General features: G+C 55.9%; 1 protein-coding gene, 1 long non-coding RNA gene and 14 other non-coding genes across 17 annotated transcripts; 2 read left to right on the forward strand and 14 right to left on the reverse strand.

Annotated features, from left to right (window-relative positions):
* Nucleotides 1–1,146: 1,146 nt before the first annotated feature.
* Nucleotides 1,147–15,875, reverse strand: LOC133746698 (uncharacterized). Of its 2 annotated transcripts, none has more exons than XR_009864248.1 (4): nt 15,827–15,875; nt 6,172–6,374; nt 3,267–3,399; nt 1,147–1,255 (listed from the first exon to the last, which is right to left on the reverse strand). It is a non-coding gene; the product is annotated as an uncharacterized LOC133746698 (long non-coding RNA). The 2 variants fall into 2 exon arrangements; XR_009864249.1 differs by having other exon boundaries at nt 6,172–6,307; nt 15,827–15,869.
* Nucleotides 15,876–52,420: 36,545 nt separating this feature from the next.
* On the reverse strand, nt 52,421–54,180 carry ARL4D (ADP ribosylation factor like GTPase 4D). The gene is made up of 2 exons (XM_062174917.1): nt 54,056–54,180; nt 52,421–53,653 (listed from the first exon to the last, which is right to left on the reverse strand). The coding sequence occupies exon 2, from the start codon at nt 53,588–53,590 to the stop codon at nt 52,988–52,990; it is 603 nt and encodes a 200-aa protein (XP_062030901.1). The 5' UTR covers nt 53,591–53,653; nt 54,056–54,180; the 3' UTR covers nt 52,421–52,987.
* Nucleotides 54,181–63,161: 8,981 nt separating this feature from the next.
* Nucleotides 63,162–63,352, forward strand: LOC133747422 (U2 spliceosomal RNA). Its single transcript, XR_009864370.1, has one exon. It is a non-coding gene; the product is annotated as a U2 spliceosomal RNA (small nuclear RNA).
* A 3,895-nt stretch (nt 63,353–67,247) lies between these two features.
* LOC133747430 (U2 spliceosomal RNA) lies at nt 67,248–67,438 on the forward strand. The gene has a single exon (XR_009864378.1). It is a non-coding gene; the product is annotated as a U2 spliceosomal RNA (small nuclear RNA).
* A 4,316-nt stretch (nt 67,439–71,754) lies between these two features.
* LOC133747435 (U2 spliceosomal RNA) lies at nt 71,755–71,945 on the reverse strand. The gene has a single exon (XR_009864383.1). It is a non-coding gene; the product is annotated as a U2 spliceosomal RNA (small nuclear RNA).
* Nucleotides 71,946–75,839: 3,894 nt separating this feature from the next.
* LOC133747423 (U2 spliceosomal RNA) lies at nt 75,840–76,030 on the reverse strand. Its single transcript, XR_009864371.1, has one exon. It is a non-coding gene; the product is annotated as a U2 spliceosomal RNA (small nuclear RNA).
* A 6,019-nt stretch (nt 76,031–82,049) lies between these two features.
* LOC133747424 (U2 spliceosomal RNA) lies at nt 82,050–82,240 on the reverse strand. The gene has a single exon (XR_009864372.1). It is a non-coding gene; the product is annotated as a U2 spliceosomal RNA (small nuclear RNA).
* Nucleotides 82,241–87,910: 5,670 nt separating this feature from the next.
* Nucleotides 87,911–88,101, reverse strand: LOC133747425 (U2 spliceosomal RNA). Its single transcript, XR_009864373.1, has one exon. It is a non-coding gene; the product is annotated as a U2 spliceosomal RNA (small nuclear RNA).
* A 4,215-nt stretch (nt 88,102–92,316) lies between these two features.
* On the reverse strand, nt 92,317–92,507 carry LOC133747426 (U2 spliceosomal RNA). The gene has a single exon (XR_009864374.1). It is a non-coding gene; the product is annotated as a U2 spliceosomal RNA (small nuclear RNA).
* A 4,217-nt stretch (nt 92,508–96,724) lies between these two features.
* Nucleotides 96,725–96,915, reverse strand: LOC133747427 (U2 spliceosomal RNA). The gene has a single exon (XR_009864375.1). It is a non-coding gene; the product is annotated as a U2 spliceosomal RNA (small nuclear RNA).
* A 4,217-nt stretch (nt 96,916–101,132) lies between these two features.
* On the reverse strand, nt 101,133–101,323 carry LOC133747428 (U2 spliceosomal RNA). Its single transcript, XR_009864376.1, has one exon. It is a non-coding gene; the product is annotated as a U2 spliceosomal RNA (small nuclear RNA).
* Nucleotides 101,324–105,557: 4,234 nt separating this feature from the next.
* LOC133747431 (U2 spliceosomal RNA) lies at nt 105,558–105,748 on the reverse strand. Its single transcript, XR_009864379.1, has one exon. It is a non-coding gene; the product is annotated as a U2 spliceosomal RNA (small nuclear RNA).
* A 2,688-nt stretch (nt 105,749–108,436) lies between these two features.
* On the reverse strand, nt 108,437–108,627 carry LOC133747432 (U2 spliceosomal RNA). Its single transcript, XR_009864380.1, has one exon. It is a non-coding gene; the product is annotated as a U2 spliceosomal RNA (small nuclear RNA).
* A 2,682-nt stretch (nt 108,628–111,309) lies between these two features.
* Nucleotides 111,310–111,500, reverse strand: LOC133747433 (U2 spliceosomal RNA). Its single transcript, XR_009864381.1, has one exon. It is a non-coding gene; the product is annotated as a U2 spliceosomal RNA (small nuclear RNA).
* Nucleotides 111,501–115,806: 4,306 nt separating this feature from the next.
* LOC133747434 (U2 spliceosomal RNA) lies at nt 115,807–115,997 on the reverse strand. Its single transcript, XR_009864382.1, has one exon. It is a non-coding gene; the product is annotated as a U2 spliceosomal RNA (small nuclear RNA).
* Nucleotides 115,998–120,738: 4,741 nt separating this feature from the next.
* Nucleotides 120,739–120,929, reverse strand: LOC133747429 (U2 spliceosomal RNA). Its single transcript, XR_009864377.1, has one exon. It is a non-coding gene; the product is annotated as a U2 spliceosomal RNA (small nuclear RNA).
* Nucleotides 120,930–122,527: the final 1,598 nt, after the last annotated feature.

The raw sequence follows: 122,527 nt of genomic DNA on the forward strand, positions 1-122,527 counted from the left end.
GGCTCTAAGCTGAAAAGCCCTTCACTCTGCCCAGCTTCCAAAGTAACCACCAGTGCTGGGTGGATGGCCAAGTAGGGTCGGCAACATTGCAGGCAGAACTGTAAATTTCCTGTTAGAGATGCCCCTTGCCTGTACCTGGCCAGCTCTCCTCCCAGGCCAGCTGGGTAACGGAAGTCAACAGGGTGCCTTCCCCAAGGAAATTCACACCTCCCATGTGAAGAGATGGGCAGGTCTGGGCCTCATAACTGGAAAGGCCTTCAAGCCCACCTGATTATTTTCAAGTCCCTTCTGTCAGTTTCTATTTGCCTCTCAATCAGAAAACTTAGTGGTTTAGAAGCAGCTCTCTTAGGTCCTCCAATAATGACTCTGCCCTTTGTTCTAGACCCTGTCTAGCCCACTCTGGGCCTCATTCCTTTGTAATCATAGCCTCTACTCTTACATCAGTGGCCCTACTCCCGACCTGTGTGTATTGATGGCCCTCTCCCCCACTTACTGTAGGATTGTCCAGACTCGTTCCACAGACAAACCCCTCTCCCCAGGAGAGACAGCAGCTTTCTCCCAGTCCTGGCTGGGATCAGCTTTGCAGCCTCCCTCTCCCCGGTAGTGATCTCAGGAGCAGCTTTGGGCCACCACGTGATCTCGACCAACCGACTCCAAACAGCAGTTACAAGAGGAAGTCCCCAGGTCCACTGAGGCCCCCGCTGGCACCATCCGAGGTCCCCAAAGCCGAATCACCTCACTAACAGTGTTTACAGGAGGTGATGATGGGACAAACCAAAGCCTTCACCAGCCAGGTGGTCAACCAAATGCTGCTGCTACAGGGATCTACTTGGCTCCCCACCCAGGACATCACCACTTCAGACATCGCCCATGCCAGCAGAGAGTAACCTGTCACCCCGTGTCAGCAGGAAGGAGCTCCAGAAGACAGATCATCATCCCTCCACCCCTCCTGGACCTTTGGGGCCGATGTAATCCCATACAACACTTGCTTTATAAAAAACAAAAGAGGGGAATGATAGTAAAATGGTACCATCTTCCTAAGCCCAGCCTGGCTTACTAGAAGCTATGTGACCAAACGGCCCAATCACAAGCGTCAGCTCCACCCCCACCCTAACAGGATTTGCCACTCCCACTTCTTACCTCTGTGAAGCTGTGTAAGACCTGTTTTCCCAGGACAGGCTGCTGTTCTCTCTTGCACAGTGAGGCAGCCTATTGGGTTTCCCCCAGCTGACAGTAAGGACAATAAGCCTTTTCCCTTAAAAACAAAAGCAAAACAAAGCAAAAAAGCAGGGCTGGTGCTGTGGCATAGTGGGTAGTAAAGCCACCACCTGCAGGGCCGGCTGCTCCACTTCCAATCCAGCTCTCTACTATGGCCTGGGAAAGCAGTGGAAGATGGCCCAAGGACTTGGGCCCTTACACCTACGTGGGAGACCTAGAAGAAGCTCCTGGCTCCTGGCTTCCAATCGGCCTAGCTCTGGCTGTTGCAGCCATCTGGGGAGTGAACCAGCGGATGGAAGACCTCTCTCACTCTCTCTCTCTCTCTCTGCCTCTCTGTAACTCTGCCTTTCAAATAAATCTTTAAAAAAAATAAAAAGCCTTGTCCAGTCATCTCCCAGAAGTCCATCACAAAGCTTTGCACGTGGTAGCACACAAATGTTCTTTAAACTGCTCAGGTCAAGTGGTTTGCCCAAAGCCACGTGGCTGGTTACAGCTCTTCCACTGTGTGATGGAGACTGCACATTCAGATGAGGTAAACTGTATTTCCTCCTTTTTATTATTGGGCTGGCAATGACATAAGGACATGAACTTCCTAGGAAAAGGTAGTAATTTGGAAATTCTAAACTACCATTTAGATAACTGCTCTGCCGTTTTGAGTCTTTGGCATACCATACACTATAATTGCGTCCATGTGTCTGTATACTACATGGAAACTAATATAAGGATTTTATATATTTTCATGGAATAGATGTAGATCTTCATCAAATGTGCTCTAGCATGCTTGACTCCTATGGGCCAAGAAAGTATTTAGAACACTGAGATACATTTCAAATTGAGCTTCTCAGGCCAGATTCAGAATCACTGCGGGATCATCTAAGCCAGTTTTAAACAAATCAGAGGGTACCACCGCCAGCGTTTGAGCCATGTGGCCTGCCCTTCCAATGGAATGTGTATAGTCAACAATGTGTGCTCATGATTTTTTTGAAAAGACTTCTGAGCCATAGGAAAAGGGAAACACACCAGTCTGTACTGGGTACACAGACGCTTCAGCCATTGTTACTGCACTCCTAGGAAGCAGGCAGGAACTGCCAGAAGCTACAAGGAGGTAAGGAGACAAGCAACAGAGCCATTTGGTCAGACCCCGAGTGATGGGGCCTCACTTTTCTCTGCTTTTCAGAGCAGGGCAGTGGCGGCCTTGAACTCTATCCTCCAACTCTTTCTAAGAGCCGTAGTGTCCACAGTCACCATGGCCTGGGCCAGTCACTCACAGCCACCTGCAAATGCCAGCCAACACTGCTGTTTACAAGGCCTTTCTTCCTCCAGATCACTGGGAAACAGGCTCTTTGAGCATCACCTGAACCAGCTGCACAAAGCCACACCCAGGCAAACCCATGCAGCCTTGAAGAATGCGATGGAAACACAGAGGATGTAGAAAATCTGAATTAAAGGTGAAGGTCATGGTCCTTTGCTCTGCTGCACCCAGAATACATAGCAGTTGCTCAGTAAACTCCTTCATTCATTCCATGTGCTACCAACACTCAGGGACCATACAACAAATCAACAAATGTGGTTTAGTGGCGTGAAGTGACTTGTCCTGTGCAACACAGCTAAGGGACAAAGGAGGCACTTACATTTGAGTTGTCTCCCATACTACACAATGCTACGTCCCAACCTGGGAGCATTTTTAAACCCTTCAGCAGTGCATGTCCTGCAAGTTCAGAGACCTTAATTCCCTGCTGCATGAAACAAACACTCCTCACACCTGCCAGCCCTGCAGAAGGTTCCTCAAACCCGTGCTTGCTGGCCCTAGAAATTCTCCAACCTTGAAGCACTGATAGGTCTTGCTTCTGAAGTCAGCTGTGTCAGAAGCCTATGACATGAACACAAACATACTCAAGAAAAAAGATGATTATAGCAGGAGCTAGCAAGTGATTTAGGGGTGGGACACAGCCGGGATCCACTTTTGCTATACGAGGCGGCATGCGATGCTAATTCGATTAGGCAGCTGGACATTCCAGTGCCTAAGACCATGGAAGTAAAAACCTCACCTTTCTCTGAGCGAAGCCACGCCAGCGATTTCTCCTCCTGAGCACATGAAGATGATTCAGGCGTGTCATTGCTTTATTCCCTTGTCACCAGAAGAATATCAGTTCAGAAGTCACACGCAGAGGTTAGAGAAAACTGTAAATGAAGGCAGAGGTGTGGTTCTCACTTGGGGAGCCTTTTCCTCCAAATCCAAGTTTGCAGAAACTTCCTGTCACCCCCTAGAAGGCATCTGTCACTGACTCCCCTGGCACCTGACAGCCGCTTTGGCTCTCTGGTGTTTTTTGGTTTGTTTGTTTACTTATTTAATTGAAAGGAAAAATGAAAGAGAAGGAGACCGAGGGACAGAAGTCTTCCATCCCCTGGTTTATTCCCCCCCAAATTCCCACAACAGCCAGAGCTAGGCCGGACTAATGACACGAGCCAGGAACTCAGTCCACATCTCCCACGTGGGTGGCAGGGACTCAAGTACTTGGGCCATCATCTGCTGCCTTCCCAGGTGCATTAGCAGGGAGCTGGATGGGAAGACTCCAACAAACACTCTGTTATGGGATGCAGACATCACAGACTACAGCTTAACCAGCTGCACCACAATGCCCACCCACTCCCTGGTGGTTTGAAAGCCCCCAGTTAAATTGGGGGTCCAGCTAGCAGCCCTGTCATCTCAGGAAACAGGGGGTCTGCACATGAGTGGTTGCAGTATGCATTTCATGGGAAAGTCTTTTACCTGGCAGACAGCCTAATGCTTAGTTGTCTGTCCCACAACTAGGAAGTCCCTAACACGGGAAATGTGTTCATACTGGCAGGTGCCCTTGCGCCTCTTGTCTGACCTGTGTCCAGTTTACACCTGCCTGGGAGTCAGGCCTCGTGTTTCTGCTGCACACTGGGGAAAACCCAGCCTAGGGTAGCCTCTGGTACTTCAGGTGGAAGCACAGATTCACAAGTTCAAAGATACTTCCTTACAGATCCTGGGCAGGAAAGACGCCATGAGTCAGGAGGACAGTCCTCCGTTCCCAGGTCACGCACAGCAGGAATGAAGAGTCAGGCAGGGAGAGAGAGCTTGTGGCCACCAGAAGTGTATGTAAGGGAGTGGAGCGTGCATACTTTATATTCAAGAGCAAAGGTATGAAGTGTCCACTTAAAGGAAGCAGTAGAAGAAGCAGGAACCCAGTGTGCTAGGCAGAGGAAACGCCTCTCAGTTCCTGGCTACAGGCTTGGCCTTTTTGGGTGTGGTGTTCTACTTTTAATGCCTATGCGGCAATCTTTACTCTGTTCTGTTACACCTGACCAGGCAGAGCCAGCCAGACACAAATCTACTCAAATCTGTCTTGGACAACCTGAATTCCTGGCTCTATTCCAACAAGGCCCAATCCTGGGGAAAGAAAAATTCTAACCCGCAGAGAGAGATCATTTACGCCTTTGGACAGACTCCCCCAGGTCTGCCAAGATCAACCTGGGGTTCCCCTGGGCTTTAGGAAAAATGAGACCTCAAACTGATCCAGGCCTCACGGTGGCTCCAGGCACTGGTTATTCAAGCAAGAAAGTGAGCAGCGGAGCACCAAGTGTGGACTCAGTGCCGTGGGAGACTCCAGGGTGGGTCGAATCCCTGTCTACAAAGAGTTTGCAACTCACGGAGGAGACAGATCACGTTACAGATTAAATCCACCAAAGAGGCATTCTGGAAACATCCACCAAGGGCAGGTGCCAAGAGAGGTGGGGAAGTGCCGGGGAGGCTTTCAAACAGGGCCTCTTAGCAGTGAAGCGTGGTGGGTCACCACAAACCTCCTCAAACCTGGAGGGAAGAGACTGAATTGCAGGTTGGGCTGGTCCCCCTAGGCCGGTGAGCAGTCTGCCAGGACTCTGTGGACACCCACGGACATCAAGAGACTGACTTAGAAATCAGAAGGCCAGGTTGGCAGCTTACAGGGGAGGCAGAGGTGGGCGTTTGGCACAGCGGTTAAGGTGCAGTTTGGGACATCTGCATCCCGTACCCAGTGCCTGGTTTCAGTCCCAGCCACGCTGCTTCTTATACAACTTCCTGCTAAAGCGTACGGTGGGAGGTAGCGGTTGATGGCTCAAGCGGTCGGGTCCCTGCCACCGGTGTAGAGACTTGGATTGCCTTAGGTCTCCTGACTTCGGCCTGGCCAAGCCACAGCCGCTGCAGGCATTTGAGGAGTGAACCAGCAGATGGAAGACGTCTCTCTGTCATTTGAATAAAATTGAGATAAATAAAATTATTATAAAAGCAATAAATAAAATTAAAATGAGGGCAAAGATTCCCAGTAAGAGAAAGCTACAGGCTGAAATACACAGGAGCCAAGACTCTGTGGTGCTTTCCTTATGTGCACAGCTCTCACCGCTTACCAGGTGGGGATCTCTTCGGCTTAAGAGTCACAAGGCCATAAGCAAACTTCTCAGGAGACCAGCCATTGTCTTCAAATTTTACCTTCCAGCATTTGGTAATATCCAGCCTATTTAAGAATCTTACTTCTAGGAATTTATCCTACACATATATACACAGAAACATGCAAAACTATTACAGATGCACAAGGAAGCTCACTGCTGCATTGCTTATAACAGTAAAAATCCACACACAGTCCAAACACCCATCACCAGGAGTCTGAGCCTATTTTGTGTTGCTATAACAAAATTCATGAGGTTGGGTGATTTGTAAAAAATCAAGGTTTATTTAGCACAGAGTCCTGGTGGGTGTAGGGGAGCAGGGTCGTGACAAGGGACCCCTGCCTGTGTCACACGTGATGGGGAAGCAGAAAGGCAATTGGCTGCATGCAGAGGGGGCCACGCACGTGGGTGGCCCCCCTTCATAACAGTCCTCTCTTGTAAGAGCTAGCACACGCTTGGAGACCAGAATTAATCCCTCCCGGGGTGTGGCCCTGAAGGCCTAATTACCTTCCAGTAGATCTTGCCTTTAAAAGTTCCTCCACCTCAACACTGCCACACTGGAGAGCAAGCTTGAGGCCAGTGACCCTTTCCAGACAAACCACAGCAGTGGGCGGAAAGTTGAATGGATCTTGGTCCATCCATGCTGTGAACAGAAGGCAGCCAGGAAGCAGCAAAGTGTTATGAACAGGACGATTCCCTTCTTGTTGTTTCTTTTCAAAAGAATAGATAAATACAGGTGGATACAAACATACGTAGAGACACGTTTTTGTACACATTTAATCTGGAAAAAAGCACAAGAAACGAGAGAACAAAAAAGACAGCTAATTTTCTCTTGATATCCTCTTATACAGTTTAAATTGTTTTTATAATGGAGCATCTGTTCTCCTTAAATATTTTTAAAACTATTTTTTAAAAAAAAACTCTACAGGGCTGGCGTTGCATAACAGATTAAGCTGCCGCCTACAAAGCCAGCATCCCATATGGCTGCTGGTTCAAGTCCTGGCTGCTCCACTTCTGATCCAGCTCCTGCTAATGTGCCTGGGAAAGCAGCGGAAGGCTCAAGTCTTTGGGCCCCGCACCCATGTGGGTGAAGCTCCTGGCTCCAGGCTGACCCAGCCATAGCCCCGGCTGTTGCGGCCATTTGGGGAGTGAACCAGCAGATGGAAGATCTCTCTCTCTGCATCTGCCTCTCTCTCCCTCTCTCTCTATCTCTGTCTTTCAAGTAAATAAAATAAATCTTAAAAAATAATTCTATCTGCCTGGGAACAGGCATTTGGCCTAGCAGTCAAGATGCCACTTGGGTTACCCCATTCCATATCGGAGTGCCTGGGTTCGAGTCCTGGCTCCCTCCCAATTCCAGCTTCCTGTCAATGAGCACCCTGGGGGCAGCAGTGATGGCCCCCATGGCAGACCTGGATTGGGTTCCCAGCTCCTGGCTTTGTCCTAGCCCAGCCTCAGCCACTGTGGGCACTTGGAGAATGAACTAGCAGATGGGAGCACTCTTCCTCTCTGTCTCTCAGATAAAATAATTTTTAAAGATTATTTATTGGCCGGCGCCATGGCTTAACAGGCTAATCCTCCGCCTTGTGGCGCCGGCACACTGGGTTCTAGTCCCGGTCGGGGCGCCGGATTCTGTCCCGGTTGCCCCTCTTCCAGGCCAGCTCTCTGCTATGGCCCGGGAAGGCAGTGGAGGATGGCCCAAGTGCTTGGGCCCTGCACCCGCAAGGGAGACCAGGAGAAGCACCTGGCTCCTGGCTTTGGATCAGCGAGATGCGCCATCCGCAGCGGCCATTGGAGGGTGAACCAATGGCAAAAAGGAAGACCTTTCTCTCTGTCTCTCTCTCACTATCCACTCTGCCTGTCAAAAAAAAAAAAAAAAAGATTATTTATTTATTTATTTATTTGAGAGGTAGAGTTAGTTACAGACAGTGAGAGGGAGAAACAGAAAGGTCTTCCGTCCTTGGGTTCACTCCCCAGATGGCTGCATTGGCCAGAGCTGCGCCAATCCGAAGCCAGGAGCTTCGTCCCAGTCTCCCATGCGGGTGCAGGGGCCCAAGGATTGGGCCATCTTCTACTGCCTTCCCAGGCCATAGCCGAGAGCTGGATTGGAAGAGGAGCAGCCGGGACTAGAATCGGCATCCATATGAGATGCTGGTGCCGCAGGCAGAGGTTTAACCTACTGTGCCACGGCACCAGCCCCCTAAAATAAATAATTTAAAACAATTGTAGCCACTGATCTTTCTTCAGAGTAAGGTCTGCCCAACATCTGCCCCACCTGACTATTGTCTGGATCCTTAATTACCCAGTGACTTTGCTGTTGAACTTAATAGGCCTTGGAGAATTGGGAGTCCAAGACCCCTGCATGCCCACAGGTGTCAGGGGAAAGGCTCAATCACTTGACCCTGCTGCAGTGGATGAGCTATGTGGTTATTTGTTTCTTCCTGGAAATGATGAGCAGAGACCTGGGCCAATTAAGGAAGACAAATGCCCATATTTTTAATCACATATAAAAAAATTGCTTCTATGTATGTTCATATTGCATAATGTCCATTTAGAGTAAACACATCTATCTCTTCAAACATTTAACATTTCACACAGCAAATGCACCTTTTTAAGCCTCCTTCTGGCCTTCCTAAAATGCATTGCAAAACAAAAAATAAGGAACAAGTAGGCATTGTTTAATGGCTATGGCGTTTCAGTCTTGCAAGATGAAAAGAGGTCCCTGGACAGATGGTGGTGATAGTAACACCCTCTTGTGCATGTACTTCACACCACTGAACAGCACACTGAGAACTGGTGACTACGGTAAATTGCATGCTGAGTGTTCTATCACAATTGTTTTAGAGGCATGCAGAACGCTATCCGGCCGTTCAACTTCACTTACTAAGTCACACTTCACACATCAGCTAAGTAAAAGGAAATAACACTACAGTAAGACAAAAGCAAAAGCCCTAGCTGCCCTCCCCTGTTAAAAACATTGTATCATTCAGCAGAATCAAAAATAGCTGCCTCCTTTTTGGCAAATCAGGCCCCCACTCTCTCCAGAACAACAGTCCTTGTGTGTAGGAGGGCTGAAGAAAGGTCATGGAAAATGCGCACTGTCTTCCACGCTCACGGTCCTCTGACTTTCCTGTGTTGACTCAGCTCTACAGAGGTCTTTTCTACCTATTGCAGGGTAGTATTTTAAAGGGAATATGTTTGCAGGACGCTAGCAAGAGAGCCATTTGCAGTCCTCTTGTAAAAGACCAGGACAAATGCAAATTAATTGCAAGCCCCTGAGGATGATCCATGAATAATGCAGCAAGGTGCAGAAAATGAAACTGGCCGTTCCCCAGGGGCCTGAACTTCTCATGTCACAGGAGGCTACCTGACAGAAGTGATTGCTCCCATGTTTTCTCATCAGTCACTCATTAACATCTGATTGTCTGGCCAAGTCACACAGGAGGTGCTGGACTCTTGCCAACTCAGAAAAACCTGGAATATGAGGCAAATTCTGCACGTAAAAGAAGCTTAGGGGGCGACACTGTGGTGTAGTGGGTAAAGCCCCAACCTGCAGTGCCAGCATCCCATATGGGTGCCAGTTCAAGTCCCAACTGCTCCACTTCCAATCCAGCTCTCTGCTGTGGCCTGGGAAGGCAGTAGAAAATGAACCAGTGCTTGGGCCCCTACACCCGTGTGGGAGACCTGGAAGAAGCTCCTGACTCTTGGCTTCCAAATGGCCCAGCTCTAGCCATTGTGGCCATCTGGGGAGTGAACCAGCTGATGGAAGACCTCTCTCTCTCTCTCTCTCTCTCTCTCTCTCTCTCTGCCTCTCTGTAACTCTGCTTTCAAATAAATCTTAAAAAAAAAAAAAAAAATAGAAGCAGCAGCTTACTGAATGCAGCAACAGAACCTGGTGAGTGAGAGGCAAGCTGGCGCTCACTCAGCCTTTATCCTGAGATCCGATCCACATGTGGCCGACTGCAGGGCAGAGAAAGACTTCTGTCTGCAGAACTCCTGGAAACACTGCAAGGAGGAGACACCTGGAAAGCACCCTTTGAGACAACAACAGGCTTGAACCCGCATCCCCTCCTGAGACCAGCTGTTCCCTTAACTGCTACACGGATGTTCCAGACTCCACTGCTTTGAGCCTCAGTGTTGCCATCTGTAAAGTGAGGTAACAGCAGTGACGACCTCCCATGTCTGCCTGAGGGTTAAATGAGTCATCCCCAAGAAAGCGATGAGGTCGCCCGCGGCGCTTGGCGCTCAGCCAGGGCTGGAGACGCTGCCATCCCAGTCCTCACCCTCAGGATTCAGCGTTTGCGGCTGCGCTTGCCCTCACAAGGCCAGCCCTCAGCCAAGCCCTTCTCTTGGTCATTATTGCTCATTTGGGACTATTTTCCTTGGCTCCTGTTTCTGTCTAATCCACAGATTTTTTTTCCCCATAAATTACCCAGTTTACTTTAATAGCAAGAGCCTAACAAGGTCATTTTCACAACCTCCCTATCTCGTTAGCGATCAGCAAACTGGATGCCACGCGATCTAGAGGTGATTACGGCGTTATTTACAGAATAGCCGACCTTGAAAAGCTGTATTTGGGAAGCCAAGGTGATCAAGCATCCAAAATTACCTGGCACTGAGGGTTTCCTAGGACATAGGACCTCCAGCACCAAAACTGGGGGAGTCCTGTGCCAGCCAGGACCAAGCAGTCTCTGCAGGCACAAGAGCGGAATGTAGTCTCTCAAGCCTGGGTTCAAATTCTAACTCCGCCTTTACCTAACCGTGTAACAAAGGACGTGTCACTTAACCTCTCTGAGCCTCAATCTTCTCATCTGTAAGAGAGAGATAAGAAAAGAACCTACGGGGCCAGCCTGAGGTGCAATGGGTTAAAGCCCCAGTCTGCAGCGTCAGCATCCCATGTGGACGCTGGTTTGAGTCCCAGCTGCTCTACCTTTGATCCAGTTCTCTACTATGGCCTGGGATAGCAGTAGAAGATGGCCCAAGTCTTTGGGCCCCTGCACCCACATAGGAGACCCAGAAGAAGCTCCTAGCTCCTGGCTTAGGATCAGCACAGCTCCAGCCGTTGCGGCAAACTGGGGAGTGAACCAGCAGATGGAAGACCTCTCTCTCCCTCTGCCTCTGCCTGCCTCTCCTCTGTAACTCTGACTTTCAAATAAATAAATAAATCTTAAAAAAAAAAAAAAAAAAAAGCACAAGCCAAGCACACAATATAATCTCTGTGGCTCAGACAACCTAACAGGTTTTGTTTGTTTGTTTAAGATTTATTTATTTATTTGAAAGGCAGAGTTACAAAGAGGCAGAGGCAAACAGAGCGAGAGAGAGGTCTTCCATTCGCTGGTTCACTCACCAAATGACTGCAATGACCAGAGCTGCACCAATCCGAAGCCAGGAGCTTCTTCCTGGTCTCCCACATGGGTACAGGGGCCCAAGCACTTGGGCCATATTCTACTGCTTTCCCAGGTCATAACAGAGAGCTGTATTGGAAGTGTAGCAGCCAGGACTCAAACCAACATCCATATGGGATGCCGGCCCTGCAGGCGGCTGCTTTATCCACTGCACCACAGCGCCAGGCCCATATAACTGAATTTTGTTCGTTACAGTGTCTTCCTTTTAACTGGAAGTACAAAAGCAGAACAGGCCAATATTTTGTTCCCCCCAAACTGGAACTTGGGTGTTGTCCTAATTTTATCCCAAGTCACTGATTGACATAGTCTGTACCGAGTACAAGGACTCCCAAGCAAGCTGCAAACCACAAATCAAGAAACATCCGATTACCATTACCACACTGGTCTAGACTCACAGAGCAGGACAACGTAGAAATATTTTCAACACACATTTAAAAAAGAAAGTTTCCTTATTAGCCTTTCTTTAGGAAATTCCATTTTCAGAACCTTCTGTATTCCCAAACACGCTGTAGTTTCTCAAAGTATTCTTGGCCTAGGGAAGTCAATTCTGGGCAGCACCACGCTCTTCTGCAGCCGCACCAGCCACCTCCCACTTGCCTGCTGTGTTAGACTTGGGAATTTATTCCTGCCCCCAGGTGCGGAACAGGTGAGAGCAGGTCTGGATCTACGAAGGTGAAGTCTGTTTGTTTGCTCCCCCTGCGGGACTCCTCCCACCCTCCAGCAACTCAGACAAACCCACTTTCATTATTGGGTATTTCCCACTTCTGGGTGTGAAGCGGTCAGACCTCTGCCAGGGCAGCTGGAGCCTCTGTAAGGGCACAATGTGAGCTTTCGGGGCAATTCACACCGGGGCAGTGCTGGGGGCTACTCTAGATGTGCGGATTCACAGCTCTCTGGCAGCTCACAGGGAGACACCAAGTCTCTGGTCCTCCATAAGGGGCTCCTTTAGGCCAGATCAGTGATGTCTTGCCTCTCTCTCTCTCTCTCTCTCTCTCTCTCACACACACACACACACACACAGTGATTTGCCACCTTTCCATTTACTTCAGAGGGGAAATAAGGACTTTGAGGCCCACACCCCCAGGCCTGGCAGGGACCAGGCAGCTCCCCGCCTTCACTTCCCTACCCACACCCTCCCCAGTTCCTCGGCTTCCCTCCCCAGCAGTGCTGAGAAATTGGCTCTGGTTCTTAGACTGCAAACAGGCCTCTCCTCCAGGGATCTCAGGTGCCAGGGTGAGAACTTGAGAGACGCCCCAACTTAAAATTAGGTTGGATGGCTGCCTCCTGGGCTGGTCTCGGGAAACTAATGGAGTAAATACTGTCTGGGTGGACGGCCTCTCCTGCGGCCTCTATGTACTAACAGAGAGGAACAGAGACCCTGCCTGATCCCAGGGAGAGACAGCAGGGTCACCAAGGGTAGTGCTTTTGTTTTTAAATTATAATTTATTGGGGCTGGTGCTGTGGCGCAGTAAGTTAATCCTCTACCTGCGGCACCAGCATCTCATATGGGCGCTGGTTCTGGTCCTGGCTGTTCCTCTTCTGATTCAGCTCTCTGCTATGGCCTAGGGAAGCAGTGGAAGATGACCCAAGTGCTTGGGCCCCTGCACCCGCATGGGAGACCTGGAAGAAACTCCTGGCCCCTGGCTTCAGATAAGCCCAGTCATTGCAGCCATTTGGGGAGTGAACCAGTGGACGGAAGACCTTTCTCTCTGTCTCTCCCTCTCACTGTCTGTAACTCTGCCTCTCAAATAAATAGTTTATAGTTTATTTTAATTTTAAAAATTAATGTATTTGAAAAGTAGGGAGATAGAGATCCTCCATCCTCTGGCTATCTTCCCAAATGCCCACAACAGCCAGGGCTGGGCCAAGCAAAAGCCCAGAGCCACGAACTCCATCCAGGTCTCCCACGTGGGTGGCAGAGACTCATGTACTTGGGCATGGTCGACAGCTTCCCAGGCACATCAGCAGGGAGCTGGGACTCTAACCCACACTCCGATGCAGAATGCAGGCATCCCAAGAGATGGCCAAACCTGCTGTGCCACAACACCCACTTCTGTCTTCCAAACTTGTGTGGAGGGCAAGCCCCACCTCCTACCTCCCACGTTGTTGATCTCCTGGAGAGAAATTTTGAAGGGTGCTAGTAAAACTAACGACAGCAGCAATCGGAACTCAGAAATCACACCAGACCGTGGCCGTCCGCACTCCCAACCCCTAAACACTTTCCATTGACAGATCCTTTCATCAACTTTTGATTTGAATTTCATGACAGACCTGTGAGCTGTTGGGAGCTATTCGTCCCATGTCACTGCACAGGGAGCAGGGAGTTAAGTAACCTGAGGTCGCTCAGCTGGGAACGGGAGGAACAGGGACTCAGGTCCAGGCCTCCTGGCTCCTAGTTCAAAAGGCCTAACCCTGTGTTGTAACTCAGGTCCTTCCCCAGCCTGATCTCTGTGGTCGGCACATGGAGACCACATGGCTTGGATCAGCTGGGGGAAGACGTGGGAACGGCCTTCCCACTGGAGCCCGTGGACTGTGTGCTCGCTAACAACCTCGTTATGGTGATTAAATCATCCTGTGCTGGTGACAGATTGGAAGACTGGGAGGCAGGTGGACAGTGAACTCGAGCGCGCCTCTGGGACAGCCCAGCCAATGTGAGCCATCCATCACCAGGAGCTGGCAGGGCCACCAGGCTCCGCTGAGGCCTCTGGGAACAGGACAGTCGGGGGCCCTGATGAGCCAGATGCTATCTCTCCACCATTTGCATCTAAAACTCCTCATTTCCTGGCCTGGATTGATGGACCAGGCACACAGGGCTGCATTCATGGGGTTGGCACTTTCAGTTCCTCTCTGAGCCCTATTTAGGGCAGCCTCCCGGGGCCAGTTCCCCAAAGGTTAAATGACTTGAGGTGACAGGAGAAATAGAATTAGGCAACTTGGCCGAGGGATGTTGGTGGCCTTTGGAGGGCAATTTAGCAGAACCTACCAGACTTTTAAAGAAATGAATTTATTCTGCAGCACTTTCTGTCTGGGGACAAATGAAATATGCATGGGGACGTTCACTGTGGCATCTGTCCGTGCACCGAGCAGACATGCCAAACCATTGCCCTCATGAGCTTTCGTTCCAAAGAGGCAGCGTTTATTCCTTCTCTCAACAAATCGTTACTGAGCCCTTACTAGGTGCAAGGCTTTGTCCCAGAATCAGCTTGCCAGCTAAAACGCAGCCTGCCAGCCAAAGCGGAATTTCAGATAGTCAACAGGACTTTTTTTCAGTAACTCGATCTCCACATGGCCCACCCTCTGGGGACATACGTGTGGGACACACTTACACTAAGAAATGATTCATTATTTATCTGAAATTCAAATTCAGCTGGACAAACTGATTTTTTTTTACTTGCTAAATCTGGCCACCCTACTCTCAGAACATTGTTTACAGGAGCAAAGTTTGGACATAGCTAAGTGTCCATCCGTTGGGGAACTGTGACGCAAACTATGGTTAAATCCAAACAAAAGGGAATTGTGACTTCTAAGATGTACAGTTAGGTAAAGGAGGAAAGTTCAAATTAGCGTATAAGTTACCCTACCATCTGGTAAAGAAGAATAAATCTGGGAATATGCACACATATCTCATTGAAGCATCAACTCTGGGGGTGTCCAGTGCTGGTTGGCAGTGCTGTCTCTACAGAAGGGAAACAAGAAAACCTGGGCCAGGGGTCCCCTGCGTACATCCTGCAGTACCTATTGGATTTTGAGATACAGCCAGATAGTACATGTAAGCAGATCATTTACCTCTCTGTGTGTTTTCAGGCACCTTAGCCAATGGGGCTGTGAGACTATTGGACAGAGCAGCCAAGGGCTCCTTGAGGGTCTTTATCAGTCAGGATGTTGGGGTCATCCCAGAGCAGGAAAAAGGACAGATGACCTGGGAGGGTCGTCTGAGGTCAGCACAAAGAACCGCAGATGTAGGCGGACACACAGTCAGGATGCGTTACAGAATTTTCAAGACCCAGTACAAAATGTGCGGCTCCTCATTCATAAATTGATTTTTAATGTATTTATTTGAAAGGCAGAGTGACGCAAAGAGAGAGAGCTCTTCCACCAGCTGGCTCACTCTGCAGATGGCTGCAACGGCTGCATCTAGACAGGGCTGAAGCCAGGAGCCGGGAACGCCGGCTGGGTCTCCCACATGGGTGGCAGGGGCCCAAAACTCAGCCATCACCTGCCGCTGCCTTTCCAGCTCACCATAGTAGGGAGCCGAATCGGAAGTGGGGCAGCCAGTACTCAAACCAACACTCTGACGTGGGATGCCGGCGTCCCAAGGGGCGGCTCACCCCCGTGCGCCACAGCCTCCTCCCAGGCGCAGTGCACAGCCGACAGAGCCAGCTCGGCACGCATGCGTGGGCAGTTCTGCTGCAGGACAGCCCAGCTCTGCCAGGCAGAGGGGGCGCACGGCTGCGGCCAGGCTCCCCCACACAAACCAGCTGAGAACCTCATTCCTCACGGAGCCGTTCGCCGCACGCACCTCACTCCGCTCAGAAGAGAAACCAAAGCAATAAAATCAGCATAAATCAAAGCCAACCGTGTTCATAAAATGGATCCAGAGGGTCGGTGTGGCAGGCAGGCCATTGGAATCCAGACAGCTTTAGTATCTGCCCGGAGCAATGACACAAATTGCTGTCAGAGGTGCCCCGGAGCTCACACGAAATATGCCTCCCGTTTCATTTAATTCCCATTTCCCCAGCAGTGAGTTATTAACTGACCGAGCTCGAGCCCGTGGAGCCGCTGTCCTTGCGTGAGCCTGATGACCACACAGAAAACTGCACAGTCATTTACCCTGGAAGTGACCCGCGCTAGCTCCAGCTCTCTCTGAGTGCTGGCCCCAGGCCACAGGGAGGAATTCCCAGGACAGCGTCCTGCCCCCCTTGGGACTGGGGAGCAGAGTCCCCACCCAGGGAGCAGAGATCACTCTGCAGCCACGGAGCCCCGCTCCACAGCCCTGAGGCCAGCGACCTCCGGAGGCCAAGGTCTCCAGCTGGGCCGGTGAGGCCTCTGGCTGATGAATAGGAAGGGGGTGCGTGAGCCAAGAGCACAGGACGAAGAGGGAGAGGGTGGAGCAAGGAAAAGAGAGGAAACGCTTCTCTGGGTAAGAATAGACACGAGGCAAAGGAGGTGGCTCTTCAGCTCAGCTCCTGAAAGTCCTTCCAGTTCTTGCGGCTCAGCCAGAGCACCTCCTCCAGGCAGCTTCCCCTGATTGCAGCAGAACGACGTTGCTTGGAAAGAAATGGTAATCGCTAATATTTAGGAAGAGGGTATTATGTGCCACCTGCACCATGTCATTGCGTACTCCCAGCCCTGCCGTGGGTGTGATGACAGCTCCAGTTCTGCAAATGAAGAAACCTGGGTCGAGAATGTTAGTAACGGGGCCAAGGTCCCACCACTGGCGAGTGGTAGCTGAGACCGGACAGCCTCATTTCAAAGTCCTCACTTTGAACCCCTCTATGTGTCCTCACCTCCCTCACTGTGGCTCAGACACTGCTGCTCGTGGTGTGGACAACGGTGCCCAAGCTGCACCCCTCCACCCCCAGGAGGGCATCCTTGAGCACAGGGACTGGGCTCACTCACCCCCTGTTCCTCCAGCTCAATGTCCAGCATACAGTAGGTGCTCAATAAATAACTCCATTGCTTGCTCCCATCAGACACAGGCATGAGAAGCAGTATATATAAGAAAGAGATTTAGAGAAAAGCATTGACAAGTCCCATGCCCGGCCCAGGATTTGTATCCAGCATATCACGAACTCTCACAGCCAAACAACGCGAAAACAGGCCACTTGACTAGAACGCGAGCAGCAGACGTGAACAGATACTTCATCCGGAGGAGGTGAGGATGGCAAATAGGCTCAGCATGAGCTGTGCCGCGTCACTCGTCCTCGGGGACCGGCCATGTCAAGGTGGCACCGACCCCTATTGGAACCACTGAAATCGAAAACCACCAAGAATACGGAATTCTGGCAATGCCGTGAACAGCCGGAACTCGCCCGCCCCGCTGCTGAGAATGCAGAATTAGATCGGTGGTTCCCAGGGTGGGCATGAGGGCGAGGCGGCAATAAAGGTCGAGCGCCGAGGCGTCGTCTGTGGTCCTGGAGCAGTTCCGGGTGCTGATTATGCTGGGAGCTGCAGAAATCTATGTATGTGTCGCGATTCATGTCCCCCCCCCCCCCATTGGGACGGCTACAACCAGAAAGACAGCTAACAACAAGCGCTGGCGAGGGTGAGGAGAAACTGGAAAGCTCGTGGAATTGGAAACGGAGCAACCACTTTGGAAAACAGTCCAGCAGTTCCTCAGAAACTTGCGCACGGAGGCTCTGTATGATCCAGTAATTCCACGCCTAGATAATATCCAAGAGAATGAAAACACGGATTCAAACAAAAACTTGTACGCAAATGTTTATAGCAGCATTATTCGTGATAAGCAAAAAAACAAAAACAATTCCAGTGTCCATCAATGATGAATGGATAAACAAAGTGTGGTACATCCATACAGAGGAATATTATTCAGCCGTGAAAAAGGGATGGAGCGCTACTACATGCTACAATGTGGAGGAATCTTGAAAATCTGCCACGTGAAATAAGCATGACACAAAAGCCTGCATGTGGCGTGATCCATTTATTTCATACCAAGAGTAGGCAAATCCATAGAGACAGAGAAAAGAGTCACATGTGCCTGGGGTGAGGGGAGGGGGAAATGGAGCAATGGGGTATTTTTGGGAGATGAGGAAAATGTCCTCAAATGAGATGTGAAACCACTGGAACTGGCAATGGCTGCACAATTTTGTGAATAAACTAAAAGCCACTGAATTGGACACTTTAATAAAAGGGTGGATTTCAGAGTATGAGAATTATAGCTCAGCAAAACATTCACAGAAATGTACATTAACAGAAAGCAAATTTTACTGCAGGACAGTTTCCAAAATGACATTTCTAAAGCTAAGCACAGTGTCTGGGGGCAGGAGCCAGTCTGTCGCTGGCCTGCTGTGTGTCACACCCAAGGCACTCAGATCCGAAGTGTTTAGGACAGTAGTTCCCGAACGGCCACACACTGGAACACCCGCGGACCCTGAAACACTTCCGATGCTCGATCACCACCCCAGACATTCTCTCTCATCCGTCTGAAGTGGGACTTGGGTATCGAGAATTTTTAGTGGCATAGTGGATTAAGCTACCTGCAGTGCCAGGATCTCATGTGGGCACTGGTTCAAGTCCTGGCGGCTCCACTTTAGATCCAGCTCTCTGCTATGACCTGGGAAAGCAGTAGAAGATGACCCAAATCCTTGGGCCCCTGCACCCGTGTGGGAGACCAGGAAGAAGCTCCTGGCTCTTGGCTTTGGCCTGGCCCAGCCCTGGCAGTTGCTGCCATTTGGGGAGTGAACCAGAGAATGGAAAGCTCTGTATGTCGTGTGTGTGTGTGTGTGTATCTGCCTCTCCCTCCCTGTAACTCTGCCTTTAAATACAATAAATAAATCTTAAAAAAAAAAAAAAAAGTTAAAGCCTCCAGGTGACTCTAATGAGCAACAAAATCACAAAATGGGAGAGCCACTGGCTTAGCAAACGGTTGATGACCAACCAAGCCTCGGTGTAAGCCAAAAGCCAGGCCCCGCCCCCTCACTTTCACCTTGGAGCCAGCAGGGCAGCTTTGTCCTTGGCAAAGGTACAGCTGCAATCATTGCATAAACAATTGGAACATTCTCTCCAGTTCCTTAAGGGCCGCTGGCCGCTGCTCTCTCCGCAAACATCCAGTGATGAGACCAGTGGTTCTGAAGGCAGAGCGCCCCGCGGTGCCTGGCCTCCTGCGGTCTTTCCCCGGCCCTCCTCCCCCACCCCACCCCATCTGTAGATGGGGCTGGGGGCTAGAAGGGGAGATTCTCAGTAAGCTGTGGTAGGCTCCTTGGTTACCTTTCCAGGGACACTCGTTCTAGAGCGAGGCAGGGGTTGCCAGTGATAGAGACCCAGGTGCCAGTCCAGAAGATGATGAGACACAGGTCCCCCCCACACACACACTCGTATCTGCTGGTCCTGATCCTGGCGTCTGTTTTCTCAGACCAGAGAAGGAGCTCCCACCGAGCAGCGTTTCACTGGCCTAACAACTTGTGGTTTCAAACGCAGTTTCCCTCCGCTCTGATCAGGTTCTGTCTGTGGCATTTACGGTCTCTCTCCGCCCAGCAATCTCACACTGCATCCAAAGTCCCTCTGTATCATCCAGTGTTGTTTCATGTGGTCTTTTTCTCCCCGAGTTATTAAGCCTCTGGGTTGCAGGTGACAAACACCGACTGCAGCAAGCTCACGCAGTCTTGGCACTCTCAGCAAGACTGCAGGTGGGACCAGGAAAAATTAAGCCTCAAGGAGAGGTTGGGGGCCAGCGCTGTGGTGCAGCAGGTTAAAGCCCTGGCCTGAAGTGCAGGCATCCCATATGGGCACCGGTTCTAGTCCCGGCTGCTCCTCTTCCGATCCAGCTCTCTGCTGTGGCCTGGGATAGCAGTAGAAGATGGCCCAAGTCCTTAGGCCCCTGCACCCATGTGGGAGACCCAGAAGAAGCTCCTGGCTTTGGATCGCTGCAGCTCTGGCCATTGCGGCCATCTGGGGAGTGAGCCAGTGGATGGAAGACCTCTCTCTCTGTCTCTACCTCTCTCTGTAACTCTGTCTTTCAAATAAATAAAATAATTCTTAAAAAAAAAAAAAAGGAGAGGAAGAATGCAAGCCCGTATGGCGTGAGTCCTGGAGGCGAATCTGGGGCCCCACCTCGGTGGCTATGACGAGGTCAGCTCTCAGAGAATGGTGACCATGTAGCATTCACGGACGCGTTACCATGTCCTAAGCCCTCTGTGTACTCACTCACTCAATCCTAAGAACAGCCATGGTGTTGTTCCTCCATTAGCATTAGGAAGTGTGTTATGTTTACTGCTCTCATTTGACAGAGGAGGAATCCAAGGGACACAGAGGACAAGCAGATCCCCAGAACCCCCAGCTAGCGCTGGAACTCACGATGGTTTTAGGATTCGTGCACATAGCCACCACGAGTGGTGTCCAGAGAGTGGTGCAGTGCACAGCCTGCACACCTCCACGTAGTCCTGACTGTAGGCCAGGTCAGTGTGTCCCCATGGGGCCACTAAGCACATTTGGAGTCAGATCATTTGTTTCACGACAGTCACCGTGCCCACTGGGGGAGGTACCAGCCTCAGCAGAGAACCACGGGGACAGAGATCCTGGTTCAGGAGCCGCTTCTGGCTGTTGTGCTCCTACATCCTTCTCCTCCTCCATAGCCGTTGGCCAGGAGACCCACACATACTCATCCCAGGTGTCTGGATGCGCATTGCCCCAGGAGCCTGACAGGCCCCAGAGCCCCTGCCGGGGACTCCCGGGACTCCGCTGGGCGTGGAATGAAAGGGAGTGTGCAGTCTGTCCAGTCTCAACAACTTGGCCGGCAGGGACAGAGACTTGAGTCACGCATGGTAGATTCGCCTCCGGCAACCTTCACAAACATCCTGCGGGCCTCTCCCTGTCCCATTGGGTCCCCCTTACCAGCCAGCATGGAAAGAAGGGTAAGAACTAGTAACTTCTATTATAAGAAAAATTTATTTTAATGGTGGCAAAGAGAAAAGTGTCTGTAAACCTACCCACTGTGCAGGTGAGCGTCTTTCCCTATCTACGCTCCCTCCCACAGTGTGCAAGGCTATAGCCAACAGGCACAGCACCTGTTTTCACTAAACACCTAGAAATGTCTCCCACGTTGCTACGTGGCCTTTGTAATGACCGATCTTTTAGACATCTGCGTGGTGTGCTTCATTGCATGGATCTACTTTCATTTTAAACGGTCTTCTAGGTGTTTTAAATGTTCGCCTGATTTCCGGCTCGCTGGGTTTTGACCTTCTGTTTTCTGTGCCATGCCGTAGCACACACCTGCATGCACAAAACTCTGCTTGCGTTTTGCTGATTCGCATAATTCAGAGGAACAGGATTGTTGAGTCAACGGGCGTAGACAGCTGCACGGCTCCTGGCACGCAGTTCCCTTCACTTCCGTGGGGGGACTGACAGTGCTTCCTGGCAGGGTGTGAGTGTACCAATTTCACCACCATCTCACCTGCCTGCAGGGATCTCGTGTTTTTAAATAATCTTTCTATGGACATGAAGTGGTATTTCAAGTTGGCTTGGAATTGCATTCTCTGATTTCATGTATTTTCCACTATTATTTGTACCCATTCTTTTTTTTTTTTTTTTTTTTTTTTTTTTTTGGACAGGCAGAGTGGACAGTGAGAGAGAGAGAGACAGAGAGAAAGGTCTTCCTTTGCCATCGGTTCACCCTCCAATGGCCACCGCGCTGATCCGAAGCCAGGAGCCAGGTGCTTCTCCTGGTCTCCCATGCGGGTGCAGGGCCCAAGGACTTGGGCCATCCTCCACTGCACTCCCGGGCCATAGCAGAGAGCTGTCCTGGAAGAGGGGCAATCGGGACAGAATCCGGTGACCTGACCGGGACTAGAACCCGGTGTGCCCGCGCCGCAAGGCGGAGGATTAGCCTGTTGAGCCACAGCCCGGCTTGTACCCATTCTTATGGTAATAGGTGGTACCTAATATTTCCAGTCAGAATTATTCTCTTCATTTTACAAATACAAATCCTGGAGCTCAGAGAGGTTAGGTGAAACTGCCCATGTTGACAGAGTTGGCCAAACAGAATGAGAAGTTCCAGCCTGCTTCTGCAGTGCCCCTCACACAATCCCCCAGTCCAGGCGTACACAGTGCTGGAAGCAGCTTCCATCCGGGGCTGGAGATGTGGTAGTGAGTTAGGCCGTCCCTTGTGGTGCTAGCCAGCTGCTCTGCTTCCCAGCCAGCTTCCTGCTAATGCACCTGGGAAGGCAGTGGACGACGGCCCAAGGCCTCGAGCCACTGCCACTCACGTTGATGGAGTTCTGGGTTCTTGGCTTAAACCTGGCCCAATCCTGGCCCTTGAGGCTACTTGGAGAATGAACTAGCAGGTAGAAGATCTCTTTCTTTGTCTCTCCCTCTCCCTGTGTGTGTCACTCTGCCTTTCAAATAAATAAAATAAATATTTTTTAAAAAATGCAGTTCCCACCCAGGAGCAATGACAGTCTGGCTCAAAGCGCCTCTGAGCTCATGTTCAATAGGCCCTGGTCCAAAGAGGAGCATAAAGCCAACTCTGCCTCCTTCCTTACCTAAAGGAAAGGACTTGCGCTGCAAGTCCTGTGGAATGAGTAGTGAGGGGCGGCCTTTCGACCCAGCAGTTAAGATGCACTTATCCTATATGTCCAAGAATCTGGGTGAGAGTCCTGGCTCCGCTCTCCAATTCCAGCTTCCTGCTAATGCACACCCTGGGAGGCAGCAGGTGCAGCTCACGTTCGTGTTCCTGCCACCATGTGGGAGACCCAGAAGGAGTTCTGGGCACCTGACTTCAGCCTGACCCCACTCTGAGTACTGCAGGCACTTGGGGGAATGAACCATCAGATGGAAGACACTTCTTTCTCTCAGCCTTTCAAACAGAATGAGATAAATAAGTAAATTGTTTTTTAAAAAATGGATAGGGAAGATATCTAAATATCTGACCTCAGTAATCTCCTTAGGTAGTGATTCCGAGACCTGGATGCTTCCCGAAGTCCCTTGGAAGAAGAACCCTTCCACACACACAGATTACTGGGCTATGGAATCCGAATCTCCATGGTTTGAGGCCTGCGGTTCTTTAGGGTCCATAAGATCACCCGGGGAGCTTGCTAGAAAGGCAGCTTTCTGGCCTGGCAGGCCTGGTGCAGGGCCATGGAATCTGCATTCCAACACGAGGTCCACAGACCACAGAAGGGGACCTTTGGGGATTAGGGAAGGGTCCCTGCAGCCACCACTTTTCCATTTTAATCAAAATGTAGGCGAACCTCAATTGGAAGAGGCTCTTCCTTCTCCCCAGAGGAGCCAGCTAGACTTCCTGGTAATCCAGTTTTCTTGTCCAGCTCCAAAGCATTAGCATAAAAGCACTGGAGAGTGCAGGACAGAAGGATGGCTTTTCTACCCAGGAGAAGGGGGGCCGCGGGGTGGACGGCGTGGCAGGTGGTGTTTATCCACAATCAGGGGCTATTCACCAAATCCCCAAACCGCCTCTTAGATGCAAATTGTGCTTACGCATCGGCACTTAGCCATTCATCCAAGGGTCTGCCGGCAGTAACTTCAGGCGCCTCCCTCCCAGCCTTTTCCAAATCCTACAGAGCCAGCACAGCCTGGAAGCCACACAAAGCACCACCTCCCGAGTGACGGGACACACACCCCTCGCTGCTGGTGGGCCATCAGCCCAAGGACTTGGAACAAAGGCTCAGGTTTCTCAGCTAGGGCAAAATCACAAAGACATTTTTATATAGGTTCCAAAAGATTTCTCCCTTTGTGTGTGATATGAGAGAGGGGGTATTTACCTTCGAGGAGCAATCTTCCTAGCTTACTCCACGACGTATTTACCTGTGGGCTGGAACTGAGAGCCTCAGCCCAGAGCCAATAACTTGGGCAGGCGGGGTTTGCTCTGTGGTTAGCACAGGTCACAGCGAAGCGAAAGTCCATATCCTGGAGACGAGTGCCCATAAACCACCGTGTGCCTCTGCCTCACGACCCGCAAACACTGGTTTTCAGGCAGCAAACACCATTAAATGAAGACAGCATGGCATTAAAATTATAGTAAAAAAACTTTTTTAAAATCTATCAAATTAACAAAGATTCAAAGAAATTGCAGTAAATACCAGCGTTGGCAAGGGTGCAAAACATGGACAGCCTTCTTTTCCACTGTACTTCCTAGACGATAACTGAGAAATTAGTGAACCAGCCCTAGAAATTCAGCAAATCCCCTACCCATCATCAACACTTCTAGGACATTATCTCAAAGAAAAACAACCAAAGATGCGCAACTATTACTTGCACTAATTATTTATGATATTAAAAAAATGGAAATGATCACAATGTTCAAGGATAAGAGGATGAAAAATTTAAAGTAGACATCCAATGGGATCCTTGTAAGTGCTTAAAAAATAATGTTATGGGGCCGGCGCTGTGGCGTAGCGGGTAAAGCCACCAGCGTTTGTACCTGCGAATAGTCATAGGGAGGAGAAAAAGGGAGGAAGAAGAAGGGCAAAAAGCATTTCTCAGCTTTGCCTCCGACCTGAAGGTAAGTTGTAAGACTAGAGGTATTCAGGCCCCAGCTCCTCCAAACCAAGAATTTCCAAGCATCGCCATCATCTGGGGCCACGGACACTGGAAAGTTCCTCTGCCAAGGGTGGAAATCCGAGCGCTGTCCAGCATTCCGATGTAGAGAGACCCCTTCCTGTGCCCAGTCCACAGGCTCTCACTGTTGCCAAACATAATAGCCCTAGCTCAGAAACTGCAAAACACTTTAAGTGGTAATAATAACCTCTGAATAAAGAAATTGCTGAACTTGCACAACACATTACAGTCATCAAATCTCTTACACACTTATCCTATCCTGTTTCTCCTGACTCAGCCAGTGTATAAACAATTAGACATTATTAAGCACCTACTCTGTGCTTGGCACTGGGAGAAGTACAAAAAATACAAGCACAGTACAGTGGTTCTCCATCAAGTTGTATGACAGAGTCATATGGACAGCATTTTAAAAAAACCAGAGAGGGGCCGGTGCTGTGGCGTAGCAGGTAAAGCCGCTGTCTGCAGTGCCGTCATCCCCTATGGGCGCCAGTTCAAGTCCTGGCAGCTCCACTTCTGATTTAGCTCTCTGCTATGGCTTGGGAAAGCAGTAGATCTCCCAAGTCCTTGGGCCCTGCACCCACATGGGAAGACCTGGAGAAAGCTCCTGGCTCCTGGCTTCGGATCGGCACAGCTCCAGCCACTGTGGCCATTTGGAGACTGAATCAGCAGATGGAAGACCTCTCTCGCTCTTTCTCTGCCTCTGCCTCTCTGTAATTCTGCTTTTCAAATAAATAAATAAATCTTAAAAAAAAAAAAAAAAAAAAAACCACAGAGGCAGGGTTACAGCAGTTAAGCTGTAACTGCAGCCCATACTGGAGTGCCTGGGTTCAAGTCTTGGCTCTACTTCTAGCTCCAGTTTTCTGCAGTGCACACCATGGGGAGCAGCAGATGGGAGTTCAGGTAGCTGGGGGCCTGCCACCCACATGGGACCTCCAGGTCTTTGGCCTGACCCAGTCCTGGCTATTGCTGGCATTTAGAGAGTGAATCAGAGGTTGGAAGGTTTCTCTCCCTTTGTCTCTCTCTCCTACTCCCTCTACCTCTCACTGACTCTCCGCCTTTCCAATAAGCGAAGATAAATAATTTTAAAAAATATAAATGTCAAGACCTCTGGGGGCCGGTGCCATGGCTTAACAGGCTAATCCTCCGCCTTGCGGCGCCGGCACACCAGGTTCTAGTCCCGGTCGGGGCGCCAGATTCTATCCCGGTTGCCCCTCTTCCAGGCCAGCTCTCTGCTGTGGCCTGGGAGTGCAGTGGAGGATGGCCCAAGTGCTTGGGCCCTGCACCGCATGGGAGACCAGAAGTACCTGGCTCCTGGCTTCGGATCAATGAGATGCGCTGGCCTCGGCGGCCATTGGAGGGTAAACCAATGGTAAAAAGGAAGACCTTTCTCTCTGTCTCTCTCTCTATCCACTCTGCCTGTCAAAAAAAAAAAAAAAAAAAAAAAAAAGACCTCTGGGAGTGCAGCCCAGGAATCCGATTTCTACCAGGGAGCTCCCCCGTGTGTGAAGCAGAGAGTCCAACACGTGGTGCTGGGCCTTGGCTGCACACAAGAATCACCTAGAGGGTGTTGAAACCTCGCAGAGCCCATGCTGGCGCCCAGGCAGGTTCGATCAGAGTGCCGGCAGGTAGACCAGGCAAAGCTGTCCATGGGGTCCCAGCAGCAGTCAAGAGTGAGAACCACTGAGCTGAAGGAATTCCAGGTGCTAAGAAGGCAGCTAGCCAGGCGAGGGATGTTTCTGCAGGGGCAGAGTTGAGGCAGGTCTTCAACAAGAAGCAGGTAGGGGAAAAATAAATAAACAGAGAAAAAAAAAAAACAGCAGAAAAAAAGGAAGGAATTTGCAATTTAGCGTGGAGAACAGCATAGCAAGCATTTGGCTGGGGTGAAAGATTCATAAGCAGAAGCCTGAGAACACAGATCCTTAGGGCCCAACGCCACCTTGGGGGTTAAATCTATCCCTAACAGAGACTCCCAGGAGATTCTGAAAAGGAAGTGACTGCTTTGAGACTCAGGAGAAGGTAAGTCTCAGTACAGAAAGGCTGGAGCCGGGGGACCTGATAAGGAGGATTCTGAAGTGATAATACCAGGAAGGGGAGGAGACAGAGGGGCTCTCCGGCACTGCTGCTGGGCCCAGGAATTGGCACAGCCTTTGAGGAAGGTGGCTGCTGCCGTGGGATGCCACCTGTCCCCAATAGATGTGAGCCCATGCCCCAGGGCATGGCTGGTGAGCAGCTGGAAGCTAAATTTCCTGCCCCTTCATGCTCCCCCTTGGCATGGGTTGTCACGAACGCATATGAACAACTCTTTGCAGCAGGGCGAATTCCCAAAGGCAGAGACTGCGCAGCCTCAGCCACGGATCACTAAACATGGAGCATTTAAGGATTGTCCCTGCACGGGGCAGGTTCACCACAGAACTCTGTGTCTCAGAAGGGCTTAGCAAAGCTGTCAGGACTCTGGGAGAACTTGAGCTGGGACAAAGCACTTTAGTAGCAAGAGTCATCAGTCCCCTATCCAGTAAGCACTCCCTCTGCCTGGATTCTAAATTCAGAACTCTGCTTTAATCAGAACCCAGGGACGACTCAGGCTGAGCCTAAGCCAGTCCTGGTCATTGGTGTTTCCCCTTGCCAGAAAGTGACCCAAGGGAGTACTTAACCCAGCTCCAGCCAACAATACTGAGAGGTGTTTCTGGAAGGATTTGCCTTGCCACAAAAAGGAGAACACATGAAGCGGAAGCATTGTGTGGCCACTAACACACACACACACACACGCGTGCCCTTGTTTCCTTTTTTTTTTTTTTTTTTTTCTTTGACAGGCAGAGTTAGACAGTGAGAGAGAGACAGACAAAAAGGTCTTCCTTTTTCCGTTGGTTCACCCCCAAAGTGGCCGCTACAGCCGGCACACTGTGCCAATCCGAAGCCAGGAGCCAGAATGCTTCCTCCTGGTCTCCCATGCAGGTGCAGGGCCCAAGCACTTGGGCCATCCTCTACTGCCTTCCTGGGCCACAGCAGAGAGCTGGACTGGAAGAGGAGCAACCGGGACAGAACCAGCGCCCCAACCTGGACTAGAACCCGGGGTGCCGGTGCCGCAGGCGGAGGATTAGCCTAGTGAGGTGTGGCGCCGGTCCTTGTTTCCTCTTTGAAAGCTGGTTGTGCAAAGATCTAACCAGCTAACTGGCAGCTACCTTGTAACCACGAAGAATTTCAGAGACCCTGAGCCAAGCCCATCCAAGAGATTCTGACTCAGTGCCTGACCTTGCCAAGGTGCTTAACCAATTCTGGAACCCCCTACCTCCAGACTCCTTCACATTTTGTGAGAAAAGTCAACATCTTTACAGTTTAAATTACTAGTCTTTGGGTATCGAATTCCTTGCAGCTGAGCACATCCAAACACTCTGAACATTTACCAATTAATTTCTTCAACAAGTGCTTAATTAATGAGCTCCTCCTTGCTACTCGGGATTAAAGATAGGTTTCCAGCCTCTGGGAGTTTAAATTCCAGATTGGAAGACAGTTAAGTAAACCAACCCAGGGGACAAACATGCTCACAGAGGTGTGAACAAAATACTGCAGGATGATAGAAAGCAAGCCAACTGGATCTGAGAATAAGAAGACATATCGATGGCCTTTTGTTTGACACCTTAGCTTTAAGGGCTATCAGGTGAGGACGTCTGTGGTGCTATGTGTGGGAGGTTTGAATTAAACACAAAAACCTGGGAAACAACGTACAGCGCTGATCAATGCAGCCCTGGGAGACTTTGCTCTCTCCCTGCGGATCTGTCAGGAATGTTTTCCCCTGCAGATAGCTGTGGACTAGCAGGTTCACACCAGGATTTGTTTGTTCGTTAGCTTGGCCTCATCACAGCTCCAGGCTGCATTGCTGGGATTGCTTCTGCCGAACTTTTCTCCTGGCTCACAGATGAATGCTGAGGCTTCAGGCAACATATCCTCAAATCTTGTTTAAAGACGTGAAAGGCAAAATCTTTTAAAAAAAGAAATGTGGCCGGCACTTCGGTGTAGCAGGCTGAGCCTCCGCTTGCGGCGCCGGCATCCCATGTGGGCACCAGTTCGTGTCCCAGCTGCTCCTCTTCCGATCCAGCTCTCTGCTGTGGCCTGGGAAAGCAGTAGAAGATGGCCCAAGTGTTTGGGCACCTGCACCCACATGGGAGACCTGGAAGAAGCTCCTGGCTTTGATGGGTTCAGCTCCCGCCATTGAGGCCATTTGGGGAAGGAACCAGCAGATGGAAGACCTCTCTCTCTGTGACTCCCTCTCTCTGTAACTGTGCCTCTCAAATAAATTAATTAATTTAAAAAAAGACAAGAAGGGCAGCTTCTCACACATTTTTGTCTGAAATCCCACCCACCCAACTTCCACTCATGCTCCTTGGCCAGGACTATGTCCCATGTCCACTGTTAAATAAACCATAGGCAAAGAAATTATTTACCATGATTTCTGGACCAATCACAATCTATCCCTTGGCACAGAGGCAAAGACACCTTCCCTGAACAAGAAGAAAAAGAACACAAGTGTTGAGTGGGCAGCCGGCAGCATGTGCCACTCCCTGGGGGAGCCGAAAGCATAGAAGAAGGGCTAAGACAGAACCCAGGGGACCTGTAGACGTTTTCAGGATGTGGAGTGGGGAGGGAGATAGAGATGGAGACAAAAAGAAGAAAAGGAAGAGAAAGGATTCCCGGAAGATAAGGAAAGACTTTGCAGAAGGAAAAAGTGGCCAACAGCTTCAACAATACAGGGAAGTCAAGCTTCAGCCTTGGTGGTAGGAGGTCCCTCCTGACCCCGTTGAGGGTTGCTGGGAGCAAACAGGTGGAAAAGGGTGAGCGGGAGGCGCAAGGAAGCGGAGGGAACAAAACCCACAGCCAGAGGGAGAAGGCTTGGAGGGCGAGGCTGGGTGGAGCGCAGCTCCTTCTCCCGCATATTCATCATGGGGACTTTCTCCCCAGCTTGAGAGACAACCAGGAGACAGATGAGCCCCTCCCACCGTGGCTCCATGATTAATTCCCGTGTCCCTGGGGGCTTGGCACAAAAGAAAGACTAATCATGCTTCCTCCCCATCTGGGCAATTATGGTCTCCCATCAGCCGGCACAAAATGAGGGGTTTGGTGACACTTTGTGGCAGCCCTGCCCCCGCCACGTCGGGCATTAATGTTTTGAATTAGCCAAATCAAGGGAAGTGTGGAGATGTGATTCAAGTGACAGAATAAATACTCCGTTGGCCTGGCTGCAGTCCGAGTGCAGCCTTCGTGATGCTCCAGTGGAGAAGGCTGCAGTGGCGAGACTGGAACTGCACATCCCTCCCAGAGAGACAGGAGGCTCCGAGCAGTAAGGTGGCAGCAAGAATGTGCCCAAACGAGGTTCCTCCATGGGGCCATCATAGACATTCCCCATCTCCCCTCCACCCTGGACCCAGGAGACCAGAGGGATATCTCAGCTTGAGCTGGGGGTATCCATGCTGAACAGACAGACCCCCCCCCCACCGCAAACTTGGGAAGGGCCCCTAGGAAGACTCCCCGCTAGAGCCACCCTGAATGTGCCTTGTCCTAGCCCCAGCCGCACAGCCCTGGAGTGCTCCGGGACCCTCTCTGTGCCACAGACTGCTGGTTCACCCCACTGTAAGCCCAGTGCCAGACGAGGACCCGACAGGCAGCACTGGAGGAGCGCTGACCACGCGAACAAGCACACAAAGGAGTGGAAGAATGAGGGAAAAGAGGCTGCGGAGAACACACCCGGCCATGACACCCTTCTCCATGCGTGTGCGTGGGCGGCCCGGTCCCCTTCGGGTTATGAGGCACTTGGTAACACGCGAAGTTTTGCCGAACTCCTTGATGGGATGGGAGAGAAGAGGAAACAAAGTCCTTCCGCAGATTCCACTGGGACCGCCTTGCTTCTGTCGGGGCTGCCGTTCGGGCAGAGTCTCCTTCCCACGGGTAGCGGTGAGTCCCCTACACAGACTGTATTTCCCACGTCACGGATTCAGAACGAGCAGTTACTATTTTCACATAGCAAGAAATAGAAAAGCCAGAACTTGAACCCAAGCCCAGCCCAGCCTCTGTTTCTCTCCCTTTTCCCTTGCCCCTCCACTGGTCCTGCTTCCCATATATTTTCCGTTATCTCTGAAAAGACCCTCCATCCCAGGGAGGAGCAGAGCTGCTGGGCAAAGTTAGAACTCATTCCCAGGCCACCGAAGCCTTTCTCTAGGCTCCTTTATTCACGAGCCACACCTGCCAGGTGTTCCTAATGTACGAGGACATGTCAAAAAGTTCATGGCAGGGGCTGACACTGGGCCCGGCGGAAGCCAGGAGCTTCTTCCAGGTCTCCCACATAGGTGCAGGGGCCCAAGGACTTGGGCCTTCTGCTGCTGCTTTCTCGGGCACATTAAGAGGGAGCTGGGTTGGAAGTGAACCAGCCAGGACTCAAACCAGCGCCCATATGGAATACTGGGATGCCGGCACTGCAGGCGGCAGCTTTATCTGCTACGCCACAGAGTGCTGGCCCCCAAATAATGAGTAAAGTTTTGTCCAGAATGGTGTACCATTTGGTGTAGCTCCAACCTACCAATTAGCGGGTGCCAGTTGTATGCCAGCCCTGTGCTGAGTGTGAGCTCAGTTAGCTGACAGCCTGTAAGGGTAAGTATTCTTATCCCATTCTATGCATGAAGACACGAAGACTCACAGGGATTCTTCCAAGGCCCTCAGCTAAGGGAAGCATAGACAGAATTCACGCCCAGGTCCAGCGGGTACCTGCACCTGCGAGCTTGGCCTCCAGGCGGTGTCTGTGCTGAGCTTTCTTCAAGGACTCTGCTCCAAGCTGCGCCCAGATGTGCAGGTACAGCTCTCCCAGATGTGCAGGTGCAGCTGGGGCAGCAGCAGCATGAGCAGAGCCTGCCTGAGAACCAGCAGCAGCTTCCTGCCACCTGAAGGGAAAACCAAAGCAAGTGCGTGTGGCTGCTGAACTTGAACCTGGAGTGGAATTCTGCTGCTTGAATACTGGGCAGCCAAAGCATGAAAAAAGTTTTCTGAATCCAAGAGAAAAGACTCTCTGTTGAGTCCTGGCTCTCTGTGTGAGCATGGTGCTGGGAGTCATTGTTCCTCCTAGTCTGTAGAATGGGAATGAAAGTGCACACTGGAGTGGGGAAGGTGCTGGAAGACTGGCACATCCGTTCCACGGGAGTCCTCGTAGACCCAGCCCAGCCCATCGTCTCTTCTGAATTATTACTTTTTAAAGATTTTATTTATTTATTTGAAAGGCAGAATTACAGAGAGGCAGAATGGTGTATGAGAGAGAGAGAGAGAGAGAGAGAGAGAGAGGTCTTTCATCTACTGGTTCACTCCCCAAATAGCTGCAATGGCCAGAGCTGGGCCGATCCAAAGCCAGGAACTAGGAGTTTCTTCTGGGTCTCCCACATGGGTGCAGGGGCCCAAGGACTTGGGCCATCTTCTACTGCTTTGCCAGGGCATAGCAGAGAGTTGGATGGGAAGTGCAGCAGCCAGGACTTGAACCGGTGCCCATACGGGATGCTGGCACTGCAGACAGTGGCTCTACCTGCTGCGCCACAGCGCCGGCCCCTCTCCTGGATTGTTATTACTGTCACCCTCCTTGTGTCCCACAGCTCTCATTCCCAAGGCCATCGTTGTGCCTGGAGACCCTGCTTTACCGCCTTCCACCACTGAGGGTCAGGTTGTTGACCACTTTCACTAGTCGTAGAGAACCACTCTTTTTAAATATTTATTTGAGAGGCAGAGCATCAGAGAGAAAGGAAGAGACACAGAGATTGAGATCTTCCATCTCTTGGCTCACTCTCCAAATGGCCACAATAAGCTAGGTCTGGGCCAGGCCAAAGCCAGCAGCCTGGAACTCCAGTTTGGTCTCTCGCATGAGTGGCAGGGGCCCAAGCACGTGGTCGGCCTCCACTTCCCTCCCAGGCACATCAGCAGGGAGTTGGATGGGAAGTGGAGCAGCCAGAACTTGAACCAGCACCCACACGGGATGCTGGCATTGCAGGCGCTGGCTTAACCCATGTGTCAAAACACCGGCCCCAAGAACCACCTTTGTAAAAAAGAATTACTTTCTTTTTAAAAACATTGGATTAACATGCAATACGTGTGCATTTTATGGGATACATTGCAAAATCTCAATATATAAACATAGAATAAACCAATCATACCAGGCAATTAACTTTTCCATTTCCTTTTCCTTGTGTTTAGAGACTATCAGCACCTCCCTTCCTGTTCTTTATGCAGAACATAACATATCAGTGGCCTGTCCTCCACAGAGGGCATTGCTTCCAGACAAAGAAACCAGCAGAGCTTCCGACAGTCACACGGAAGCTGGAAAGCCACAGTGGGAGACTGGAGTGGAACCCATGTGCAGCCAATGTCCCCTCCTAGTGTCTGCTGAAGTCTGGGGCTCTGCACGGGGGAAAACTAAAGGAGACTAACACAGCACCAAAGAGTGGCTCGGGAGTCACTGCACTCTGCCAGGTGTCCAGACCCAGCCTGCCAGGCCCTCCCCCGGAAGCTGAGGCCACATCCGGGGGTGCGGTAAACCCAAGGAGGCCTGAGCGTAGCCAAGTCTGTAATGCAGCCTCAACTTGGTGGAGCCCCTGTTTGGCTTGAGGGGATCACCCACACTCTGTCTCCCAGAGGACACTGGGAGCTGTGTCTGGTGGGACATAAACACCCGGTGGGACCTCTGCCATGCTGCCATACCTTTTTCACAGGATTCGACCAAGACACCACCGAGGAAGTGAAGAGGCAGGAATAGGTAACTGATAATTAAATAAAAACCCACAGGAAGTAGATACACAAATAATACAGATACTAGAGGTAGAAGATAAAGATTTTCAAATAATTATTGTCAATATGGGCAAAATAAATGAAGAGTGGAGCATTTCAACAGGAAATTAATTGGAATCTTAAAGAATGAAAAGATGGGGGCTGGCACTGTGGTGTAGTGGGTAAAGCTGCCGCCTGCAGTGTCAGCATCCCATATGGGTGCCGGTTTGAGTCCCAGCTGCTCCACTTCCAATCCAGCTGTCTCTCATGACTTGGGAAGGCAGTGGAAGATGACCCAAGTCCTTGGGCCCCTGCACCCGCATGGGAGACCTGGAGGAGACTCCTTGCTCCTGCCTTCGGATAGGCATAGCTCCAGCCATTGTGGCCAACTGGGGAGTGAACCAGCAAATGGAAGACCTCTCTCTCTCTCTCTCTCTCTCTCTCTCTCTCTCTGCCTCTCCTTCTCTCTGTGTGTAACTCTGACTTTCAAATAAATCTTAAAAAAAAAAAAAAGAATGAGAAGAGGGGGCCAGCATGTGGCACAGCAGGTTGTTAGTCACTGTGAAAGCGGCATCCATCCCATGTCCGAGCACCATGTCAAGGCCCCGCTGCTCCCTGCTAACGTGCCTGGGAAAGCGGCGGAAGATGGCCCAAGTGTGTGGGCCCTGCCACTCATGTTAGAGACCCGGGTGGAGTTCCAGGCTTCTAGCTTTGACCTGGCCAAGCCTCAGCCCTTGCAGCCACTTAGGGGAGTGAACCAGTGGATGGAAGGCACCTCTCTCTCTCTCTCTCTCTCTGTCTCTCTCTTTCTCTCTCTCCCCCCTACTCTCCCTTATCAGTCTGCCTTTCAAATAAATAAAATAAATCTTTTTAAAAAATGAAACTGTTATTTGGGAAACAACAACAAAAGATAATCCAAATGGATCCTGGGAAATAGTATGCGAAATTCAGAAATCACGAGAAGAAGGACGAGCAAGGTAATTTGAAAGAATATTCCGAAATTCCTCCCTCTCTCTTCCTGCACCCTCCACACTCCCACATACACTCCCTCTCCTATAATTTAGGTGCTTATTTTTTTAGAAGTAGTTGTAGCAGCTATTGTTGATGTTCCTATCTTTATTTTAAAATAATTTTATATTTACAGAAGAGTTGTAAATACAATAGAAAGAATTCCTAGGTGTTTTTTTTTTTTTAATCAATATTGTATCCTCGGGAAAATCAAATAATTCTGGGTTTTAGTCTCCCAGATAACATTTTTTTTTTTTTTTTTTTGGATAGGCAGAGTGGACAGTGAGAGAGACAGAGAGAAAGGTCTTCCTTTTTGCCGTTGGTTCACTCTCCAATGGCCGCCGCGGCCGGCGCATCTCGCTGATCCGAAGCCAGGAGCCAGGTGCTTCTCCTGGTCTCCCACGCGGGTGCAGGGCCCAAGGACCTGGGCCATCCTCCACTGCCTTCCCGGGCCATAGCAGAGAGCTGGCCTGGAAGAGGGGCAACTGGGATAGAATCCGGTGCCCCAACCGGGACTAAAACCCGGTGTGCCGGCACCGCAAGGCGGAGGATTAGCCCATTAAGCCATGGCGCCGGCCCCAGATAACATTTTTAAATTGGGCCAATATCCTCCAGGAGCTCTCCCAACTCTGAGAATCTGAGTCTGAATCTATGCTACATTTTAGAGCCCCCACAGAAGTAGTGGTGATGACTACGAGTTCGTGTGAGTCAAGCCATGAGTGTGTCCGTCACTTGTCTAATCCTCGCAGCGCTGAACCCACGAGGCACGTTCCATCACCCTGTCCACTTTACAGATGAAGAAACCGTGCCACACAGAAGGCAAGTGGCTTTTGCTGAAAGTTATATGCTTTTTCTTCTTTTAAAGAGTTATTTATTTATTTGAAAGTCAGAGTTAGAGAAGGAAAGGCAGAGAGAGATTGATTCAGTCCATTTAGCCAGCCCAGGAGCTTCTTCCGGGTCTCCTATGCAGGTGCAGTGGCTCAAGCACTTGGGCCATCCTCCGATTTTTTTCCTAGGCCATAGCAGAGAGTTGGATCGGAAGAGGAACAACTGGGACTCGGTGCCCGTATGGGATGCCCGCACCACAGGTGGAGGCAGAGCCTACTAGGCCACAGCACCAGCCCCGTCATTTAGTTTGTTTTGTTTTGTTTTGTTTTGTTTTTTAAGATTGATTTATTTGAAAGTCAGAGTTACACACAGAGAGAAAGAGAGGCAGAGAGAGAGAGGACTTCCATCCACTGGTTCACTCCCCAATTGCCAGAGCTGCGCCAATCTGAAGCCAGGAGCCAGGAGCTTCTTCTATGTCTTCCACAAAGGTTCAGGGGCCCAAGGACTTGGGCCATCTTCCACTGTTTTCCCAGGCATTAGCAGAGAGCTGGATCAGAAGTAGAGCAGCCGAGACTCGAACTGGCGCCCATATGGGATGCTGGCACTGCCAACAGTGGCTTTACCCACTATGCCGCAGCGCCAGCCCCGTCATTCAGTTTTGTTTTGTTTTGTTTTGTTTTTAATTTTTGACAGGCAGAGTGGACAGTGAGAGAGAGACAGAGAGAAAGGTCTTCCTTTTGCCGTTGGTTCACCCTCCAATGGCCGCTGAGGCAGGCGCACCGCGCTGATCCGAAGGCAGGAGCCAGGTGCTTCTCCTGGTCTCCCATGGGGTGCAGGGCCCAAGGACTTGGGCCATCCTCCACTGCACTCCCTGGCCACAGCAGAGAGCTGGCCTGGAAGAGGGGCAACCGGGACAGAATCCAGTGCCCCAACCGGGGCTAGAACCCAGGATGCCGGCGCTGCAGGCAGAGGATTAGCCAAGTGAGCCACAGCGCTGGCCTGGGTAGGTACTGTTTCTATACGAGAACTGGGGAGGCCAGTGGGTGAAGCAGCCTGAGACGCTGGCGTCCCATTTGAGCGCTAACTAAAGTCTCCTCTGCCTGCACCTCCGATCCAGCTCCCTGCTGCTGTGCCTGGGAGCCAAGTGTTTGGGCCACTCCCACCCACGTGAGAGACCTGGATGGAGTGAACCAGAGGATGGATGATCTCTGTAATTCTCTGCCTTTCAAATAAACAAATAAATCGTAGAAATTAGGATTTAAAAGGAAGGAAGGAAGGAAGGAAGGAAGGAAGGAAGGAAGGAAGGAAGGAAGGAAGGAAGGAAACCTAGATCCCCCGTGGCTGGCTAGGAGCTGCTGCGACAGTGACCGGCCCCAGCCGACTCCACCAGGCCAGGGCCTCCTGCTCTCCACCTGCAGCTCTGGGTTCTCCAGGACACCCCTGACGGGAGTGGGAGTGGGGGAGCAGGCTGGGAGAAGTGGGAAAGAACGGAGTCAGCGCCCTCCTGGGTGGCTCAGAGGCCTGTCGGAGACACAGCCTGCAACACCTCCTCGCTCCTCAGCCATGTTTTTATTTTGGGTTCATCATCTCGCAGGGGAGAGAAGCTCTGTAGGCAGGGTGGTGACTAAAGCCGGTGAGTCACCGGCCCTGCACCGGCAGCCCTGGGGGGAGCCTGGAGAACGAGTCCCTGCCCGCCTGCACCCCGGGGGCGAGGGCTGGGGGCTGGGGCTTTCCCGCAGACGCACAGATGGGTGCAGCTTCACGAAGGCACGCTGCAGACACACACACACAGGCCCGCGGCGCCCCAGGCTCCTGCCACAACCAATGCCGCACCAGGCCTTTAATAAGAGAGCTCTTAAGGCTACTGCTCTGAGTCTACCAATAAATGGAAGGCCGAGTAACAGCTCCGGTCAGCATGGCACGTCACAGTTTACAAAGCACTTTCACAAATGATTCCCGGAGCCAGGGTGAGGCGGATGGCACCACTGTCCTGATTCAGCCGATGAGAAAACTGAGGCTCGGAGAGCTGACGTCAGCCGTCCAACGTCTCGCAGCCGGTGGGGGCTGGGGGGACACGGACTGCAGGAGGGACTGAGCTGTGCGCCGGCTCTCGCTGCTCTGTTCAGGAGTCCGGGGCTGGAGTCGGAGGTCGGTGTGGGCTGGAGTCTCCGCGAGCCCCAGAGTCTGCTTCTCAGCCGAGGCCTTTCCGTGGGCAGAATGTCCTGCACCCCCCCCCCCCAGTCCGGCAAGGCCTCGCTCTCACACCCACCTCAGCGCCACTGCGGGGATGGGGTCTGCCCACCGACCTCGGATCTGTAGGACACCAGCCCCGGGCGCAGCACCGTGTCTCAGCGGTCCCCCTGCGCCTGCATCCGCCATCACCCAGACGAAGGAATGAGTGAGGCAAGAGGCAGAGTCCCTTTTCCTGCGTTCTCCAGATCAACAAGAGCCCGGCCCGCAGCATTCTGCCCAGTGGCTGGGTGCCAAGCAAGTGTATAAGACCAGTTCTGAAAAACCATCTCCCCCCCCCCTCCACAACCCCCCACCCCCCGTTTGCCAGTGCTCAAGAGGAGGTTAAATGCCAACAGGGTGACCTCAGCCCCCAGAGAGCAAAAGGGGACAAGCGCACCCCACTTGCTCTGTTCCAGCAGCTCGATCTTCTCTCTCCCTTAAAGGGCCCCCCTAGCAGCGCTCCCACCCACATCTCGGCTCTCGCCCACACCCGCCTTTCCTGCCTCCCTGCAGTCAGCCCCGGCTGCCTCCCTCCCACCCAGCCCTCTGCTATCAGCGCTCTGAACACCCAAAAAGGAAAAACGTTCTGTGCTGAGCGAAGACAGAGCCGGGGAGGAAGGGAAGGGCCGCTCACTGCCAGCTGACCTGCAGGCAGAGCCGCGGTGTCAGTGCCAAGGGTGTGGCCACCGGCGAATTCTGAAGGAGATGAGGGAAAGGGAGAGAAAAACAGACTGACTTCCGCAGCACATCCTGAGTCCTGTCTTAAATGTGCTGCCTTGGCTTCCCCAAGGAAGGGAAAGAGATCCAAGGCCCATAGGCAACAAAGAACCTCAGGAGGTCAAACATTCATTCAGCGGCACTGGCCGGGCACACTACTACCTGACATGAGAGACCACATGCCTGTCCTAGAAAAGCTCACATCTGGGAGGGAGAGACAGACAAGCAACTGTGATACAGTGCGGCGAGCACTGAGCAAGCTCAGGCACCCAGAGGAAGGGCGCTTCTCCCAGTCTCAGGAGCGGAAGGTAGCCAGGGAGTCTGCCTGGAGGAGGTGACTTACACCACATGGAGCGGTGAACAAAGAGGACGAATTCAGGGGGTGCAGATGGGAGGAAGGGGGCCCCGGGCAGCAGGAATCGCCTGTATGGACACACGGGGCTGAAAGGGAGCCCGGCCAGCCAGACCATGGTTTGATGCAGCAGAACGAGGAGAGGTGGAGGATGAGGGCTCTGGGCCAAGATGCTAAGTACAATTTTTGAAGTTTTTTATTCGCTCCACAAATGCCTACAACAGCCAGGGTTGGGCCAAGCTGAGGCCAGGAGCCCTGAACTCCATCCAGGTCTCCCAATGCAAGCGGCAGAAACCACCACTCCCAAGGGTTGAGCCATCACCGCCGCCTCCCTCGGCGTGCTCAGCAGGAAGCTGAAGCCAGAAATGGAGCTGGGCCCTGACCCCAAGCATTTCCCTACGGGGTGCAAGCGTCCTGAGTGACGCCTTCACCACCCTGCCACATGCCCAGCCTTATGTTTTATTTTAAAGACAGTTTGGGGCCATCACTGTTCAGATTTACATTCTGGGAAAATGAGTCTGGCACCCAAGTCGGGGACACAAGATGGGACAAGGGGGTGACACCCAGGTTCTGATGTGGGAGTTGAATGGACTAGGGCAGAAGGGAAAGATGAGATTTGGTGGTGGGGGTGGGGGGGTCATCTTGAATTGAAGGCACCTGCAAACAGCCAGCGGGCGATTCTCAGCAGCAGGTCTGGAGGTAAGGTGTGGGACTCAAGTTGGTGCAAGCTGCTGAGGTTAAAACCACGGGTGTGGGTGAAATCGCCCAAGAAAACGTGCACATGAAGGATGGGTGGACTCCATCTTCCTACCCCCAGGCAGAATGGGCTGAGATAACGCAGGAGAAAGGACCTAGCCTGAGGAATGGGTCATGATGGATGCTCAGTACATGTCAGCTGGATTAGTAGTCAAGAAAAATGAATAATCAGTTAGTCTAGGGTTTTGCTTCCAAACATGCACATCACCATTTCCCTCTTTGTTTCAACTTCCTACCAGGGCCGGCGCTGTGGCACAGTGGATAAAGCCACCACCTGTCACACCAGCATCCCATATGATTGGAGACCCAGCTGCTCCACTTCAGATCCAGCTCTCTGCTAATGCACCTGGGAAAGCAGTGGAGGATGGCCCAAGTCCTTGGGTCCCTGCACCTGCATGGGAGACCCAGAAGAAGCCCCTGGCCCCTGGCTTCAACCTGGCCCAGCCCCCCCCCCCATCGTTTTGGCCATTTGGGGAGGGAACACTGGGTGGATCTCTCCCATCTCTTTTTCTCTGTAACATGGCTTTGAAATATAAATTTTTTTTTAAAGTCCTACCCTGCTGTCTCTGATTCCTGATCACTAGGAAGTCCTTCTAAGGTGCACCCGGATTTCCTCCTCTCAGGATCCCTGCCCTTCTAGCCTGAGTGCTGTCTTTTTGCTACATTCACCAATGCCTTATCCTCTTTCCCTGCCTCCTACACTCTCCCTTGTCTGATATTTTTAAACTGTTTTATTTTCAGACAGTCTTCGTCACCACCATCAGCTGCCTATTTGAGGTATTTTCATCAAATATTGTGTAGTTACATCGTAACTTTCTGCAGAGGAAAGCAATGGCACAAATCCTCCCAAAATGATACATTTAAATGACTTCTTTTCCTAATTGCTTTGGTAAGTTGCTTTAGTCCTCGCATCTAAATATAAGTGTACTAAAGTTTCCATGGGGCCGGCACTGTGGCATAGCAGGTAAAGCCACTGCATCCCATATGGATACCAATTCAAGTCCCAACTGCTCTACTTCCAATCCAGCTCTCTGCTGTGGCCTGGGAAAGCAGTAGACGATGGCCCAAGTTCTTGGGCCCCTGCACCCACGTGGGAGACATGGCAGAAGATCCTGGCTCCTGGCTTCAGATCAGCCCAGCTCTGGCCATTGCAGCCATTTGGGAAGTGAACCAGCAGATGGAAGACACCTCTCTCTCTCTCCTCTCTCTCTCTCTCTCTCTCTCTGCCTCTGCCTCTCTGTAACTTTCTGCCTTTCAAATAATAAATAAATAAATCTTTAAGAAATAATAATAAAGTTTCCAAAAAATCAGATCCAGGCAAAATGGTCAGAATGGGGGAATTGATGCCAAAGAACTTTGCCTAGAGACGGACCAATTTCCCCGGTCAGGCCTTCAGCACTGCAGCCAGCTTTCGGTCCACCCATTTGCTCTCATTCACCTCCCAGTCCGTCTATCCATTCATCTCTCCGCCCTCCAACCCTATCCATCTCCCCACTTATCGATCCCTTCATCTATCTAAAAACATTTTGAGTGCCTGCTCTCTGCCAGACATGGCTTTAGCTGCTGAGGGCTACAAAAATAACCAAGAATCCTTCAGCCCAATCGGGGGAAAAAACCATGATTCAAAATAACTCTACCTGGGGCTGGTGCTGTGGCGCAGTGGGTTAACACCCTGGCCTGAAGTACTGGCATCCCATATGGGCACCGGTTCCAGACCCGGCTGCTCCACTTCCTATCCAGCTCCCTGCTATGGCCTGGGAAAGCATGGAGGATGGCCCAAGTCCTTGGACCCCTGCACCTGCATGGGAGACCCGGAAGAAGTTCCTGGCTTCTGGCTTTGGATCGGCACAGCTCTGGCCGTTGCAGCCAATTGGGGAGTGAACCAGCGGATAGAAGACATTTCTGTCTCTCTCTGCCTCTCCTCTCTGTAACTCTGCCTTTCAAATAAATAAATAAATCTTTAAAAAAAAAAATAACTCTACCTGACAGTGCTCTAAATGGAGAATTAGCTCAGGGGATGCACCTGCTTCTAGAGAAATTAGGGAAGACCTCCTAAGAGGTGATCTTGGAGGCAGAGAGAAATTTGAAGGTGGTTGGTTTTACCTCTGCCAGAGATACAAAGGGGCAGGGTTGACTTCCCACGCAGGCCCTCCTGGGCGTGGGCCCTCCTGATGGGACTGTACCACTCTCACAGCCTCAACATCTTCACCAGTAGAGCACAGGGGTTGCACCATCAGTGGTTTTCAAAGTATGTGCATTGAGCCGAGGGGAGCTGAATGTCCCAGTTTGCCCAGGTTCCAGGGATTTCTTGCAATGCAGGATTTCAGCACTAACACCAGGCAAACTGGGACAAGTTGGCCACCCTAACCGAAGAGGGTGAAGGAGGCAGGACTAGAGGAGGAGGCCAGTCCATTGGTGCTCAAAGCCCTTATCTCCATTTAACTGGAAACTGTTGTACATATTGAGTTTCTTTCTGCGTTAGATTTCATTTGAAGAAACATTCTCATTAATTTTTTTAAAGATGTATTTACTTGAAAGGCAGAGTTTACAGAGAGAAGGACCATCTGCTGGTTCACTCCCCAAATGGCCCTAACACCTGGTGACAGCTTTGCCACACACCGGCCCTTCTCATTATTATTATTTTTTAAGAATTTGAAAGCCATCAGACTACACATTCTCCAGCACCCTACGGTCTTTTGAAATGAAAATCATTTGTGAGGAGCAGATTATCGATCCTCTCCTTTCCAGCTTTCTAATTCACCCCCTTCTCCCACCTTTGGTGAGAAGGGGAGAAGAGACTGAAAGATAGGCGGAAAGATGGAAATAAGTATTTTGGCTCAAAAATCTTCCTTCCTACAGGATTTTTAGAAGCCCCTAAAACAATTAAGAACATACTGACCACAAGTGAAGCGTGGGGAAATTTTAAAATCTGTAACATGCAGATCAACCTGCAGAAGTCTCTCTCACTCTCCACTCCAGGGTCATGTGTTCTAAAATTAGGTCTCTGCGGGTAGATGGTGGACAATTAACTGGCCTAAGAGCCCCTTCTTTTTTCGGGGTGGGGCAGACAGCTGAGAAGGGCCCAAGAGAAGGAGTTGGAAGAACACCCGGCGCCCCTCCTACCCCGCTCCCCTGGCAGCTCTGATTGAGGCCTGTCAGAGAGAGAGAAGCTGGCTACAAATTGCATTCATCAACGAATTACAGCAATTACAGCCCCAGCCCCAGCCTAATGGGGGTGACACATCCAGCCCGGCGGTCGCTTCTCCTAGTTCCGAGATACCAAATGCTTGGATGCCGGGGACGTCTCCCCCAGGCAGGACCCCAGACTTAGTCCTGGGCCACACTTGACATGTGACAACCCATCAGAGAGGGCAGGGGCTCCCCCAACACTCCAGGGGCCTCTCGGCCATCGCGGAAGATCACCCAGCGGTGCAGGCCCCATCCCTGCTACTGTGCATCAAGCTGAATTGCCTCCATATTTGGCACCTGGGAGACTCTTCACCAGCATGTGAGGCCTTCCGAGAAGTGCCTCCCTGTTGGCGTTGGGCCTGCTCGACTCCATCCTTCCTGCCCGCTCCAGCGACACCAGGCCAAGTTCGGGGTGAGGTTCACATGAAACCTGTGGAGGTGTAGTGGAAGTGTCACCTCCCAGCAGGACAAGTGTGTGGCCGCCCACATCTGTCCCCAGCTTCTCCCTCACGCCCTTCCCTGGAGTCAACAGCCCTACTGTCAACAATGCGAGGACAGCCAAAGGCTAGGGACGCACCACACTGGACCTCCTCTTTCTACTCCTGAGTGTTAAAGAGCAAGTCCCTTGCAAGAATCTTCTGGTCTCCCTCTTGCTTTCCACCCGCCGTGGGATCCTGGCAGCTCTACAAACAGGACCGGGCCAGCAGAAGAGGAGAGGGTTGGGAGGTCAGCCCATCCGCCCTCCCCCAGGCAATCTCTTCCCCTGTCGCAGCCCCTGTTCCAATCCAGGAGGAGTCAGGGAAAGGAGGGGTCTTTTCTGAAGTTCCTAAGGAAGCCAGCCCCGGGCGCACCCTTCCCCTTCCAGGGAGCGTATCCTGTGATGTGTAAGGGCAGTCGCGCCTGGAGAATGAATTTCTCCTGAACCGTCCTTTCTCCACATCTGTGGGCGGGGAGGGATACACCCAGTGAAAGGAAAGCGCCAGCGAAGGCGAAGGCGTTAAGGGTCGACTGTTCCCCGGGGACATCAAAGCCGTCTGCTTGGGGCGGAAGTGGGGCCCTAGCGACCGGCTGGTAAGGGCGGGGAGAGCTGTGTAGCCCCAGCTTCCCAGAGGCTCCCAAAGAAATTCAGGGATTTATCCCGAGTTCCAGTTAAAACAGCAAACGGAGGGAGAAACAGGGCGGGCCGAGAGCGAGAGCAGGGAGGATGGGACGGCCCTGGGCGGATCGCAATCAGCCCTGGGGTGTGGCAGGGGGGGGCGTCCCTTGAGCGGCTGCCCGCGGTGCTCCACCCAGAGCCTCCCTTCTGGCTGCCAAGGGCTCCCCTTCTCTAGAGACTTGGCCTCGGTCTAGAAGGCACCCAGAGCAACAGCAGCCAACGAAGACCGGCCTCCCGGTGTGCGGCTGTCCACCAAGAGTTTCCTGCAAGATGGAGGCAAAGCCAGACTGCTGCTGAGAAGCCCCTGGTTGCCCAGCTAGCTCCTCCGGACGCTGCTCGGCTTCCCTCCCTTCTCCTGGGAGTTTGCCCCCGTCAACCATGCGCCCCTGAGCCCCTGTCTCTGTCTCTGTCTGTGTCGAGGGAGCCGCATCTAAGACGCTTCCGTGTACAAATTGCACTTAGGCTGCAGTAGCTTAGTGCGAAAAGGACCTCAGAATCATCACATTCAAAACAGGGGCAGGCGTTGGGTGAGGGCCGCATCCACTATCAAGGGACCTGAGACCAGGGTCCTGCCTCTGTTTCCAACCCAGCTTCCTGCTAACGTGCGCTATGGACGGCAGCAGGTGATGGCTCAAGTACTTGGGTCCCTGCCACCCACGTGAGAGGCCCAGACTGAGTTCCTGGGTCCTGAGGTCAGCCTCCCAGCCTTCCCAAATGCAGGCATTTGAGGGGTGAACCAGAGGCTGGAAGCTCTCTCATTCTCTCTCTCCATCTGCCTTTCAAATAAATAAAAGCAATTTTTTAAAAAGATAATTATTTCAGAAAAAATAATCAAAATGGAGTCACTTGTGACAATCCTGATATCAAATAGATGAATGAAAGCTGGGAGGTCATGAAGAAAGGTTCGCATACCTGGCTGCCTGACAGTGATGACCACATTATACTCGGCCAGAACCACAGGTGTGTGGGGCCAGGGGTGTGGCACAGCGAGGCCAACTGCTGCCTGCAATGCTGAAGCCCATAACGGAACGTCTGTTTGACCCAAGTGCTTGGGCCCCTGCCACCGACATGGGAGACCCAGATGGAGCTCCGAGCTCCTGGCTTTGGTCTGAACCAACCGCAGCTGTTGAGGCCATTTGGGAAGTGAACCAATGAGTGAACTCTCCCTCTCTCCTTCTCTCTCTCTCTCTCTCTCTCTCTCTCTCTCTCTGTATGAGTTTGTGACTCTCCCCTTCAAATAAATAATAAAAAATAAATCTTTAAAAGGCAGTACAGGCTTGCATGGACGCCACTAAGATCTCCTACATTAAGTACTGCAGGGCCGGCGCTGTGGCATAGTGGGTGAGGCCACTGCCTGCTGTGCGGCATCCCGTATGGCTGCTCCTCTTCCGAAAGCAGCAGAAAATGGTCCACGTCCTTGGGCCGCTGCACCACATGGGAGACCCGGAAGAATTGCCTGGCTCCCAGCTTCAGTCTGGCCCAGACCTGGCCATTGCAGCCGTTTGGGGAGTAAACCAGTAGATGGAAGAGTCTCTCTCTCTTCTCCTCTCTCTCTCTCTCTCTCTCTCTCTCTCCTTCTGCCTCTCTGTAACTCTGCCTGTCAAATAAATAAACACTTAGAAAAAAGAAAAATGCACTTCTGTGGACATCTGCCCAACAACTGTTCAACCTCAGACAACATGGCCACCCTGGCTGTTAATCACTGTGGCCAAAGACTGTTGCAAAATATCTGATGCAATCTTCCTCCGTTTGGCCTTGAACACGACTCCGTGCCTCCAGCTCTGTGATTCTGCCCATTGTTTCCTAAGGCACACAAACTCCCACTGCCATGCTCTGTCACGCCCAGTACTCTCCGGAGACTCTCCCTCTGACCTGTTTATTTAGGGTGACAGTAGGATGCTGTGTGGAGCCCCTTGGCCTTCAGGACACAATAATGCTAAACACTTTTCATATTGTATGCAGAAGGTTAAAAGAATGACTGACGGATGGAAGGATGCTCTGGCTAGGAGATAAGTGTGTGTGGGGTGAGAGTCATTGTAGGTCTGCCCTCCCCAGCCCCCCCGATCCCAATGGCTCATCCCAGTACAAGCTGTCTGCACGCAGGCCACTGGCTTTAACAGAAGTAAGGTCTGGGAGAGTTAAGCCAGTATGTGGATTAGTCAGACCCCCAGCTGCCTCCTGCCTCCTCAGCCTGGCCTGCCTGAGCCCTCGCTCTGCGCCGACAGCTCCTGGCTTCCGTGGGAGTGGGGGTCAGGCAGAGCGAGCAGCAGGGGAGGACAAGATGATGAGAGCCGTCTGGCAGTAGCCGCTGCTGCTTCAGCAATCTCACAGAAGGAAAGCAAGCACCCGGTAGGGGCCGGGATTTGGGCGCTGCCGGTGAAGTCATCACTTGGGACACCTGCAGCCCACATCAGAGCACAGCCCAGCGTTCCTGCTAACGCACTTGGGGAGTCAGCAGAACAAGGCCCAAGACCTTGGGAGACCAGGATGGAGTTCCCGGCGCTTGGCTTTGGCCTGGCCCAGTCCCAGCTGCTGTGGGCATGAACTCACGGATGGAAGATCTCTGTCTCTCTGTCACTTCTGCCTTTCTAATAAACCTTAGAGGAGGAGGACGAGGGAGGTGGAGGAGGCGGGAAGGACAGGGAGGGGGTGAGGGAGGAGGAGGAAAAAGAAGAAGAAAGAAAGGACCAGATAAAATGGTGTTGAGTTGTCTGTGGATTCCAGTTGTCTGGACTCAACATTACTGAGACAGCAGAGTGAAAACCCCATGAAGGGAGCTAGGAAAATCACCTGCTAAGTAGCCAGGCTTCCATCATTGAGAACCATGGCTGGATAAGATAAGGTTTGAAATAATCCAAGATACGCAGCAGAGTCTCCTCCCACTGGGACAGCTTTCAGGAAGGGGAGTGTGGGTCTCCGGGGAGCAGCCGCCCTGAAGCCACCCTCCTTCCAGGCTGCTGCAGCTGGGGTCTCAGTCTTCCGGGGCTCGGGAGAAATGAAGATCATCAAACCTTTGCTCCTCTCCCCGTAATGCTCCTTCCCCCAGGCTAACCTGAACGGGAGCCATCAGTAGACACGGAATGTGAACCACGTGTGCGACTTTAATTGTTCCGGTAGCCAGATTTTTCAGAGGCTAAGAAGAAACTAACTAATTTCAGGAACAGTTAATTGGAGAGGGCGTTTAGCTTAGCAGTTACGATGCCTGGGTCCCACATCACAGTGCCTGGGTTTGGTTCCCAGCGCCTGCTCCCACCTCCAGCTTCCTGCCAAAGCAGACCCTGGGACAGAGCAGCGACGGCTCAAGGAGTTGGGTTCCCGCCACCCTCGTGGGAGACCTGGATTGGGTTTGCAGCTGCTGGCTTGGGGGCATCTGGGAAGTGAAACAGCACAAGGGAGCTCTGACCCTCTGCTTCTCCAAGCTCTAAAATTATCTTATCTAATTAGTGTATCAAAAAATATCACTTCAACATGTAATCAGTATTTTAAAAGCATTGATCGGATATTTTTCATTCTTTTGTGTACTAAGTTTCTGAAATCGGGTGTGCATCTTACAGAGGATCCGAGTTCAGCGGAGCCACAGTCTGCGCTGTCACCGAGTATACAAATGGCTCGTGACTGCCATGTTGGACAGCTGGGGAGTCGCCTCCCCATCCCCTGTCCTAGGTTCCTCTGGGATGGGAACCCACAGACAGCTCGACCATCCTCAGGTGGCCATGGAAGGAGATGGGAAGAGGGGAGTGGGGGACAGACACTGGGGAGTGTCCCAGGCCAGGGAACTACAGGATGGGAGGAGTGAGACTGTGTGTACTAAACCCCAGGCTCAGGTCTTTCCTCCTGAGCAGTAAGCAGGGCCAAGAGTACTTCCAAGCCCGTGGCACCCCAAGTCCCTGGTCAACCACGATGCTTGGTTCTGGTTTCAAGCCATCTTCTTCTCCTCACCTCCTCCAGGAAGCCGCCCCAGATAAACTCTCCAACCTGACTTGATACCTTCTTTTCCTGAGGACTGTTGGTTTTTATAAACAGAAGCCACTTCTTCACAGAGGTGACACCCACCTCAACCCTGGCGTGTACAGCCCACGTTCCACAGATGCGTGACAAGTACCTACTGAGTGCCTGGGGAATGAGGGCTGTCCTCAGACAGATGGGAGAAGGCAGGCAGGAAGCCAAACAAACAAGGTCTTTTCAGAGTGAGATGAAGGACAGTCACTGAGGAGCTCCCCACACCCACCTAATGCCGAGATCAAAGAAAGTGAGCCAGCCACCAGGGCCGGCGCTGTGGCAACACTGGTAAAGCTGCCGCCTGCAGTGTTGGCATCCCATATCGGCACTGGTTCGAGTCCTGGCTGCTCTACTTCCAATCTAGCTCTCTGCTTGTGGCCTGGGAAAGCAGCAGAAGATGGCCCAGACACTTGGGCCCCTGCACCCGCGTGAGAGAGCTGAAGGAAGCTCTTGGATCCTGATTCCTGGCTCCTGGCTTTGGATCAGTGCAGCTCCGGCCATTGCAGCCATTTGGGGAGTAAATCAGCGGATGGAAGACTTTCTCTTTCTCTCTCTCTGCTTCTGTCCTCTGTAACTCTGCCTTTCAAATAAACAAATCTTAAGAAAAAAGTAAAAAAAGAAAAGTGAGCCAGAAAGGATCTGGTGTTATCTACTCAACACTTTTACTTACAGAAGGTAAACCAAGGCCAGGAGACCAGCACTGGCTTGGTCAAGGGCACAAGAGTCGGTGGCAGAGTCGAGTTTTACCCTGGCGTTGCTTCGGGAGCCTCTGTCTGGGATGTGTGGCCAGCCTGGCGGCCCTGACACCCCTCCCCGTCGGCCTGGGAGAGCTCCAGGGGCTGAGTAAGCAGTTCTGCCTCCCCTGTCCCCAAGCAGAAGGGACAGCATCTGGGGTGGAAAGCAGTGGGCCACCTTATGAAAACAAACACCAGCAAAAGCACAAAGCCTCGCTTTCAACAGGCTTTGAAAACCCAGCTGTCGCCCTCCCCGCCTCCAAGGAACTTCTCACCAGATTTAATAGGAGGGGGTGGGGAATGCGAAGGAGATAAGCCCCCTGCCTCCCACCTCCCCTGAGAAGGAGCACGCACCCAGGATCAGCCCGGAGTCTGAGGGTCTGGGCAGAGATCAAGCCCCAGAGAGCCCAGAGCAGCCAAGCTGACACTTCAGCCTTCTGCTTTCTGTCCCAGGGGCCATGAGCTACAGCGGTGGGAGGGGTCCGCATCAGAGGGGTCATGGGTCACCCGAACCCTCCTGGGGCAGAAGGTTCCCTCTCCAGGTCTGCTCAGAAACACACTTCTCTTCTCAGCCTCGCGCCTGCCCTGAGCCAAGTCCCCCAAGGGTTTATTTCTGGACTTGTTTCGCCTACTCTGCCTGACGTCTGTGACAAGCAGGGTGCCAGGGAGTCCTCGCCATCTGTCCACGTCCCCCACCAGCCAGGCAGCCCGGGTGCTGCACCATCTCCTTACTGGGAAACTGAGCCCAGGCTTGCTCCTTGTCCCTGCAGATCCTGCACCAAGCTGCTGGGGATATTTCTCACCTCCCTCAAAGCAAGAGCACACCACACACACACACACACACACGCACACACACACACCAGCTCGGAAAGGCGCCGGGGTGAGGCCCCCTGGGGCTGCAGGGTGAAGAGGCTGATGAGGTTTTCTCCCCTCCCAGCCTTCTGGACATAACCGAACACACCATGGCAGGTGTATGAACAATTTGACCCAACAAATCCACTGCCAGGAATCTCTCCTCTTTCTTTTTAAAATCAGTCTGAAAGTAAATCTCTGTCTTCCACAGGATGGCAGGGTGCACTTTGGAAGCAGCGTGGGGACTTGAACCCAGGCACTCCAACATGGATGTGGGCATCCCAAACAGTGTCTTAAGCACTGGGCCAAATGCGCTCCCCTCTTTCCTCTGTCTTACAGGAAACCTTCCCAAACCATATGAAAAAAAGGAGGTCATGACTGTGGATACACTGTCTACTCAGTAGAGGATTTAATAAACAAATGGTGGTACACTAATATTAATACGATGGAATTTCATATGGGCAACAAAAAAGAATGAGAAAAATCTATGTGTGCCAGCATTGGATAATGTCCAAGATATAAATAAGAAAAGCACAATTATACAACGTGCATTATGTAACTCTACATGTGTTACACTGACACACCTTTTTTGTGCATGCAGAGAAAAATATCTGGAGTTTCTCCATTCTCTAAGTTTAGATTTCTTTCATTTAAATAAAGATCTATTATTTTTGCAATGTGGGGTTGGAGACAGTAAAAATCAAAGGAAAGAACAGGGGGTCAATGTTTTCGCTTGGTGGGTAAAGCTGCCACCTGCAGGGCAAGCATCCAACATGGGCACCAGTTTGAGTCCTGGCTGCTCCACTTCTGATCCAGCTCCCTGCTAATGCACCCCAGAAAGCGCAGAAAGATGGTCCAAGTTTTTGGGCCCCTGCACCCACATAGGAGTCTGAGATGAAGTTCCTGGCTCCTGACTTCAGCCTGGCCCAGCCCTGGCATTGAGGCCACTTGAGGAGTGAACCAGTGGATTGAAGATCTTTTTCTCTCTGTGTATCTTCCTCTCTCTCTGTAATTCTGCCTTTCAAATAAATTAATCTTAAAAAAAAAAAAAAAAAGGAAAGAACAAGTCTGCTCTCCCTGTCCTGGCTCAGCCAAGGGAGGAGGGCCCACACATCCACCCACAAACTCCCCTGCAGGTGGCCTTGGACATGGGGCGTGGCCACAGACTGCCCAGCACTGCCAGCAAGTGCTGGCCTGGGCCTCTGCGCTGCTTTATTTCCCGTGCTGCCCTTGCACAGCCCACCGGCCCCGATGAAAAGCTGGCCTGGGCTGGAGAGCAGGCTGTCCTGCATGCTCCTACCGCCTCGGCAGAGCCCAGCTGGCCAGGCCCCAGGGAGGTGCCCATCTCAAGAAAAGCATGGAGCACCACATTATCAGTGCAAAGGCGGGGTGGGGACTTCTGGCCAGATTAGAAGCCAGAGCTCTGCAGGCCTTGGAGATAAAGTTCCCCCTCCCCAGGAAGGAGAAGCAGCAATGGAAAGCTGGTCTTTAATCTAATCAAGGGGAGGGCGAGGCTGGGCGAGCAGTCGGAGCTCTGGGATGCCGCACTTGCTCCCTGTCTCCTGCATCCCACTGCCTGCCCTGGGAGTACAGAGAGCTGGCCTAGGAGGAAGGAACTGAGTGCAGCACTAGGTGCTGTGTGTCCTCGGGCACGACGCTGCCCTCTCTGGACCTCGGGACTTCTTCCGGTCCTCTTTCTTGTTTTAAATCTACTTAGTAACTTTCATTTATGTGTTTCCATTTTATTTGTAGAGAGATGGAGAGACAAAGATATCTCCCACCTGCTGGTTCACTCCCTGGATGCCTACAATATCCAGGGCTATGCCAAGCCAAAGCTAGGAGCCAGGAACTCAATCCAGGTCTCCATATGGGTGCCAGCCATGAGCCATGCCCACTGCTGCCCCGGATGGGAAGCACAGTGGCAGTGTGGCATGTGGGCTCCCCAAGATGTGCCAAACACCTGCTCCCCTTTTTTCCTTTAAGATTTACTTATTTGAAAGTCAGAGTTATGGGGGCAGGGGTGGCAGGGCGGGGAGAGAAAGATGGATCCATCTTCTGGTTCACCCCTAAATGGCTGAAACGGCCAGGGCGGGGCTGGGCCAGGCCAAAGCCAGAGCTTCTGCTAGGTCTCCCTTGCCGGGGAGGGAGCAGTTGGGCCATCTTCCGCTGCTTCCCCAGGCACGTTAGCAGGGAGCTGGATCAGAAGTGGAGCAGCCAGGACTCGAACTGGCGCCCATATGGAATGTAGGCAGAGGCTTAACCTGTTACACCACAACACCAGATCCTCCTACCTCCCATTCCCTTCTCTCTTCCTTAAGCACACACTGCATAGGGAGGACTGGGGAGGGCACAGGTAAGGGGGGACCACTGTCATCCTTGCCCTCATGGGGAGGGGTTCCAGGAAGGGAAGGCCTAAGGGGAAAATGGCATCCACATGGACTTCACATTGCAACCTGTGCAAGGCCGGGGGTGACGGGGGTGACGGGGGTGGGCGGGTGGGGGGCTGGCTGCCACCAGCTCCCCCCTCTTCCCTAGCCACCCATAGACCACCACACCTGGGGGCTAGGGCACAGGGGAGCAGAAGATGCCAGTTCTAAGATATGGAGCCAGAACCAGGAGCCCCTCTGGTACGGCTAGGGGGTGGGGGTGCAGAGACCTATCTCCCAGGTGACTAGAAATGCAGAAAACGTGTCCTGGGAGATTTTGAAGCAAAAGAACTGAAGTGGGGTGAGGAGGAAAGATCTCCCCAGCAGGTGGAAGGTCTTTCTGGCCAGGCCCTCCCCAGCCTTAGACCAGAGCCTTGGTCTCTTCCTGGGCTGCAGGACTCCATGGGAGGGCTGAGTCACAGGTGTGTGGGGGCAGGGGCGCAGGTAGTCCACGTCTCCAGCAGAACCAGCCCAGCAGCTCTGTGTCAAACAGGCCCCAGCACTGACGCACACTGGGCACCCTTCCGGATCAATGCACACCCACCCCCGTCCTGCCAGCCGCAGGGACCTGGTTGGAACAAACCGGAATGGGCTCAGGTTCAGCATACAGCAGAGCTCAGCTTCTGACAGCCTGGGAGAAGGCAGCAAGTTCCTCGGGAAGCCTCCCCCAGGAGGGGGGTTGCGAGCACCCTCTGCCTCCCTGGGTGCTTTATCGGGTGATGAAACCCCGGGGACTCTCAACCCGCTCTGGGACTGGGAGGGGCTTGGTTCCGACCCAGCACTCCCAGGCAGGAAGCCCAGGAGGACCTAACTGTTCGACATTGTCAGACACGGCTGGCGCTGGTGGGCAGCAGGTACCCAGCGAGGGTACTCCAGCCCTTTTCTTCATCCTGAGACAACTAACACAGTGACCTAGGTCTTCCCAGTGCTGGCTCAGCAGGTGTGCCGGGAGGGAGAGCTCCTCCCACTGAAGTGACACGCAGCTTCAAGTGTCCTCCCTGGCCCATCTAGAAACCCTGGGCTACCCCAGGTGTAGATGAGGAGACAGGAAAAGGCCAAACACTAGGGAATACAGCATAATCAGTCTTTAATAACTTACAGGCAAATGCTAAAAACAGTCAACAGGAATAACACCGAGGACGCACTCAGCTTATAAAAAGGGTTGTGGGTCTACAAACGTGGGCAGGGGTTCTCGGCACTTCACAGACACAAAAATAAAGACTGTGGTGACTGCTGCGTCCTCGAGCAGCAGCCTGGGGACACTGTGCCGCTGGGGGGGAAGTGGGGTGGGGAGGTAATTAGCATCCATCCCCACGCAGTCTCCCAGCAATGTCCGTCCCCTCAAAACACAGCCAACGGAAAAGCCAGAGAAGAGAAAGGAGAAACAGGGTCGAGGTAGAGTCGCAGCCTCCGTTCAGGCCTCCACGGTCTGCAGCCCCCACTTCTCCGGAGGCAAGGATGAGGGAGCGACGCATCTCCCAGTCCCTGCTGCAACACGGCACCAAGACAGGGTCCCCCCGCTCCTCTGTCCCTCACTGAGGCACGCAGGTCCTGCACCCCCAGCTACCTGAGCAGCCACAGGCTCCACTTGCTGTCCAAGTACAGACCCCTACCAGGTGGGGCGCGGTGGCCCCAGGTCACCGCCTCTTCTTGCCCGCCCGGGAGGCCTTCTTCCTTTTGAGGATCATCTCGTACAAGCGCTCCAGGCCCGGCTGCAGGCCCAGCCCGTCCACTGCGCTGCAGCCCTGCACATGCGTGAGCGTGGCAGCTCCCAGCTCCCGGACCGCCAGTCTCTTCTCCACCTCAGCCGCACTGAGCGCCCCGGGCTGGTCCTGCTTGTTGGCCAGCACCAGCACCGGCACCCCCTGGTTGTCCGAGGCCCGGCTGATCCGGTGGAGCTCCACCTTGGCCTCCTCCAGCCGCTCGGCCTCGGCAGCGTCCACCACAAACACCAGCCCGTCAGTCCGGCGGGTGTAGGAGCGCCACAGCGGCCGCAGCTTCTCCTGGCCCCCCACGTCCCACACTTGGAAGGTGATGCCACGGGACCCCCCCAGGGGCACCCGGATCTTCTCCGTGTTGAAGCCTTTGGTGGGGACACTCTGGACAAACTCCTTGAACTTGAGTCGGTAAAGGAGGGAGGTCTTTCCGGCAGAGTCCAGCCCGACGACCACAACGTGCAGGGCCTGGAAGTGGGGCAGGAAGGAGGCAGTGGGCGCCATCTCCGTCAAGTGGTTCCCCATCGTGGGCGAGGAAGCGCCGCGGGTCTCCGTAGGGGTGGGGCGGAGGAAGCACACCTGGGTTACCTGAGCAGGGAAAGGTCACCGGAGGAAGGGGAGAGGTTAAATGATAAACACGAAATTCGCAGCTGGCGAGCCTTCCTTTTTGTTTAAAGCAAGCACCTGCGGGTGTAACAGAGGCGCTCTCCCCTCGCGGGGGGCCCGGGGCCACGCGGAGGTGGCAAGGTGCGACCCTGCCTAGGTCGGCTTCCATAGCCTCTTGTGCGGCGACCAGTGTGTGGGAAGAGAGACACCCTCCGGGAGGGGGAAGTCGGGCAGGGCCCCCAGACTAACAGTCGGGGTGCACAGCCGCTCAAGTCCCGCTCCCCCGCTCTCCGCGCGTGCGGACCGTCCACACGCCCCTCCGCAAGCCGCGACCTCCCCCCTCGCTGGGGCCCGCACACGGCACCACCCGCACAGGCCCCTTACCTCGCGTCAGCCGCTCTCCCCGCGCCAGACGCCGCAGCCGCCGCCGTCTGCAGCCTGCAGCCTGCAGCCAGCACCTAGCACCTAGCACCTAGCACCTAGCGCCCAGCACCCGGCGGCCGACTCACCTCCCGCCGACTCTGCGGCCCGGGCCTGGGGCTCGGCCCTAAAAACCCCGCGTGACGTCAGGCGGCGCGAGCCAATCAGCGGCCCCGCGGCGGCGGGGCGGGGCGTGGAGTTCGCAGCGGCGTAGCCCGGACTGCGCGGGGCTGTGCACGCTAGTTGTGTTGGTGGCGGCTTTATTTGATCTTTTCTAGCACATTCTAACATTTGGAATTAGGCTCCGAATTTCACCAGATATGGAAAGTGCGCGCGTGGCAGCGCTGGTCTCGGGGGACAGCGGGCAACCCCCGCCAGGCGTGCCCAGCGCCGAAGGGTCCTCCTCCGTTACCTAGAACCCAGAAAACAGCTGCTTCGCGGGGCTCATTCCCTCCACCCCTGCTGTCTCACAGCAGCCTGCTAGGGACTGGTGTCCTCCACGCATGGGAAAGAAAGTTCCCAAGGGTTCGTTGACTTGTCTGAGGTCCGAGCTGGCGAGGGCACGGCTGAGAGGGGCCTGTCCGAATGCGGCGCCTGTGCGTCCTGCGTCATCAGTTATCGGGCTAGGCAGCCACACTAGAAACACTTCCATTAGGCCAGCAGCACACATCCTGCGCCGGGGCCTCGCCTGTTAAAATACACCGAGAAGGGCAGGGTTCTGTGTCTGGCCACACACCCTCACGCCACTGAGTCTGCACGAGCCGCAGTCTGTGGGAATTCAGAAGACGCCTGGCCTCAGAGCGCCCAAAATCGGTAGTAGGTAGAGCTGGGGGGAGGGGAGAGCCAAAGAAAACGAAATTGTAACTCTGATATTTCTCCCGGGGCTGGATTTTTTGTTTATTATGTAAGTCAGTGTTAACCTTCTTTTTTTTTTTTTAAAAGATTGATTGATTGATTTGAAAGGCTGAGACAGAGAGAGAGAAGTCTTCCATCCTCTGGTTCACTCCCCAAGTGGCCACAAAGGCCAGAGCTGGGCTGATCCAAAGCCAGAAGCTTCTTCCAGGTCTCCCACGTGGGTGCAAAGGCTCAAGAACTTGGGTCATCCTCCACTGCTTTCCCAGGCCATAGCAGAGAGCTGGATCAGAAGTGGAGCATCCAGGTCTCGAACCAGCATCCATATGGGATGCCAGCACCGCAGGCAGCAGCTTTACTCGCTACACCATGGCGCCGGCCTCTGCATTGACCTTTTCAGAGGCTTTATGTAAGGGAGATTGGAAAACGGGAGGGGGAAGTCACTGCCAGACAGCATGGCCTGGCCCTTTCCTGCCCACCTGTGCCCACCCCAATCAAGTGCTGGTAAGTCGGTCCCCAGCTGCCTGGACCAGCACACCTTACCACCTCCTTCTTCCCCTCCCCACCACAGAACCACTCGCCTGATTTCCCCAGCAGTGCAGGCAACCTCCCTGAATCCTTGAAGACCTCATGAAATCAGTCGAGATCAAGGCCTTAGGAAATTCGTTGGCTCTGCCCCCAGGTTGGGGTGTGCCAGGTTCCAGCAGCAGCAGCCGCCGAGGCTGGAGGTGGAGCTGCGCGTGGTGGAGTTAAGAGAGGAGCGGTCAGAACAGGCCAGCGCTTTGGGAAGCACCACCGTGCGGAGTGGCCACCACAGGCCACACTCCGGTCTGGGAACTTTGCAAGGCTTTCCCCTTTTCCTTACACAGCTCAAGCCCATGAAGTAAGTGCGGCAAGTCTAAAAAAAGAAGAAACTGTTGCACAGAAAGGTTAGGTCGTTTGTCCAAGATCGCCCAGCTGGACGCCGGCCAAAGCTGGCTCGGAACAAATGTCACAGGACAGCAAAGCTGCAGACACACAGATGGGTTTGTGTCTTCTGCAGCCTTTCAAGCCGCCTTCCCATCTCTCCTACGCTATCTCTCGGGATTCACACCCTAGATGGAACTTGGCACTTAGCTGATGGAGGAGAGGAAACTGCCCCACTCCGCCCTTCATCTTTTGTGTTGCCCAGGGAAGGTGTTGAACAAATGGTGGGGAGCAGGCGGGGAGGGGAGGGCACAGGAAGGGCCCAGCGTGTCCAGGTAGCACCAGACTGTGGGCCCGCCCCGACCCCCCGCCACCGTTCCTGAGCCGCCTCCTTTCCGGCACACTCACCTCCGCAGCCCAGGTCCTAGGCCCTGAGGGATGTGCTGCAGGAACATTCAGACACGTGTGTGTGAGCCGTCCTGCGGTGCACCTGCTGCGTGCTGGGCCCGAGTCTGAGAGGTTCCGGCCAGACAGCCCTGAGCGAAAGGGGCAAGCACCTGCCCTTGCGTTTATGCCAGAACGGGCGCGGAGGAAGCTGGTAATGAGGAGAGCGCATGATTTCAGGATCAGGCGTTTGGCTTGGGGCGAAGACGCCAGCTGGGACGCCGCCATCCTATTATCAGGGTCCTGGCTTCACTCCTGGCTCCAGCTTCCTGCCGATGTGCACCCTGGGAGGCAGCAGGTGCTGCTCAAGTCCTTTGCTCCTGCCACCCACACGAGAAACCTGGGTTGAGTTCTCGGCTCCTGACTTCAGCTTGGTCCAGTTCCTGCCTGTTGTGGACATTTGAGGATTGAACTAGCAGATGGGAGATCTCTCTCTCTCTCTCACTCTCACTCTCGCTCTCTCTCTCTCCCATAAAGAAAGGAAGTTCCCACCAGAAGAAGATAACTTCAGAAGGCAGCATGTGTCATGAAGGAGAAGGAAGCATGGCGGGGTGGCGAGGGAACTATCTTAGATGGAGGGGTGGGTGCTCAGAGGGCCGCTCAGAGGTGACATTAGAACCCGTGTGCAGTGACAAGTCGGATAAGTGTCCCAGAGAGAGATGGACAGGCTCCCTAGGAGCTCACTGCTCTTCCCATTGACCACCCCACCTGGACCAGATCCAGCGGCCGGGTGTGTCCTTTTTCTTTTTCTTTCTTTCTTTTTTTTTTTTTTTTTTTTTTGACAGGCAGAGTGGACAGTGAGAGAGAGAGACAGAGAGAAAGGTCTTCCTTTGCCATTGGTTCACCCTCCAATGGCCGCCGCGGTTGGCGCGCTGCGGCCGGCGCACCGCGCTGTTCCGATGGCAGGAGCCAGGTGCTTCTCCTGGTCTCCCATGGGGTGCAGGGCCCAAGGACTTGGGCCATCCTCCACTACACTCCCTGGCCACAGCAGAGAGCTGGCCTGGAAGAGGGGCATCCGGGACAGGACCGGTGCCCTGACCGGGACTAGAACCCGGTGTGCCGGCACCGCAAGGCGGAGGATTAGCCTAGTGAGCCGCGGCGCCGGCCGGGTGTGTCCTTTTTCTTGCTCAGTGCCGTCTCCCCATCAGGCCGAGCCCTCCAGGACAGGAGCTGGGTCTTCTCACCTGCCACTCCACAGCAGCTGACACCGTGCCTGGCTCATCAGCCAGGACATTGTGTGCGCACTAATGAATGTGTGCTGGAATGACTGGATGTACGTAGGAGACTGGTCTGGGCTCTAAGCCTCCACTGTTTGCCTCGAGTCTCCCAGATTCCCAGCCCGGGGGTCTTGCTGATCCTGGGCTGCCCAGGAAGGCCCCAAAGCCCTGCCTGTCCATTCTCAGGCCTTTTTGGGGAAAAGAACAAGTGATGGACAGGCTGATCCAGTGAGAGAGAGGCCCCCTGGAGGCCCGGGGCATGCTGACACCCTGGGGGGAGGTCAGTGTGAGCCCTGGCCCTCACTGGTGACTGGAAAAGTCACAACCCCTGGGGACCCTCGCTCTGCCCCCTCAGCACGTCCTGAGGGGCGAGGATGAGTCTAAGCCCGTGCCCTGGAGTGAGGCGGGGCATAGGATGCGTGGGGCTCCCTGAGACAGACGTCCTAGTCTGTGCAGCGCCCTCGTCGTGACCAGAAAGGGGCTGTGCTGTGCCCGTGACAGCCAAGGAGCAACTGTCAGCTTGCAAATCACAAAGATCCATTTTTCAAAGATCAGTTGAATAAAGTGGAGAAAACACTACCTGTATCTAAGAATGCACGTGGGAAACAGTGTGGCAAAGAGTCTGTGGGTAGCCCACTTGCCAACCGGGAGCCCAAACCCGAGGCGGGGACAGAGCCAAAGGCTGCAGGTGGGCAGGTGCTGCCCCCTGGTGGATGTGCTTGTCACTGCCTAATTCCCGAAGAACCTTGGAGGAGTAGGAGGTGAAGTTCAGATTCCTTTGCCCCCTTCTCAAATAATCCTTTCAGACAGGGCCTTTCCTATGCTTTGACGTTGGGGACGGAAAATGCGCCGTCTTCAAGTTCCCCTCCAGCAGCGTGGGGACGGTTCTGAAGAGTTCTGCTGCAGTGTCGCAGGATGTCCGCGTGGGCCAGGTGGTCCAGCACAGGAGGCCCGAGCTGGGCAGGGCCCCGACTGTTGCAGTGGAATTGAGACGGCCAAGGGAGCAGCAAGGGGAAGGGGCTGTGACAGCGTCATGGGCATCTCCACAGTCAAGGCTGGCACGAGCTGAAGGAGATGGAGAAGCAGTGTAGGCGGGTAGAGGACAACTCCAAGACTAAAGTACCACACGACTGGGGCCGGCGCTGTGGTGTAGCAGGTGACACAGCCGCCTGCAGTGCCGGCATCACACTTGGGCGCCAGTTGGAGTTTCGGCTGCTCCACTTCCCATCCAGCATCCTGCTAATGTGCCTGGGAAAGCAGTGGAGGATGGTCCAAGTGCTTGGGCCCCTGCACGCACATGGGAGACCTGGAAGAAGCTCCTGGCTCCTGGTTTTTGGCCTGGCCCAGGCCCGGCTGTTGCAGCCATTTAGGGAGTGAACCAGCAGATGGAAGATCGATCTCTCTCTCTCTCTCTCTCTGTAAGTCTTCCTTTCAAAATAAATAAAACAAATCTTTAAAAAAGAACACAGCAAAACTGCAATGCCTGACACCCAGGAAAGCAAGCACTTGGGGAGGAAAGGGGAGTGGCTTTCAGCATCCGAGCGCTGGGAAGCCAGAGGGCATTGGGACAGCAGGGCTGGCTGCAGAACGGGGCTGGGGGTTCGGGCATCTCAACAGCGGTGTCCGCGTAAGAAAGAGATCAAAGGCTGAAGCAGTGTGGGGGACTTGAGGGGACCGAGGGAGCCAGCAGAGAGGCTGGAGGAGAGCCTTCAGTGACCCTGCAGACAGCCTGTGGGAGTCCACCCTGGGAACTCCCCAGCGGCAAAGCAGGTGAAGCCACCACCTGCAACACCGGCTTCCCATAGGAGCACCAGTTCCAATCCTGGATCCTCCACTTCCCATCCGGTGGAAGATGGTCCAAGTCCTTGGGCTCCTGCGCCCACGTGGGAGACCTGGATGGAGTTTCCACTCCTGGCTTCAGATTGGCCCAGCCCTGATTGTTGCCACCATTTGGGGAGTGAGCCAACAGATGAAGAATCTCTGCATCCATCTCTCCCTCTAGGTAACTATGCCTTTCAAATAAACAAATCTTTATTTGAAAGGAAGAGTTAGAGAGAGAAGGAGAGAGAGTCAGAGAGCTCCTCCACCCACTGGTTCACTCCCCAAATGGCTGCAACAGCCAGGGCTGGGCCAATCTGAAGCCAGGAGCTTCATCCAGGTCTTCTGATCCAGCTCCCTGCTAATGCACCTGGGAAAACAGGAGAAGATGGCCCAAGTCCTTGGGCCCCTGCACCCCCATGGGAGACCAGGAAGACGCTCCTGGCTCCTGGATCCAGCCTGGCCCAGTCCTGGGCATTTCGGCCATTTCAGGAGTGAACCAGAGGATGGAACTTCCTCTCTCGCTCTCTCTCTCCCCTCTCTCCTCTTTCTCTCCCTGTCTTTGTCACTATGCCTTTCTTTCTTTGTTTTTTCTTTGTTTGTTTGTTTTTTGCCAGGCAGAGTTAGACAGTGAGAGAGAGAGACAGAGACAGAGAGTTGCAAACAGTGAGAGACAGAGAGAAAGGTCTTCCTTTTTCCGTTGGCTGCGCCGATCTGAAGCCAGGAGCCAAGTACTTCCTCCCGGTCTCCCATGCGGGTGCAGGGCCCAAGCATTTGGGCCATCCTCCACTGCCCTCCTGGGACACAGCAGAGAGCTGGACTGGAAGAGGAGCAATCGGGACTAGTACCCGGTGCCCTTTATTTAAAAAAAAAAAAAAAAGGTTTATTTATTTGAGAGGCAGAGTTACAATTACATAGAGAAGGAGAAAGGTCTTCCACCCACTGGTTCACTCCCCAAATGGTCACAACGGCCGGAGTTGGGCCAATCCAAAGACAGGAGCCAGGAGATTCCGCCCAGCCTCTCACACAGATGCAGGGGCCCAAGGACTTGGGCCATCTTCTGCTGCTTTCCCAGGCCATAGCAGAGAGCTGGATTGGAAGTGGAGCAGCCAGGACTTGAACCGGCGCCCATATGAGATGCCGGCACTGCAGGCGGCAGCTTTACGTGCTACACCATAGCACCAGCCCTCCCCCAACCTTGGCCGTGGCTTCTTAACTGCTATGTCGAATGCCTGACCAAAGATACAGTTTCCTGAAAATGTTTAACATAAGATGCATATCTCTTTTACAGATGTGAACTGGCTTTGCTAGCAGGCACATCACAGATTCCCATATGCTTGGCATCTCCATGTGTGCCCTCGGCCCGCGGGGTAATCAACTAGGACATGAGGAGGGCAGACCTGAATGGAGAGACAAACCAGCCACGAGAAGGGAGACCAAGACAGTATTCTGATCAAGGTCCCACTTTATTGGAGAAGGAGGCAGCTTCTACGGTACAAGGCAAGGATTGTAACATTCGAGGGCAAGCAGGTGTCATCTCACAACATAATTCAAAGGAATAATTTCACAGGAATCAGAATCAATTTGAGAAAGGGAGTTACAGCGAGGTCTCACAGCTAGCAGACATGCTTATCAAGGTACAAGAAAGAGCACTGAAGCCAGATGGCCAGGCGCTAACCACATCAGTGAGCTGTACACATGGAATTTTCTAGTGAATCCTCCTTACAGGAATACAGTTGAAGGTTATTCTAAACAAAGGCCTACACAGGGAACCCAGCACAGTGGCTCCCAACACATGTGTGGCTCCCAAGGGCCCTAACTAGAGAGGCGCTAGCATTACCTCCATTTTACACTTCTAAACACAAGACTCCGTGTGGCTAACAGGCTGCTTGGGATCAAACCTTGACCTTGCTGTATTTGCTATGTGACCTTAGGCAAGGTGTTTGGCCGGTCTGAGCTGTGACAGTCTGGCCCACTAGAAATGTGTGTCACTTACGTTACTGTAAGCTTTTTAACAGTCACATTTTAAAAGAAACAGGTAAAATCAAATTTGCATTTTATTTAGTTCAGTGTATCCCAAATTTCACTTCAGCATCTAACCAATGTAAGAACCTTTAATGAAACATTTTCTACCGTTTTGGATTCACACACCATGTGTACTTCACATTCAGCGCAGGCAGAACCAACCCCATGTCCAGGCCCAGTAGCTGCCTGGCTGGCCACACCCACCCAGTTTGGATGACAAAAGTCAATAGAATGGAGATAGCAATAACCAGGGGAGGATGGGTCTGGAATAACTGAAACATTAGCCTTGAGCAAAAATTTAAAAAATAATTAAGTATGTTTACGAATATAAGCACCCAATCAGAAAGCCTCTTGATAAGAAAAATGCGTTGGATTAAAGTACAATTTATGGGCCGGCGCCATGGCTTAACTGGCTAATCCTCCGCCTTGCGGCGCCGGCACACCGGGTTCTAGTCCTGGTTGGGGTGCCGGATTCTATCCCTGTTGCCCCTCTTCCAGGCCAGCTCTCTGCTATGGCCCGGGAAGGCAGTGGAGGATGGCCCAAGTGCTTGGGCCCTGCACCCGCATGGGAGACCAGGAGAAGCACCTGGCTCCTGGCTTCGGATCAGCGAGATACGCCAGCCGCAGCGGCCATTGGAGGGTGAACCAACAGCAAAAAGGAAGACCTTTCTGTCTCTCTCTCTCACTGTCCACTCTGCTTGTCAAAAAAAAAAAAAAAAGTACTATTTATGAATTCCTGAAGGGTTCCGAGGGCGCGTCCTTAAATTCGGCCCTGCAGGACTCGCCTCGGCCTGGCCCTGGCCCCGGGTGCTGACAACAGGCGCCCGGACCCCGGACCCCACGGGACAGGCGAGGTCAGCCCAGGGCGCGGCTCGGTCCGATCCCCCCCCCCCCCCCCCCCCCCGGCGCTCGGACTTCGCGTCCCGCAGGGCAAACGCGCCCGAGTTCCCACGTCGCGAGGGGTAGCTCATTGCCTCCCCAGACCGAGTGAAAGAAAGAGGAGCTCCCCACGGAGGGAGGGGAAGCCTGCCCCGCCCCCGCAAGCGGCTCCCCGCACAGCCGCCCCCCCCCACTGCACGGACGCCGCCCCCGCACAGCTCCCGTCCCCCGCACAGCTCCCGCCCCCCGCACAGCTCCCGTCCTCCGCACAGCTCCCGCCCCCCGCACAGCTCCCGTCCCCCGCACAGCTCCCGTCCCCCGCACAGCTCCGCCCCCCGCACAGCTCCCGCCCCCCGCACAGCTCCCGTCCTCCGCACAGCCGCGTCACCACGCACAGCTCACGTCCCCCGCACAGCTCCGCCCCCCGCACAGCTCCCGTCCCCCCCGCACAGCTCCCGCCCCCCGCACAGCTCCCGTCCCCCGCACGGACGCCGCCCCCCGCACGGCCGCCATCCCCTGCACCGACGCTGTCGCCCGCACAGCCGAGTCCCCGCCCCTCGCGCCGGCCAGCCCCCCGCCCCCAGCTCTGTCTTTTGGTTCGCGCGCCACCGAACCGCGACGCGGTCGGAGCCAGAGCCGGGCGGCGGCAGAGCTGGGCCCTCTCGTGGTAGCCACGCCTCCTCGCGTCAGGGGCGGAGCATGCAAATGCGATGTGGCTGTTCAGCCCGGGAATGCCGGGAGAAGCGGGGCTGTGACATTTCTCGTAGAAAAACAGGAAGAGTAGGCAGTGTGCCCAGGCGCCCAAGGATGCCCAAGAAGCCTGTCAGGGACGCGAAGGAAAAGGGGCGCGCCGTGAGGGCTGGGGTGGTGACCGCGAGCTGAAGGTGTGTGACGGGCGGCCTGGCGGAGCGCGGGCGGCAGGGCCCGGCATCGCTTCTCGGCCTTTTGGCTAAGATCAAGTGTAGTATCTGTTCTTATCAGTTTAATATCTGATACGTCCTCTATCCGAGGACAATATATTAAATGGATTTTTGGAGCCGGGAGTTGGAATAGGAGCTTGCTCCGTCCACTCCGCGCATCGACCCGGTATTGCAGTACCTCCGGGCACGGTGCACCCCCTCGGGGGATGTGAAGTCTGTGCTAAAAACAGAATTGCGCTGTGTTCGCTACCTGTGACTCGTGCTGTACCTGGAGGAGCGCTTTTGTTGCATCTGACATCCTTCTCAACTTACAGGTGGAAGGCAACTTCAGGTCCTGCTGTACAGTGAGGGTCCCGTAGGGAGACAGGCCCAAGTCCTCAAACAGGAAGTAAGTAATCCTTCACTGTTTATTGACTTCCGGGGTGTAAAGCCCAGGGGAATTTTCATCCAAGTGCCTGTACCCCGAACAATGGAGGGGCATTTTCTTGTCTATGGTTTTAGCTCTTTCTTTTAACGTTGTTTATTTGAAGGCAGGGTTACAGAGAAAAGGGTCTTCCCTCTGCTGCTTCACTCCCTAGATGGCCGCAACAACCAGAGCTGGGTCCATTCTGGGCCAGGAGCTTCTTCTGGGTCTCCCACGCGGTGCCCTAGGGGCCCAAGGGCTTGGGCCAGCTTCCACTGCTTTCCCAGGCTATGGCAGAGAGCTGGATCGGAAGTGGAGCAGCCGGGACAAGGCACCCGCATGGGATGCCGGCGCTGCAGGAAAGGTCATAGTGGAGGACGCTTTGGGGAGCACAGAGCACTAGGTGATTATGAATCCACGACCACCGATCGGAAATGTCCAGTTGCTGGGTGGTGCTGGATGGAGCAGGTCAAGCTGCCGACCACGATGCTGGCACCTATACAGGCCTGGGTTCTGGGGCTGCTCCACTTCCCTGCTAATGGCCTGGGAAAGCAGCAGAGGATGGCCCAGGTGCTTGGGCCCCTGCACCTATGTGGGAGACCCGGATGAAGTGCCAGGCTCCTGGCCTCAGGCTGACCCAGCCCCAGCCATTGCAGCCACTTGGGGACTGACCCAGCGGATGAAAGACTCTCTCTCTCTCTCTCTCTCTCTCTCTCTCTCTCTCTCTCTCAGCCTGCTACTCTGCCTCTCAAATAACAAACACATCCTTTTTTAACTTTTATTTAATGAATATAAATTTCCAAAGTACAGCTTATGGATTACAACGGCTTCCCCCTCCCATAACTTCCCTCCCACCCGCAACCCTCCCCTCTCCCGCTCCCTCTCCCCTTCCATGCACATCAAGATTCATTTTCAATTCTCTTTATATACAGATCAATTTAGTATATATTAAGTAAAGATTTCAACAGTTTGCACCCACACAGAAACACAAAGTGAAACATACTGTTTGAGTACTAGTTATAGCATTAAATCAAAATGGACAGCACATTAAGGACAGAGATTCCCACATGAGGAGCAAGTGCACAGTGACTCCTGTTGTTGACCCAACAAACTGACACTCTAGTTTCCAAACACATCTTTTTAAAATAAAAGTGCGCTCGGTTCCACTCCTGCTGCCAGGCCCTGGGATGTCCGGGGACTCAGAGAGAGGAAAGCAGGGGCACCGCGGGAGGACCCCCGGAATGCCTGCACCAGGCGCTGGGCGCGCAGGGCGGCCCGGGTTTGCGTCCCAGCTCTGCTCCCCCTCCGAGCTCGCCACTGGCGTGCACCCTGGAGGGGGACAGGTGATGGCTCCGAGGGCCGGGTGCCCGGCGCCCACGTGGGAGATGGGGCTCGAGTTACCGCTCCCGGGGTCGACCCTGCCCGAATGAGCGGCACGGTACAGCCCGGCCGGTGGAGCGGGCCGGCGAGCCTCTGACGGCAGCCACCCCAAACACCGCACAGTGTCACCGAGGAGGCCTGGCTCTTGCAAGGTGTCCGGCGCGTAACCAATCTTCCCAGGCAGACGAATCGATTAATTCACAGGTTATTATTGGGGTTCCGCTCCCGGGCGGGCGAGGTTCCCCGTCCCAACAGAGCAACAGAGCGGGGGCGGGGAAGCCGCGCGTCAGAGATTGGGAGAGGCCTTCCCTCCATGCGGATCCCAAAGCTGCCATCCCGACCTTTTGATGATAGGAAAGGGGGCGACGATGAGTCTCTCTGCCTACTTCCTGCTGACTGGGGACGTCGTCTACAGGGGCCCGCTGGGGGTATCTTGGGGCTCCGCAGGGACAGGCGTGGACGGATGGAGAAGCCTCTGGTTGACTGCCTGGTTGCTGAAGGCCTCGGTTCATTCCATTATCACCTGCTGTAAACACTTAAACAGACGCTGTAGTACACAAGTCAGGGTGAGCATAGCAACCAGTGATGCTAAGAGTGGCACTAACCAGGTAATGAGAGGATTTCATAGAGGAGAGGAAATGGGGGGGGGGCCCTCTGGACCCTTGTGAGGATTGTTTGATGGACGTGGTTTAAATCTGATCCCAGCCAAGACCGGGAGAAAGGCCACTCAACTTTTGCAGGTAGCGGGGTTTGTCTGTAGAGAAATTCTGAACAATCATACAACATTAAGTGGGGAAGAGGACCATCAGTACACACAGGTTGGGAGCAGAGCCGTGGATGTTAGAGTAGAGGCCGTGATCACAAAGGAATGAGGCCCAGGGGGGCTAGACAGGGTCTAGAACAAAGGACAGAGTCACTATTGGAGGACCCAAGAAAGGTGCTGTCTCAGCCTCAACTAAGTTTGCTGATGGAGAGGCAAATAGAACCTGACAGAAGGGGCTTGATAATAATCCGGTGGGCTTAGGCCTTGTAAGTTAAGAGGCCCAGACCTCTCTCTTCATCCTAAGGGAGGTGTGAACCTCCTTGGGAAGGCACCCGCAGGGACCTTGACAAGGACTTTTCTTCCCCAGAAGTACGGGTAGGAACTTTCCATTCCCGGAAGTAAGGCCTTCCGTCCATGCGGATCCCAAAGCTACCAGCTCTGACTTTCCAATAAATAAATAAATCTTAAAAAAAAAAAGAAGAAGAAGAAGGAGGAGGAGGAGGAGGAGGAGGAGGAGGAGGAGGAGGAGGAGGAGGAGAGGAGGTTGGTCGGCCAGGATGCTACGGAAATGGTGTCCAGGGGCATCGGAAGCAGCAGACGGTCGCTGGCAGCTTTGGGATCCGCAAGGAGGGAAGGCCTACACTTCCAGGAATGGAGAGTCCCTACCCGCACTTCCGGGGAAGAAAAGTCCTTGTCAGGGTCCCCGCGGGTGCCTAAAGGTCAGCCACCGAGGATCAGACCCGCCTCAGCCTTTAACCCCCATGCCCTGAACTATCAGAGGAGCCCTCCCAACCTCCGACGCGCTCTGTTGGGACCCGGGAACCTCGCCCAGGAGCGGAATCCCAGTACAAGCTCGTGAAGTAATTGATTCGCTGCCCTGGGAGGATTTGCTATGCGCCGGACACCTTGCAGTCACCCGTCACCCGCCCACAGCTCGCGGGGCCAGCCCGCTCGGCGCAGGGCCCTACGGGGAAAGGCCCGGCCCGCCCAACCTCCGCCGGGTCGAGGCCCCAACTCAAGAATCCCCCCCCCGCCCCCCGCGAGGTTAGGGGTCGGGGCCGGCGCAGGGCGCAAGGGCGCCCCCTAGCGGCCCCGCAGACACGGCCGTGCGCGTGCACGTGAGCGGAGGGCGCGGGCCCACCCACCCCGCTCGGGGCCGCGAGCTGGCAGGTGTGAAGCGGTGCGGGCCACCACACGGGATCCCTGCTTCCTCGGGAGTCCGCGGAGGCCGGCACTCCCGGTCCGCTCGGTGCTCGGGATCCGTCAGTCCTGGCGGTGGGGGCGCCCGCGGTAGCCCTGCAGCTCTGCGGGGGCGGAGCATGCAAATGCGATGTGGCTGTTCAGCCCGGGAATGCCGGGAGAAGCGGGGCTGTGACATTTCTCGTAGAAAAACAGGAAGAGTAGGCAGTGTGCCCAGGCGCCCAAGGATGCCCAAGAGGCCTGTCAGGGACGCGAAGGAAAAGGGGCGCGCCGTGAGGGCTGGGGTGGTGACCGCGAGCTGAAGGTGCGTGACGGGCGGCCTGGCGGAGCGCGGGCGGCAGGGCCCGGCATCGCTTCTCGGCCTTTTGGCTAAGATCAAGTGTAGTATCTGTTCTTATCAGTTTAATATCTGATACGTCCTCTATCCGAGGACAATATATTAAATGGATTTTTGGAGCCGGGAGTTGGAATAGGAGCTTGCTCCGTCCACTCCGCGCATCGACCCGGTATTGCAGTACCTCCGGGCACGGTGCACCCTCCCTTTACTGTGGTGGCAAAAAAAAGCTTGAGCCTGGCTTTCTCCAGCGGCGTTGGCATTTCTGTGCTGCTGGAGTGAGCTCTGCAGGCCCCGCCGCATGTGTCTCTGGGTGCACGGATACGCCGAGTGCAGCAGGGCCAGTACGAGAGCCTGCAAACGCGTGGACCCAGTGGACCTGGCTGTTGGGGGCATCTGAGGAGTGAACAGGATGGAGGATTCTCTCCTCTTGGCTTTCCTGGTGAAATTAACCAGCAGTCTTCAGGGATACATCCATGCAAAGGCTGAGGGAGACGGACTGAGAACCCAGTGCAGCACACAATCCCAGGCTGGATCTCTCTGGGGTCACCGACAGGATGGAAACCTAGACGGTAGATTGTAGATTGGTGCTAAAGTGAAACTTGCAGGCCTTTGTAGCTTCTTAGGAAACATCCGGATGCCCGAGTGGGCAAGACACTGGCAGATGGTTCAGGAGAACAACAGCTGTGTTCCTATGTGACAGCAGGTAAGGAGCCTGCCAGGGGACAGGGTTGATAAAGCACAGCTGGAGCTGAATGCCAGCACCCCATGTGGGAGCCAATTCCAGTCCCTCAGATGGAAGACCTGCCTCTCCCTGTCTGTGCCTCTGCCTGAAATAAATAAATTAAAAAAAAAAAAAAAAAGAAGGGTCAAAGGGGTCAGGCCTCTAGTGGTTAAGACTCAGCTTGAGGTATCACACCCCGGGTGGGAGTGCCTGGGCTTCACTTCCCGATAAGTAAAGAGAAGCCAGAATGAAATACTGGAAATGAAAAACTCAATTGACCATATTAAAAACACCGTGGAATCCCTCGGAAATCGAACAGATGAACGAGAAGACCGAATATCAGAATTCGAAGACAAACTTCCAGAAATGATACAGTCAGTTCAAACACAGGAAGAAGAAATTAAAATATTAAAAATATGGCCGGAGACCTACAAGATTCAATCAAACGGTGTAATGTTAGGATAATAGGAGCCCCTGAGGGGGTGGAAAGAGAGAATGGATTGGAAGGTGTTTCCAATGAAATAATATCAGATAACTTCAAACAAAGGCAGCTGGATAACAACAGGCAAATTCAACAGATAGCCAGGACTCTGAACAGGGTAGACCAGAAGAGAAATTCACCGCGACACATTGTGGCAACACTCAGCTCAGTGACACACAAAGAACAAATCCTAAAATGTGGCAGAGAAAAATGACAAATCACATTCAGGGGTAAGTTAATCAGACTCACCCCAGACTTCTCATCGCAAACACTACAGGCAAGGAGACAATGGCATGCTATATTTCAAGTCTTAAAAGACAAACAATGCCAACCTAGAATATTATACCCTGCAAAGCTATTTCAATTCTGTTTATTTCTTCTCCGATCTTTAGTATTTCTTTCCTCCTTCTGGATTTGGGCTTGATTTGCTGCTGTTTTTCTAGATCCTTGAGGTTCATGGAGAGTTCATTTGTTTGGTTCCTTTCCAGCTTCTTGATGTAGGCACCAATTGCTATAAACTTTCCTCTTAGCACTGTTTTTGCTGTGTCCCACAGGCTTTGATAGGTTGTGTTATCATTTTCATTTGTTTCTAGAAACCTTTTGATTTCTCTTTTAATGTCTTCTTCGTTTAGGATCATGTTGTCCAGTCCCCATATGTTTGCATATGGTGTAGAGATTCTTGGGTTGTTGATTTCGAGTTTCACTGCACTATGGTCTGAGAAGCTGCATGGTATAGTTTCAATTTTTTTGAATTTGTTGAGTCTCCCTTTATGGCCTAGCATATGGTCAATCCTAGAGAACGTTCCATGTACTGGGGAGGAAGATGTGAACTCTGTGGCTGTGGGGTGGAAGGTTCTGAAGATATCTATTAGGTCTATTTGGTCTATAGCGTCAATTAACTCTGTTGTTTCTTTGTTGAATTTCTGTTGGTTGATCTGTCCATTGGTGAGAGTGGGGTGTTGAAGTCCCCTGTTACTATTGTATTTGAATCTATATCTCCCTTTAAATCCTTTAGTAATTCTTTCAGGTAGCCAGGCGCCTTGTAATTAGGTGTGTATACATTTATAATAGTAATGTCTTCCTGTTGGATAAATCCTTTAATCATTATATAGTGCCCTTCTCTGTCTCTTTTACTTTTATTATTATTTTTTTGACAGGCAGAGTGGATAGTGAGGAAGAGAGACAGAGAGAAAGGTCTTCCTTTTTGCCGTTGGTTCACCCTCCAATGGCTGATGCGGCCGGCGCATCGTGCTGATCCGAAGCCAGGAGCCAGGTGCTTCCTCCTGGTCTCCCATGGGGTGCAGGGCCCAAGCACTTGGGCCATCCTCCACTGCACTCCCGGGCCACAGCAGAGAGCTGGCCTGGAAGAGGGGCAACCGGGATAGAATCCGGCGCCCCAACCGGGACTAGAACCCGGTGTGCCGGCGCTGCAAGGCGGAGGATTAGCCTGTTAAGTCACGGCGCCGGCCTTCTCTGTCTCTTTTAATAGTTTTTATGTTAAAGTCTATTTTGTCTGATATCAGGATGGCCACACCAGCTCTTTTCGCATTTCTGTTAGCTCGGAGTATCTTTTTCCATCCTTTCACTTTCGGTCTGCGTGCATCTTTGCTGATAAGGTGTGTCTCCTGAAGGCAGCATATGGATGGATTCTCTTTCTTGATCCAATCAGCTAGTCTGTGTCTTTTGGTCGTGGGATTAAGACCATTCACATTCAGTGTGATTACTGTTAAGTACTGTCTTTTCCCATTCATGTTTCCTAAATGAGCTGTTTATGTATTTTGAACTTTGTAGGTTACTCTACCTTCGCTTTTTTTTTTTTTTGTAGTGAAGTTCTTGTTTTTGTATTTCTGTGTGCAGCACGTCTTTGAGCAAGTGTTGTAGGGTTGGACGCGTGGATACAAATTCTTTAGGTTCTGTTTGTCTTGGAAGATCTTTATTTCCCCTTCATTCATAAATGATAGCTTTGCAGGGTATAATATTCTAGGTTGGCATTGTTTGTCTTTTAAGACTTGAAATATAGCATGCCATTGTCTCCTTGCCTGTAGTGTTTGCGATGAGAAGTCTGGGGTGAGTCTGATTAACTTACCCCTGAATGTGATTTGTCATTTTTCTCTGCCACATTTTAGGATTTGTTCTTTGTGTGTCACTGAGCTGAGTGTTGCCACAATGTGTCGCGGTGAATTTCTCTTCTGGTCTACCCTGTTCAGAGTCCTGGCTATCTGTTGAATTTGCCTGTTGTTATCCAGCTGCCTTTGTTTGAAGTTATCTGATATTATTTCATTGGAAACACCTTCCAATCCATTCTCTCTTTCCACCCCCTCAGGGGCTCCTATTATCCTAACATTACACCGTTTGATTGAATCTTGTAGGTCTCCGGCCATATTTTTAATATTTTAATTTCTTCTTCCTGTGTTTGAACTGACTGTATCATTTCTGGAAGTTTGTCTTCGAATTCTGATATTCGGTCTTCTCGTTCATCTGTTCGATTTCCGAGGGATTCCACGGTGTTTTTAATATGGTCAATTGAGTTTTTCATTTCCAGTATTTCATTCTGGCTTCTCTTTACTTATCGGGAAGTGAAGCCCAGGCACTCCCACCCGGGGTGTGATACCTCAAGCTGAGTCTTAACCACTAGAGGCCTGACCCCTTTGACCCTTCTTTTTTTTTTTTTTTTTTTAATTTATTTATTTCAGGCAGAGGCACAGACAGGGAGAGGCAGGTCTTCCATCTGAGGGACTGGAATTGGCTCCCACATGGGGTGCTGGCATTCAGCTCCAGCTGTGCTTTATCAACCCTGTCCCCTGGCAGGCTCCTTACCTGCTGTCACATAGGAACACAGCTGTTGTTCTCCTGAACCATCTGCCAGTGTCTTGCCCACTCGGGCATCCGGATGTTTCCTAAGAAGCTACAAAGGCCTGCAAGTTTCACTTTAGCACCAATCTACAATCTACCGTCTAGGTTTCCATCCTGTCGGTGACCCCAGAGAGATCCAGCCTGGGATTGTGTGCTGCACTGGGTTCTCAGTCCGTCTCCCTCAGCCTTTGCATGGATGTATCCCTGAAGACTGCTGGTTAATTTCACCAGGAAAGCCAAGAGGAGAGAATCCTCCATCCTGTTCACTCCTCAGATGCCCCCAACAGCCAGGTCCACTGGGTCCACGCGTTTGCAGGCTCTCGTACTGGCCCTGCTGCACTCGGCGTATCCGTGCACCCAGAGACACATGCGGCGGGGCCTGCAGAGCTCACTCCAGCAGCACAGAAATGCCAACGCCGCTGGAGAAAGCCAGGCTCAAGCTTTTTTTTGCCACCACAGTAAAGGGAGGGTGCACCGTGCCCGGAGGTACTGCAATACCGGGTCGATGCGCGGAGTGGACGGAGCAAGCTTCTATTCCAACTCCCGGCTCCAAAAATCCATTTAATATATTGTCCTCGGATAGAGGACGTATCAGATATTAAACTGATAAGAACAGATACTACACTTGATCTTAGCCAAAAGGCCGAGAAGCGATGCCGGGCCCTGCCGCCCGCGCTCCGCCAGGCCGCCCGTCACGCACCTTCAGCTCGCGGTCACCACCCCAGCCCTCACGGCGCGCCCCTTTTCCTTCGCGTCCCTGACAGGCCTCTTGGGCATCCTTGGGCGCCTGGGCACACTGCCTACTCTTCCTGTTTTTCTACGAGAAATGTCACAGCCCCGCTTCTCCCGGCATTCCCGGGCTGAACAGCCACATCGCATTTGCATGCTCCGCCCCCGCAGAGCTGCAGGGCTACCGCGGGCGCCCCCACCGCCAGGACTGACGGATCCCGAGCACCGAGCGGACCGGGAGTGCCGGCCTCCGCGGACTCCCGAGGAAGCAGGGATCCCGTGTGGTGGCCCGCACCGCTTCACACCTGCCAGCTCGCGGCCCCGAGCGGGGTGGGTGGGCCCGCGCCCTCCGCTCACGTGCACGCGCACGGCCGTGTCTGCGGGGCCGCTAGGGGGCGCCCTTGCGCCCTGCGCCGGCCCCGACCCCTAACCTCGCGGGGGGCGGGGGGGGGATTCTTGAGTTGGGGCCTCGACCCGGCGGAGGTTGGGCGGGCCGGGCCTTTCCCCGTAGGGCCCTGCGCCGAGCGGGCTGGCCCCGCGAGCTGTGGGCGGGTGACGGGTGACTGCAAGGTGTCCGGCGCATAGCAAATCCTCCCAGGGCAGCGAATCAATTACTTCACGAGCTTGTACTGGGATTCCGCTCCTGGGCGAGGTTCCCGGGTCCCAACAGAGCGCGTCGGAGGTTGGGAGGGCTCCTCTGATAGTTCAGGGCATGGGGGTTAAAGGCTGAGGCGGGTCTGATCCTCGGTGGCTGACCTTTAGGCACCCGCGGGGACCCTGACAAGGACTTTTCTTCCCCGGAAGTGCGGGTAGGGACTCTCCATTCCTGGAAGTGTAGGCCTTCCCTCCTTGCGGATCCCAAAGCTGCCAGCGACCGTCTGCTGCTTCCGATGCCCCTGGACACCATTTCCGTAGCATCCTGGCCGACCAACCTCCTCTCCTCCTCCTCCTCCTCCTCCTCCTCCTCCTCCTCCTCCTCCTCCTCCTCCTTCTTCTTCTTCTTTTTTTTTTTAAGATTTATTTATTTATTGGAAAGTCAGAGCTGGTAGCTTTGGGATCCGCATGGACGGAAGGCCTTACTTCCGGGAATGGAAAGTTCCTACCCGTACTTCTGGGGAAGAAAAGTCCTTGTCAAGGTCCCTGCGGGTGCCTTCCCAAGGAGGTTCACACCTCCCTTAGGATGAAGAGAGAGGTCTGGGCCTCTTAACTTACAAGGCCTAAGCCCACCGGATTATTATCAAGCCCCTTCTGTCAGGTTCTATTTGCCTCTCCATCAGCAAACTTAGTTGAGGCTGAGACAGCACCTTTCTTGGGTCCTCCAATAGTGACTCTGTCCTTTGTTCTAGACCCTGTCTAGCCCCCCTGGGCCTCATTCCTTTGTGATCACGGCCTCTACTCTAACATCCACGGCTCTGCTCCCAACCTGTGTGTACTGATGGTCCTCTTCCCCACTTAATGTTGTATGATTGTTCAGAATTTCTCTACAGACAAACCCCGCTACCTGCAAAAGTTGAGTGGCCTTTCTCCCGGTCTTGGCTGGGATCAGATTTAAACCACGTCCATCAAACAATCCTCACAAGGGTCCAGAGGGCCCCCCCCCCATTTCCTCTCCTCTATGAAATCCTCTCATTACCTGGTTAGTGCCACTCTTAGCATCACTGGTTGCTATGCTCACCCTGACTTGTGTACTACAGCGTCTGTTTAAGTGTTTACAGCAGGTGATAATGGAATGAACCGAGGCCTTCAGCAACCAGGCAGTCAACCAGAGGCTTCTCCATCCGTCCACGCCTGTCCCTGCGGAGCCCCAAGATACCCCCAGCGGGCCCCTGTAGACGACGTCCCCAGTCAGCAGGAAGTAGGCAGAGAGACTCATCGTCGCCCCCTTTCCTATCATCAAAAGGTCGGGATGGCAGCTTTGGGATCCGCATGGAGGGAAGGCCTCTCCCAATCTCTGACGCGCGGCTTCCCCGCCCCCGCTCTGTTGCTCTGTTGGGACGGGGAACCTCGCCCGCCCGGGAGCGGAACCCCAATAATAACCTGTGAATTAATCGATTCGTCTGCCTGGGAAGATTGGTTACGCGCCGGACACCTTGCAAGAGCCAGGCCTCCTCGGTGACACTGTGCGGTGTTTGGGGTGGCTGCCGTCAGAGGCTCGCCGGCCCGCTCCACCGGCCGGGCTGTACCGTGCCGCTCATTCGGGCAGGGTCGACCCCGGGAGCGGTAACTCGAGCCCCATCTCCCACGTGGGCGCCGGGCACCCGGCCCTCGGAGCCATCACCTGTCCCCCTCCAGGGTGCACGCCAGTGGCGAGCTCGGAGGGGGAGCAGAGCTGGGACGCAAACCCGGGCCGCCCTGCGCGCCCAGCGCCTGGTGCAGGCATTCCGGGGGTCCTCCCGCGGTGCCCCTGCTTTCCTCTCTCTGAGTCCCCGGACATCCCAGGGCCTGGCAGCAGGAGTGGAACCGAGCGCACTTTTATTTTAAAAAGATGTGTTTGGAAACTAGAGTGTCAGTTTGTTGGGTCAACAACAGGAGTCACTGTGCACTTGCTCCTCATGTGGGAATCTCTGTCCTTAATGTGCTGTCCATTTTGATTTAATGCTATAACTAGTACTCAAACAGTATGTTTCACTTTGTGTTTCTGTGTGGGTGCAAACTGTTGAAATCTTTACTTAATATATACTAAATTGATCTGTATATAAAGAGAATTGAAAATGAATCTTGATGTGCATGGAAGGGGAGAGGGAGCGGGAGAGGGGAGGGTTGCGGGTGGGAGGGAAGTTATGGGAGGGGGAAGCCGTTGTAATCCATAAGCTGTACTTTGGAAATTTATATTCATTAAATAAAAGTTAAAAAAGGATGTGTTTGTTATTTGAGAGGCAGAGTAGCAGGCTGAGAGAGAGAGAGAGAGAGAGAGAGAGAGAGAGAGAGAGTCTTTCATCCGCTGGGTCAGTCCCCAAGTGGCTGCAATGGCTGGGGCTGGGTCAGCCTGAGGCCAGGAGCCTGGCACTTCATCCGGGTCTCCCACATAGGTGCAGGGGCCCAAGCACCTGGGCCATCCTCTGCTGCTTTCCCAGGCCATTAGCAGGGAAGTGGAGCAGCCCCAGAACCCAGGCCTGTATAGGTGCCAGCATCGTGGTCGGCAGCTTGACCTGCTCCATCCAGCATCACCCAGCAACTGGACATTTCCGATCGGTGGTCGTGGATTCATAATCACCTAGTGCTCTGTGCTCCCCAAAGCGTCCTCCACTATGACCTTTCCTGCAGCGCCGGCATCCCATGCGGGTGCCTTGTCCCGGCTGCTCCACTTCCGATCCAGCTCTCTGCCATAGCCTGGGAAAGCAGTGGAAGCTGGCCCAAGCCCTTGGGCCCCTAGGGCACCGCGTGGGAGACCCAGAAGAAGCTCCTGGCCCAGAATGGACCCAGCTCTGGTTGTTGCGGCCATCTAGGGAGTGAAGCAGCAGAGGGAAGACCCTTTTCTCTGTAACCCTGCCTTCAAATAAACAACGTTAAAAGAAAGAGCTAAAACCATAGACAAGAAAATGCCCCTCCATTGTTCGGGGTACAGGCACTTGGATGAAAATTCCCCTGGGCTTTACACCCCGGAAGTCAATAAACAGTGAAGGATTACTTACTTCCTGTTTGAGGACTTGGGCCTGTCTCCCTACGGGACCCTCACTGTACAGCAGGACCTGAAGTTGCCTTCCACCTGTAAGTTGAGAAGGATGTCAGATGCAACAAAAGCGCTCCTCCAGGTACAGCACGAGTCACAGGTAGCGAACACAGCGCAATTCTGTTTTTAGCACAGACTTCACATCCCCCGAGGGGGTGCACCGTGCCCGGAGGTACTGCAATACCGGGTCGATGCGCGGAGTGGACGGAGCAAGCTCCTATTCCAACTCCCGGCTCCAAAAATCCATTTAATATATTGTCCTCGGATAGAGGACGTATCAGATATTAAACTGATAAGAACAGATACTACACTTGATCTTAGCCAAAAGGCCGAGAAGCGATGCCGGGCCCTGCCGCCCGCGCTCTGCCAGGCCTCCCGTCACGCACCTTGCACGCGCGGTGACTCCCGCCCCGCCCCGCCCCCGCCGCTCCTCGGGCCCGCGCGCGCCCCGCAGGCCAGGCCGCCGCGGCTCCCTCGTCGTCCACGCGTGCGAATCCGCGCGTGCGCTCGGGGCGGTCTTCCCCCCCCCCACCGCATCGGCCCGCGGCCAGCTTAATCTGCATGCCCCGCCCCCGACGTCCTCATCTGCATGCCCCGCCCCCGCCGCGCTCGCCCCGCCCCCGGAGCCGCGGACGCCCTCCCCAGGTCGCGGAGAGGCGCGGGCTCCCGAGGTGGCGCCCTGACGGGGCTGCGGGGCGGTGGGCGCGTCTCAGCCCTGCCCTGCTCTGCCGCGACTCCCGTGTGGGCCGGCCACCCGGACGCCCACCCCCGGTCCCCTGCGGTCAGGGGGCGCCGAGCGGCTGCGGGGGCAGAGAGGGCGCCCAGGAGGCCAGCGCTATCCGCCGCTACCCCGTGGGGGCCGGACTCCTGAGCGCCTGCATCGCCCGCGGACAGGAAAACCGGATCGTGTGCGTTCGGACCCGTGGGGCCGCAAACCCGACGGACGCGGGCGCAGAGCCCCCAAGGCCAGTGGGATGTCGAGGGCTCAGGAAGCCCCACCCCTGCCCCCGCCCACTCTTCCTCCGGACAGAGGGCGTCTTCCCTTTCCTTTTCAAGCTTTGCGTTTGTTTGAGAGAATTACAGGAAGGGGGTGAGTGCGAGACTAAAGAGAAGCAGGCAGAGCGAGAGCGAGAGAGACAGAGCGAGACAGCGAGAGCGCGCGCCTCCAGCCCCCGCTGCGCTCCCAGGAGGCACAACCGCCGGGCTGGGCCAGGCCGAGGCCAGGAGCCAGGAGCTTCGTCAGGGTCCCCCGTGTGGGGGCCAGGGCCCCAAACGCTGGGCCTCCTCGCCTGCCTTTCCCCGGCCCTTAGCCGGGAGCTGGGTCCGCAGAGGGGCGGCCACAGCGGGTGCGCCTGCGGGACACCGGCCGGCAGCACAGGCGGCGGCTCTGCCGGCCCGGTCTGTGCCGCTTGAACTTGCCGTCTCCTCACCTTGCCAGACCCTGGATCCTAAAACCCGGCGGTGCGGGCTCGGCCCCGCGAGACGCATTGGTGCGGGCACACTGTGGGACGCGGCGTGCGGGCTCGGCCGTGAGGCGTGCCCTCCTCAGTGCACGAACGCCCCCCCACACACACACACAAACACACACGGGGAAGTTGTGAGTGAGAGGCTGAGCTGCTGGCCCCGCCACTCCTGCCCGGGCGGGATTGGAACCTCGTGGACCAGGCCCAGCGCCGTGACTGCCGCTGTGTCCGCCCGGGCGGGATGTGGAAGCCCTGAACGTGGACTTGCCAGTGAAGAGGATCCCCAAGGAAGGAGGATTTATCTTGAAGTCGTAATTTCCCTGTCTGGGTGGTAGAGAGAGAGACAGCAACAGCGAGATTTCCCACCAGCTGGTTCACTGCCCAGATGCCCACAGTTCCCTAGGGGAGGCCGCGTGGAAACCAAGGGCCAGGAACTTCAGCCTCCTCTCCCACACAGGTGGTCGGCACCACATGACTTGAGCCCTCCTGGGGCTTCACAGGAACTGGAGCTGAGGCACTCTGGACCGGGGTCGGCGCCAAGCCAAGCCCCGGCTGCCCCCCCCCCCCCCAGCTGTCTTAACTGGCCAAACGCCCTCCCCACGTGGGTGCTAGGTCCTCGAAACCAGGTCGCTCAGGAGCAAGCAAGTCCTGGTGTGGATTCGTTCTGAGAAGAGAAGCGCGGTGGGGGCAAGAGGCGCGGAGTCAGACACAGACACCAGGAGTCGGGTGAAGTGGGCCAGAGGCGAGCAGCCTGCAGACTCGTTTATTTCAGTTGGTACAGCAGCTCATATGGCCGAAGCAGCCAATCGGGTCAAGGGGCGGGTTGTGCCCTAACCAATCACTGCCTGTTGCCAGGCAGGCTCCTTGCCAGGTGGGTTCTGAAGCCATTCCTGAGTAACTGACGCTCGCTCGCCAGCGCCATCTTGGCACGGCCTTCTCATTCCACCACAATTCTGTCGTATAAAAAGAGCATGTCCCATCACAAAGTAATGACCCCGCATTCCAGCTCTTTCTGGGCTCTCGTGAGTATGGCCCTGGGAGTCAGTCCGCTCCCCCTCAGCCCGCCGTCCTCCATGTGCACACGCTAGAGGGCTCGCAAAACACCAGGGGGTCAAGCCGGCTCGGAAGTGGAGCGGCCAGGACTCAGAGCAGCACCCACATGGGATGTCCGGACAGCACCCACAGCAGTCCACACTGCTGTGCTGCAAGCGGCTGTCTTCCCCCCCTCTCTCTGTCACTCTGCCTTTCGGACGAGTTCGTCTGTAGCTGGCCTCCAGTTCTTTGATTCACCAGCAAGCCCTGGCAGTTTGGGTACCGTGATCAGTCACAAGCCCGTGGTCCCCTTCCTTTTAAATCCTTCCTTGCTTCCTGCCTTCCTGAACAAGACTTTAGTCGTGGTCTTGCTTTTGTACATCGGAATATGAAAGAAAAAGAAAGATGTTTGGAGTGAAAACAATTTCCCCTGTTGTTCAAAGTGTTCTTTCTTTCCTTTTCCTTTCTCCCTCCCTTGCCCCCCCCCCACACACACACACGGAGGGTGGACAGAGACAGAGAGGGCTGCTTCCAATTTGGCTAGTTCACTTCCTTTCTTTTCTCCCAAGATGTAATAGTTACCTGAAATTTAGAGCGAGCAAGAGATATCCTCCATCCCCTGGTTTCCCCGGTTCACGCCCCAAATGGCCACAAGGACCAGGCCTGGGCCAGGAGCTTCTTCTGACCTCCCATGTGGGTGGTGGGAGCTGAGAAGGTGATCCTTGTCTTCCCAAGGACGACAGGGGCCCAAGGACTTCAGCCACCACAGGTGACTGCTTAGGGAAGGAAGCTTGAGTCGGGTACTGCACCCAGACGCACCAATAGGGAAACAGAAATGATTTAATAAGATTATCTGAAGCACACAGCAAGAGAGGTTCAACCTGCTGGCTCGCTAGTGTGGCCAAGTTACAGCAAGGAGCCTGGACCTCCAGCCATGGTGGCGCACGCGATCGGAGGTGAGGGAGAAGCCCCAAAACTTGGGCGTCTTCCAAAGCCCAACACTAACTCTCAACAGCTAAAGACAAAAACCCTACAGCCTGCTTTTTGCTGTCACGTGTCCCTGCCTTGATGGGGCACGCTGCTGCAGCCCAGGGGTCTGGAAGGCAGGCACCATGGTGCAGACAAAGGCTGCTCAAGCTGACCAAATGTCTGCCCCACCTCCACCTCTTTCTTTCTTTTTTTTGACAGGCAGAGTGGATAGTGAGAAACACAGAGAGAAAGGTCTTCCTTTTTGCCGTTGGTTTACCCCCTAATGGCCGCTGCGGCCGGCGCATCGTGCTGATCCGAAGGCAGGAGCCAGGTGCTTCTCCTGGTCTCCCATACGGGTGCAGGGCCCAAGGACTTGGGCCATCCTCCACTGCCTTCCCGGGCCATAGCAGAGAGCTGGCCTGGAAGAGGGGCAACCGGGATAGAGTCCGGCGCCCCGACCCGGACTAGTACCTCCAGCTCCTATGTTAAGCAGTGGGAAAGTGACATGTTCATGACTCTATGGTGGTGTTGCCCAAGGGTACCTGTCACAATATTTTTTAATCTTTTTTTTTTTTTTTTTTTGACAGGCAGAGTTAGACAGTGAGAGAGAGAGAGAGAAAGGTCTTCCTTTTTCCCTTGGTTCACCCCCCAAACGGCCGCCACAGCCGGTGCGCTGTGCTCCGATCCAAAGCCAGGAGCCAGGTGCTTCCTCCTGGTCTCCCATGTGGGTACAGGGCCCAAGGACCTGGGCCATCCTCCACTGCCTTCCTGGGCCACAGCGGAGAGCTGGCCTGGAAGAGGAGCAGCCGGGACTGGAAGAGGAGAATCCGGCGCCCCGACCGGGACTAGAACCCGAGGTGCCAGCACCACAGGCGGAGGATTAGCCAAGTGAGCCGCGGCACTGGCCAACACAATATTCCTTTTTATTTATTTATTTATTTATTGATTGATTGATTTAGTGTTGGGGGACAAAGCTGTCTTCGGGGTGGAAGGGCTCCTCCACCTGCTGCTCCCTGGTCTCCACAGTGTTAGCGTCTGTGAAAAGACAACGTTCTCTCCAATGCAAAAAGGGGGTGACGGGCCGGGGGGGGGAATGTCTTGCTGCTTCTGGCCCCCCAGCTCCCACTGCCCTCTGGCCTGTGTGCGGTGGCTTAGTGGTGTGGGGGAGACTCCCGTTGTGACTGAATGTAACGCCCCTGCCCCTGCCACAGCCAATGCAGGGGAAGCAGGGTGGGGTGGGGGGGCTCTTTCTGTCTCTTCCTGCTCCTTCTCCCCTCAGCTAAAGAGACTTTGAACTTAGGGGCCCATGAGCCCAGTCAGTCTGGAGCCTGTGCTTATCCTGCCCTTTTATTTGCCACCATACACTTAGAGCCCCAGTCCTGCTGACCAGAGAGGGCAATCGTAGCTGGCTTTCCCGTTTCTGGAATGCACCTGCAAGCACTGTTTGTTTTTTCTAGCACGCTGATTCGTCATGGAATCATTGGTTTTCTTCTCTCTCTCTGTCTCTCTTATTTTTTTCTTTTTGCAGTGGATGCAAGACTTTATTAAAGGTCTCCCAACCAGCAGTTTGCTTTTGTACTTCAGAATAGGAAAAGGAAAAGGAAGCTTTTTGGTGAGATGACACTTTTCCCCTTGTTCTTCCAAATGTTCTTTCTTTTCGTTTTTCTTCCTCCCTCCCTCCCTTTGTTCCCTCCTGGCCGACAGACAGAAGTGGGAGTGGGCACACACAGAGGGGGGAGGCTGGAGAGAGCGAGAGCAGGCGCTTTTGCTTCCATCTGCTGGTTCAGGAACCGCACCCTTGGGGGATGCTGGCTCTGCAGGTGATGGCTTAAACCGCTGAGTCACAATGCAGCGCCTAGGTCACTCCCCAGATGCCTGCAATGGCCAGTAGCCGTGCTGGGCTGGAGTGGAGCTGGGAGGGTCCCCTTGGCCTCCCACAAAGACGGCCGGGGCCCCAACTACTTGAGGCATCGCCTGCTGCCTCCCGGGGTCTTGCACCAGCAGGAAGCTGGAATCAGGAGCCAGAGCTGGGGTATTGTACCCAGGCACTCTGATATGGGATGCAGGCATTTGCTTATCTCATCAATATTTATCTGAAAGAAGAGAGGTGCTCCATCTGCTGGCTCAGTCTCTGGCTAGGTTGAAGCCAGGAGTCAGGAGCTTCACCCACGGCCGGCAGAGTCCCAAGGACTTGGGCCATCTGTGGCCCCCACCTTGCCACAGCACCTTAGAAGGGAGCTGGAGTGGACTGAATCCAATATGGCATGCGGGCGGCTTAACCCTGCTGTGCGCAACATTGGCCCTGATGCAGGCGTCTTAAATGCAGGCCTCACCTCTGGGCTTTTGGCACATCCTGTTCCTAAAATAGTTGACTTAAAAAACCCAACCGAACCCAACCGAACCCAACTTGTCTGAGTTGTCCCCCTCTCTGCTCTGATCTAGAGCTCCTCCTAGGGCTGTTCAATAGGCAAACATCGCAGATGGGGCTGAGGCTGTCCTCACCGGGAGATGGAGCCTGTTGTGCAATGAAATCCCGCTCTCAAGAGGGGTTCCTCGAGTTGCGCTCTTCCAGTTTGGAGCGTGTCGTGTGCTGTTGCGACGGTAGTGAGTTCTGGAGCGACCCGGGTGAACATGTGATGTGCACATCCCTTTGACTCCAGGTAATCCCTGGAGTCCCAAGCCGCTGCAGGTTGTTCAGGCCACGGAGTGAGGCAAGCGATACTCTGAGGCGCGGAAAATGCTGTTTTCCGTAGTCGCTCTTGATTAGGTGGCACCGTGTAGCTCACTGTCCTACAGCTTGTCTTACACATTCGCCTGCCATAAAAGTGTAATGTATACAGTAAGCCTTCCACCACACGAGGTTTTATCTGTTTTTTGTCACCTGGTTATTCCCCCGAGGGGGTGCACCGTGCCCGGAGGTACTGCAATACCGGGTCGATGCGCGGAGTGGACGGAGCAAGCTCCTATTCCAACTCCCGGCTCCAAAAATCCATTTAATATATTGTCCTCGGATAGAGGACGTATCAGATATTAAACTGATAAGAACAGATACTACACTTGATCTTAGCCAAAAGGCCGAGAAGCGATAACCGGCCCTGCCGCCCGCGCTCCGCCAGGCCGCCCGTCACACACCTTCAGCTCGCGGTCACCACCCCAGCCCTCACGGCGCGCCCCTTTTCCTTCGCGTCCCTGACAGGCTTCTTGGGCATCCTTGGGCGCCTGGGAACACTTCCTACTCTTCCTGTTTTTCTACGAGAAATGTCACAGCCCCGCTTCTCCCGGCATTCCCGGGCTGAACAGCCACATCGCATTTGCATGCTCCGCCCCTGACGCGAGGAGGCGTGGCTACCACGAGAGGGCCCAGCTCTGCCGCCGCCCGGCTCTGGCTCCGACCGCGTCGCGGTTCGGTGGCGCGCCAACCAAAAGACAGAGCTGGGGGCGGGGGGCTGGCCGGCGCGAGGGGCGGGGACTCGGCTGTGCGGGCGACAGCGGCGGTGCAGGGGATGGCGGCCGTGCGGGGGGCGGCGTCCGTGCGGGGGACGGGAGCTGTGCGGGGGACGGGAGCTGTGCGGGGGGCGTCCTCCGTGCCGGGGACGGGAGCTGTGCGCGGGGCGGGAGCTGTGCGGGGGGGACGGGAGCTGTGCGGGGGGCGGAGCTGTGCGGGGGACGTGAGCTGTGCGTGGTGACGCGGCTGTGCGGAGGACGGGAGCTGTGCGGGGGTCGGGAGCTGTGCGGGGGGCGGAGCTGTGCGGGGGACGGGTCTGTGCGGAGGACGGGAGTTGTGCGGGGGACGGGAGCTGTGCGTGGTGACGCGGCTGTGCGGAGGACGGGAGCTGTGCGGGGGGCGGGAGTTGTGCGGGGGACGGGAGCTGTGCGGGGACGGGAGTTGTGCGGGGGCGGCGTCCGTGCGGGGGACGGGAGCTGTGCGGGGTGACGCGGCTGTGCGGGGGGCGGGAGCTGTGCGGGGGACGGGAGCTGTGCGGGGGACGGGAGCTGTGCGGGGGCGGCGTCCGTGCAGTGGGGGGGGGCGGCTGTGCGGGGAGCCGCTTGCGGGGGCGGGGCAGGCTTCCCCTCCCTCCGTGGGGAGCTCCTCTTTCTTTCACTCGGTCTGGGGAGGCAATGAGCTACCCCTCGCGACGTGGGAACTCGGGCGAGTTTGCCCTGCGGGACGCGAAGTCCGAGCGCCGGGGGGGGGGGGGGGGGGTGGGGGTGTCGAACCGAGCCGCGCCCTGGGCTGACCTCGCCTGTCCCGTGGGGTGCGGGGTCCGGGCGCCTGTTGTCAGCACCCGGGGCCAGGGCCAGGCCGAGGCGAGTCCTGCAGGGCCGAATTTAAGGACGCGCCCTCGGAACCCTTCAGGAATGCATAAATAGTACTTTTTTACTTATTTATATTATTTTTTTTATTTTTGACAGGCAGAGTGGACAGTGAGAGAGAGACAGAGAGAAAGGTCTTCCTTTTGCCGTTGGTTCACCCTCCAATGGCCGCTGCGGCCGGCGCACCGTGCTGATCCGAAGCCAGGAGCCAGGTGCTTCTCCTGGTCTCCCATGGGGTGCAGGGCCCAAGCACTTGGGCCATCCTCCACTGCACTCCCTGGCCACAGCAGAGAGCTGGCCTGGAAGAGGAGCAACCGGGATAGAATCCGGCGCCCCGACCGGGACTAGAACCCGGTGTGCCGGCGCTGCAAGGCGGAGGATTAGCCAGTTAAGCCATGGCGCCGGCCCATAAATTGTACTTTAATCCAACGCATTTTTCTTATCAAGAGACTTTCTGATTGGGTGCTTATATTCGTAAACATACTTAATTATTTTTTAAATTTTTGCTCAAGGCTAATGTTTCAGTTATTCCAGACCCATCCTCCCCTGGTTATTGCTATCTCCATTCTATTGACTTTTGTCATCCAAACTGGGTGGGTGTGGCCAGCCAGGCAGCTACTGGGCCTGGACATGGGGTTGGTTCTGCCTGCGCTGAGTGTGAAGTACACATGGTGTATGAATCCAAAACGGTAGAAAATGTTTCATTAATGGTTCTTACATTGGTTAGATGCTGAAGTGAAATTTGGGATACACTGAACTAAATAAAATGCAAATTTGATTTTACCTGTTTCTTTTAAAATGTGACTGTTAAAAAGCTTACAGTAACGTAAGTGACACACATTTCTAGTGGGCCAGACTGTCACAGCTCAGAGCGGCCAAACACCTTGCCTAAGGTCACATAGCAAATACAGCAAGGTCAAGGTTTGAACCCAAGCAGCCTGTTAGCCACACGGAGTCTTGTGTTTAGAAGTGTAAAACAGGCCGGCACCGCGGCTCACTAGGCTAATCCTCCGCCTTGCGGCGCCGGCACACCGGGTTCTAGTCCCGGGCGGGGCACCGATCCTGTCCCGGTTGCCCCTCTTCCAGGCCAGCTCTCTGCTGTGGCCAGGGAGTGCAGTGGAGGATGGCCCAAGTGCTTGGGCCCTGCACCCCATGGGAGACCAGGAGAAGCACCTGGCTCCTGCCATCGGATCAGCGCGGTGCGCCGGCCGCAGCGCGCCTACCGCGGCGGCCATTGGAGGGTGAACCAACGGCAAAGGAAGACCTTTCTCTCTGTCTCTCTCTCTCACTGCCCACTCTGCCTGTCAAAAAGTAAAAAAAAAAAAAAAAAAAAAGTGTAAAACGGAGGTAATGCTAGCGCCTCTCTAGTTAGGGCCCTTGGGAGCCACACATGGAGATGCCAAGCATATGGGAATCTGTGATGTGCCTGCTAGCAAAGTCAGTTCACATCTGTAAAAGAGATATGCATCTTATGTTAAACATTTTCAAGAAACTATATCTTTGGTCAGGCATTCGACAGAGCAGTTAAGAAGCCACGGCCAAGGTTGGGGGAGGGCTGGTGCTATGGTGTAGCACGTAAAGCTGCCGCCTGCAGTGCCGGCATCTCATATGGGCGCCGGTTCAAGTCCTGGCTGCTCCACTTCCAATCCAGCTCTCTGCTATGGCCTGGGAAAGCAGCAGAAGATGGCCCAAGTCCTTGGGCCCCTGCATCTGTGTGAGAGGCTGGGCGGAATCTCCTGGCTCCTGTCTTTGGATTGGCCCAACTCCGGCCGTTGTGACCATTTGGGGAGTGAACCAGTGGGTGGAAGACCTTTCTCCTTCTCTATGTAACTGTAACTCTGCCTCTCAAATAAATAAATCTTTTTTTTTTTTTTTAAATAAAGGGCACCGGGTACTAGTCCCGATTGCTCCTCTTCCAGTCCAGCTCTCTGCTGTGTCCCAGGAGGGCAGTGGAGGATGGCCCAAATGCTTGGGCCCTGCACCCGCATGGGAGACCGGGAGGAAGTACTTGGCTCCTGGCTTCAGGTCAGCGCAGCCAACGGAAAAAGGAAGACCTTTCTCTCTGTCTCTCACTGTTTGCAACTCTCTTTCTTTGTCTCTCTCTCTCACTGTCTAACTCTGCCTGGCAAAAAACAAACAAACAAAAACAAAGAAAGAAAGGCATAGCGACAAAGACAGGGAGAGAAAGAGGAGAGAGGGGAGAGAGAGAGCGAGAGAGGAAGTTCCATCCTCTGGTTCACTCCTGAAATGGCCGAAATGCCCAGGACTGGGCCAGGCTGGATCCAGGAGCCAGGAGCGTCTTCCTGGTCTCCCATGGGGGTGCAGGGGCCCAAGGACTTGGGCCATCTTCTCCTGTTTTCCCAGGTGCATTAGCAGGGAGCTGGATCAGAAGACCTGGATGAAGCTCCTGGCTTCAGATTGGCCCAGCCCTGGCTGTTGCAGCCATTTGGGGAGTGAACCAGTGGGTGGAGGAGCTCTCTGACTCTCTCTCCTTCTCTCTCTAACTCTTCCTTTCAAATAAAGATTTGTTTATTTGAAAGGCATAGTTACCTAGAGGGAGAGATGGATGCAGAGATTCTTCATCTGTTGGCTCACTCCCCAAATGGTGGCAACAATCAGGGCTGGGCCAATCTGAAGCCAGGAGTGGAAACTCCATCCAGGTCTCCCACGTGGGCGCAGGAGCCCAAGGACTTGGACCATCTTCCACCGGATGGGAAGTGGAGGATCCAGGATTGGAACTGGTGCTCCTATGGGAAGCCGGTGTTGCAGGTGGTGGCTTCACCTGCTTTGCCGCTGGGGAGTTCCCAGGGTGGACTCCCACAGGCTGTCTGCAGGGTCACTGAAGGCTCTCCTCCAGCCTCTCTGCTGGCTCCCTCGGTCCCCTCAAGTCCCCCACACTGCTTCAGCCTTTGATCTCTTTCTTACGCGGACACCGCTGTTGAGATGCCCTAACCCCCAGCCCCGTTCTGCAGCCAGCCCTGCTGTCCCAATGCCCTCTGGCTTCCCAGCGCTCGGATGCTGAAAGCCACTCCCCTTTCCTCCCCAAGTGCTTGCTTTCCTGGGTGTCAGGCATTGCAGTTTTGCTGTGTTCCTTTTTAAAGATTTGTTTTATTTATTTTGAAAGGAAGACTTACAGAGAGAGAGAGAGAGAGAGATCGATCTTCCATCTGCTGGTTCACTCCCTAAATGTCTGCAACAGCCGGGCCTGGGCCAGGCCAAAAACCAGGAGCCAGGAGCTTCTTCCAGGTCATTTCCATTCCAGTCAAGAATAAACTAGCAAACCATGTCCTTTCTTTAATCAAAAAAAAACCTTTCTTCTCCTCCTCCTCCTCCTCCTCCTCCTCCTCCTCCTTCCTCAGGCAGAGTGGATAGTGAGACAGAAAAAGCTCTTCGTTTGCCATCGGTTCACCCTCCAACGGCCGCTGCGGCCGGCGCATCGTGCTGATCCGAAGCCTGGAGGGAGCCAGGCGCTTCCTCCTGGTCTCCCATGCGAGTGCAGGGCCCAAGGACCTGGGCCATCCTCCACTGCCTTCCCGGGCCACAGCAGAGAGCTGGCCTGGAAGAGGAGCAGCCAGGACAGAATCCGGCGCCCCGACCGGGATTAGAACCCGAGGTGCCAGCACCACAGGCGGAGGATTAGCCAAGTGAGCCGCGGCACCGGCCAACACAATATTCCTTTTCATTTATTTAGTGTTGGGGGACAAAGCTGTCTTCGGGGTGGAAGGGCTCCTCCACCTGCTGCTCCCTGGTCTCCACAGCGTTAGCGTCTGTGAAAAGACAACGTTCTCTCCAACGCAATAAGGGGGTGACGGGCCGGGGGGGGGGGAATGTCTTGCTGCTGCTGGCCCCCCAGCTCCCACAGCCCTCTGGCCTGTGTGCGGTGGCTTAGAGGTGTGGGGGAGACTCCCGTTGCGCCTGAGTGTAAGGGCCCTGCCCCTGCCAGTGTCACAGAGGGAGGTAGCGAGGTCTTCCATGCTCTGGTTCTCTGCTGGGATCCCCAGCCAGGAGCTTGTTGTGGGTGTCGCCAGCGGGTGCAGGGGCACAAGCGCGCCTGGGCCAGCTTCTAGTGGTTTCCCAGGCGACAGCAGAGAGCCAGCGGCAGAGGCGGGAGCAGAGGCAGCGGGCAGGTGGGGCTTGGAGGCCATGGCCGTGAGCCACGTCCCTCGTTGTGGCCTCTTGGAGGTGCACGCAGCTCCCCTCCCCGGAGTGAAAGACTGAGGTTCTGGCAGGAGACAGAGAGTGCTAGGCGCCCCGGCGGGGCGGTTGGCGCGTCCTGGTTGTGAAGTTGGTGTGCGCAAACACGACTGCCTGCAGAAAACACAAGCGAAACAAAGCAAAGCAGAGCAGGGCAGCGCAGCACAGCGCACATACTTTGAAGCGACAAAACCCACCACCCCACCACCCGGGTTAAGTCTGCTTTTGCCACGACCTGCTGTCCCCCCGAGGGGGTGCACCGTGCCCGGAGGTACTGCAATACCGGGTCGATGCGCGGAGTGGACGGAGCAAGCTCCTATTCCAACTCCCGGCTCCAAAAATCCATTTAATATATTGTCCTCGGATAGAGGACGTATCAGATATTAAACTGATAAGAACAGATACTACACTTGATCTTAGCCAAAAGGCCGAGAAGCGATGCCGGGGCCCCGCGCGCGCGCCGCCGCCCGCCCCCGCCGCGCACCTCTCACGCGCAGTGACTCCCGCCCCGAACCAACCCGCCCCCACCGCCCCGTGGCTCCTCGGGGCCGCGCGCGCCCCGCAGCCCATGCCGCCCCGGCTCCCTCGTCGTCACGCGGGCGAATCCGCGCGTGCGCTCGGGGCGGGCTCCCCGACCCCCGCGTCGGCCGCGGCCGCGCTCATCTGCATGCCACGCCCCCGCCGTCCTCATCTGCATGCCCCGGCCCCGCCCCAGCCCGGCCCCGCCCCGGCCCAGGGACCGCGCGCCGCTCGGCGGAAACGAGGCCACGGGGCTCGGCCTTGTGGGCAGCGCGGCCTCGGCACAGAGTTCCCGGCTCGTCCCGCTAGGGCCGGGGAGAGCCGGCGGATCCGCCGCGTGCCCGGGACTCCCGGCTGGGGCGGGGCCCGCACCGCGGGGGACCGGCCCCGCGCCGCCTGCCGCCGTGGGAGGGGCCTGGTCCTTCCTGGGAGCTCGTCTGTAGCTGGGCTACACTGCAGCTGGGCTGGAGAGCCTCCCGAGGACAGGCGGAAAGGGCGGCCCCTGGCCCTGCGCTGGGCGGGCCGTGGGGGGCTCTGCTCGCCCGGGAGCTCGCTGCCCGGCACCGAGGTGGCGTCACCCCTCGCACACGGCCGAGGGCTCCGCGGGCGTGTGGAAAACGGGCTTCCTCAGGACGGCCGTGTGTCCAGGCCTGTCGCTGCCTCGCGACATTCCATGTCCAGGAGAAGCTGAAACCAGGGACCAGAGAGAGCCCCCGCTGTGCCACTAACTTCTCTGTGCTAATTCTCCCCCCCCCCCCGCCCCCCCATATCTAGTCACACAGTTTTTAATGCACGGGCCTAGAAGCAGGGCTAGGAACATTAGAATTACAGGGCCAGCCAGTGCCAATAGTAGAGTAGGAAGCCATGGCGAGCTGGCAAACCAACCCTGGAACCATCCATAGGGTTCTTTTTTGCTTTTTGCTTTTTGCTTTTTTGGTTTGTTTTGTGCTGTGTTGTTTTGACAGGTAGAGTTTTAGACAGAGAGAGAGAAAGGTCTTCCTTCTGCTGGTTCACTCCCCAGATGTCCACCACGGCCGGTGCTGTGCCGATCCAAAGCCAGAGCCGGGTGCTTCCTGCTGGTCTCCCATGCGGGTGCAGGGGCCCAAGCACTTGGGCCATCCTCCACTGCCCTCCCGGGCCACAGCAGAGAGCTGGGCTGGAAGAGCATCGACGGGGACTAGGGGACTAGAACCTGGCGCCGACATGGGGTGCCGGCGCCGCGGGCCTCCGGAGGATTAACCAAGCGAGCCGTGGTGCCGGCCCCCATCCATAGGGTTCTTGTCTCGTTATGTTACCAGAGAAGCAAAGGGTCCTTGTCTTTGTGCAAGAAAGAATTCAGGCGTGAGACAGCAGGGGAAAGCACCATAGCAAGGGTTATTAGGGTAGGGACACGCGTGAGAAGGGCTGGGCACGCCTCCAGACGGGACCTGAGAGAGAGTGCGTAGTTCATGTTTGGGCTGGGGTTCTTAAGGGGATGGGTCTTGCCTTCCCACCTTCTTTTCCCTCCCCCTCTCCTTCTTCTCCTCCCCCCTCCCCCCCCCCGAACTGCCCCGGCCCGCGGGGTCATTAACTGGGACACGAGGAGGGCAGACCTGAATGGAGAGACAAACCAGCCACGAGAAGGGAGACCAAGACGGTATTCTGATCAAGGTCCCACTTTATTGGAGAGGGAGGCAGCTTCTAGGGTACAAGGCAAGGACTGTAGCAGTCGAGGGCAAGCAGGGGTCCTTTTACAACACAGTTCCAAGGAATGGTTTCACAGGAGTTTTAAATCCACATCAGTTTGACAAAGGGGAGTTACCTTGGGGTTTTACAGCCACCAAATACGCTTGTCGAGACACAAGAGGTCGTGAGGTCAGGGGGCACCGAAGCCAGAAGGCCAAGCGCCGACCACATCAGGGATCTGTACAGACGGAGCTTTCTAGTGGTTTGTAGTTGAAGGGTCATCGAAACCGAGGCCTCTACAGGGAAACCAACCAACCCAGTGGCTCCCAACACCGAAGAGGACTTGTTGGGTTAAACACGAACAATTCCTTTCCGAGTTTTTCTCCCTGAAGTTATCAGGGAGATGCCTGGCTGGCTGGCGTCGCCCCCGCCTTAGAGGAAGCCTGTTTGCCAGGCCAGGCAGAAGGGGCAGGGCAGGACTCCCTGGAAGGTCATCAGGATCCAGGCAGGACTTTGAAGTGCAGGATGCTGGGCTCCTGGAGCTTCCACAGCGGGTGCTGGTCTTCAGGCCTTTCTCATACACACATAGGCTCAGTTCCTGACTTCCTACCTCATATAACTGTGGACACCAATCCAAGGACCAGAAGCCCACTGGAGTGGAGGTCAGAAGACCCGATCCTCCTATCTGGCTTGCTCGTGATAAAACAAAAGAGTCCTCAGAGGGTCTGACACCTAATTTGTTATCAGCGATGGAGGAGCTGTTCTCACGGTGAAACTGGACCAGGAGAGGGAGGACGAGGGCTGGAAGGGGAAAGCCTGGAGGTGGCCAGTCCCAAACTTGCAGACGAGTATTGCTAAGACAGGGGGAGCAGAGCCACTGATGCAAGAGTAGTGGCCGTGATCACAAAGGAATGAGGCCCAGGGGCAGCTAGACAGGGTCTGGGACAAAGGACAGAGTCCCTATTAGAGGACCTAAGAGAGGTGCTGTCTAAGCCAAACAGAAACTGACAGAAGGGGCCTGATAATAATCCGGTGGGCTCGAAGGCTCTGTCAGTTAGGAGGATCAAGCTTCTGTCTCTCTTCACACGGGGTACATCCTAAGGGAGGCGTGAACCTCTTGGGGAAGGCACCCTGTTGACTTCCGTTACCTAGCTGGCCTGGGAGGAGAGCTGGCCGGGTACAGGCAAGGGGCATCTCTAGCAGGAAGTTTACAGTTCTGCCTGCAATGTTGCTGACCCTACTCGGCCATCCCCTCAGCGGCGGTGGTCACTTTGGAAGCCCGGCCGAGTGAAGGGCTTTTCAGCTTAAGAGCCAACGAGGTCTGTGGCTCTGACCTGGGCGTCCTTTGACTCCAGGGCCAGTCTGTTTCCAGTGATGCAACTGTCGGCTGGCAGGGCGGCCAGGGCTCTTCATAAGCTGCCTTCTGCTGAAGCCCAGGCCTTCCACGTCGAAAGCCACTGCAGCGGACTGGCCTGTTGGGTCTCCTTTTTGACAGGCAGAGTGGATAGTGAGAAACACAGAGAGAAAGGTCTTCCTTTGCCATCGGTTCACCCTCCAATGGCCGCTGCGGCCAGCGCAGCATGCTGATCCGAAGCCGGGAGGGAGCCAGGCGCTTCCTCCTGGTCTCCCATGCGAGTGCAGGGCCCAAGGACCTGGGCCATCCTCCACTGCCTTCCCGGGCCACAGCAGAGAGCTGGCCTGGAAGAGGAGCAGCCAGGACAGAATCCGGCGCCCCGACCGGGATTAGAACCCGAGGTGCCAGCACCACAGGCGGAGGATTAGCCAAGTGAGCCGCGGCACCGGCCAACACAATATTCCTTTTCATTTATTGATTGATTGATTGATTGATTTAGTGTTGGGGGACAAAGCTGTCTTCGGGGTGGAAGGGCTCCTCCACCTGCTGCTCCCTGGTCTCCACAGTGTTAGCGTCTGTGAAAAGACAACGTTCTCTCCAACGCAATAAGGGGGTGACGGGCTGGGGGGCGGGGGAATGTCTTGCTGCTGCTGGCCCCCCAGCTCCCACTGCCCTCTGTCCTGTGTGCGGTGGCTTAGAGGTGTGGGGGAGACTCCCGTCGTGCCTGAGTGTAAGGGCCCTGCCCCTGCCAGTGTTACAGAGGGAGGTAGCGAGGTCTTCCATGCTCTGGTTCTCTGCTGGGATCCCCAGCCAGGAGCTTATTGTGGGTCTCGCCAGCCAGCAGGTGCAGGGGCCCAAGCGCCTGGGCCAGCTTCTAGTGGTTTCCCAGGCCACAGCAGAGAGCCGGGAGCAGAGGCAGCGGGCTGGCGGGAGACAGAGAGTGCTGTCCGCCCCGGCGTTGCAGTTGGCGTCCTGGTTGTGAAGTTGGTGTGCGCACGAAAACAGAAGCGAAGCAAAGCAGAGCAGCGCAGCGCAGCACACATACTTTGAAGCGAGAAAACCCACCACCCCACCACCCGGGTTAAGTCTGCTTTTGCCACGACCTGCTGTCCCCCCGAGGGGGTGCACCGTGCCCGGAGGTACTGCAATACCGGGTCGATGCGCGGAGTGGACGGAGCAAGCTCCTATTCCAACTCCCGGCTCCAAAAATCCATTTAATATATTGTCCTCGGATAGAGGACGTATCAGATATTAAACTGATAAGAACAGATACTACACTTGATCTTAGCCAAAAGGCCGAGAAGCGATGCCGGGGCCCCGCGCGCGCGCCGCCGCCCGCCCCCGCCGCGCACCTCTCACGCGCGGTGACTCCCGCCCCGAACCAACCCGCCCCCACCGCCCCGTGGCTCCTCGGGGCCGCGCTCGCCCCGCAGCCCATGCCGCCCCGGCTCCCTCGTCGTCACGCGGGCGAATCCGCGCGTGCCATCGGGGCGGGCTCCCCGACCCCCGCGTCAGCCGCGGCCGCGCTCATCTGCATGTCACGCCCCCGCCGTCCTCATCTGCATGCCCCGGCCCCGCCCCGGCCCAGGGACCGCGCGCCGCTCGGCGGAAACGAGGCCACGGGGCTCGGCCTTGTGGGCAGCGCGGCCTCGGCACAGAGTTCCCGGCTTGTCCCGCGAGGGCCGGGGAGAGCCGGCGGGTCCGCCGCGTGCCCGGGACTCCCGGCTGGGGCGGGGCCCGCACCGCGGGGGACCGGCCCCGCGCCGCCTGCCGCCGTGGGAGGGGCCTGGTCCTTCCTGGGAGCTCGTCTGTAGCTGGGCTACACTGCAGCTGGGCTGGAGAGCCTCCCGAGGACAGGCGGAAAGGGCGGCCCCTGGCCCTGCGCTGGGCGGGCCGTGGGGGGCTCTGCTCGCCCGGGAGCTCGCTGCCCGGCACCGAGGTGGCGTCACCCCCCGCACACAGCCGAGGGCTCCGCGGGCGTGTGGAAAACGGGCTTCCTCAGGACGGCCGTGTGTCCAGGCCTGTCGCTGCCTCGCGACATTCCATGTCCAGGAGAAGCTGAAACCAGGGACCAGAGAGAGCCCCCGCTGTGCCACTAACTTCTCTGTGCTAATTCTCCCCCCCCCCCCGCCCCCCCATATCTAGTCACACAGTTTTTAATGCACGGGCCTAGAAGCAGGGCTAGGAACATTAGAATTACAGGGCCAGCCAGTGCCAATAGTAGAGTAGGAAGCCATGGCGAGCTGGCAAACCAACCCTGGAACCATCCATAGGGTTCTTTTTTGCTTTTTGCTTTTTGGGTTTGTGCTGTGTTGTTATGACAGGTAGAGTTTTAGACAGAGAGAGAGAAAGGTCTTCCTTCTGCTGGTTCACTCCCCAAATGTCCACCACGGCCGGTGCTGTGCCGATCCAAAGCCAGAGCCGGGTGCTTCCTGCTGGTCTCCCATGCAGGTGCAGGGGCCCAAGCACTTGGGCCATCCTCCACTGCCCTCCCGGGCCACAGCAGAGAGCTGGGCTGGAAGAGCAGCGACGGGGACTAGGGGACTAGAACCTGGCGCCGACATGGGGTGCCGGCGCCGCGGGCCTCCGGAGGATTAACCAAGCGAGCCGTGGTGCCGGCCCCCATCCATAGGGTTCTTGTCTCGTTATGTTACCAGAGAAGCAAAGGGTCCTTGTCTTCGTGCAAGAAAGAATTCAGGCGTGAGACAGCAGGGGAAAGCACCATAGCAAGGGTTATTAGGGTAGGGACACGCGTGAGAAGGGCTGGGCACGCCTCCAGACGGGACCTGAGAGAGAGTGCGTAGTTCATGTGTGGGCTGGGGTTCTTAAGGGGATGGGTCTTGCCTTCCCGCCTTCTTTTCCCTCCCCCTCTCCTTCTTCTCCTCCCCCCTCGCCCCCCCCCCCCCGAACTGCCCCGGCCCGCGGGGTCATTAACTGGGACACGAGGAGGGCAGACCTGAATGGAGGGACAAACCAGCCACGAGAAGGGAGACCAAGACGGTATTCTGATCAAGGTCCCACTTTATTGGAGAGGGAGGCAGCTTCTAGGGTACAAGGCAAGGACTGTAGCAGTCGAGGGCAAGCAGGGGTCCTTTTACAACACAGTTCGAAGGAATGGTTTCACAGGAGTTTTAAATCCACATCAGTTTGACAAAGGGGAGTTACCTTGGGGTTTTACAGCCACCAAATACGCTTGTCGAGACACAAGAGGTCGTGAGGTCAGGGGGCCCCGAAGCCAGAAGGCCAAGCGCCGACCACATCAGGGATCTGTACAGACGGAGCTTTCTAGTGGTTTGTAGTTGAAGGGTCATCGAAACCGAGGCCTCTACAGGGAAACCAACCAACCCAGTGGCTCCCAACACCGAAGAGGACTTGTTGGGTTAAACACGAACAATTCCTTTCCGAGTTTTTCTCCCTGAAGTTATCAGGGAGATGCCTGGGTGGCTGGCGTCGCCCCCGCCTTAGAGGAAGCCTGTTTGCCAGGCCAGGCAGAAGGGGCAGGGCAGGACTCCCTGGAAGGTCATCAGGATCCAGGCAGGACTTTGAAGTGCAGGATGCTGGGCTCCTGGAGCTTCCGCAGCGGGTGCTGGTCTTCAGGCCTTTCTCATACACACATAGGCTCAGTTCCTGACTTCCTACCTCATATAACTGTGGACACCAATCCAAGGACCAGAAGCCCACTGGAGTGGAGGTCAGAAGACCCGATCTCCCTATCTGGCTTGCTCGTGATAAAACAAAAGAGTCCTCAGAGGGTCTGACACCTAATTTGTTATCAGCGATGGAGGAGCTGTTCTCACGGTGAAACTGGACCAGGAGAGGGAGGACGAGGGCTGGAAGGGGAAAGCCTGGAGGTGGCCAGTCCCAAACTTGCAGACGAGTATTGCTAAGACAGGGGGAGCAGAGCCACTGATGCAAGAGTAGTGGCCGTGATCACAAAGGAATGAGGCCCAGGGGGAGCTAGACAGGGTCTGGGACAAAGGACAGAGTCCCTATTAGAGGACCTAAGAGAGGTGCTGTCTAAGCCAAACAGAAACTGACAGAAGGGGCCTGATAATAATCCGGTGGGCTCGAAGGCTCTGTCAGTTAGGAGGATCAAGCTTCTGTCTCTCTTCACACGGGGTACATCCTAAGGGAGGCGTGAACCTCTTGGGGAAGGCACCCTGTTGACTTCCGTTACCTAGCTGGCCTGGGAGGAGAGCTGGCCGGGTACAGGCAAGGGGCATCTCTAGCAGGAAGTTTACAGTTCTGCCTGCAATGTTGCTGACCCTACTCGGCCATCCCCTCAGCGGCGGTGGTCACTTTGGAAGCCCGGCCGAGTGAAGGGCTTTTCAGCTTAAGAGCCAACGAGGTCTGTGGCTCTGACCTGGGCGTCCTTTGACTCCAGGGCCAGTCTGTTTCCAGTGATGCAACTGTCGGCTGGCAGGGCGGCCAGGGCTCTTCATAAGCTGCCTTCTGCTGAAGCCCAGGCCTTCCACGTCGAAAGCCACTGCAGCGGACTGGCCTGTTGGGTCTCCTTTTTGACAGGCAGAGTGGATAGTGAGAAACACAGAGAGAAAGGTCTTCCTTTGCCATCGGTTCACCCTCCAATGGCCGCTGCGGCCAGCGCAGCATGCTGATCCGAAGCCGGGAGGGAGCCAGGCGCTTCCTCCTGGTCTCCCATGCGAGTGCAGGGCCCAAGGACCTGGGCCATCCTCCACTGCCTTCCCGGGCCACAGCAGAGAGCTGGCCTGGAAGAGGAGCAGCCAGGACAGAATCCGGCGCCCCGACCGGGATTAGAACCCGAGGTGCCAGCACCACAGGCGGAGGATTAGCCAAGTGAGCCGCGGCACCGGCCAACACAATATTCCTTTTCATTTATTGATTGATTGATTGATTGATTTAGTGTTGGGGGACAAAGCTGTCTTCGGGGTGGAAGGGCTCCTCCACCTGCTGCTCCCTGGTCTCCACAGTGTTAGCGTCTGTGAAAAGACAACGTTCTCTCCAACGCAATAAGGGGGTGACGGGCTGGGGGGCGGGGGAATGTCTTGCTGCTGCTGGCCCCCCAGCTCCCACTGCCCTCTGTCCTGTGTGCGGTGGCTTAGAGGTGTGGGGGAGACTCCCGTCGTGCCTGAGTGTAAGGGCCCTGCCCCTGCCAGTGTTACAGAGGGAGGTAGCGAGGTCTTCCATGCTCTGGTTCTCTGCTGGGATCCCCAGCCAGGAGCTTATTGTGGGTCTCGCCAGCCAGCAGGTGCAGGGGCCCAAGCGCCTGGGCCAGCTTCTAGTGGTTTCCCAGGCCACAGCAGAGAGCCAGGAGCAGAGGCAGCGGGCTGGCGGGAGACAGAGAGTGCTGTCCGCCCCGGCGTTGCAGTTGGCGTCCTGGTTGTGAAGTTGGTGTGCGCAAACACGACTGCCTGCAGAAAACACAAGCGAAACAAAGCAAAGCAGAGCAGGGCAGCGCAGCACAGCGCACATACTTTGAAGCGACAAAACCCACCACCCCACCACCCGGGTTAAGTCTGCTTTTGCCACGACCTGCTGTCCCCCCGAGGGGGTGCACCGTGCCCGGAGGTACTGCAATACCGGGTCGATGCGCGGAGTGGACGGAGCAAGCTCCTATTCCAACTCCCGGCTCCAAAAATCCATTTAATATATTGTCCTCGGATAGAGGACGTATCAGATATTAAACTGATAAGAACAGATACTACACTTGATCTTAGCCAAAAGGCCGAGAAGCGATGCCGGGGCCCCGCGCGCGCGCCGCCGCCCGCCCCCGCCGCGCACCTCTCACGCGCGGTGACTCCCGCCCCGAACCAACCCGCCCCCACCGCCCCGTGGCTCCTCGGGGCCGCGCGCGCCCCGCAGCCCATGCCGCCCCGGCTCCCTCGTCGTCACGCGGGCGAATCCGCGCGTGCGCTCGGGGCGGGCTCCCCGACCCCCGCGTCGGCCGCGGCCGCGCTCATCTGCATGTCACGCCCCCGCCGTCCTCATCTGCATGCCCCGGCCCCGCCCCAGCCCGGCCCCGCCCCGGCCCAGGGACCGCGCGCCGCTCGGCGGAAACGAGGCCACGGGGCTCGGCCTTGTGGGCAGCGCGGCCTCGGCACAGAGTTCCCGGCTCGTCCCGCTAGGGCCGGGGAGAGCCGGCGGATCCGCCGCGTGCCCGGGACTCCCGGCTGGGGCGGGGCCCGCACCGCGGGGGACCGGGCCCGCGCCGCCTGCCGCCGTGGGAGGGGCCTGGTCCTTCCTGGGAGCTCGTCTGTAGCTGGGCTACACTGCAGCTGGGCTGGAGAGCCTCCCGAGGACAGGCGGAAAGGGCGGCCCCTGGCCCTGCGCTGGGCGGGCCGTGGGGGGCTCTGCTCGCCCGGGAGCTCGCTGCCCGGCACCGAGGTGGCGTCACCCCTCGCACACGGCCGAGGGCTCCGCGGGCGTGTGGAAAACGGGCTTCCTCAGGACGGCCGTGTGTCCAGGCCTGTCGCTGCCTCGCGACATTCCATGTCCAGGAGAAGCTGAAACCAGGGACCAGAGAGAGCCCCCGCTGTGCCACTAACTTCTCTGTGCTAATTCTCCCCCCCCCCGCCCCCCCATATCTAGTCACACAGTTTTTAATGCACGGGCCTAGAAGCAGGGCTAGGAACATTAGAATTACAGGGCCAGCCAGTGCCAATAGTAGAGTAGGAAGCCATGGCGAGCTGGCAAACCAACCCTGGAACCATCCATAGGGTTCTTTTTTGCTTTTTGCTTTTTGCTTTTTTGGTTTGTTTTGTGCTGTGTTGTTTTGACAGGTAGAGTTTTAGACAGAGAGAGAGAAAGGTCTTCCTTCTGCTGGTTCACTCCCCAGATGTCCACCACGGCCGGTGCTGTGCCGATCCAAAGCCAGAGCCGGGTGCTTCCTGCTGGTCTCCCATGCGGGTGCAGGGGCCCAAGCACTTGGGCCATCCTCCACTGCCCTCCCGGGCCACAGCAGAGAGCTGGGCTGGAAGAGCAGCAACGGGGACTAGGGGACTAGAACCTGGCGCCGACATGGGGTGCCGGCGCCGCGGGCCTCCGGAGGATTAACCAAGCGAGCCGTGGTGCCGGCCCCCATCCATAGGGTTCTTGTCTCGTTATGTTACCAGAGAAGCAAAGGGTCCTTGTCTTCGTGCAAGAAAGAATTCAGGCGTGAGACAGCAGGGGAAAGCACCATAGCAAGGGTTATTAGGGTAGGGACACGCGTGAGAAGGGCTGGGCACGCCTCCAGACGGGACCTGAGAGAGAGTGCGTAGTTCATGTGTGGGCTGGGGTTCTTAAGGGGATGGGTCTTGCCTTCCCGCCTTCTTTTCCCTCCCCCTCTCCTTCTTCTCCTCCCCCCTCCCCCCCCCCCCGAACTGCCCCGGCCCGCGGGGTCATTAACTGGGACACGAGGAGGGCAGACCTGAATGGAGAGACAAACCAGCCACGAGAAGGGAGACCAAGACGGTATTCTGATCAAGGTCCCACTTTATTGGAGAGGGAGGCAGCTTCTAGGGTACAAGGCAAGGACTGTAGCAGTCGAGGGCAAGCAGGGGTCCTTTTACAACACAGTTCCAAGGAATGGTTTCACAGGAGTTTTAAATCCACATCAGTTTGACAAAGGGGAGTTACCTTGGGGCTTGACAGCCACCAAATACGCTTGTCAAGACACAAGAGGTCGTGAGGTCAGGGGGCACCGAAGCCAGAAGGCCAAGCGCCGACCACATCAGGGATCTGTACAGACGGAGCTTTCTAGTGGTTTGTAGTTGAAGGGTCATCGAAACCGAGGCCTCTACAGGGAAACCAACCAACCCAGTGGCTCCCAACACCGAACAGAGGACTTGTTGGGTTAAACACGAACAATTCCTTTCCGAGTTTTTCTCCCTGAAGTTATCAGGGAGATGCCTGGCTGGCTGGCGTCGCCCCCGCCTTAGAGGAAGCCTGTTTGCCAGGCCAGGCAGAAGGGGCAGGGCAGGACTCCCTGGAAGGTCATCAGGATCCAGGCAGGACTTTGAAGTGCAGGATGCTGGGCTCCTGGAGCTTCCGCAGCGGGTGCTGGTCTTCAGGCCTTTTTCATACACACATAGGCTCAGTTCCTGACTTCCTACCTCATATAACTGTGGACACCAATCCAAGGACCAGAAGCCCACTGGAGTGGAGGTCAGAAGACCCGATCTCCCTATCTGGCTTGCTCGTGATAAAACAAAAGAGTCCTCAGAGGGTCTGACACCTAATTTGTTATCAGCGATGGAGGAGCTGTTCTCACGGTGAAACTGGACCAGGAGAGGGAGGACGAGGGCTGGAAGGGGAAAGCCTGGAGGTGGCCAGTCCCAAACTTGCAGACGAGTATTGCTAAGACAGGGGGAGCAGAGCCACTGATGCAAGAGTAGTGGCCGTGATCACAAAGGAATGAGGCCCAGGGGGAGCTAGACAGGGTCTGGGACAAAGGACAGAGTCCCTATTAGAGGACCTAAGAGAGGTGCTGTCTAAGCCAAACAGAAACTGACAGAAGGGGCCTGATAATAATCCGGTGGGCTCGAAGGCTCTGTCAGTTAGGAGGATCAAGCTTCTGTCTCTCTTCACACGGGGTACATCCTAAGGGAGGCGTGAACCTCTTGGGGAAGGCACCCTGTTGACTTCCGTTACCTAGCTGGCCTGGGAGGAGAGCTGGCCGGGTACAGGCAAGGGGCATCTCTAGCAGGAAGTTTACAGTTCTGCCTGCAATGTTGCTGACCCTACTCGGCCATCCCCTCAGCGGCGGTGGTCACTTTGGAAGCCCGGCCGAGTGAAGGGCTTTTCAGCTTAAGAGCCAACGAGGTCTGTGGCTCTGACCTGGGCGTCCTTTGACTCCAGGGCCAGTCTGTTTCCAGTGATGCAACTGTCGGCTGGCAGGGCGGCCAGGGCTCTTCATAAGCTGCCTTCTGCTGAAGCCCAGGCCTTCCACGTCGAAAGCCACTGCAGCGGACTGGCCTGTTGGGTCTCCTTTTTGACAGGCAGAGTGGATAGTGAGAAACACAGAGAGAAAGGTCTTCCTTTGCCATCGGTTCACCCTCCAATGGCCGCTGCGGCCAGCGCAGCATGCTGATCCGAAGCCGGGAGGGAGCCAGGCGCTTCCTCCTGGTCTCCCATGCGAGTGCAGGGCCCAAGGACCTGGGCCATCCTCCACTGCCTTCCCGGGCCACAGCAGAGAGCTGGCCTGGAAGAGGAGCAGCCAGGACAGAATCCGGCGCCCCGACCGGGATTAGAACCCGAGGTGCCAGCACCACAGGCGGAGGATTAGCCAAGTGAGCCGCGGCACCGGCCAACACAATATTCCTTTTCATTTATTGATTGATTGATTGATTGATTTAGTGTTGGGGGACAAAGCTGTCTTCGGGGTGGAAGGGCTCCTCCACCTGCTGCTCCCTGGTCTCCACAGTGTTAGCGTCTGTGAAAAGACAACGTTCTCTCCAACGCAATAAGGGGGTGACGGGCTGGGGGGCGGGGGAATGTCTTGCTGCTGCTGGCCCCCCAGCTCCCACTGCCCTCTGTCCTGTGTGCGGTGGCTTAGAGGTGTGGGGGAGACTCCCGTCGTGCCTGAGTGTAAGGGCCCTGCCCCTGCCAGTGTTACAGAGGGAGGTAGCGAGGTCTTCCATGCTCTGGTTCTCTGCTGGGATCCCCAGCCAGGAGCTTATTGTGGGTCTCGCCAGCCAGCAGGTGCAGGGGCCCAAGCGCCTGGGCCAGCTTCTAGTGGTTTCCCAGGCCACAGCAGAGAGCCGGGAGCAGAGGCAGCGGGCTGGCGGGAGACAGAGAGTGCTGTCCGCCCCGGCGTTGCAGTTGGCGTCCTGGTTGTGAAGTTGGTGTGCGCACGAAAACAGAAGCGAAGCAAAGCAGAGCAGCGCAGCGCAGCACACATACTTTGAAGCGAGAAAACCCACCACCCCACCACCCGGGTTAAGTCTGCTTTTGCCACGACCTGCTGTCCCCCCGAGGGGGTGCACCGTGCCCGGAGGTACTGCAATACCGGGTCGATGCGCGGAGTGGACGGAGCAAGCTCCTATTCCAACTCCCGGCTCCAAAAATCCATTTAATATATTGTCCTCGGATAGAGGACGTATCAGATATTAAACTGATAAGAACAGATACTACACTTGATCTTAGCCAAAAGGCCGAGAAGCGATGCCGGGGCCCCGCGCGCGCGCCGCCGCCCGCCCCCGCCGCGCACCTCTCACGCGCGGTGACTCCCGCCCCGAACCAACCCGCCCCCACCGCCCCGTGGCTCCTCGGGGCCGCGCGCGCCCCGCAGCCCATGCCGCCCCGGCTCCCTCGTCGTCACGCGGGCGAATCCGCGCGTGCCATCGGGGCGGGCTCCCCGACCCCCGCGTCAGCCGCGGCCGCGCTCATCTGCATGCCACGCCCCCGCCGTCCTCATCTGCATGCCCCGGCCCCGCCCCAGCCCGGCCCCGCCCCGGCCCAGGGACCGCGCGCCGCTCGGCGGAAACGAGGCCACGGGGCTCGGCCTTGTGGGCAGCGCGGCCTCGGCACAGAGTTCCCGGCTTGTCCCGCGAGGGCCGGGGAGAGCCGGCGGGTCCGCCGCGTGCCCGGGACTCCCGGCTGGGGCGGGGCCCGCACCGCGGGGGACCGGCCCCGCGCCGCCTGCCGCCCGCCGTGGGAGGGGCCTTGTCCTTCCTGGGAGCTCGTCTGTAGCTGGGCTACACTGAAGTGCTGGGCTGGAGAGCCTCCCGAGGACAGGCGGAAAGGGCGGCCCCTGGCCCTGCGCTGGGCGGGCCGTGGGGGGCTCTGCTCGCCCGGGAGCTCGCTGCCCGGCACCGAGGTGGCGTCACCCCCCGCACACAGCCGAGGGCTCCGCGGGCGTGTGGAAAACGGGCTTCCTCAGGACGGCCGTGTGTCCAGGCCTGTCGCTGCCTCGCGACATTCCATGTCCAGGAGAAGCTGAAACCAGGGACCAGAGAGAGCCCCCGCTGTGCCACTAACTTCTCTGTGCTAATTCTCCCCCCCCCCGCCCCCCCATATCTAGTCACACAGTTTTTAATGCACGGGCCTAGAAGCAGGGCTAGGAACATTAGAATTACAGGGCCAGCCAGTGCCAATAGTAGAGTAGGAAGCCATGGCGAGCTGGCAAACCAACCCTGGAACCATCCATAGGGTTCTTTTTTGCTTTTTGCTTTTTGGGTTTGTGCTGTGTTGTTATGACAGGTAGAGTTTTAGACAGAGAGAGAGAAAGGTCTTCCTTCTGCTGGTTCACTCCCCAGATGTCCACCACGGCCGGTGCTGTGCCGATCCAAAGCCAGAGCCGGGTGCTTCCTGCTGGTCTCCCATGCGGGTGCAGGGGCCCAAGCACTTGGGCCATCCTCCACTGCCCTCCCGGGCCACAGCAGAGAGCTGGGCTGGAAGAGCAGCGACGGGGACTAGGGGACTAGAACCTGGCGCCGACATGGGGTGCCGGCGCCGCGGGCCTCCGGAGGATTAACCAAGCGAGCCGTGGTGCCGGCCCCCATCCATAGGGTTCTTGTCTCGTTATGTTACCAGAGAAGCAAAGGGTCCTTGTCTTCGTGCAAGAAAGAATTCAGGCGTGAGACAGCAGGGGAAAGCACCATAGCAAGGGTTATTAGGGTAGGGACACGCGTGAGAAGGGCTGGGCACGCCTCCAGACGGGACCTGAGAGAGAGTGCGTAGTTCATGTGTGGGCTGGGGTTCTTAAGGGGATGGGTCTTGCCTTCCCGCCTTCTTTTCCCTCCCCCTCTCCTTCTTCTCCTCCCCCCTTGCCCCCCCCCCCCGAACTGCCCCAGCCCGCGGGGTCATTTACTGGGACACGAGGAGGGCAGACCTGAATGGAGGGACAAACCAGCCACGAGAAGGGAGACCAAGACGGTATTCTGATCAAGGTCCCACTTTATTGGAGAGGGAGGCAGCTTCTAGGGTACAAGGCAAGGACTGTAGCAGTCGAGGGCAAGCAGGGGTCCTTTTACAACACAGTTCGAAGGAATGGTTTCACAGGAGTTTTAAATCCACATCAGTTTGACAAAGGGGAGTTACCTTGGGGTTTTACAGCCACCAAATACGCTTGTCGAGACACAAGAGGTCGTGAGGTCAGGGGGCCCCGAAGCCAGAAGGCCAAGCGCCGACCACATCAGGGATCTGTACAGACGGAGCTTTCTAGTGGTTTGTAGTTGAAGGGTCATCGAAACCGAGGCCTCTACAGGGAAACCAACCAACCCAGTGGCTCCCAACACCGAACAGAGGACTTGTTGGGTTAAACACGAACAATTCCTTTCCGAGTTTTTCCCCCTGAAGTTATCAGGGAGATGCCTGGCTGGCTGGCGTCGCCCCCGCCTTAGAGGAAGCCTGTTTGCCAGGCCAGGCAGAAGGGGCAGGGCAGGACTCCCTGGAAGGTCATCAGGATCCAGGCAGGACTTTGAAGTGCAGGATGCTGGGCTCCTGGAGCTTCCACAGCGGGTGCTGGTCTTCAGGCCTTTCTCATACACACATAGGCTCAGTTCCTGACTTCCTACCTCATATAACTGTGGACACCAATCCAAGGACCAGAAGCCCACTGGAGTGGAGGTCAGAAGACCCGATTTCCCTATCTGGCTTGCTCGTGATAAAACAAAAGAGTCCTCAGAGGGTCTGACACCTAATTTGTTATCAGCGATGGAGGAGCTGTTCTCACGGTGAAACTGGACCAGGAGAGGGAGGACGAGGGCTGGAAGGGGAAAGCCTGGAGGTGGCCAGTCCCAAACTTGCAGGCGAGTATTGCTAAGACAGGGGGAGCAGAGCCGCTGATGCAAGAGTAGTGGCCGTGATCACAAAGGAATGAGGCCCAGGGGGAGCTAGACAGGGTCTGGGACAAAGGACAGAGTCCCTATTAGAGGACCTAAGAGAGGTGCTGTCTAAGCCAAACAGAAACTGACAGAAGGGGCCTGATAATAATCCGGTGGGCTCGAAGGCTCTGTCAGTTAGGAGGATCAAGCTTCTCTCTCTCTTCACACGGGGTACATCCTAAGAGAGGCGTGAACCTCTTGGGGAAGGCACCCTGTTGGCTTCATTACCTAGCTGGCCTGGGAGGAGAGCTGGCCGGGTACAGGCAAGGGGCATCTCTAGCAGGAAGTTTACAGTTCTGCCTGCAATGTTGCTGACCCTACTCGGCCATCCCCTCAGCGGCGGTGGTCACTTTGGAAGCCTGGCCGAGTGAAGGGCTTTTCAGCTTAAGAGCCAACGAGGTCTGTGGCTCTGACCTGGGCGTCCTTTGACTCCAGGGCCAGTCTGTTTCCAGTGATGCAACTGTCAGCTGGCAGGGCGGCCAGGACTCTTCATAAGCTGCCTTCTGCTGAAGCCCAGGCCTTCCACGTCGAAAGCCACTGCAGCGGACTGGCCTGTTGGGTCTCCTTTTTGACAGGCAGAGTGGATAGTGAGAAATACAGAGAGAAAGGTCTTCCTTTGCCGTCGGTTCACCCTCCAATGGCCGCTGCGGCCAGCGCAGCGTGCTGATCCGAAGCCGGGAGGGAGCCAGGCGCTTCCTCCTGGTCCTCCATGCGAGTGCAGGGCCCAAGGACCTGGGCCATCCTCCACTGCCTTCCCGGGCCACAGCGGAGAGATGGACTGGAAGAGGAGAATCCGGCGCCCCGACCGGGATTAGAACCCGAGGTGCCAGCACCACAGGCGGAGGATTAGCCAAGTGAGCCGCGGCACCGGCCAACACAATATTCCTTTTCATTTATTGATTGATTGATTGATTTAGTGTTGGGGGACAAAGCTGTCTTCGGGGTGGAAGGGCTCCTCCACCTGCTGCTCCCTGGTCTCCACAGTGTTAGCATCTGCGAAAAGACAACGTTCTCTCCAACGCAATAAGGGGGTGACGGGCGGGGGGGGGGGGAATGTCTTGCTGCTGCTGGCCCCCCAGCTCCCCCTGCCCTCTGTCCTGTGTGCCTCCCCCTGCCCTCTGTCCTGTGTGCGGTGGCTTAGAGGTGTGGGGGAGACTCCCGTCTTGCCTGCGGGTAAGGGCCCTGCCCCTGCCAGTGTCACAGAGGGAGGTAGCGAGGTCTTCCATGCTCTGGTTCTCTGCTGGGATCCCCAGCCAGGAGCTTGTTGTGGGTGTCGCCAGCGGGTGCAGGGGCCCAAGCGCCTGGGCCAGCTTCCAGTGGTTTCCCAGGCCACAGCAGAGAGCCGGGTGCAGAGGCAGCGGGCTGGCGGGAGACAGAGAGTGCTGTCCGCCCCGGCGTTGCAGTTGGCGTCCTGGTTGTGAAGTTGGTGTGCGCATGCACGACTGCCAGCAGAAAACAGAAGCGAAGGAAAGCAAAGCAGAGCAGCATAGCACAGCGCAGCACGCATAGTTTCTGGCAAGACAGCCCAACACCCCGGTTAAGTCTGCTTTTGCCACGACCTGCTGTCCCCCCGAGGGGGTGCACCGTGCCCGGAGGTACTGCAATACCGGGTCGATGCGCGGAGTGGACAGAGCAAGCTCCTATTCCAACTCCCGGCTCCAAAAATCCATTTAATATATTGTCCTCGGATAGAGGACGTATCAGATATTAAACTGATAAGAACAGATACTACACTTGATCTTAGCCAAAAGGCCGAGAAGCGATGCCGGGGCCCCGCGCGCGCGCCGCCGCCCGCCCCCGCCGCGCACCTCTCACGCGCGGTGACTCGCGCCCCGAACCAACCCGCCCCCACCGCCCCGTGGCTCCTCGGGGCCGCGCGCGCCCCGCAGCCCATGCCGCCCTGGCTGCCTCGTCGTCACGCGGGCGAATCCGCGCGTGCGCTCGGGGCGGGCTCCCCGACCCCCGCGTCGGCCGCGGCCGCGCTCATCTGCATGCCACGCCCCCGCCGTCCTCATCTGCATGCCCCGGCCCCGCCCCAGCCCGGCCCCGCCCCGGCCCAGGGACCGCGCACCGCTCGGCGGAAACGAGGCCACGGGGCTCGGCCTTGTGGGCAGCGCGGCCTCGGCACAGAGTTCCCGGCTTGTCCCGCGAGGGCCGGGGAGAGCCGGCGGGTCCGCCGCGTGCCCGGGACTCCCGGCTGGGGCGGGGCTCGCACCGCGGGGGACCGGCCCCGCGCCGCCTGCCGCCCGCCGTGGGAGGGGCCTGGTCCTTCCTGGGAGCTCGTCTGTAGCTGGGCTACACTGAAGTGCTGGGCTGGAGAGCCTCCCGAGGACAGGCGGAAAGGGCGGCCCCTGCCCCTGCCCCTGCGCTGGGCGGGCCGTGGGGGGCTCTGCTCGCCCGGGAGCTCGCTGCCCGGCACCGAGGTGGCGTCACCCCTCGCACACAGCCGAGGGCTCCGCGAGCGTGTGGAAAACGGGCTTCCTCAGGACGGCCGTGTGTCGAGGCCTGTCGCTGCCTCGCGACATTCCATGTCCAGGAGAAGCTGAAACCAGGGACCAGAGAGAGCCCCCGCTGTGCCACTAACTTCTCTGTGCTAATTCTCCCCCCCCCGCCCCCCCATATCTAGTCACACAGTTTTTAATGCACGGGCCTAGAAGCAGGGCTAGGAACATTAGAATTACAGGGCCAGCCAGTGCCAATAGTAGAGTAGGAAGCCATGGCGAGCTGGCAAACCAACCCTGGAACCATCCATAGGGTTCTTTTTTGCTTTTTGCTTTTTGGATTTGTGCTGTGTTGTTATGACAGGTAGAGTTTTAGACAGAGAGAGAGAAAGGTCTTCCTTCTGCTGGTTCACTCCCCAAATGTCCACCACGGCCGGTGCTGTGCCGATCCAAAGCCAGAGCCGGGTGCTTCCTGCTGGTCTCCCATGCGGGTGCAGGGGCCCAAGCACTTGGGCCATCCTCCACTGCCCTCCCGGGCCACAGCAGAGAGCTGGGCTGGAAGAGCATCGACGGGGACTAGGGGACTAGAACCTGGCGCCGACATGGGGTGCCGGCGCCGCAGGCCTCCAGAGGATTAACCAAGCGAGCCATCGTGCCAGCGGCGTGCACCTGTTGGGGAAGGCACCATGTTGGCTTCATTACCTAGCTGGCCTGGGAGGAGAGCTGGCCGGGTACAGGCAAGGGGCATCTCTAGCAGGAAATTTACAGTTCTGCCTGCAATGTTGCTGACCCTACTCGGCCATCCCCTCAGCGGCGGTGGTCACTTTGGAAGCCCGGCCGAGTGAAGGGCCAGCAAGGTCTGTGGCTCTGACCTGGGCGTCCTTCGACTCCAGGGCCAGTCTGTTTCCAGCGATGCAACTGTCGGCGGCCAGGGCGGCCAGGGCTCTTCATAAGCTGCCTTCTGCTGAAGCCCAGGCCTTCCACGTCGAAAGCCACTGCAGCGGACTGGCCTGTTGGGTCTCCTTTTTGACAGGCAGAGTGGATAGTGAGAAACACAGAGAGAAAGGTCTTCCTTTGCCGTCGGTTCACCCTCCAATGGCCGCTGCGGCCAGCGCAGCGTGCTGATCCGAAGCCGGGAGGGAGCCAGGCGCTTCCTCCTGGTCCTCCATGCGAGTGCAGGGCCCAAGGACCTGGGCCATCCTCCACTGCCTTCCCGGGCCACAGCGGAGAGATGGACTGGAAGAGGAGAATCCGGCGCCCCGACCGGGATTAGAACCCGAGGTGCCAGCACCACAGGCGGAGGATTAGCCAAGTGAGCCGCGGCACCGGCCAACACAATATTCCTTTTCATTTATTGATTGATTGATTGATTGATTTAGTGTTGGGGGACAAAGCTGTCTTCGGGGTGGAAGGGCTCCTCCACCTGCTGCTCCCTGGTCTCCACAGTGTTAGCGTCTGCGAAAAGACAACGTTCTCTCCAACGCAATAAGGGGGTGACGGGCCGGGGGGGGGGGAATGTCTTGCTGCTGCTGGCCCCCCAGCTCCCACTGCCCTCTGTCCTGTGTGCGGTGGCTTAGAGGTGTGGGGGAGACTCCCGTCGTGCCTGAGTGTAAGGGCCCTGCCCCTGCCAGTGTTACAGAGGGAGGTAGCGAGGTCTTCCATGCTCTGGTTCTCTGCTGGGATCCCCAGCCAGGAGCTTATTGTGGGTCTCGCCAGGCAGCGGGTGCAGGGGCCCAAGCGCCTGGGCCAGCTTCTAGTGGTTTCCCAGGCCACAGCAGAGAGCCGGGTGCAGAGGCAGCGGGCTGGCGGGAGACAGAGTGCTGTCCGCCCCGGCGTTGCAGTTGGCGTCCTGGTTGTGAAGTTGGTGTGCGCATGCACGACTGCCAGCAGAAAACAGAAGCGAAGCAAAACAAAGCAGAGCAGCATAGCGCAGCGCAGCACGTATAGTTTCTGGCAAGACAGCCCAACACCCCGGTTAAGTCTGCTTTTGCCACGACCTGCTGTCCCCCCGAGGGGGTGCACCGTGCCCGGAGGTACTGCAATACCGGGTCGATGCGCGGAGTGGACAGAGCAAGCTCCTATTCCAACTCCCGGCTCCAAAAATCCATTTAATATATTGTCCTCGGATAGAGGACGTATCAGATATTAAACTGATAAGAACAGATACTACACTTGATCTTAGCCAAAAGGCCGAGAAGCGATGCCGGGGCCCCGCGCGCGCGCCGCCGCCCGCCCCCGCCGCGCACCTCTCACGCGCGGTGACTCGCGCCCCGAACCAACCCGCCCCCACCGCCCCGTGGCTCCTCGGGGCCGCGCGCGCCCCGCAGCCCATGCCGCCCCGGCTCCCTCGTCGTCACGCGGGCGAATCCGCGCGTGCCATCGGGGCGGGCTCCCCGACCCCCGCGTCGGCCGCGGCCGCGCTCATCTGCATGTCACGCCCCCGCCGTCCTCATCTGCATGCCCCGGCCCCGCCCCGCCCCGCCCCGGCCCAGGGACCGCGCACCGCTCGGCGGAAACGAGGCCACGGGGCTCGGCCTTGTGGGCAGCGCGGCCTCGGCACAGAGTTCCCGGCTTGTCCCGCGAGGGCCGGGGAGAGCCGGCGGGTCCGCCGCGTGCCCGGGACTCCCGGCTGGGGCGGGGCTCGCACCGCGGGGGACCGGCCCCGCGCCGCCTGCCGCCCGCCGTGGGAGGGGCCTGGTCCTTCCTGGGAGCTCGTCTGTAGCTGGGCTACACTGAAGTGCTGGGCTGGAGAGCCTCCCGAGGACAGGCGGAAAGGGCGGCCCCTGCCCCTGCCCCTGCGCTGGGCGGGCCGTGGGGGGCTCTGCTCGCCCGGGAGCTCGCTGCCCGGCACCGAGGTGGCGTCACCCCTCGCACACAGCCGAGGGCTCCGCGAGCGTGTGGAAAACGGGCTTCCTCAGGACGGCCGTGTGTCGAGGCCTGTCGCTGCCTCGCGACATTCCATGTCCAGGAGAAGCTGAAACCAGGGACCAGAGAGAGCCCCCGCTGTGCCACTAACTTCTCTGTGCTAATTCTCCCCCCCCCGCCCCCCCATATCTAGTCACACAGTTTTTAATGCACGGGCCTAGAAGCAGGGCTAGGAACATTAGAATTACAGGGCCAGCCAGTGCCAATAGTAGAGTAGGAAGCCATGGCGAGCTGGCAAACCAACCCTGGAACCATCCATAGGGTTCTTTTTTGCTTTTTGCTTTTTGGATTTGTGCTGTGTTGTTATGACAGGTAGAGTTTTAGACAGAGAGAGAGAAAGGTCTTCCTTCTGCTGGTTCACTCCCCAAATGTCCACCACGGCCGGTGCTGTGCCGATCCAAAGCCAGAGCCGGGTGCTTCCTGCTGGTCTCCCATGCGGGTGCAGGGGCCCAAGCACTTGGGCCATCCTCCACTGCCCTCCCGGGCCACAGCAGAGAGCTGGGCTGGAAGAGCATCGACGGGGACTAGGGGACTAGAACCTGGCGCCGACATGGGGTGCCGGCGCCGCAGGCCTCCAGAGGATTAACCAAGCGAGCCATCGTGCCAGCGGCGTGCACCTGTTGGGGAAGGCACCATGTTGGCTTCATTACCTAGCTGGCCTGGGAGGAGAGCTGGCCGGGTACAGGCAAGGGGCATCTCTAGCAGGAAATTTACAGTTCTGCCTGCAATGTTGCTGACCCTACTCGGCCATCCCCTCAGCGGCGGTGGTCACTTTGGAAGCCCGGCCGAGTGAAGGGCCAGCAAGGTCTGTGGCTCTGACCTGGGCGTCCTTCGACTCCAGGGCCAGTCTGTTTCCAGCGATGCAACTGTCGGCGGCCAGGGCGGCCAGGGCTCTTCATAAGCTGCCTTCTGCTGAAGCCCAGGCCTTCCACGTCGAAAGCCACTGCAGCGGACTGGCCTGTTGGGTCTCCTTTTTGACAGGCAGAGTGGATAGTGAGAAACACAGAGAGAAAGGTCTTCCTTTGCCGTCGGTTCACCCTCCAATGGCCGCTGCGGCCAGCGCAGCGTGCTGATCCGAAGCCGGGAGGGAGCCAGGCGCTTCCTCCTGGTCCTCCATGCGAGTGCAGGGCCCAAGGACCTGGGCCATCCTCCACTGCCTTCCCGGGCCACAGCGGAGAGATGGACTGGAAGAGGAGAATCCGGCGCCCCGACCGGGATTAGAACCCGAGGTGCCAGCACCACAGGCGGAGGATTAGCCAAGTGAGCCGCGGCACCGGCCAACACAATATTCCTTTTCATTTATTGATTGATTGATTGATTGATTTAGTGTTGGGGGACAAAGCTGTCTTCGGGGTGGAAGGGCTCCTCCACCTGCTGCTCCCTGGTCTCCACAGTGTTAGCGTCTGCGAAAAGACAACGTTCTCTCCAACGCAATAAGGGGGTGACGGGCCGGGGGGGGGGGAATGTCTTGCTGCTGCTGGCCCCCCAGCTCCCACTGCCCTCTGTCCTGTGTGCGGTGGCTTAGAGGTGTGGGGGAGACTCCCGTCGTGCCTGAGTGTAAGGGCCCTGCCCCTGCCAGTGTTACAGAGGGAGGTAGCGAGGTCTTCCATGCTCTGGTTCTCTGCTGGGATCCCCAGCCAGGAGCTTATTGTGGGTCTCGCCAGGCAGCGGGTGCAGGGGCCCAAGCGCCTGGGCCAGCTTCTAGTGGTTTCCCAGGCCACAGCAGAGAGCCGGGTGCAGAGGCAGCGGGCTGGCGGGAGACAGAGTGCTGTCCGCCCCGGCGTTGCAGTTGGCGTCCTGGTTGTGAAGTTGGTGTGCGCATGCACGACTGCCAGCAGAAAACAGAAGCGAAGCAAAACAAAGCAGAGCAGCATAGCGCAGCGCAGCACGTATAGTTTCTGGCAAGACAGCCCAACACCCCGGTTAAGTCTGCTTTTGCCACGACCTGCTGTCCCCCCGAGGGGGTGCACCGTGCCCGGAGGTACTGCAATACCGGGTCGATGCGCGGAGTGGACAGAGCAAGCTCCTATTCCAACTCCCGGCTCCAAAAATCCATTTAATATATTGTCCTCGGATAGAGGACGTATCAGATATTAAACTGATAAGAACAGATACTACACTTGATCTTAGCCAAAAGGCCGAGAAGCGATGCCGGGGCCCCGCGCGCGCGCCGCCGCCCGCCCCCGCCGCGCACCTCTCACGCGCGGTGACTCGCGCCCCGAACCAACCCGCCCCCACCGCCCCGTGGCTCCTCGGGGCCGCGCGCGCCCCGCAGCCCATGCCGCCCCGGCTCCCTCGTCGTCACGCGGGCGAATCCGCGCGTGCCATCGGGGCGGGCTCCCCGACCCCCGCGTCGGCCGCGGCCGCGCTCATCTGCATGTCACGCCCCCGCCGTCCTCATCTGCATGCCCCGGCCCCGCCCCGCCCCGCCCCGGCCCAGGGACCGCGCACCGCTCGGCGGAAACGAGGCCACGGGGCTCGGCCTTGTGGGCAGCGCGGCCTCGGCACAGAGTTCCCGGCTTGTCCCGCGAGGGCCGGGGAGAGCCGGCGGGTCCGCCGCGTGCCCGGGACTCCCGGCTGGGGCGGGGCTCGCACCGCGGGGGACCGGCCCCGCGCCGCCTGCCGCCCGCCGTGGGAGGGGCCTGGTCCTTCCTGGGAGCTCGTCTGTAGCTGGGCTACACTGAAGTGCTGGGCTGGAGAGCCTCCCGAGGACAGGCGGAAAGGGCGGCCCCTGCCCCTGCCCCTGCGCTGGGCGGGCCGTGGGGGGCTCTGCTCGCCCGGGAGCTCGCTGCCCGGCACCGAGGTGGCGTCACCCCTCGCACACAGCCGAGGGCTCCGCGAGCGTGTGGAAAACGGGCTTCCTCAGGACGGCCGTGTGTCGAGGCCTGTCGCTGCCTCGCGACATTCCATGTCCAGGAGAAGCTGAAACCAGGGACCAGAGAGAGCCCCCGCTGTGCCACTAACTTCTCTGTGCTAATTCTCCCCCCCCCCGCCCCCCCATATCTAGTCACACAGTTTTTAATGCACGGGCCTAGAAGCAGGGCTAGGAACATTAGAATTACAGGGCCAGCCAGTGCCAATAGTAGAGTAGGAAGCCATGGCGAGCTGGCAAACCAACCCTGGAACCATCCATAGGGTTCTTTTTTGCTTTTTGCTTTTTGCTTTTTTGGTTTGTTTTGTGCTGTGTTGTTTTGACAGGTAGAGTTTTAGACAGAGAGAGAGAAAGGTCTTCCTTCTGCTGGTTCACTCCCCAAATGTCCACCACGGCCGGTGCTGTGCCGATCCAAAGCCAGAGCCGGGTGCTTCCTGCTGGTCTCCCATGCGGGTGCAGGGGCCCAAGCACTTGGGCCATCCTCCTCTGCCCTCCCGGGCCACAGCAGAGAGCTGGGCTGGAAGAGGAGCAACGGGGACTAGGGGACTAGAACCTGGCGCCGACATGGGGTGCTGGCGCCGCAGGCCTCCGGAGGATTAACCAAGTGAGCCATGGTGCCGGCTCCATCCATAGGGTTCTTGTCTAGTTATGTTACCAGAGAAGCAAAGGGTCCTTGTCTTCGTGCAAGAAAGAATTCAGGCGTGAGACAGCAGGGGAAAGCACCATAGCAAGGGTTATTAGGGTAGGGACACGCGTAAGAAGGGCTGGGCACGCCTCCAGACGGGACCTGAGAGAGAGTGCGTAGTTCATGTTTGGGCTGGGGTTCTTAAGGGGATGGGTCTTGCCTTCCCGCCTTCTTTTCCCTCCCCCTCTCCTTCTTCTCCTCCCCCCTCCCCCCCCCCCCCGAACTGCCCCGGCCCGCGGGGTCATTAACTGGGACACGAGGAGGGCAGACCTGAATGGAGAGACAAACCAGCCACGAGAAGGGAGACCAAGACGGTATTCTGATCAAGGTCCCACTTTATTGGAGAGGGAGGCAGCTTCTAGGGTACAAGGCAAGGACTGTAGCAGTCGAGGGCAAGCAGGGGTCCTTTTACAACACAGTTCGAAGGAATGGTTTCACAGGAGTTTTAAATCCACATCAGTTTGACAAAGGTAGTTACCTTGGGGTTTTACAGCCACCAAATACGCTTGTCGAGATACAAGAGGTCGTGAGATCAGGGGGCCCCGAAGCCAGAAGGCCACGCGCCGACCACATCAGGGATCTGTACAGACGGAGCTTTCTAGTGGTTTGTAGTTGAAGGGTCATCGAAACCGAGGCCTCTACAGGGAAACCAACCAACCCAGTGGCTCCCAACACCGAACAGAGGACTTGTTGGGTTAAACACGAACAATTCCTTTCCGAGTTTTTCTCCCTGAAGTTATCAGGGAGATGCCTGGCTGGCTGGCGTCGCCCCCGCCTTAGAGGAAGCCTGTTTTACCAGGCCAGGCAGAAGGGGCAGGGCAGGACTCCCTGGAAGGTCATCAGGATCCAGGCAGGACTTTGAAGTGCAGGATGCTGGGCTCCTGGAGCTTCCGCAGCGGGTGCTGGTCTTCAGGCCTTTCTCATACACACATAGGCTCAGTTCCTGACTTCCTACCTCATATAACTGTGGACACCAATCCAAGGACCAGAAGCCCACTGGAGTGGAGGTCAGAAGACCCGATCTCCCTATCTGGCTTGCTCGTGATAAAACAAAAGAGTCCTCAGAGGGTCTGACACCTAATTTGTTATCAGCGATGGAGGAGCTGTTCTCACGGTGAAACTGGACCAGGAGAGGGAGGACGAGGGCTGGAAGGGGAAAGCCTGGAGATGGCCAGTCCCAAACTTGCAGGCGAGTATTGCTAAGACAGGGGGAGCAGAGCCACTGATGCAAGAGTAGTGGCCGTGATCACAAAGGAATGAGGCCCAGGGGCAGCTAGACAGGGTCTGGGACAAAGGACAGAGTCCCTATTAGAGGACCTAAGAGAGGTGCTGTCTAAGCCAAACAGAAACTGACAGAAGGGGCCTGATAATAATCCGGTGGGCTCGAAGGCTCTGTCAGTTAGGAGGATCAAGCTTCTGTCTCTCTTCACACGGGGTACATCCTAAGAGAGGCGTGAACCTCTTGGGGAAGGCACCCTGTTGGCTTCCGTTACCTAGCCGGCCTGGGAGGAGAGCTGGCCGGGTACAGGCAAGGGGCATCTCTAGCAGGAAATTTACAGTTCTGCCTGCAATGTTGCTGACCCTACTCGGCCATCCCCTCAGCGGCGGTGGTCACTTTGGAAGCCCGGCCGAGTGAAGGGCCAGCAAGGTCTGTGGCTCTGACCTGGGCGTCCTTCGACTCCAGGGCCAGTCTGTTTCCAGCGATGCAACTGTCGGCGGCCAGGGCGGCCAGGGCTCTTCATAAGCTGCCTTCTGCTGAAGCCCAGGCCTTCCACGTCGAAAGCCACTGCAGCGGACTGGCCTGTTGGGTCTCCTTTTTGACAGGCAGAGTGGGTAGTGAGAAACACAGAGAGAAAGGTCTTCCTTTGCCGTCGGCTCACCCTCCAATGGCCGCTGCGGCCAGCGCAGCGTGCTGATCCGAAGCCGGGAGGGAGCCAGGCGCTTCCTCCTGGTCTCCCATGCGAGTGCAGGGCCCAAGGACCTGGGCTGGGCCATCCTCCACTGCCTTCCCGGGCCACAGCGGAGAGCTGGCCTGGAAGAGGAGCAGCAGGGACAGAATCCGGCGCCCCGACCGGGATTAGAACCCGAGGTGCCAGCACCACAGGCGGAGGATTAGCCAAGTGAGCCGCGGTACCGGCCAACACAATATTCCTTTTTTAAAATTATTTATTGATTTAATGTTGGGGGACAAAGCTGTCTTCGGGGTGGAAGGGCTCCTCCACCTGCTGCTCCCTGGTCTCCACAGTGTTAGCGTCTGTGAAAAGACAACGTTCTCTCCAACGCAATAAGGGGGTGACGGGCCGGGGGGGGGGAAATGTCTTGCTGCTGCTGGCCCCCCAGCTCCCACTGCCCTCTGTCCTGTGTGCGGTGGCTTAGAGGTGTGGGGGAGACTCCCGTCGTGCCTGCGTGTAAGGGCCCTGCCCCTGCCAGTGTTACAGAGGGAGGTAGGGAGGTCTTCCATGCTCTGGTTGGTTCTCTGCTGGGATCCCCAGCCAGGAGCTTGTTGTGGGTCTCGCCAGGCAGCGGGTGCAGGGGCCCAAGCGCCTGGGCCAGCTTCTAGTGGTTTCCCAGGCGACAGCAGAGAGCCGGAGCGGCAGAGGCAGCGGGCAGGTGGGGCTTGGAGGCCACGGCCAGCCACGTCCGTCCTTGTGGCCTCTCCGCAGTGAAAGACTGAGGTTGTGGCAGGAGACAGAGAGTGCTAGGCGCCCCGGTGGGGCGGTTGGTGTCCTGGTTGTGAAGTCGGTGTGCGCACGCATGCACGACTGCCGGCAGAAAACGGAAGCGAAGCAGAGCAGAGCAGCGCAAAGCGGCATGCATAGTTTCTGGCAAGAAAGCCCACCACCCGACCACCCGACCACCCGGGCTAAGTCTGCTTTTGCCACGACCTGCTGTCCCCCCGAGGGGGTGCACCGTGCCCGGAGGTACTGCAATACCGGGTCGATGCGCGGAGTGGACGGAGCAAGCTCCTATTCCAACTCCCGACTCCAAAAATCCATTTAATATATTGTCCTCGGATAGAGGATGTATCAGATATTAAACTGATAAGAACAGATACTACACTTGATCTTAGCCAAAAGGCCGAGAAGCGATGCCGGGGCCCCGCGCGCGCGCCGCCGCCCGCCCCCGCCGCGCACCTCTCACGCGCGGTGACTCCCGCCCCCGAACCAACCCGCCCCCACCGCCCCGTGGCTCCTCGGGGCCGCGCGCGCCCCGCAGCCCATGCCGCCCTGGCTGCCTCGTCGTCACGCGGGCGAATCCGCGCGTGCCATCGGGGCGGGCTCCCCCACCCCCGCGTCGGCCGCGGCCGCGCTCATCTGCATGCCACGCCCCCGCCGTCCTCATCTGCATGCCCCGGCCCCGCCCCAGCCCGGCCCCGCCCCGGCCCAGGGACCGCGCGCCGCTCGGCGGAAACGAGGCCACGGGGCTCGGCCTTGTGGGCAGCGCGGCCTCGGCACAGAGTTCCCGGCTCGTCCGGCGAGGGCCGGGGAGAGCCGGCGGTTCCGCCGCGTGCCCTGGACTGTCGGGTCTGATACCTAATTTGTTGTCAGCGATGGAGGAGCTGTTCTCTCGGTGAAACTGGACCAGGAGAGGGAGGACGAGGGCTGGAAGGGGAAAGCCTGGAGGTGGCCAGTCCCAAACTTGCAGACGAGTGTTGCTAAGACAGGGGGAGCAGAGCCACTTATGCATTGGGTTAACCGGATTTTGAACCAATCTGTATTGGCTTACTTTAGTTACCAACATAAAGGCTTGTATACAGAGAATTTACTCTCATTTACTATAAGACCACTCTAGCTGGAAAGCAATAACATGAATACAACATTGGTCTGACATCATTTATAAGCTTTTAGCATCCTTGACATACTCTGAATCAACTCAACAGCTGTTATTGTAACATACTCAGAGTCTCACTCTTTCAGAGGTCCAGGTGTGGGGAAATTAGGCTCAGGAGGCAATTCAAAGATGGCGCCCCAAGGAAGTAAGGTGGGCGGTACCCAAAGTCCTTTACCACCAAAGCTGATTGGCCACGCAGCATCAGGGGAGGTGACAACTGATGATGAGTGTACAGACATATGGCTGGTCCTGTAAAAAGTCAGCCCGTGAAATGACCTTCTAAGTAATTGGTTGGTGCTTACGCCCTGCCCCAGTAATCCTGCGGTCTTGTGCTTTACAAGGCTTTGCTACAGGTGCAATAAACTGAGTTCTTGCTTGCTTGACTTGACTCCCCGCTGCGTCTGACTGTGTCCGGGATCAGGAGGCTGGGGAACAGGCGAGCGGCGCACTCACCTTTCTTTGGACCCAGTCCAGGACTAAGACCCCGCATCCAGGGATCCGACTGGAAGCCTCAAAGTCAGAAGACGCGGTTTAGAACTGAAGCTGTCGAAGAGTCGAACCGTGTAGCCAAAAGAGTACGTTTGCCCTGAGCATTTCTACCAAGGCTGTGGGCCAGATCTGATCAGAGTTGAGGTAATCTCTCACACATTACATACAGGCAGATAACGTAAACAACGTTGAGACACAGTTCTCCCAATCAAGACTCAGTACTGGCAATAGAAAAACAGGAAACCTTCAAGACACCTGAAAACTCTCATCAGCCGTCAGGGACAGCAGCACAGAAAAGGGCCGCTCATCAGCGCATGAGCCTAGTGCTTAGGACAGGGAAGCACATCACAACACAGAGAGGCAGTCAGACTCCTGTGGGGCTGAAGGAGAAGTTCCCATGAACCGCAGAGAGAGACCCATCCATCCATCCATCGGGTTGTAAGGGTCAATGGATTAAGGTGTCTCTCTAGCTTAGGTGGGGAAACCTGCAAGGCCAGCCTTAGACCCAGGCATTTCCCCTCCCCGCTCCTCCTAGTCCTTCCTGGTTGGCAGAAATGTTCCCGGAGGCAAGGCCATGGACGCTGGGGTTCTTGTCTTCACGCAAGAAAGAATTCAGGTGTGAGACCTAGAGCGGAGAGATAAGGCTTTACTGGGGACAGGGCATCCGTCAGGAGGGAAGGGACAGAGAGAGAGAGAGCCCAGTCGCTCAGACTGGGGGAGAGCGAGGTTACATGGTTGAGTGCAGAGGATAAACCTGGGCTGGGCAGGCCCGGCGGGTGGCTCAGCAGAGAGGCAGAGGGCTGAGGGTGCAGTCCCTTTGGACTCCCTAGGATTTTAAGGGGGTCTGTTCACCCACCTCCCCCCTCCTCCAGGACAAACAATGGAGAGTCCTGGAGGAAGGGTTTGGTGGGAGAAAATTAGCAAATTCCTCCCCAGATTTGCTGGCGCCAGGCTGAGTAGGGGGCTTCCCTTCGGGCGTGTCTGAGATTTTCTTGCCCCTGTTATCAGGTAACCCCTTGGCCCTGAGGAGAGAGAATTCTCCTGGGAGCTTTCCTGGGGAAGAGCTGGGACCACCTGGGAGGTGACCAGGGTCTGGGCTCCTGGGCTTCTGCAGCAGGTGCTGGGCTTCAGGCCTGTCTCCCACACACACGGGCTCAATTTCTGACTTCCTACCTGACAGCAGGTGAGACGGAAGCCCCAACACTGGGGCATCTTCCAAAGCCCATCACAAACTGGCAACAGCTAAAGAGAAAACCACTACAGCCTGCTTTTTGATGTCACGTGTTCCCCCGTGGGGGTGCACCCTGCTGTCTTTCAAATAAATAAAATAAATATTTTAAAAAATAAATAAATAACTTTTTTTAGAGGACAGTATTTGATTGTCAAGCAAGTTTGCTGGTAGATGAGGACAAGTGCAGACCTTGGGGTCTCAAGAAATACTGTCTTTTCCTGCTCAGTGAGCACAATCTGAGGCTTTTTTTTTTTTTTAATTACAATGATTTATTTGTTTATTTAAAAGGCAAGATAGAAAGAAGTGAAGATCTTTCATCGGCTGGCTCACTCCCCAATGGCTGCAATAACAAGGGCTCGGCTGATCCGAAGCCAGGAGCCAGGAGCGTGTTCTGGGTCTCCCACGTGGGTGCAGGGGCCCAAGCACTTGGCCATCTTCTACTGCTTTCCCAGGCCATAGCAGAGAGCCGGATCAGAAATTAGCAGCCGGGACTCAAACTGGCACCCACTGGACGCCAGCTCTGCAGGTGGAGGCTTTAACCCTCCAAGGCACGGTGCCGGCTACAGGTTGGAGGCTTTTAAGTAGTGCAAACGGGAGGTTGGGCTGTTGAGCCAGGTACCATCTGCTTGCTGGTCTGATACCAGGTATCTCAGGAGCAGCCCAGCTCCCTGGGAGACTTGTTCCCTGCCTTGGCTTCATCATGAGGTGGAGATGGCAGGATATTCTGTGCAATGTGACCGCACAATGAGATGCAAGTGGCGAGGTGTGACCTCCGAGATGTTCGAGATGTTCGTGTTTCATCAATCAGAACACAGCCCAGTCAGTCTGGAGCCTGTGCTTATCCTGCCCTTTTATTTGCCACCATACACTTAGAGCCCCAGTCCTGCTGACCAGAGAGGGCAATCGTAGCTGGCTTTCCAGTTTCTGGAATGCACCTGCAAGCACTGTTTGTTTTTTCTAGCACGCTGATTCGTCATGGAATCATTGGTTTTCTTTTCTCTCTCTCTTATTTTTTTCTTTTTGCAGTGGATGCAAGACTTTATTAAAGGTCTCCCAACCAGCAGTTTGCTTTTGTACTTCAGAATAGGAAAAGGAAAAGGAAGCTTTTTGGTGAGATGACACTTTTCCCCTTGTTCTTCCAAATGTTCTTTCTTTTCGTTTTTCTTCCTCCCTCCCTCCCTTTGTTCCCTCCTGGCCGACAGACAGAAGTGGGAGTGGGCACACACAGAGGGGGGAGGCTGGAGAGAGCGAGAGCAGGCGCTTTTGCTTCCATCTGCTGGTTCAGGAACCGCACCCTTGGGGGATGCTGGCTCTGCAGGTGATGGCTTAAACCGCTGAGTCACAATGCAGCGCCTAGGTCACTCCCCAGATGCCTGCAATGGCCAGTAGCCGTGCTGGGCTGGAGTGGAGCTGGGAGGGTCCCCTTGGCCTCCCACAAAGGCGGCCAGGCCCCAACTACTTGAGGCATCGCCTGCTGCCTCCCGGGGTCTTGCACCAGCAGGAGGCTCGAATCAGGAGCCAGAGCTGGGGTATTGTACCCAGGCACTCTGATATGGGATGCAGGCATTTGCTTATCTCATCAACATTTATCTGAAAGAAGAGAGGTGCTCCATCTGCTGGCTCAGTCTCTGGCTAGGTTGAAGCCAGGAGTCAGGAGCTTCACCCACGGCCGGCAGAGTCCCAAGGACTTGGGCCATCTGTGGCCCCCACCTTGCCACAGCACCTTAGAAGGGAGCTGGAGTGGACTGAATCCAATATGGCGTGCGGGCGGCTTAACCCTGCTGTGCGCAACATTGGCCCTGATGCAGGCGTCTTAAATGCAGGCCTCACCTCTGGGCTTTTGGCACATCCTGTTCCTAAAATAGTTGACTTAAAAAACCCAACCCAACCCAACCCAACCCAACCCAACCCAACCCAACCCAACTTGTCTGAGTTGTCCCCCTCTCTGCTCTGATCTAGGCTGTTCAATAGGCAAACATCGCAGATGCGGCTCACGCTGTGATCACCGGGAGATGGAGCCTGCTGTGCAATGAAATCCCGCTCTCAAGATGGGTTTCCTCGAGTTGCTTTTTGATTAAGATGGTGCTCTTCCACAGTGATGTCCACATCACTTTGACTCCAGGTAATCTCCAAACTCCCAAGCCACTGCAGCTTTCAGGCCCTGGAGTGAGGCAAGCGATACTCTCATCCACAGCTTCCAAACCTGAGAAACGTAATGCATGCCATAAACCTTGCCCCACACCAAGCTTTTCTGCTTTTTGTCACCTTGTTATTCCCCCGAGGGGGTGCACCGTGCCCGGAGGTACTGCAATACCGGGTCGATGCGCGGAGTGGACGGAGCAAGCTCCTATTCCAACTCCCGGCTCCAAAAATCCATTTAATATATTGTCCTCGGATAGAGGACGTATCAGATATTAAACTGATAAGAACAGATACTACACTTGATCTTAGCCAAAAGGCCGAGAAGCGATGCCCGGCCCTGCCGCCCGCGCTCCGCCAGGCCGCCCGTCACACACCTTCAGCTCGCGGTCACCACCCCAGCCCTCACGGCGCGCCCCTTTTCCTTCGCGTCCCTGACAGGCTTCTTGGGCATCCTTGGGCGCCTGGGCACACTGCCTACTCTTCCTGTTTTTCTACGAGAAATGTCACAGCCCGCTTCTCCCGGCATTCCCGGGCTGAACAGCCACATCTCATTTGCATGCTCCGCCCCTGACGCGAGGAGGCGTGGCTACCACGAGAGGGCCCAGCTCTGCCGCCGCCCGGCTCTGGCTCCGACCGCGTCGCGGTTCGGTGGCGCGCGAACCAAAAGACAGAGCTGGGGGCGGGGGGCTGGCCGGCGCGAGGGGCCGGGACACGGCTGTGCGGGCGACAGCGGCGGTGCCGGGGATGGCGGCCGTGCGGGGGGCGGCGTCCGTGCGGGGGGCGGGAGCTGTGCGGGGGACGGGAGCTGTGCGGGGGGCGGGAGCTGTGCGGGGGACGGGAGCTGTGCGGGGGCGGGAGCTGTGCGGGGGGCGTCGTCCGTGCCGGGGAACGGGAGCTGTGCGGGGGGCGGGAGCTGTGCGGGGGGCGTCGTCCATGCCGGGGACGGGAGCTGTGCCGGGGGCGGGAGTTGTGCGGGGGACGGTGTCCGTGCGGTGGGCGTCGTCCGTGCAGGGGGGGCGGCTGTGCGGGGAGCCGCTTGCGGGGGCGGGGCAGGCTTCCCCTCCCTCCGTGGGGAGCTCCTCTTTCTTTCACTCGGTCTGGGGAGGCAATGAGCTACCCCTCGCGACGTGGGAACTCGGGCGCGTTTGCCCTGCGGGACGCGAAGTCCGAGCGCCCGGGGCAGATCGGACCGAGCCGCGCCCTGGGCTGACCTCGCCTGTCCCGTGGGGTGCGGGGTCCGGGCGCCTGTTGTCAGCACCCGGGGCCAGGGCCAGGCCGAGGCGAGTCCTGCAGGGCCGAATTTAAGGACGCGCCCTCGGAACCCTTCAGGAATTCATAAATAGTACTTTTCTTAGAGTTTACTCATTTATTTATTTAAAAGCGCTACAGAGGAGACAGGAGAGAGAGAGATAAGAACCTTTCATCCCTTGGTTCACTCCCTGTTGGCAACATCAGCCAGGGCTGGGCCCGGCCAATGCCAGGAGCTTTATCCAGGTCTCCCACATGTGTGCAGGGACCCGAGCACTCGGCCGTTTTCCACTGGGTCATTAACAAGGAGCTGGATTGGAAGTGGAGCACCTGGGACGAGAATTAGCTCCCATATGGGATGCCAGCATTACAGGTGGCGGCTTTATTGGCCATGCCACTTGCCGGACCCAAGATAATAATACTTTAGGGGCGCTGTGGCGCAGTGGGTTAACACCCTGCTCTGAAGCACCGGCATCCCATATGGGCGCTGATTCGAGACCGGCTGCTCGTCTTCTGATCCGGCTCTCTGCTATGGCCTGGGAAAGCAGTAGAAGATGGCTAAGTCTTTGGGCCCTTGCACCGAGGTGTGAGACCAAGAAGAGGCTCCTGGCTTTGGATCGGCGCAGCTCTTTGGGGAGTGAACCATCAGATGGAAGACCTCTCTCTCTCTCTCTCTCTC

This window comes from Lepus europaeus, chromosome 18 (assembly GCF_033115175.1).
Source record: "Lepus europaeus isolate LE1 chromosome 18, mLepTim1.pri, whole genome shotgun sequence".
Classification (NCBI taxonomy): domain Eukaryota; kingdom Metazoa; phylum Chordata; class Mammalia; order Lagomorpha; family Leporidae; genus Lepus; species Lepus europaeus.

Excerpts from the sequence above, each read along its gene's own strand:
- ARL4D (XM_062174917.1), bottom strand. The coding sequence starts at position 53,590 with ATGGGGAACCACTTGACGGAGATGGCGCCCACTGCCTCCTTCCTGCCC.